This window comes from Plutella xylostella, chromosome 30, assembly GCF_932276165.1.
Source record: "Plutella xylostella chromosome 30, ilPluXylo3.1, whole genome shotgun sequence".
Classification (NCBI taxonomy): domain Eukaryota; kingdom Metazoa; phylum Arthropoda; class Insecta; order Lepidoptera; family Plutellidae; genus Plutella; species Plutella xylostella.
Window position 1 is genome coordinate 786,435 of NC_064010.1, and position 122,325 is coordinate 908,759.

At 39.2% G+C, this 122,325-nt stretch overlaps 8 protein-coding genes and 2 long non-coding RNA genes across 12 annotated transcripts in view; 2 read left to right on the forward strand and 8 right to left on the reverse strand.

Annotated features, from left to right (window-relative positions):
* Positions 1-205: 205 nt before the first annotated feature.
* LOC119694692 (fatty acyl-CoA reductase 1) lies at positions 206-27,105 on the reverse strand. 2 transcript variants are annotated; one of them, XM_048632050.1, is made up of 15 exons: positions 26,980-27,105; positions 13,816-13,965; positions 11,953-12,046; positions 8,303-8,359; positions 7,812-7,921; positions 7,149-7,239; positions 6,605-6,750; positions 6,044-6,156; positions 5,422-5,493; positions 5,113-5,233; positions 4,261-4,383; positions 3,838-3,957; positions 3,170-3,321; positions 1,001-1,106; positions 206-720 (listed from the first exon to the last, which is right to left on the reverse strand). In XM_048632050.1, the coding sequence occupies exons 2-15, from the start codon at positions 13,950-13,952 to the stop codon at positions 576-578; spliced, it is 1,587 nt and encodes a 528-aa protein (XP_048488007.1). In that variant the 5' UTR covers positions 13,953-13,965; positions 26,980-27,105; the 3' UTR covers positions 206-575. The 2 variants fall into 2 exon arrangements, with proteins under 2 accessions (XP_048488007.1, XP_048488006.1); XM_048632049.1 differs by lacking the exon at positions 7,812-7,921 and having other exon boundaries at positions 8,193-8,359.
* A 1,664-nt stretch (positions 27,106-28,769) lies between these two features.
* On the reverse strand, positions 28,770-29,828 carry LOC125491076. Its single transcript, XR_007268106.1, has 3 exons — positions 29,389-29,828; positions 29,112-29,278; positions 28,770-28,937 (listed from the first exon to the last, which is right to left on the reverse strand). It is a non-coding gene; the product is annotated as an uncharacterized LOC125491076 (long non-coding RNA).
* Positions 29,829-34,625: 4,797 nt separating this feature from the next.
* Positions 34,626-47,977, reverse strand: LOC105395528 (DNA-binding protein Ets97D). Its single transcript, XM_048631930.1, has 15 exons — positions 47,625-47,977; positions 47,133-47,231; positions 46,540-46,661; positions 45,708-45,879; positions 45,045-45,172; positions 44,395-44,590; positions 43,710-43,833; positions 42,622-42,747; positions 42,320-42,393; positions 41,941-42,038; positions 41,009-41,160; positions 40,864-40,949; positions 39,914-40,067; positions 35,601-35,721; positions 34,626-34,830 (listed from the first exon to the last, which is right to left on the reverse strand). Exons 1-14 carry the CDS (start codon positions 47,767-47,769, stop codon positions 35,601-35,603), a joined length of 1,797 nt encoding a protein of 598 aa, XP_048487887.1. The 5' UTR covers positions 47,770-47,977; the 3' UTR covers positions 34,626-34,830.
* A 724-nt stretch (positions 47,978-48,701) lies between these two features.
* Positions 48,702-55,484, reverse strand: LOC105392595 (fatty acyl-CoA reductase wat). 2 transcript variants are annotated; one of them, XM_048631970.1, is made up of 10 exons: positions 55,344-55,484; positions 54,256-54,437; positions 53,209-53,302; positions 51,886-52,008; positions 51,118-51,389; positions 50,863-50,972; positions 50,608-50,675; positions 49,973-50,168; positions 49,491-49,671; positions 48,702-49,108 (listed from the first exon to the last, which is right to left on the reverse strand). In XM_048631970.1, the coding sequence occupies exons 2-10, from the start codon at positions 54,423-54,425 to the stop codon at positions 48,742-48,744; spliced, it is 1,581 nt and encodes a 526-aa protein (XP_048487927.1). In that variant the 5' UTR covers positions 54,426-54,437; positions 55,344-55,484; the 3' UTR covers positions 48,702-48,741. The 2 variants fall into 2 exon arrangements, with proteins under 2 accessions (XP_048487927.1, XP_048487928.1); XM_048631971.1 differs by having other exon boundaries at positions 54,256-54,440; positions 55,344-55,423.
* Positions 55,485-62,357: 6,873 nt separating this feature from the next.
* Positions 62,358-68,208, reverse strand: LOC105395531 (fatty acyl-CoA reductase wat-like). The gene is made up of 10 exons (XM_048631931.1): positions 68,001-68,208; positions 67,491-67,584; positions 67,133-67,255; positions 66,642-66,913; positions 66,295-66,404; positions 65,789-65,856; positions 65,136-65,331; positions 63,531-64,742; positions 63,148-63,328; positions 62,358-62,941 (listed from the first exon to the last, which is right to left on the reverse strand). Exons 1-10 carry the CDS (start codon positions 68,162-68,164, stop codon positions 62,575-62,577), a joined length of 2,787 nt encoding a protein of 928 aa, XP_048487888.1. The 5' UTR covers positions 68,165-68,208; the 3' UTR covers positions 62,358-62,574.
* Positions 68,209-72,150: 3,942 nt separating this feature from the next.
* LOC105395530 (fatty acyl-CoA reductase wat) lies at positions 72,151-79,892 on the reverse strand. The gene is made up of 10 exons (XM_048631972.1): positions 79,718-79,892; positions 78,689-78,782; positions 76,535-76,657; positions 75,869-76,000; positions 74,841-74,980; positions 74,314-74,423; positions 73,934-74,001; positions 73,593-73,788; positions 72,991-73,171; positions 72,151-72,715 (listed from the first exon to the last, which is right to left on the reverse strand). Exons 1-10 carry the CDS (start codon positions 79,855-79,857, stop codon positions 72,310-72,312), a joined length of 1,590 nt encoding a protein of 529 aa, XP_048487929.1. The 5' UTR covers positions 79,858-79,892; the 3' UTR covers positions 72,151-72,309.
* A 4,333-nt stretch (positions 79,893-84,225) lies between these two features.
* Positions 84,226-85,008, forward strand: LOC105387907. Its single transcript, XM_011558710.3, has one exon. It carries the CDS (start codon positions 84,226-84,228, stop codon positions 85,006-85,008), a length of 783 nt encoding a protein of 260 aa, XP_011557012.3.
* A 13,240-nt stretch (positions 85,009-98,248) lies between these two features.
* On the reverse strand, positions 98,249-113,403 carry LOC105395172 (fatty acyl-CoA reductase wat). Its single transcript, XM_048631969.1, has 11 exons — positions 113,191-113,403; positions 112,519-112,699; positions 111,937-112,030; positions 109,430-109,552; positions 108,821-108,988; positions 103,158-103,261; positions 102,219-102,328; positions 101,808-101,875; positions 101,334-101,529; positions 100,706-100,889; positions 98,249-98,723 (listed from the first exon to the last, which is right to left on the reverse strand). The coding sequence occupies exons 2-11, from the start codon at positions 112,686-112,688 to the stop codon at positions 98,357-98,359; spliced, it is 1,584 nt and encodes a 527-aa protein (XP_048487926.1). The 5' UTR covers positions 112,689-112,699; positions 113,191-113,403; the 3' UTR covers positions 98,249-98,356.
* Positions 113,404-116,908: 3,505 nt separating this feature from the next.
* LOC125491065 lies at positions 116,909-117,648 on the reverse strand. The gene is made up of 2 exons (XR_007268094.1): positions 117,389-117,648; positions 116,909-116,973 (listed from the first exon to the last, which is right to left on the reverse strand). It is a non-coding gene; the product is annotated as an uncharacterized LOC125491065 (long non-coding RNA).
* A 1,562-nt stretch (positions 117,649-119,210) lies between these two features.
* LOC125488558 (fatty acyl-CoA reductase wat-like) overlaps positions 119,211-122,325 on the forward strand; it is a 10,659-nt gene continuing 7,544 nt past the window's right edge. Inside the window, exons 1-6 of the mRNA XM_048632002.1 lie at positions 119,211-119,412; positions 120,009-120,102; positions 120,352-120,474; positions 121,094-121,365; positions 121,541-121,650; positions 122,032-122,099. Of these exons, the coding sequence (XP_048487959.1) occupies positions 119,249-119,412; positions 120,009-120,102; positions 120,352-120,474; positions 121,094-121,365; positions 121,541-121,650; positions 122,032-122,099 (831 nt within the window). The 5' untranslated portion in view covers positions 119,211-119,248. The remainder of the gene's footprint in view (positions 119,413-120,008; positions 120,103-120,351; positions 120,475-121,093; positions 121,366-121,540; positions 121,651-122,031; positions 122,100-122,325) is intronic.

Genomic DNA, 122,325 nt, shown 5'->3' on the forward strand with positions numbered 1-122,325 from the left:
GTCAAAACAAGCATTTTTACTTTTATCTTAATTTAATAAAATCTGGCCACACTAAAGCTTAAGCACAAATACTAGTGATAATAGATTATATATCCTACCGAATAAAGAAAATTTCACATTAATATCTTAGTTGTACGCTGCGATAGCTTCATTCAAAGTTGGGGTAGTCGAAAATGTCCCTAGGTACGTTACGTTACCCTATTCTACGCATAAAGTTACATTTTATTTTATAGTTGATAACATAATACTTTGAATAGAGCATTTTACAAAAAAATTAACATAAAAGAATCCAAAATGTACGTGTTGAAAACAAGTAACAACAATTCAATCTTAATTAATATGGTAACTCGAAATCACAACTAGTCCTATACAGGAAGTCTAGTGGGCTTAAAGTATCTACCTAGATTCTCTACATCGAACACATTATTTTAAAGCCACGTTTACTGAAACTATGAACCAATGAGAGCGGGTAACCCTTCTTATACTATTTATGTTGTATTTATAACTGGTAATCCTCGATGGGGCAACCCTGACCCATAATTCGGGTAAACGCGGCCAAAATCTACAGCTATAGCCTAAGACGTCATGACAGTGGGCTGGACCATCTCGTCAGGGCTGGCACCGACGACCGACGTGTAGAGAGACGTCATCCACCCGCTCATGCAGTAGAGCAGGTAGCCCCAGAAGAGACAGCGGACCAGGAGGTCTACACACCACATACTGTTGAGGGAAAGGAGGTGGTTAAAAAGGTAATTAAATGGTTTAAATTCGAAAAATGTCGATTCGGTAAATGTTGTGGATATATTTGGAAGAGAGTCATGTTCAGTTTGTACAATAATAGACGATGATGAAGGTGAAGGAACTCATGAAATCATAATGGGTTACTATACCAAAATATACTGAATCTAAACGAGTTTCCAATCTACAATAGGTAGGTACTGTAGGAAAAACTCAAGTGATGCCTGAGATTTTTGACGAATAATTGTTTTTGTCAACTTACACTTTCATATGTCTTCTGGCAGCGGGCAGTGTGTGATCATACTCCTTCAATATGAAGATCCGAGCTGATCTGATGCAGTCTTCGAAGTATTTGGAGATATCCAAACCTGATCAAATAAATACAAATGTTAACACCTACCGGATATAAAGAAGGAGGTTCCCAGTTTAACAAAATGTATGTTTTTGCGCGATTATGCTGTATATTGTGTTGATAAGTCTGTGACTGAAAGTCACCCGTAGACTCACGACCTTATTATACATGTAAATAGTGAAAAGCAATCTGGCTTCCGTAGCCAACACGGAACTGCTACATCTTTGGCTCATGTAACGGACGACATTTTGGCCGCATCAGACGCGGGTGAGGGTTCTGTTCTGGTACTTCTAGACTTCTCTCGTGTTTTCGACTGCATCAGTACCCGACTGCTTCTGGCCAAAATGTCATACTACGGAATTTCTGAGAGCGCGTGCGAATGGTTTCACTCTTTTCTAACAGAAAGATGCCAATATGTTGATATAGAGGATGATCAAGGTAATCACAAGGAATCGCAGTTAAAATCCATCACGCGAGGCTGCCCACAAGGTTCAATCCTCAGCCCTCTTATGTTTATCCTTTACACAGCCGATCTTCCAACAAACCTGTCAAACTGTAAAATACATCTATATGCAGATGACACGCAGCTATACCACTCATTTAAGCACAATTTGACAGACACTGCAGTGCAACATATAAACGAAGACCTGGATAAGATATACGCATGGGCTAAAAGAAATGCTCTGGTACTCAACCCAACAAAATCCAAATATATGGTTCTAGGAACAAAGAGACAATGCGAACAGATATCAGAGCATTCACCTTGTATCAAAATCAACAAAGAAATGGTCGAAAGAGTCAAGACAGCTAGAAATCTTGGCTTATTGATTGATGAGGAAATGCGTTTTGAAGAGCATATAAATTCAAAAATTAGAACTGCATTTTTTCGTCTGAAGATTTTGTACGGCATCAGAAAGTTTTTAAAGGAGGACATAAGAGTTATACTTACAGAGTCTCTGGTTTTATCTATTTTTAATTACTGTGATACTGTCTATGGTCCGAGACTATTCGATAAAACTAGTCGCGCTATTCAGCGGGTACAGAATGCTTGCACTCGTTTTTGCTTCGGAATACCTAAACGCTCTCACATAACTCCATACTTAAACGAGAACCAAATACTGAAAATGGAAGGACGGAGATTGTTACACCTCGCTGGGCTTATCTATAAGGTAGTTCACACAGGGAGACCCCGATATCTGCATGACAAGATAAAATGGCTGGGAAATGCACATAATATCTTCACCAGAAGTAAACTATCACGTATAATGGAGATTCCTAAACATAAAACAGCTAACTTTTAAGGAAGTTTCAAATATGCAGCGTCAAAAATATGAAATGATTTACCACCACCATTGCATGAATTTATGTCCTATCTATCTTTTAAAATAAAATTGAAAAAAATATTATTAGAAAAACAATTATCTGCGTCTAAGGAAATTTACAAGCATAAACATAAAAATAAGTCTGCATAATATAATATATTATTACATATAATCATACCAAAGCACAAATTCTCACAACACACACGCATACATACATACATTCACACTGACACACACCACTCACATATAATGTTCTATTTATTTAGTTAACACAACACCCAGGGACGTGCTGAAAAACAGCGCTGTCACAAAACATCTGTTTACGGCAGCAAATGCTGAGCATGGCACCTTTTGCCGAAAGTCTGTATTTACATATAGGAATAATTATGTTTAGAAATAGGATTAGTACTAGTGATTCTTTCCGCATGTTTGCAAATGTTTCGGCAATAAATATTATTTTCTTTCTTTCTTTCTTTCTTTCTTTCTTTCTTTCTTTCAAAAGATGTGGATAGGCATGAAATGATTGTTGTATCGGTGATTCCTATGTCCTTCAGTGGTCGATAACGTAATAATATAATTATGATGATCATATTTTTTAGCCGGATTTAAAAGAAGGAGGTGACCTGTTTTACCTGTAGGTATGTATGCATGTTTGTGCACGATGATGTAGTATTGTGTTAAGTGTCCATTAATTTATGCACAAAAAAAATTAACTATTATAATATATTGTTGTAAAAAAATTGGTAAATATTCTTACCAATAGCATCGACCTTATAGTCCCGTCTCTCCCTGGTATTGAGGCGTTGTCGGACAGTCTGCGCGATGTCCGACTTGAAGTCCCACTGGTTGTTCGTGTAGTACTCGAACACTTCGAAACCCTTGCTGATGCGGCGTTGGACGCGCATTAGACTGGAGAAAACGAATTCCAATTTTATTAGTTACTTTACTAGCTGTAGCTAGAAATCTTTGGTTGTCTTTACTTTATAAAGTATTCATGTCAATCCAGCTTTTGTATTGATCCTGGTTGACAGCTTTGTACATAACAAATTGCATCAAAATCAATTCAGTAGTTTTCGTGTCAATGAGTGATGATGATGACGATGATATCATCCATGCCGATGCGGCTACGGCAACTGCTGATGGTTACTCAGGCTTCGTTGGTGTGCCCTTGTGTGGCTAACATAGTCAATCTTGGCGGTAAAAATTCGTCCGCATAATTATGTGTGAATGTGTAAAAAATATCCATACAAACTTTGCTGTTTATAATAAGCAGGAATTAGGAAGAGTGGTAAGTATCTTCTGGTTACCATACCAAATGTAAAAAATCTAACGTAGGTTTTTTTCCTGAAAGATCTGATTTCCTGTCAGATGTAGGATTGGAAAACATAACGATGGTTTCAGATAGTAAACGTAAACAGTACGTACACAGGCTTGTATCCGAGACAGAAGAGCAGGGCGTCGACGATCATGGCCGGGATCCAATGGAAGAAGATGAGGCAGATGTTGTGGTAGAGGCGGGAGTGCTTCATCGAACCACCCGGGTACCTGGTGAAGAGAAATAATAATTTTAGAATAACTAGTCTTTTTTAATTTATTTGCTTTTACCACCGATAAGTCATAAAGTATGTACCTAGGTAAGTTTCTTTTAACTACCATAATTACTCGTATTTCGCATGCAGAATTGAAATTTAGATAATGATAGTTGAGAATTATTATTACAATTATTTCCAGAATAATCGTGGATGATTCTGAAAATAATTGTAACTATTTATTTTTTGTAAGAGCATGTTGCCATTGTGGGCGTATGTATGTCATTTTTTTACTATATCATTATTCTGTTTGACTCACCAAGCGACACCGTTGAGAGGCACCCTGTTCATGATGATCTCTCGTCCAGCGTCGATCATCTCCGACCAGGTCACCTTGATCTCCGCTGATGACGTGAAGTTGATGATGTTGGCTGCTTTGTCACTGGTCAGAGTTAAATGGTGGGTTAAGATACATTAAATACATAGATGTACTTTCATAGATACTTAGAAAAAGCTATGCTTGAGGAAATTGAAAGATCGCATCAGAACTGGCTTAATTATTTAGATTGAAGTAAGCTGCATGCTGAAGTGGTTGGCCATTTCTAAAGAAGACCTGGTAAATTTTGCGGTTGAAGAGTTTTCGTATAGAGACCACTAACAAGAAAACGTTATAAGTCACTTTCGGGCCCGCTAGACCGACGACATCAAATGCAAAGTGCGAAACTCCTCATCCACTACCATCTAAGGTCGTCGAGAGTGTTGTGGCGCTCCTTGGGAGTGGTCTAAGTATGTCTAGTAGTGGTCAGCTTATGGCTGATGATATTGATGATGGACTGAACATCGTGAAGAAATCTGCAAATCTATATTTAGAAAAGTGAAAACCGATCACCTCAGAGAGGACTAGCGTGGTGGAAAATATACCAAGCTTAGGGAGACCTTGGGGATATGTACAAAAGGTTCCATTCAGGGATACAGATTGATGTTGATTCCTCACTCATATTTGATATAGTTCCAGGCGGTGATCATGACGCCGTTGATAAAGACATAAACAGGCAGGTAGCCTGTATTAAAAAAATATTAGCTGATGATGATATTGCTCATGATTCCTCACCCATATCTGACGTAGTTCTACAATTGTTAGCTGCTGATGATATTGCTCAAGATTCCTCACCCATATTTGATGTAGTTCCAGGCGGCGATCATGATGCCGTTGATGAACACGTCCACGGGCAGGTAGTCCGCGTAGCTGTTGCTTTTGCAGTACATGGAGCGGATCACGCCCTTGCCCGCGCCTGGGGGTATAATATTTGTTAGATTGCTCAGAGAAAATAACAAAAAAAGTCATGAAATAAGGTTGAAGGATTTCTGTTAGCCAAGTATAATGAGTGATCTTCTTTCCGATAAAAACTTTCACGTTATTTTGAACTTCACCGTATTATCAACGTCAAGTCTATGTGTGTTAATAAATATAGGTACTTACCAATTAGTAGACCGGTTGGTCCGTTGATGTTGTCAGTCCATCCAGGCACGGGTTCTTGCCAAATGGGAATCACTGCAAAATAGTAAAGAACAATATCAGAAGAAGTTCATAATTGGAAGTAAGTAGGTACTTTTTTTATTTTATAAATTTATGGATAATACAGGATATTAGCATCATTTTCAGTAGACCACAGGAAAACGTAGCATGAATGAGGCACCTTTAACTACTTTTAAACTCCAGCTGAACAGACCCCTTAGCATGAATTTTCATCGTGATCGTGAAGTAGAATTCATCGAGTTATTTTGTATGAAAATATGAACAGCGCCCCTGGCGGTCGGTCGGTAGCAGAACTAAAATTTCCCTACAAAATTCATTGAGTAATTTCACGTCACGTTCACAATGAAAATTCATGCTAAGGGGTCTGATAACTTCAAATTTGTTTTCACTGTGGTAAAATAACTATAAAACATAATTATGTTCAGTAACTCAAGCCTGGTGTGATCAGAGGTTGTAGCTCAATTTACGCCTCTCGAGGAGACTTTTATTCCTGCAAACGTCATTTTGCTTGATGATGATGATGCTATACTGCTGCTGATGATGACAATGATGAAGGTCTACATACCGATGGAAGGCCTCAACACCATCCCGGGGAAGCCCTGCTCCATGGCCTCTACCACCAGCGCCTCACCCAGCGCCTTCGTGAACGCGTACGAGTTGGGCAGCTTGTTCAGCAGTCTGATGAGGAAGAGCAAATTTAAGGGAGATATTTTAAAAAGTTTATCAGAATGACCCTTGGGGTGACCTTTCGAGCAATTACACTACTCAAAGAATTTGGAAGACCTCAAGCAGTTGTTTTAAATGGCTTTGCATGTTTGTGGATGAATATTTCACCTGGTATCCCGCAAGGATCTCTTCCGTGTCCCCTTTTATTCATTAGAATGATTTATTTCACTAATTACATAAATTATTGTTTTCTCAACTCTGAATACCTGGTGCCTGGAAGGGATCGCTATAAGCGATAAAACCGCCTTTTGTATCCTTATGAGGTTGTGATTTTAAATTGTTAATTATTTCTTGGTATACAAATGAAGACTACTACTCTATCTATCTATTGATTGCTGTAAATAGCTCTTTTTAAAAGATACTCTCGCGAATCATGTTAGGAAGCCTTATAATAACGTACTTAGGAGTGACAGCGGCGACAGTCTCGTCGTCCATCCACTCGACGGCCTGGATGATCTGGTGCGGGTCCGCGGGAGGGGGGTACGGCTTCTCCTCTAGAAGCTTCTCGTGCAGGTGGCAGTACGCCGTGGAGATGTGGATGAAGAGCTGTGAGGGTTGAGAGGAGAAGTTGTTAATGAACCCTTGATCGAACAACAATAAGCTAAGTTCGCCTATGTAAGACATATATTTATTATTGTGCAATAAAGAATTTAATAATAATAAGCACTGATGAGCTGTGGAGATTGGCAGAAAAAGTTGACGTTGGATGGAGACCAAGATCAGGCAAGCTTAGGGCGCACTCTGGCCCGCTGGACCAACGACCTTAAGAAAGTGGCCGATAGAGGCTGGATGAGGAAGGTCGAGGACAGACCACACCTTCTCTCCGAAACTACATAGAAGAACGTAAAATTGGTCCTACTTGTCATGATTGGTTGTAAATTGTATTTTTGCATTCTTGTACGTTCTGCTATGTTTGAATTTAAAGAAACAAGGCTTTATCTTACCTCGAGTTTCTTGCATTCCTTGGCCAGTTCGACCACCAGTTTCGTTCCTCTGACGTTCAGCAGCACCGCTTTCTTCAGCTCTTCATCGAATCTGAAATTAAAATTATCATATTACTTAAAAATACTCCTTCTCCTGACGTATCCACGCAGGTTATCCTAGGCAGCCTTAAATCTTTGATGACTGGAATAAAATATAATATTGGCTCCTCCTTTGCACACCCATAGCTTAATTTGATGGTAACCAGCACCCCGATCCGGAAGTTAGCTCTGTTTAGAGCTAACGTATAAAATCGAGCGCGAGTGTTTTAACTCGCATTCTATTCGAAAGTGCTGTCAACTTGACAGCACTTTCGAAGCACTTTTTACCTTTCGAAGCACTTTTTAACTATCAAATAGAATGACCTATGACCTATAGAATGATAGCTGTCAAACTTTCGCAAATACATTCACCGCCATTTTGTTATTGACAGGTTGACAGCACTTTCGAATAGAACACTCGCACTCGATTCTATACGTTAGCTCTGTTTTTTCCGGATCGGGGTGCAGCACCCTGAAAAGAAGTCCCATATACATTTCCTTCAATTCATGTATAATTAGGTTTATCAGCGCTGTTCAGCAAAACTATCAAACAGTTATCTCTCTCGTCCAATCGGTGACCCCCACCTGATAGTAGCGGCAGCATGTATGACAATATGCACGCAGTCGCTCAGCATCTGTCTGTCGGACGCGCTGACGCCGAGGTCCGGCAGCTGGCAGTCCCCCGCCACGATCACCATCTTCTCCAGGAGTCCTCCTTTCTCCAAGAGTTGAAGATGCACGGTTCTTCTTCCTCTTAGCTTTGTCATAGATACTAGAGCTGGACTAGATTTGGTCACTCTTATGAAAGGATTAGCTAGTCAAACTGGTGACCTTCCGCTGTCTGCTTCATCCATCGGTCTTATTGCGGCATTAACGCGCTCTTACTGCTCTCTTACCACTTACCTCTCTGTCTAGCTATTTTGGAGACCCCGATATAGCTATAGATAGAAAATTGGTGACCCCCACCTGATAGTGGCAGCAGCATGTATAACAATATGCACGCAGTCGCTCAGCATCTGTCTGTCGGACGCGCTGACGCCGAGGTCCGGCAGCTGGCAGTCCCCCGCCACGATCACCATCTTCTCCAGCAGGGGGTCCACCCCCCCGCGCAGGTTGCGGACCTTCTCGAACAGCTGAGGGGGAGAGGGATGGTAAAATTATGTTAATTGTCTCTTCGATTCAAAGGTTGTCTGGTAGATTGTTTTAAGCAATGAGGCCGCCTTTTTTGTTTTATTTTGTATTATATATGCCTTCCAACTACTTATGCCAGACATTTTGTTACGATTTATTGAAAGAAACTTGTAAAAGTAGCGTAGTAAGAAGTTTCATTTCTGTATTTTTGAAAAGTTTCACGGTCAAATATATTTGGATTGAGTAGCGAGTCACCCCACTTTTAACACATCCTTACTATATAATATTATAAATGCGAAAGTAACTGTGTCTGTCTGTCTGTCTGTCTGTCTGTCTGTCTGTTACTCTTTCACACCAAAACTACTGAACGGATTTGAATGAAATTTGGTATACATATGGTCTAGACCCTGGGAAAGAACATAGGCTACTTTTTATCCCGGAATTCCCACGGGAAAACTTTATAAGGCGAAGCGAAGCGCGCGGGAACAGCTATACATTATAATAGTAAGTATTAGTAACTTTACGTAATACCTACATAAAAGTAAACAAACAAATTGAGAAGCATCCTTTAGAATAGAAGTTAGTTTAAAGTGGTCTATGATATCCTCTCAGCGACTGCATTCTAAACCTCTATTGCAGTGCGTTTCCCAACGACCAGTGGTTGCCAAGCGGCGGCCTTGGCCTTGTTACCGTCAACCCGCGGCCCGCACCTCACTTCCACTTTCATAACTAGGCAGCGTTGCAAGATGAGTGGGCGTGGATTAGACGGGACCTCGGGTTTGTACCCAGGTTTATACATAGCACAAGCGATCTATCTTCTATCAGTGGAAAATTGGAAAGGCTTTCTAAAGTATATTCAAAAAATAAATTTGTTTTACATTTTTTTAGCACAATTAGCACAATTTTATATATTTTTTTATGTAGATATTTTTTTACAAATTTATAGGAACATAGGGAAAATGCAAGCCCGATTTTCAAAAAAATATCCCGTGGCTGATATAATGCCACTCTATGTAATCGAGTTAAGGTGGAAATACAATGAAATATTTTAACTTTATTGCCTTAAAAGGTTGGATGCTTTAACGGCTGGTTCCTCGTACAATATACTTACTGTGTAATAAGTATACGCACTTTATTGGAATGATGTCGTAGCTTGACAAATTAACTGCTATGTCTTAAGTCATAATTAACACCAAACACATTGTGTCACAGGTAGGTTCAGAGCTATTAGCACTTAGGACATCTAGTCATGCTACATCGCACATCTTGCAAAACGGCAGAACCGTACAGCCTGGAGCTAAGAACCTGACCCTTTCTGGAGGGATAATGATAATTATGGCTTGGAGTTGTTGTAATAGAAAGAGTGGATACCAAATCTTACGGTTCCTATTTTGAATAAAGGTAGCCTCTATATTTTGTTTGTATATGTCGACTTCATATTTTAATATTTAAAACGGTATAAGTAGTTATTTATTTATTTTCTCAATTACTCAATAATTATGTGTATTGAACTCTACTCTATTCATAAAAACACTGTACTTATGCTTCCTTAATTCAACTAGTCCCTTATGTAGGACATGTAAGGAAGTAGATGAGACGGTTGAACATGTTCTGTTAGCTTGTCCACCTACTACAGAAACAAGATTATCTATTCTTGGACCAACAGAGCGCCTATATCAGCTATTGCAACACCCAGGCTTGCTACTCCAGTTTACTCGGGCACATGTAGGTTTCGGCTTAGTATACCCTTTTTGCAACACCCTGTATAATATAGGTACATGTTATACTAATAAGCTTTTGTAAGGTCCAATCTTGATGTCTAAGTTCGTTTCAGACACAAAGACTTCGTCACGCGATCTTGTCATAGTGGCTATCTGTGTAACTCACCGATTATAGAATTAAATGTTATACGTTTGAATAAATCAGATAATTAGGTAATAGTGAGCGAATCTCGTGATCATCATCAACAGGTTACGCTGTAGCCCCATTGGTGTTTTTGCACTGCGTTGCGTCTCTTAGGAACGGTCATAAAGATATATTTATGGCAGCGTCGCTTTTAAAGGTAACAATTGGCGGCGGGCTACATCTAAAAGTGTTTTATTAAGTTTTTGACATTGAACTTTGCCCAAATAATCTAATAAATTCTATTCTTTTATCTCAGATACTTAAATTCATCTTGATATTTGCACTTCCCAATTTAGTATCCGAGATAAAATAATGAACTTGGTTTACCTATGTACACATAAGACTAAGGTACTTACTTATACGAATATTTTACTTTGCGGAAAAAGTAATTACCTAAGTATCATATTTTACACTAACAAAATTACGAACGGAATTAACAATTTCGCACGCACACTTTACACACGACTTTCACTTGAACGTAAAACGGTCTCGTGAGTCGATGTTACGTAACACATAATCAGTGTTGAATTGGGACTAGTCTAACATGGTCTTGACATACATACCTACATACATAAGGAGTGTGTTCATAACTCGACAACGCAAAATTTAGAGAGATTCGCATCATAAAATTAAGAAGATATCGGTGAACTTACATTAAAAAAACATACCTACCTAAATACAGACGAATATACAACCTACTCCTTTTTTGGAAGTTGGTTGGTTACCCTACATTAGCAATCAACAATCCTATAGTAGCATTGTGTATCTGTCAATATTGACATAATTTGAATTGACATGCATGACAGCCGCATAGGTATAGTGCCACAAACTTATCTGTTCCGGTGAGAGCTCACGTAAATGTCTAATATTTATCCATTCTATAAGATTTTAAGATTGCCCATAGTATTAATTCGCCCTTGCGATATTAATAAACCAATCTTATCCTTAACAATATATAATTCATTAGTAAGTAATGAGATATGGATCAATTTAGTTCGCTCTCACCGGAACAGATAAGTTTGTCGCACTGTAAAATTACCACTTATGCATCATCCTGAGCCTCTCGTACGGGATTGGAAGACGAAAAAAGTTTAGGTTTTCTTCTGTACGTCTAGTATAGGTTTGACAGTTGGTCGAAAACTATAAAAGTTTCAGTTTTCTCGCATACTAAGTGGCGCCTCTAGAGGAAACTACCATGAATTTTTTGACAGATAGGTAATGTATGCAGATGACTGAAGAAAACCAAAACTTTTTTCGTTTTCAAAAATTACAAAACCTGTAGTATATTATCAAAAGTCTATTATAGTTTTCGACAAACTTGTTAGTACTGCAATTAGGTGTAAGTAGTATCCTAACTATCCTAAGTGGCGTGCTTTGGGAGAGGCCTACATCTAGCAGTGGCCTGCTTTAGGCTGATGATGATGAGCATCCTAACTATATAATATATTATATTATAATTATTATAAATGCGAAAGTAACTGTGTCTGTCTCTCTGTCTGTATGTCTGTCTGTCTGTTACTCTTTCACCACAAAAGTACTTAACGAATTTGAATTCAATTTGGTATACATATGGTCTAGACCCTGAGAAATAACATAGGCTACTTTTTAACCCGGAATTCCCACGGGAAAACTTTTTAAGGCGAAGCGAAGCTCGCGGGAACAGCTAGTAGGTTATACAAATGAAACTTACCGGTCCATTGAAGATCTCTTCTAATCTCTGTTTGGGGGTCTTCCCTTTTTTGATACGAACCAGCAGAATGATGCTGCCAATGTCTGGACATTTCCTGAAAATATGTAAAAATACGATTAGTTTTACAAAAAGAACAACTAGACATAGACATAGAAATCTACTACACTCACGAGCAAAGAAACAGTTCCACTCACAAAAATGTCGACACCAAACCGCCCCAATTTTTACAAATATTGAAATTATTTTTTAAATAAAATATTATTGTTTTAGTTGATAATATCCTGATGCTCAGTTATATTTACTTTAATGTTGCAGAAGGCGTCATTAAGCTAGCATTTTCCGTTTAGGAGTAATTTGGTGCTTTTCTCAGTGGAAACTTTTCATTGCCTGTGAGTGTATTTAAGTAGGTATTTGTTAATTGTAAAAGCGATTATGAAAATAAATTCCTCAAGCAACTTTTGGGCTAAGTATTATTTGATCTTGGCTAGCTATTTTTTTAGTGCTTTACACTGAATTACCTAGCTACTATGTTTCACAGACCACGACTAAAATTCTGATTACAAAACACGTTGTAACTACATATTATTATTTGGTCTGCGGTTTTGCTTAAATTAGCCCCATTATCATTAGACCAATTTCTACAAAGTGTCTGTTGGAGTTTTTTTGAGACCAACATTATACATACAGGGTGTTGCAAAACAGTAAGTACCTAAGCTAAGAGAATATGATTCAGTGAGGATCATAGCTTTTCATCAACGACTTTTTAAACGTAAGTAGTCACGTGACTACATAAGCTCACGACTGTGATCCCCGAAGGGGTAATCAGAGCTTATCGCTGTACTTACATTTGTACTCACGAAAGTCACGTGACCAACAATTAATATGGATAAAAAAATTACTATTAGCGATTTTTCAAAAGTCATTGAACGAAAGTTGTTTATACTGAACCCCTGAATCACCTTTTTTCGGCTTACTATTATATTTAAAACCTAATACCTACTGTATTGCTGGACATTAGAAGACATAAAGTGAATTAAAATAAGATAAGATAAATATCTTTATTCGCAACAAACACGGTGTTTAAGTCATAACTTCTGTATTTTATTACCATTGCCTAGTTTCCAGTTTCAGACCTGTAATTTCGTAACTAGGTAAATCTGAACTAACATAATTTTATTCCTTTCAGTAATTTCAACAGACATTACAGAGCAATATAGTCTTGGTATTCCTACCTTTTATAAGTTAGTAACAAGACGTGAATTGCCTATTTTATAAATATTAATAATACTAGTAAAACCCGACAACTCTCTCAGCACAAGCATACTTGTGTTGGGGTCTACCAACCCGCACTAGGCCAGCGTGGTGGACTAGGCCTAAAACTCTTCCTTCATTGGAAGGAGACCCGTGCCACAGCAGTGGGGACGTGATGGGTCGTGATGAGTAAAATATTATTCTACAAGCTCTAATGGTAGGCTGAAATGGATTGACTCCTTTAAACAGAAAAATAAGAAGGCACTACACCTAGACTTTCCTATGATTTAAGGTAAGCGACAACCTATTGGTATCGTACTTATCGCACCAATCATATTGTCATAAATGTATGGAGAAACGGCGTCGGCAATGCCGATGAAGTGGACGCACTTGTGTGAATTTCTACACAAAGAATACTGAATGCGATGCGTCCGTTGCGTACGATGCCGAAAGATGGATCTAACAGACTAAAACTTTTCTTCTTCTTCTTCCTAGTCTTTTCCTTTTATAGGGTCGGCTTTGTGCGTCATTTCACGTCATTTTATCCTATCCTCTGTCATAGACTAAAACCTATAATGACTTATGTACAGTAATACCATAAAAGGTACCCACCTCAGCAATTTCTCCACCAGAACCTTCCCCATGAAGCCTGTGCCTCCCGTCACGAAGACATTCTTTCCGCTGAAGGTTTCAGCGATCCGATCCTCCATGCCGTCTACCTCGTTAGCTGAAAAGCCTTCCGACGACATCGCTGGCTGTCAGCTGGGGAAAAAAGAAACATATTTGAGATTTTGTCTATGGTTGACCGTTTGACGGAAGTAGAAAATGGAATGGGAGAAAAATTTATACGCTGGCTGTTAACTGGATAAAAAAAGGAAGTTACATTTTTGTTTATGGTTTCAGGTTTGATGGAAGTTGAAAATGGAATGGGAGAAAAAAGAAACATAATAAGTATATGACCAGCAACAGATGCAGTGGTTATACCTTGTTTCAGGTGAGCTATGATTCCTGTAACTGTAAATGTTTTGAGTTTTACGATTTTAGAGATATCCCATAAATACATTTGTCTATCGACTTATTGTGAGTCGTATCCAATGAAATGTAATTATATGACACAGATTTTGCAACAGTATTTGTGCGTAATTTAAAAAAAAAATAACTGTCACTGGAATCTTAGCTGAAACAAGGTTATAGCGTTTATTTAAAGGAAAACAAACAACCAATGACGATGACGCTGATAACTTTCCATAAGCACTTAAAGTTTTTTTTGTTGTTGTTTACAAATCTCTGAATCTCCAACCCACTGACAAACTCACGTGTATAACCCGCCATTCATACTCACTCGTGTGGTTAGAGAAAATTACATACAATTATTACTAAGCAGCTGTAATTTGATGAGAGGAAAGACCGTGTAACGTCAATTTTATCAAGTTACGAAGATCGGATAGTTCAGTGGTTGAATTCCAGACAGGAACTAAAACAGGACATAAAAGTACAAAACCTTAACTTATCTATTCCTGACCATCTTGGATGGATAGATGGTTAACAATGTGATCAAATATTTTTTTTGATATTTATTTGGTCCCGGATACAGAACTCAGTTCTCAACATAACAATTTTAATACAATTTACTAAGCTGTTATTTTTATATATATTACTTAGGTATTTCAATAAATTTTATCGAATCTATAAAACCTGCTTCCCTGCAACCTTGCAGATGTCATCGGACCATCTAGCAGGTGGTCTGCCAACCGCTCTTCGTCCGTCTCTAGGCCACCATTCTGTGACCGCCTTTGTCCACCTTCCGTCCTCCCGACGAGCCAAGTGTCCCGCCCACTCCCATTTTAGTTCGGCGACCCGCATACCGACGTCGAACACTTTGGTCCTTTTGCGGATCACCACGTTGGGAATACGGTCTCTAAGCGAAATGCCTAACATGGCTCGCTCCATAGCTCTCTGTGCAACTCTGATTCGGTGCACAGTTTCCTTGGTCAGCGTCCATGTTTCGGCACCGTATGTTAGTGTGGGTAAGACAGACGCAGTAGTCACGATCCTACATAAAAAGGGTGACCAAGCAAAACTCGAGAACTACAGACCCATCAGCCTTCTATCGCAGGTATATAAATTGTACGCCAAAGTCATTTGTAACCGACTGTCTCGCTTGTTTGACGAATACCAACCTGTTGAACAAGCTGGCTTCCGGAGCGGATATTCCACCATCGACCACATCCACGCTGTCAAGCAACTGATGGAGAAATGTAGGGAATACAATCGGCCATTATGCTGCGCATTCGTCGACTATGAGAAGGCGTTTGACAGCATCGAGCACTGGGCCGTGTTCCAGTCTCTCCATCGTTGCAACATCGACAAGCGATACATTGACACGCTCCGGGAGTTATATGGATCCGCCACTATGCAGGTGCGCATGCATAACCTTACCAGCCCCGTTCAGATTAAACGGGGTGTTCGCCAAGGAGACACTCTCTCACCCAAGCTCTTCACAAATGTACTGGAAGATGTAATGAAAACTCTTAACTGGGATGAGAGAGGAGTCAACATAAATGGCAGACGCTTGTCGCACCTGCGGTTTGCTGATGACATCATCATTGCGTAGCAGTGGATCAGAGCGGCACAGGACCGGAAGAATTGGCGTACAAATAAGGAGGCCTATACCCAACAGTGGGCGATAGAAGGCTGATGATGATGATGATGATGATATAAAACCTATTAGTTCATATAAATTAAATCGATTGTTTAGGTATCATCCATAATTATTATGTATGATAACTTTTAATTGATCACTTAGCTGCCTTTTAATTATTTTATCATTTTTTGCATGAAATACATTATATTTCATTCTCAATCGATGGTTAAGCTTCAATTCCCTTCTGGAAAATTGATTTAGTTACTATGTAATTCAATTACAAACATGTACTTAACGTATTCAGTGCACGTATACTTTGTATATCTAATACAGTTCTATTGTCATGATTTTGGAATGTGAGGACTTTAAAATGATTGTGGGTTCGAATCCTGGCATAAACCAATGGCAATACGGCTCGCGCTATAATGCTTGTAATGGTACCTTTTTATGAAGTCACTTTAAGACTAATAGAACTTTATTCATTCGTTGGTTATTTTAAAACGTATTATTGGTTTTTCAATTAACTTCTCTCACTAACTCAGACTAAAGGTAGCCAATAACTAGTATTTAGGTGCTAAAAGTTTCTAATAGCATACGTCTGCCATGTTTTACTGCCACTTTTTGCATAAAACGCATTTGAAAATTATGTATTTTCCTTGACTATGACACGTTGTAAACTAAATTACGTTGCAAATTAAATTTATTATTTTTGGTAACATAATAAATACACTCGTAAGGAATAAAAAAAAATCAGTTAAATACCACATTTTTTTAAATAGTGGCTCTTAGGTGTCCACTTTTTGTGGATGGAACTTTTTCATTGCTTGCGAGTGTAAGTAGATAATAGAGTAGTGAGAAAGACACAACACGCTGCCCTCGGCCTTTGCGAAATTGCGATACATACACGTGTCGTATTTAAATGTTTTCTTCTTACATAAGTGCAAACACGAGTTAAATATCATTATGTGGTGTAAAACTTACTTATCTTTGAGATCAAGATCTTCAGAGTTACGTAAAAATTAATTCACAATTGTGTTTTAAATGCTAATAATTAGCATGTTACATTTTATAAATAAATGAAGAAGACAAGTAAAAATCTTGCAAAGCATCACATTAAACTAAAATTCTGCCCAAATAAAATCCAGCCAATGATATACCATAGATAATCATATTCAGCTTAAGGCAGCGTTCCCACTACGCCGGACCGGCAGATCTGCCGAAAACCGGACACCGGACAGAGTGTTCACATTACATCGGATCCCGGAAGAAATTCAGACAGTCTTCAGTTGAATTTGGACCTGCGCGCGGGGGCGAGGGGAGCACGAGCGGGGCGAGCGGGGGACAGATACCGGCACAAACTCGTTCACATTACTCCGGGCCCGGTCGTTGTACCGGCAATTCGTAGGCAGCGTTCCCACTACGCCGGACCGGCAGATCTGCCGCGCCGGTAAATCTGCCGGAAGAGCTAGTGGCTGTACAATTTATATGAAGCTATTCACATTATCCCGGGTCCGGCATTTTTGCCGAGCCCGGCATTTCTACCGAACGTTTTGTCACTACGAATTGCCGGTAGAACGACCGGGCCCGGAGTAATGTGAACGAGTTTGTGCCGGTATCTGTCCCCCGCTCGCCCCGCTCGTGCTCCCCTCGCCCCGCCCGTGTTCCACTCACGTCATTCGGAGCATGGATATTCAAGCAGAAACTGTCTGAATTTCTTCCGGGATCCGATGTAATGTGAACACTCTGTCCGGTGTCCGGTTTTCGGCAGATCTGCCGGTCCGGCGTAGTGGGAACGCTGCCTTAGTGACAAAACGTTCGGTAGAAATGCCGGGCTCGGCAAAAATGCCGGACCCGGGATAATGTGAATAGCTTCATATAAATTGTACAGCCACTAGCTCTTCCGGCAGATTTACCGGCGCGGCAGATCTGCCGGTCCGGCGTAGTGGGAACGCTGCCTAACCTCTGTTCTCAGGTGTGAAACTTGTTTTAAACTTTACGGATATAGTTACTTACGTATGAGGGAGTACGAGTCTTCATAAAATTCTGTTTGGCCATTAAAATAAAAGTGCGATTCACAAAAACTAAAAACGGTTTTAACTTAAGAGGCACATCTTACATAACAAAGTACTCAATACGCAATTTTAAATTTGGTTACAATTATTAAAAATCTAATCACTTGAAAGATTTTCAAAAAGCACGCAACAAACTAACAGCTGACCTTCGCCTAAATTCCGAAGTCATCATCATTGTACTTGTAATATTGAAGCAATAAACATTACCTACTACACATTGCCATTACATTGTTGAATAAATAACAAAAAAACACACTTTATCGTAAACGTCCACCTGTCAGCAAAGTACGCAACGGACGGGTCTCATTCAGTGTTAATTCTTTAGTACACTTGACGCTATTTAAACATAAATATTCTTCCATCCAAAGGACGGTTTTCTTGAAATAATCACTTTTCGTGATGAGACCGCCTTTTTCGTACCTATCTGTTTGTATATAAGCTTTGTTTGTATATAAATTCTGTTATTGTTTGTGTGAATAAATAATATTCTATTAAATCTCTATTTGTATATATGTCGCAGGCAACTGGTTTAATCTCCTGTTTGATTGAACCACTAGCCCGTTCATTGGATGGCGCTATTCAGTTGTATGACTAAAGGACAACTCGTCAAGTCGTTGATAGTAACGTTCGACGTCTTGACTGAACGTCATTCAGCGAAGTCGTTGAATGGGATATAGTATAGCAACTTTATAATGTGTGGTTAGGGTGAACATCACCAGACAAGAGTCAACAAAAAGATTATGTTACAATGCTCTTATCTCACCAATTAACTAAACAATAACAATAAACGTACCTTCATATTGTTGTTCATAATTATCCAGTTTCGCCACTTTTTTTCTTTGAAACTATCCGCCCGCGGCGTAATAATAGGTTAATTCATGTTGTCACACTATTTTAACACAAATAACGCACTTTAAAGCTAATTTATTTGCAAAAAACTAACAATATAGGTGCTTTTTGTGTCAGCTGTTAGCTGTTAGACGCCATATTTGTTTTATTCACCACCTGACTGATTTTAAGTCAGCTAACTAGTTGGACGTTTTGTGACGCTTGTACAATCAACGTTCGGCCTAGTCATACAACTGAACAGCGCCATCCAATGAACGGGCTAGTGGTTCAATCAAATAGAAGATTAAACCAGTTGCCTGCGACATATACATTCACACAAGTGCGTCCACTTCATCGGCATTGCCGACGCTGTTTCTCCATACATTTAAGCCTTATTAGTAAGGCATGGTAATACAATTTTTTCCATTAGTTTTCACCTGTAAGTCCTGTAACTCAATGTAAGTTCTAGAGTTCAAAATAGATGGGAACTATTTTCCCTTTGCCTTATTAAGGGTTAAGTGACAGTCCGTTTGGTGCGATATGTAAGATAGCGATAAGTGGACGGTTGCCTTTACGCTGTATCGTAAAAGACCGGACTTGATATTGGTGTGTGAGCAACAGATAGTCTTGTACAGTGGGACAAAGTTTCTAGTTTAAATTAAATATTATGAGAGGTTTAAAACAGGACGGTAAGTTGGTAGGATACATTCATAGTCAGATGTCATCATTTCTAAATATAGGGTGTTTCAAAAAGGGTACTATGGAGAATATTTATTTGTTTCGCGAATTTTTTTGATTCCGATTTCATTTGCATTTTCGGGAAAATTAAAATGACAGCCAGTAAATAGCATTGCGATTCTATAAAGCTAATTGTCAATCTCGATTCTGAATCCGAAGTGAGTTTTCAAATTGGCATTCTGTAAACACATCGAATTTCGAGATTTTGACAAATAATGTATGAGATGACATGAAAGGTAAAGGGAGAATGAAGATCGAAGTGAAGTCTGATTTTACAGAATCGCACAGCAGATTTTAATAATCTGTTAACTCGCTGGATATAACTCATGATGCACACGTAGGTTTCGGCTTAGTATACAATTTTTGCCACACCCTGTAGGTATAATGAAAACGAACCTCAAGATGTAGGTAAAACAAACTTAGCCGGAAAACATCTCAATATTCATGTCACGTATGCCACACCGCAGACACATACATAAGTAATGGTAACCCGAGGTGACTCACAAGGGAGCCACCCGCTTTAAGCTGCACATTTGTACTTCCGAGATAGGTCGTGAGCCGGTACGCCATTTTAGAATTAGTACAATGTAGGTTTCCTCACGAAGTTTTCCTTCACATCGTGATCATTATACTTAAATTTCCTAATACAAAATAATATATGCCAGGATTTGAACCCACAGCCTCTCAAATGAGAGGACGAGAACTCACCCATTACGCCAACACACCTTACCTACTAACTCTTAGAAAAAACCCCTACAACTAGTGCTACGGGCAAATTTTCAACATAAACTTGTATCTGACATTCCCACTTTCATAAGTAGGTAACAGAACTCGTGTTGCAGTAAAAGTGCACGGCAGTGGCACAAGGCCACTGGTGTATTGACCGGTGTGTTGCAAGCAAGACGCGCTTGTCGGCTATTCGAGAAACGGCTGGAGTGGGCTTTTGTGGGTGCAAGTTTTTTTTGAGGAAAATGGTAAAATTTTGACTTAATACAAAGCGTTACAGTTATTAAAAAGGTAAAATATTTTTCACCCATTATTTTTGAAGGTATCTTTTTGATAATACATTCAAATCAAATTAAAACTAATTACAGTCAAAATAGAATCATAAATAAATAAAATAATAAATCAAAGTATTTTTGATGTAAGTAACTAAGTAAATTATGTAGGCTTAGTTAAGTATATAATTTTATCTAATATATATTGTTAAGTTTTATTTTAATCAATTAGGTATCCTTATTCTATTATATTATTATTTACTCTACTAAAACTGATTAAATTAACAAATTATACCTAATACAAAATGTATTTAAATAAAATATATCGATTTTTTTTATTTTCTTGTACATAAACAACTAACTGGCTATTTAAAGTCACAATAGATTTGTAACTTACGCCCAAAAGACCTTTTGAGGCAGATTACGTAATATGTCGAACATGCTAATACATATTGTTATTATGTTTTTTGTCTCCGAGACTGACATATCAATCATATGTTACATCTATTGTAAGTTTAACCTTTGTCCTTGGCATCAACTAGGTAATTGTGAGTTTTATTGTCATTTCATGTTACATAGTTACCTATATAACTTTAAAGAAAGAAAGAAGAAAGAAAATAATTTTATTTCACACACAGATACAACACAAAAATAAAATAAAATAAATAATCAACAGATTAAAGTAAAGAGAAATGAGCAAGGGTGTTGCTTCTTTAATACTTTCTTTCGTACTACTTACCTAGGTACTTGGTTAATCATGCCTATTTTTGTACTGTATTTCTACGTACGTATGTACATACATAGAAAGACTTTATTTTTTGGTGACCGTTGAATTCTTTTGTACGAGAAAGTTGATCAACAAAGCAATAATTTCATAATATTTTAAATTTTGTTGGCTAAATCCACAGATTGGTTAAACCCATACTGTATATGTAAGTTATAATCACGTGTTTTCCTTAAATAAACCTTGAATCTTATGATAAATATTTTTGATTATAGAGATGATTGACCCCTGTGGTTTAGTCCCTTTTTAACTTTTAAGTTTACCATACTGCTAAAACAAGAATCTAAATGGCTCATTTAAATAACTATTACAGACATTTACTTATTCCATAAATAAATTACCATTAGGATATTAACACGTATTTTTAGACAAAGTTCTCGAGCGGAAACCGCTAACAGGCAAACTTATCATGGGACGCCCTCCGGCTCGCTGGGCCGACTCGCGGCCGACTTTTTAATGGTAGGAAATAGCTAGATGAAAAAACCGGCCAAGTGCGAGTCGGGCTCGCGCACAAAGGGTTCCGTAGCAGCAATTAAATCAACCTATCTCAAAAACTATAAGAGATACTTTGATCAAACCAAAAATCGTTGAAAGAGTTAATTAGCATGCATCACCTCAATTTTTTTTAGAATTTTATACCCCGTAGTTATAAAAATAGAGGGGGGGGGACATACTTTTTACGACTTTGAGAGCTGATATCTCAAAAACCGTTCACTTTAAGAAAAATGTTTTTTAGAAAACTTTATATCATTTTAAAAGACCTTTCCATTGATACCCCACACGAGTATGTACATCGAAAAAAAAAATTTCATCCCTCAGTTACATGTATGGGGGGCCCCACCCCCAATTCTTTTTTTTACTATTTAGTGTCATATTTTTGTAGCGGTTCATACAACACATATTCCCATCAAATTTCATCACTGTAGTACTTATAGTTTCCGAGTAAATCGGCTGTGACAGACGGACAGACGGACAGACGGACATGACGAAACTATAAGGGTTCCGTTTTTGCCATTTTGGCTACAAAACCCTAAAAAAGGCTGTACGCCTAGTATAGGTATGATAGTTTGTCAAAAACTGTTAAGTGTAGCTTTCGTTTTCTCGCATAATAATTGGAGCCTATAGAAAAGAGGAAACTGTCATTAAAGATAGTGAATGTACCCAGGTACTTAGATGGCAGAAGAAAACCTAAACTTTTTTTTGTTTAAATAAATTTCAAAATCCGTACTTAAGGGAGCTGATTACATTTGGTACTCCTTGGGAGTGATAATGAGAGATATATGTATTATGTTATGAGAATCAAATAATTTCTTCTCGTACCTACTACTTAATATCTGATAGATGTATAGGTAATATAAACTTCATGTATAAATTGCAATCCCCATAACAATTTTAAGATTTATTATTATGATGGTATTGTAGTGGTTAGGATTGTTAAAGCTATTGCTTTAGCAAGTATACTGCAAAGTTCCTGCTTGAATAATTTACTCTTGCATATGTCCGAGTATATCTATATCATAAAAAAAATAACCTTTATTCCCTTATTAACTCACAAAGTTTACAACTTATATTTATAACATTTTACCTATTTTTAACTTGCTAACATTAGTTTGTTATCATGCATAATATTATAAAGTTAAATTAGTATTAATTTCAATATTTTATTCAATGTGATTTTATTTTTAATAGAATTCGTAGGTATTATTAACTTGCAAAGTTCATATCTTATATTTATAGCATTTTACATACTTTTAACTTCTATATCATTAACTACAATCTCATAATCTTATTTAATACATCTAAAATACTTACGGCAGTGCCGTTTTTGTGTACTGAATTAAACGTCTAAACGTTTAGATTGTAGGATAAATAATTATCCATAACGAAATCTCTACATTTTATCAAAATATTAACATAAACACCTATTCTATTCTCTGTGGGGGTGTAATAACTATACCTGGCCACTATACCTGACCACTATACCTGGGTACTAGTTATTATTCTGTGACCTGGCTACTATTATGGTCATAGTTTTATCGTGAAAGGGTAACAGACAGACAGACACAGTTACTTTCGCATTTATAATATTAGTTAGGATCATCATTCTCCAATTTTATTGTAGTGGCGTGCAAATCGTAAAATTTATTTATTATTCCTATTACGTAGAGTTTCGGCATAAATTGGGCTAAACACGTGATAAATAATGCGAAATTTCGTATCCGGTCTTGGATAACGGTCGTGAGGAAATTACATAAGGATATAATATAATATGCTTATTTAATGAAATCTGGTCTAGAATCTAAATTAAAATGAAACCTAAGCTTTCATCTTCTATCTGACATCCGATAATAGTAGCGCACTGTAAGACATAGGCCTCTTCTAAGGAGCACACAACGTATCTTAAGTATGGTATTCGATTTTATATACTAATTTTATTAATTTGAAAATTTGTGATTATGGATATCTGTTACTCTTTAACAGGAAACAGTTTGACAATTTTTTATAAAATTTGGCATGTAGTAAGCAAACACCTTGGATTAACACACGGGCTTTTTATCCCGGGATTCCCATGGGAAAACCTTTAAGACGAAGTCAAGCTCACCACATTTTTTATGGGCGTTCTTCTATTTTATGGTCTAAGTATCTATAAACAAAAATAGATATTTCCTATTAATTTTGTAATTATGGAAGGTTTTACTTTGTTAATAATTTTATTGAAGTTGACGTACGCCGTATTAAATAATAACATAATGCAATTACCTATAGTTATATACGTATGCAGGAAACGTCACTACTATGAATACTGCTCAATCCACCAAGGCCTTCGGGTTTCCCATAATTATCTATACCGTTATAAAAAATATGCAACTAAAAACAACAGCTTTTCGTCATTATCTAACAAACAATTTAACATTATATTCATTACATGTTGAATCTTGACGTGTTGTAAGATGAAGGAGCATATTTTGATAAGATGGTGACATGGTATACAGAGTGTTGCAAAAAGGGTATACTAAGCCTAAAGGGGGTGACTCAGGGGGCTATTCTGAACAACTTTTGTTCTACGAGTTTTGGAAATTCACGAAATGGAGGCGAATGAAGGAACGATTTAGGCCTAGTCCACGCTGGCCTAGTGCGGGTTGGTGATAAATTGTATGCCATCGATCAATTACCTTCACAATGTTTTTATCGTGGAAAAATTTAAACCCTACAAACTTGTTTACGTCTAAGTAGGTATTTATAAAAGTAGGTAGGCATTGACGTAGATTAACCTGTTATACCTGGCGAAAAGTGGGTGCAGCAATGCACCTCTGCCTACCCCGCAAGGGAGTACATTAGTACAAGGCGTGAGTGTGTGTGTGTGTGTGTAACCTGTTATAAGATTCATGTGGTTCTACACAATTAGTTTATGGTAAATAGGGGGGGATTAAATCAGTGGGTTTGGAGGTTGCAATTTTGGATAAGATAATACAGGATGTTTCAAAGTGGTATACTAAGCCAATGCGTGAAAAAAAGTCCCAGTCTATATACTGCCGTCATACGGAGAAAAACCATAACAATTTTTTTTTGTCAAAATGAGTTAATGAATTTAATGAATTTATTGAAGGACTGAAATTTGCAAAAAAAACCTATCTTATGCTCTATTTAATCAAGTCTAATCCCGCTTCATATCAAAGATACCAATAGATAGAAGGCCATAAGTTCATATACTATAGCCCAAATTTTAAACTGAAAAGTCACGTGACCAGTTAAATTTCTGTAAAGATGGCAAAAAAACGCGAATTTTCAGAAGACGTAGGTACTTGTTACAGGCAAAGTTGTTTAGATAGACTCACCCTTTCAGCTGTGTCCCAATTTAAGACACAAGTTTTTTTCTCTAGTAGTTAATAGGCCTTGAAGATAATTATTACGACCTTGAATTTTCAAAATAACTCCAAAAATGAAGAGAGAATAGTGATTCGCTCTACATTTGACTGTCACAATGTGCTTAATTTTCGTATTATGCAAAAGTGGTTAACTTATAAGACCTTGTGAAATGCTGCGGGGTCAATGAAGAGATAATTATTGGATCATTGCTTCCATATAAGATGTAATTTTTGACACTTTTATTTAAAAATAAAACTTTTTAAATACTATTTCGCAACATATAAAAAACGATGAAACATACCTATTCAAAGCGTCGTCTGCTACTTTTTTTCCAGATGATGTGAAATTTCATTCATAAGATAAAACACAGTTTCAGAAAAAAAATATAAAAGATGATGTTTTCTTTTTTCAACGTCATCATCATCAACCCATATCGTTTAATCATCCCTGTCTCATTCTAGCAGACCGGAGGGCGTCCCACGCTAGGATCTACCTAATTAAGCTAGTCGTGTGGTGCTATAAATTCTCTATTACAAGTTACAGTTAATTTCATAATAAAATAGGCATTCTCCGTTTCGACAGCCCAAAGAACCGGTTTTAAGGAAATGTCGGTTTTTCTAGCGGAGCGGTCGTGTGGCGAAATTGTATTGCCAACCGTATAGGTAGAGTTTACTGCGAGTTCACGAATATGGTCGTATCTAGCTATTATATCGACAGGTCCCTAAACTTCTTTGAAGACCACGATGTTTTCTGGTGATAATAATGACAAAACTGTCTACTTAGTTCATCTAGTCACCGAAAAGCTCGTCTGTTATACAAACAAGACCGAAATAAACCTAACTACAATCAGGAGAGCAGGAAGCTCTGTCGGGTAAGCTCCCGCTTCCTACGCCGGAGATGCGGGTTTGAATCCCGGCGTTAATAAGCACATCTGGATATGTGAATCCATTAAAACGCAATGTACCAGCGTGGTGGGAAATAGTTCAAGCTTAGGAAGTCAGTTTAGACCTTGGGGATATGCACAAAGGTTCCATTCGAGAGAGCCAGGAGAGGACACCTTCACAGAGATTAGAATAATTAAAACCTTAAATTTTAGGTGCTTGACTCCATGTTCATAAATCCTGATATACTATACTATACCTAGGCAGCACATGCTGATGTAGTTAGGTATATGTTACCTATATCTTAACTTCTTCATGGTCCTTGAACATCCCTTCTATTTATATACACTCATGCGTACATAGGTATATAATGTACTCGTGTAACAGTGAAGAAATAGCCGATGCTAATGGTACGGCATGTCGACATTTGAAACGGAGGAAATACGGTGTTTTATAGGAAATTATAATAATAATATACTATATAGTACCTATAGTACGTACAGTACGTAGGTACCTACCTAGGTCCTCAAATGAGACGGCATAATATAATAGTATACAGGGTGTTGCAAAAAGTGTATACTAAGCCGAAACCTACATGTGCAGCATGGTATAGGTATCTAAGCCCGAAACTGAAATCAGAATTTCATAATTCGCGAAAAAAAAATCATTTTCCATAGAAACTTTGTTGGTCACGCCAAGTCACGTGACTTTTTGCTATGGAAATATTTTTTTTCGCAATAGAGCGGCTACTAAATCATGAACATACTATTATATTTCATCGCTAAAGTAGTAGTTTGTTAACAGTAGGTAATAAAAATTATAATTTAAACCATTCGTAATTCAACACGATTTCTTCATCACCACTCCTTTTTTTCCAAATTTTTCTTCGCCTAAAAACTCAAACTGTCAAAAAGTTTTGTTGCGAACGTCAACAGAATAGAAAATAAAAACACTGGCCACTTACCGAAAAACGAAACAAACAATAGACAACTTGAAAAGGCGGGAGAAGCGACCGCCAAACGGAAAGGTTCAACACTGACTGCGAGTCCTCGCTAGGACATTGCAAAATAGGCGCGAGTTGCGAAGCCGAGTGGAGCAAAATTTCGTGGGTTTGGTGCAAGTTACAGGCTTGTGTCAGCGGGCCTAAGGGTGGGGCCCCATTGGTGAATTGCGCAGCGTATTGCATCATGTGAAGTCATGTCGTCGCAAAGGAACGGTTCTAAAAACTACGCAGCGGCGACGCAACGCACCAATGGTGCTTAGCCTAGATCAATGATCACAATAATGCCCTTTTGTAGTTAGCGCTCCATAATTCGTCTACCACAAAAACCTTCACTTTATTCTGGTACAAATAAACGGTTTTATCGATCATTGATTAAAGAAACCTTTACTATATAGAACATAGACTATGGTTTTATGGGGATGAGAAAGGGACAGCTAACTTATTACCCCGACCGATGCATTAGAAATCAACAATCCTTAAACAATATCGCTATTCGATGAGTGAAAAAAAACCGCTACAGCCTCTGTCAAAGGCCGTATGTTTGACTAAAATCGCGGTCACCGCGCGTATTTGCAAACCCCGCCACCGCCAGCGCAATAATGCAGTGAGTTAGTCAAATATTTGAACTTTGTTCGTGTTACGATGTCAGTTACTATAGTGGCCTAACTAGGTAAGGTCTGAGATATGTACACCTACCTAGGTAGCGTTGTTGCAGGTGACGGTGACACTGACTTAAATGCCCATATTGTGCGACAAACTTATCTGTTCCGGTGAGACCGAACTAAATTGATCCATATCTCATTACTTACTAATGAATTTTATATAGATATTAGAAATTTACCTGAGCTCTCACCGGAACAGATAAGTTTATGCACTGTACCTACCTATTGACAAGTACATAGAGTCATTTTCTTGTCCATGATCTGTGTGGCAGTCAAAACACCTCTCTAGTAGAGTGAAACTTCCAACCAACGAGGGTGATTCGTGTCACAAAAAACAACTTCGTTTTCATCTCGTTTTCAGATTTTTACGAACGAGCTATGAAATTGCGATTCACATGGCACTAAAAACAAGCTACATAGTAAGATCGTTTCGAGATCGCAAAATGAATGAACGGAATGGAGAATGACGCGATTCATGTCATTTTTGTTGAACTTTTTGATATCGCTTATCTGTCATATTTTGACGTTTTAGCGATTTTAAACTTTCGAAGAAAAGGGTGAAATTGTTAGATCGTTTTCAGAAAAAACTGCTAAAAGTGAAATTGACCTTGTACGCATCTCTCCAAGATCTTCAAGCCATTTTTCAGCCGGACAGCCGTCCCTACGAGATACGTTTCCATCTTTACCGAATTCGTAATTTTCCTTTATAGTAAGCTTGTATTAGTGATATTTATTTGATTGGTGTGGGTTTTGGCCTGAGGCCCTCGCAGAATGAGGTAGAATATTTTAACCGAAAGCATACACATTCCCTCAGTGTGCAAATTGTAAGCTAATGAATTAAACACATTGTAATGCATGAATATTTTATTTATTGATAGAACTAATAAATTCTATGAATTATCACAAATACTAAAAAATATAGGTAGTAATTAGGTCCCTTTACCACTTAATAAAGCTACAGATAATGGCAATCAAAGATTAGTTTTATTTTTTCTCGTATTCTCTCCTATAGGTTGACTGTTACAAAATGCTTTTAGCCTTGTGTATAATTATTAATACTTATATATTTTGTAAACAATTATTAAACTATTATTGTATATAGGAACTTAGGTAATCAGTAATCACAGGTGCTCCTCTGTTTGAATTGACGCATGAAGAAGAGGAAGAAGAGAGGCGTGAGGCCATTGAAGGCCAGGCGCATGCGTAGGGACGGGATCCTCCCGCGCACCGCCAGTCTTGATTGTTCCTTTCATTAGCCTAGAAAAGACAAAATGAAAAGTTCAGTATGATATTGTTCTAAAAAATTACAGACACTAACAAAACTACACTGTAACATAAATATTCAACCCCAGTTTTCCTAACACATTATTGGGGTAACAATGAAGTTAAATTCTATTCTATTATTTAGCCAATCATTTAGGAATAACCTACCTTTTTCCATTATGAGGAGCCCCTCATTGACTGCAGCCTGTCTGTTCATTGCTTCAGTTAATCAGCTATCATTGTGAGGGCTGAAGCCGTGGCCCTCTCACAACGCAGTTGCTCCATCTGCAACTCAAGCACATCCGCTGCTGCTTGTGTTCATCTCGTTCATGATTCTAAAACAATTCAAACAGAAATTGGATACATCGTAAATTACAATACCTTCTTGACTACAACCGGTAACATTTATATTTTTTTTTAAATAGGTTAATACATTGATACTTACATGTCTCAGTCGTATTTCTCTAAGTTAGTTTAACTTCCTTTCTTCTTATTTTCCAAAAAAACTACGTTGACACGAAAATGAGCAAACAGCTTATTGAGCTTGTGTAGAAAAGAAAACATGGCGGCTGTCAAAAGTGCCACAGGTTATGAATTTCTTCAACGTTGAATTAAAAAGCCGTTTTTTGATACTTGCTATCGTCACTAATTCCAACAAAATATATTGTAGGAACAAAATTATTTAAAACAATTAGTGGTAGTATTTATTATTTTTGCATGGCAATTAAAAAAAATATAGTTTCATTCATTTCACTCAAGCCATCCAAATACGAACTAGCGATATGAAAACGAGATCAAAGTATGTGTGATATGAATCGCGTTTTTGAACATTGCGGATTTCATCTCGTAACTCGTTCGTATCGCTTTACAAATATTTCGGTTGAGATGTGAATCGCGCCTACCTCAGCTATTGCAACACCCAGGCTTGCTGCTCCAGTTTACTCGGGAGCTAGGCTGGCTGAGCTGAATTTAAGGGGATATGTTCAAAGGTTCCACTCGAGAGAGCCACGTACAGGTGCTTCGCCCCCCTCTCTGAATAGAATATAATAGAATAGAGTGAAACTTTTAATTAACACCAACGTGAAATCTGGATTATTAGGTATATCGATGCGAGACCTGGAGACCACAAAGACCCTTACTTAGAAGCTGCAGGTCTTCATAAACCGCTGGCCGAGACGGTCTCCAACATCATCACGACCCATCACGTCCCCACTGCTGGGGCACTGGTCTCCTTCCAATGAAGGAAGGGTTTTATGCCTAGTCCACCACGCTGGCCAAGTGCGGGTTGGTGGATGTCAGCACAAGCAAGCTTGCGCTGAGAGAGTTGTCGGGTAGGTGGGCAACCCGACTGTCAGATGTTTTCAAGCTGCCCGAAGGCCTCTATGGTCTCCAACATAGATCAGTGGAAAAAGTGGCATGAAGATCCTGTTGGTCTGCTGATAAAACGCCATACCCAGGTGCGGGACCAAAAACATTTACCGCGACAGGACGAGAATACCGTAGGTATATCCTACTCAACATAATATTATGTATATTACTTATACATTTTTGCCAAATTTCACTATGCGTAGACTAACACGTTTTTAATTAGAATTCCGTTTCCAAATTACTTACCAAAAAACGGAACCCTATAGCTCGACAACTTCGTGCGCGACCCTCCTTGCGGGGTGACAGACGCGTAGGGGACGAGGTACCCAAGGCGACAGCGGGTAGCGGGTGAGGTAGCGGGGAAGGACAACGCGTGCACTGCACGTCATTATTACGGCAGTCTCGGCCGAGCAGTCGAGGCGGCCACATGTGTTGTGAAATCTGTCATAATCTGAGTTCGACGCACATGAGACCACTGATCCTGAGACCAGTCTTAGGATGAGTGTAGAGGCCAGAACCGCCACAATCCTTGGAATATTTACCTTTTGAATTTTAATAATCATATTATTATTATCTATGATTCGTCAATAAAATAACGTCAAAATTCAATTCAATTCAATTCAAATTCATTTATTTCGAGCATGGCTCATAATCACACAACATAAAAATAAAAATTATAAACAAACACAGTAAATTATATACAGAGACAAACACAGCATAAATTGTAGGTAATTAAAAAATATATAATAATAATAATTAATGGATTAACTCTCCACCGCTGGTGCGCCACTCGCGACTACTTACAGGTGCTAGCCTTACTGGCGTGCAGACGGACCCAGCGCCCCAGCAGTGGCGAGTCCCACCGGTCGGCCAATGTGCGCAGGATGGAGTTGCCACTGCCACGGATGCGACCTAGCAACGAGGCGCAGCGTTTCCTAATAATGGCATGGAAGCCATCGACCATTGCATCCGCGAACATACCTGAAGCACTGCAGTGCCGTGGCAGCCGCATCACCACCCTGAACGCATTGTTGTACTGTACGCGCAGAGCGCTGTATACTCCCTGCGTGTAGTTGACCCACAGGCTGCATGTGTAGAACGACTGGCAGTAAGCTCTAAATAACGTTCGTTTCGCTTCTGCACTACAACGAGCGAACCTGCGAGCCAACATGTTACAGCGAACAGCCAGCGCCCTGCGCTCCCTCTCGATATCATGGTGATCCTTCATGTCCTCAGAGACCCAGTGGCCCAGGTACTTAAATTTTGTGACTTTTTTAAGTGCGGTGCCATAAAGCTCAACAGGCACATTTGTGTATGTTTTCGTGCCTGACTTGAATACCATAAGCTCACTTTTCTTCACATTGTACCTAAGCCCATGGGCCTCCGCGTAGGTCTCACACATACCTACTAACCTTCGCAGAGCACCGAGCGACGGGCTCAGCAGTACCATGTCATCAGCATACGATATATTGTTAATGCAAAGACCGTCTATGTGACACCCGACCTTAGTACTGCTGAGCTCCTCGATCAGCTGGTTCATGTAAAGGTTGAACAATTTTGGGGAGGTTAACCCCCCCTGTCTCACCCCACAACCCATCCTATACTCGCCAGAGAGCGACCCTGCCCATCTAACACTATTCTTTTGGTGACCATACCAATACTTAAATACTGAGGCAACTTCAGGTGGTAGGTCTGCAACACAATCCAGTTTATCCCACAACACATCGTAGCTAACCAGATCAAATGCCTTAGATAGGTCTAGGTAGCATGCGAAAACGGGTGTACTTCTAGCGGTGTAGTACTGAACAGTTTGCTTGAGGCTGAAAATAGCACTCTCCGTTGATAGTCCAGGTCTGAACCCGAACTGACCATCATGCAGTTTGAGATGCTTGCCCAGGTGTTTGTCAAGCAAACTGTCCAGTACCTTCGCAATAATAGTGGCAAGTGAAATTGGTCTATAGTTTGATATGTCAGAAACATCACCAGTCTTGTTTTTTATGATCGGTATTACCAATGTATACATCAACTTATCAGGTAGGTAAGAGTGAGCCATACACAAATTAAGGAACATTGCAAGTACTCTGGGAAGATGGGTGCCAGCGTGCAAAAACCACAAATCGTATATTTTCGCAAATAGATTAAATCGCATTATAAAATTATGTCGGAGTTCAAGAAGATTTTGAGTTTACCTTGCTTTATAATTAGGTTTACTAAATTCATTCGATTAATCGAAACGTCAAATTGTCGCTTGAAATGTTGGCAGTTTGGGTCCAATCTGTGGACGTTGCATATTAAAAAATAAGAAGGTAAGGTAGTCGGTTGAGCAGAGACGGACTGTCATTCTGATTTAAATTATTGAACGGATCGGTTGTGCACCTTCCGCAGGGATCACCACGTTTCGCTATCAAAGTTAATCCAACTGTATCAAGTGCATCGTGTATTTTGTAAGATTGATCGGTAATTCCGAATAAATCGAGTGTGTACTACCTATCTGTGCCTTTATTTCTGGGGTGTGATGATGAATGGGGATACCAACGACCTGGCTGATCGAGTCATGGACCAACCGCTGCTAGGGGGTTCTTCAGGAGTTTTCTGTAGAACCGTGTGCCGAATCTTGGTTTGGCCGAGGTTTGGTAGAATGCAAAATCTGCCTACTCCCGAGTAACTGGTTGTTTACTCGTGAGTAAAAAGTTACTCGAGCTTGGTCGAATCCACCCTAAATAATGAAACTAGTTTTAAGAACCTTTTTATTGATCAACATAATTTACTCTTACTTTACGTCACATTTAGTGACACGTTATCGCGAGATTTATCCGGGCACACTTTTCTCCGTGTGTACTCGTGTTCTAAAATGTCGTGCTACCTCGCCCCTGCCACTTCTTTCACCCCACAAGGAGGGTCGCGCACGAAGTTGTCAAGCTATAGGTACATTCGACATCTCTGACTGACTGTTTGTCCTTCCGTGAGACGCAATTGCATTTTTAGAAACTATAAACTAACTGTTGGTAAGTACCTACATATTTTTAGTGAACATAAATCATCATTTTGGGGGTCCTATGAAAAACGTTAAGAAAACTTGACTTTAGAGGCCAAAAATAACTAATTATTTTACAGGTAATGTTACGGAACCATTCGTGTGCGAGTCCTACACATTCTTGATCGATTTTTTTCGTACATAACACAAGTTTTAAGAAGTTACTACAGTTAGTTACAACACTATTATACAGGCGGATATATTCAATGAAATATTTTAAGAAACTGGTTTTCTTTCGAAAAATTCTCTTATGTATGACATAACACACGTGATCGTGTAGGCAATGTCTTTACAAGGCCGTCAAATTGAGGTCGCGGGTTCAATTCTAGATGAGGTACCTGTTTACCTGTATCACTTCAGAAATGTGCACTCATTAAAATTATGACATAAAAATGGGTAGGTAGAGTGTGGTGAAGATGTTGAAGGTTGTGTTGTGTGAAAAGTGTGAAATTATTTTCGGACGATAAGAATAATATACTTAAGCCAAATGTCCACGGCCGGCTAACCTAAGTTAGTTCGCATAGTTGAGTCAGTTTTTCATACAGTAGTGCATAGTTTGAGTGGATGCACATCGCACATAATAGGTAAGTATATGAAAAGCTGGCTACGCGAACTAACTTAGTTTATATAGCCGGCAGTGGAAGTTCGGCTTACTTAAACCGCTATGTCAAAATGTCTCGCCTCGCCCGCGCCGCTTTGTCGCCGCCGCCTCGACTCTCGTGCAGTGAGCGGAGCGTCTAGAATCTAGATACTCTAGAATCTCTAGATTGTCGGACTCCAGGGGTGATTTCCCTTCCTTCCATCCCATATTTATTTACAGTTTCAGATTTATAGATTTTACCACAATAGATTTCTTCACCTTAGTGATTTTGAGCCTTTGAAATGGTGGTAGGCCAACCTAACCTTGACACTCGAATATTAATTATAAAGTTGTAGGTACGTTGAATAAATGTTTCTATTCTCCCATTTCTAATAAATTGAAAGCTAATGGAAAGTCAAAAAGAAACTACACATTACAAACTTGAATAAACTTTTATTTTGTATAAACAACTAGTGTGGTAGGTACATTAACTAAATTAATCAATATTTACATTTAATTTTAGTCTTACACATACATCGGTAACGAAACTTCATATTCATACCTTTAGGTTTCTTAATTTACAAAAACTAAGAAAATATAAGTAAATTTTTTTATATATGTCTTATGCAAGTTTAATAGTAGTTAGGGGTTTTACAATAACTGTAAACGGATCAAGTTTACTATTTCTACTGCCATTTTCTCTCAGAAGTTTCTGATAGTTCCCGCTAGAGGCGCCACTTTGTATGCGAGAAAGCCTAAACTTATAACATAAATAGGTATTTAAACCAACTATCAAAATATGCCTTCTTACAGGAAAACTATTATTTTATTATTTAACAATCATCTTCATACGTTGATAGTTCTTCTTGTTTCACATTTACCTTGAACTGGTATTGAGCCGATTCCTGTAAAAAAATAAATTGTTAATTACCTATTTTTTATTTAAGATATTTTGGCATAGCAGTTTGCTGAGTGGTTACCTTTTTTACACCAATAGCGTGCATTGTTTGTGTAGGTAGGTAGGTCATTACTGTATTGTTTCTTTTTGTGCATAAGTACCTATCTACCTCTGTTAGTTTATATTGAGTATAGACTCTTGCCTATTTTGCTGATTCTAACCTCGTAATGCTTATAATAATTATCTCATTAAAGTTCTATGTATGGTGTTCAGAGCTGTGTAATTCAATCATAAAAATATAGGCATTTATAGTAAGGAACTATAAAAGTAAGGAACTCATTTCCAGCAGGTATGATTGTGAAATGATGATGAAGAATGGTATTCCCTCTTAAAGTGCCCATGTCTACCGAATAGCCCAGAAGACAGAGGGCGTCCCAAACTCCGTAGTCACTCATAAAGTATCCATATTGTTCAGTTGGGTGGCTACGTACATCGCCTTCACTTAACCAGTTCACTCTAGGGCGTCCCACGCTATACTCACTCATAATGTGTCCATATTGTGAATTTTTTTCGCGAATTTTGACATTCTGATTTTATTTGCGGGCTTAGATATAACATCCTGCCACGTACATTTCGGCTTATAATTTGTTTCACGGGGAAAGACATCTGATACAAACCAAAACTACTTTTATTCGAATGTAATAAGGGTCCTGTCAGATGTCTTTCCCCGTGAAACAAAGTATAGTATACCCTTTTTGCAACACCCTGTATACTTACTCATAAAGTGTCCATGTTGTGCAATTGAGTGGCTAGGTAGACAGCCTTCACTCGGTCTGCAAGTTCGCTCGCGGAGTAGCCTAGCAGTTGACGGAGATCGCAGACGAATTTGTAGACGAATCTGAGGACAGTAAGAGAGATATTATGTAAAGTTTAAGGTTCAAAGCAAGTAGAACTAGCGCCGTCACTTCATAACTTCCACGTTTTACCTCCTCTTCATGGTAATTTCATTTTTTTAAATCTGCCTCCAAATTCCCAGTACCAAGACTGTAGAAGTCTAAATTGTTTCGGCCAGAAACGACCAATTTAGCGATTGTGACATACATTTCTACATTCTTCCTCACCGTTTGGCAGGTACTTTGGACATCATGTCTAAAGCTGCGTACAGACCGGCCCAACGAACGCCCAACGATGGATATTTATCATACATAATACAGGGGCGATTGCAGCAACGAAGGTCAACGAAACCCGTTCGTTGGCGTTCGTTTGGCTGGTCTGTACGCAGCTTTAGTCGAAGTAGTACCGCGTAGTAGTAGTGCGCGTTCCACCAATCACAGCCCTGAATTGTACGTCGATAACGAACCCGTGCAGCAGCAGCTGGTGTCAAGATGACACTTCTCGTCCTCTCTCAGTGTCCGTGCGTTGTATGTCGCCAGTTGTAGTCGTTGATGGCAGCCATTCGTAACCCGGGGATTCTTCGCACCCCCTGCCCTACCGTTACCTAGACCGCTGCCGTAGTCAGGAATAGTAGGGCTGCCGGGAACTGGGGGCCGGGGCTTTGGGTGTGACTCCATGGAGGATTTTGCCATAATCACCACGCTTGGCAATGCGGGTTAGTGATCGCAGGGCTACACTTTTCGTGCCGGTGACGCTGCTGCCCATCGCCGGCCTATGGGATTTAGTGTAGCTGTTTTTGGATGGTTATACCTAGAGATGAGAATAAGCGTTTAAACTGAATAATGGTTAATTGATAATGAATAATTTGAAATATCATAATATATTAAGCGTTAATATTAACGAATAATTGTTTAGCAGATAAAAACGCTGTTTGGTTGTTTGTTATTTTTAATGACTTGAAATATTAAACTCAGAGGTTATAACTTATAAGGTTATGAATAATGTTATATTAGGTTTTTTGTTTGGTTAATTGAAATAGTGAAAAAAATTACTTTGTTTTATTACAGTTTAACGATATAAAAGGTACTACGCTACTATGAGATTATGTTAAAATAAAACAAAAAAATCATAGCTATACTGTATAATACAGAATAAAAGAACAGATAGGACAATATTTCTTACAATAAAAGTAAAATGTGACAAAGGTAGTAGTAATGGTAATAGGTATGTTAGAGTACAATCAGTTAGTTTTCATTTATTAATTTCTACATTTTATTAGCATTTAAAAACATAAGTTGTGAAACTTTCGTGGTAGTCGTGCGCCTGTCACTAATTATGTAGCCAGCTTTTGAGAAGGCTCTTTCGCAGGGTACAGATGTAACCATTATATTTCCTTTACTCCTTAATAGTTTGACGAGTACAGGATAAATGGCCTGACGCGATCGCCACCATTCTAGAGGACATTTGTCAACACTCAGCAGAGATTCTTTCAAATATCATTCAAGTTCCTGCTCCGATTTTTCTCGTGCAGTCTTCGCTGTCCTATTGGTCCTGTTACCGGCTGCGAATGAACCCCATATCGACAATCTCGATGTGGTATCAGTAATATCACTATTTGAGCTGGGTGCTGAAGTTGCATTTATCGCATCATCATCATTGTTTAATGAAGTCATCATTTCTAAAAGCTCGGACTTCACACACCGAAGAGCAGTCATGTCTTTAAAACCCGCATCTTTGAATCGGGGATCAAGAAGCGTGCAAAGCGCGATTTCCTTAACATTTTCGATATTTCCCAGTCTGTTAAGTAAACCTTCCTTTAGTCTATGAGTCATTGGCTCTACTAACTCATATTGTGTGTCGTGCAGGTGCGTTTCACAAATCATTATGAGGTTATTTGTCATCACAAGTGCAGTGCTAGCACTCAGGTAATTCTCCCCACTAACAATTTTTGTAACTTCGTAATAGGGTTTTAGCACATTACACGCTTGGCTTATGCACTTCCACTCTTCATTATCAATTGCAGGCAAATTCGCAGTCAAAAGCGGAAGGGTTGCTTTTAATGCCTCTTCTAACTGTATAAACCTTTCCAGCATGAGGTACGTTGAATTCCACCTGGTAGGTACCGATTTTACTAAAGATTTAGGTACAACGATGTTTTGTTGTAGCTGTTGATATTTTTGCAGCCTCTCCTTCGCAACTAAGCTTTTTTTGAAATGTGCCACTATTCGACTAACTTTGTCCAGCGTAGGCTTTATGCTGAGTAATGCGTCTTGTACCAGTAAATTTAGTTTATGCGCGTAACAACCAAAATGGCGCCACTCTAAGAGCTCTGCAGCACGAATCATGTTCGAAGCGTTATCCGTTATGAAAAAATTGACTTTGTGCTCAATATTCCATTCTACAGCAATTTTTTTTATTTCTTGAGATATGTAAACCCCCGTTTGACTGCCTTCAACAAGTGCGCATGTTAAAAGAATCGATTTACATTCCATGGTCTCCGATAAATAATGCGCTGAAATAGCCATGTAATGGTCCATAGCCTTTGAAGACCAACTGTCGGCGGTTAAACAAACACTAAGAGCGTCATTTTTCAATAAGTTTTTATAAAACTGCAGCCTATCTTCATAAACCATCGGCAACAACACATTTGAAATGGTTTTTCGGTCAGGCAAATCGTAGTTAGGGTTAAGTGCCTGCGTAAATTCTTTAAAGCCTTGATCTGTTACTATGCTAAAAGGCTGAAAATCATATGCTATTAATTTTAATAGGCATTTATCAATGTGTTGTTTGTCACTCGGCCGTAATTTTTTAGGTAAGTAAGATGATATGTTACCCTGCCTCTTTCTTGGCGGTTGCCCTTGAATATTGTCTGCTGATGCGGACGATGTCGATGGCAGTGATTCCACGGCCCGAGTACCACCACTATTAGAATTAGTTGAAGCGGTTATTGTACTTCCAGCACCACCACCAGAACCTCCACCATTAATCAAACCTGCTGCCGGCTCCTGCTGATCTTGCTGCGTCGTACCACTTATTAATTCGCCGTACACGGAAATGTGCATTAATTTTAAATGAGTTTTCAAATTTGTACTGGTTCCTTTATATGAAAGAGTCTTTTTACAAAAATTACACGTCGCAAGTTTCACACCACTGGCACTTTTCTCAAAATAGTTCCAAATTGCAGCATTACTCCTTCTGCTGGTCATCATTATTTACAGTTTATCACTTATCACTAATCAAGTTTATTTATACAGTTTATTACACTAATTTGCCTAACTTAATCACTACACTAACCCTACTTTATACCTACAACTTCCGCAACCGAACTCAAGAAATATTTATTATTGCAATCTACTCGACGTCAACAACAACAATACGTGAAAATTATTTTACTTCCGACTTCCGCGTTTAAATTATCATTCAACGAATGAGTGAAAATAATATTATGGTTGATGGTACCGTTGACAATAATCCAGCATTCAATGATAATTCGCATCTATTTCTATGCACATAAATACCATAACCCTGTGCATTACATCGCTTAAACGTTAATGAAGCATTCAATGATAATTCGCATCTATTACTATACACATAAATACCATAACCCTCTGCATTACATCGCTTAAACGTTAATGAATGACCGTGACCTCCAATTTCTTTTCGACAAGTGGCTATTGGAAACAGCCATTATCGCCAAAGGAAAACGCACTTTATTCCCAGCAAATACTGATTATATCGCAAGCACTCAATCTCGAGTTTGTGCCCTCAGCGGCATCTATACTCATTAACCTAAACAAATACAAGTCGAGGCGCCGCCTCGCGTCTTGGCGAAAAATGGTTCTCATCGAAAATCATAGAGGGCGTAGCAAGTTAAATACGGGCGCTCAATAAATTTACGAACTGTTAAAATTATCAATTATCAATTATCAATATCAATTTATTGAAATTGTGTTAATGTAGTTAATGAATAAATATAATTAATGTAATAAATTAAATGATTAAACCATTAACGATCACCCCTAGTTATACCGCCATCATCCGGTCGCCAGAGCCTCGTCTGTTATTTAGCAGGGTGCACCACGGGCAGGTGAGGTTGGCAATTGGTTCATTTCGGATGTTTAGAACCCTTACACCCCTTTAGAACCCTTACACCCCTTTTTAGTTACTTAATTTTATAATATTTCCTCCAATCTCACCGCTTGGCTGGTACTTTGGAGATCATGTCTCCGTCGTAGTAGTAGCGAAGAGCGCGCGATAACTTTTCGTAGTTCATGGCGGGCTTCATCTTGCGCGCGCCCCACAGACGCGCCACCTTCTCAGGCTCTAGTAGGCGGAACTCGCCCTCAGTACCTGAGGGAAGATAGGTGTTGGTAAATAACGATTTAGGTCTGTGCGAAATCAGGCAAAAATTCTTAATGAAACGTCTGTAGTAACAAGCGGTACCTAAAAAACGATCACATCTTTGCGGTTCTGGGGAGTAGGAAGACTATAGACTTTACTTTGTCAGGGTCCGTGCGCAGGCCCTTCTCATTGACCACGAATCCGAGATACTTTAGCTCTCGCTGAAAGAAACAACATTTTGATTTACATCTTCTGTAACAACGACAGATGCTCCTCAAACGTTGAGGAGACGAACACGATGTCATCTAAATAGATCTTTAAGATCTTTATCTTCTTGCCACATTCGGGACCAAACAATCCATGAGTCTTTGCTGCGTCGCTGGAGCTGATCTAAGACCAAAGCACATTACTTAGAATTGGAACAATCCACAGGCAGGCACCGTAAACGCTGTGTTTTCCTTCGAATCCTCTCTTAAAGGAATTTGCCAAAAAGCCGCCTTAAGGTTAATAGAACTGGCCTAATATACCTAGGCGTCTCGGTGTTGGTCAAGGATTGACAAGGATACTATGAATGTAAGGCAATGGCCCACATGACATTCATCTGTTGTTGCTGCTGCGGCCGCCGCACAGGTACTCAGGAGATAGATGTGACTCACCGAACCAGCGTATGACGTGGTAGTACTCGGCGCTGGTGAGCAGCTCCAGCAGGAACTGCCACAGCTGGATCTGTCCGTTGTTGCCGCTGCGGGTGCGAGTGAGATAGATGTGACTCACCTATACTACGAGTGAGATAGATGCGACTCACCGAACCAGCGTATGACGTGGTAGTACTCGGCGCTGGTGAGCAGCTCCAGCAGGAACTGCCACAGCTGTATCTGTCCGTTGTTGCCGCTGCGGGTGCGAGTGAGATAGATGTGACTCACCTATACTACGAGTGAGATAGATGTGACTCACCGAACCAGCGTATGACGTGGTAGTACTCGGCGCTGGTGAGCAGCTCCAGCAGGAACTGCCACAGCTGTATCTGTCCGTTGTTGCCGCTGCGCCCGCCGCACAGGTAGGACGGGGATAGGACTGAGCCGTCGGACGGTTCTAGGACTAGCTGTGGGTGAAAAAAAGTGAATGAGACAAATTCTATACAGCACATGCTGAGTCAGAGACATTTTGATGGCACAATATACACCACAATCATTCGAGCAAGATTATATTATGTTACCTTATTGTTACAGTATCGTTTTTTATTGTAACTGTATTGTAGCGGGGTAACATTACATATCGCCCTAAAAAAACAAAACGTAAATCGGTTCACCCGTATGGGAGCTACGCTACAGCTACAACAGACAGATACGCACATACACAGTTACTTAGACACGTTAAACTTAGAACACCCTTCGTTTTCCGTCAGGGTGATATAAATGAATAGCTGTATCTGTCCGTTGTTGCCGCTGCGGCCGCCGCACAGGTAGGACGGGGATAGGACCGAGCCGTCGGATGGTTCTAGGACTAGCTGTGGGAGAGAATGAAAAGAAGTATTAGTAAGTGAGACAAATTCTATAGAGCACATGCTGAGTCAGAGCCATTTTGCTGGCACAATACACACCACAATCATTCGACCAAGAAACTTATATGTTATGTTATTGTTATATGTTACATTATTGTTTTCTACCTTATTTTAATTTTAATTAAAAATATAATAAAATTTTTAAATCTAATAAGTAAGCCCGAGTGCTATAATAGAATGACCCACTGAGTCTCCTCTTTTCGGTTTAATATAAGTACCACTTAACACATAGTTAGTACATGACCGACTTTTTAAAGTCAGTCACCGATCAGCCGTGTGTGGGGTACCCTTATGCAACACCCTGTATATCTCCACTCTCACCTGTTTAGGTTTCTTCTTCTTGATGGCGGAGTGCGTGACGTCCCCCTGCGGCTTGCTGGTCGGCGTCTCAGAGCCACTCTCTTCGTTTTGTATCACCGCTGGAATATACACATCAGACATTAGCTATTAGTCATCATTACTAATCATTCACGACTAATCCAAGGTGACAAACTAATCTACCCACATTTTAAAAACCTGAAGGTGTAGATAAGGTTTGTAGATATAATTATGTTGATCCAGCTACTGCCAACTTTAAACTGGACAATGCTTTTACTCACGACACGAATAAGAAAAAAATATCAGTTATTCGTTATTAGCAAAGAATTGCATATTATTATTAATTAATTATATTTTTTTAATTGTTATAATTGTTACGTACCAATAAATTTACACTTTCTAAGCAGTTCAAAATGTGTCCAAAATAGGTCGCCTGGGTCGTGTGGAACTTTTTCTCTGTAAAAGAAAAACTTTTATTACAATCAATGCTAATACGAGATCGCATTTTTAACAGAAATTCAGCTCGTCACCTAGGTGGCGACATACACATTTGAATGGATTAGCACTGCTCGATCGGTTAGGAAAAATCTACAGTTGCCCCTTTAAACAAGTTTATTTCTTCATAAACAAATCATGTTGTCCACATTACTGAAATTCACCGACAAAACCACGCTCATGTCTCACTTGAACTGCTGGTTGGAGAGCTCGCACAGACGCGCGCCGCTCATGTTCCAGTCCGACAGCTTCACGCCGCGCATGTTGAACTGGCGCACCGCCCACTGCACCCATACTTTTACGTGTTGGACTGACCTGGGGGGTGAAATGGAGGCAAAATTTTAAAACCCGTAAACCAACCCTACTGTCCACCAACCCGCTCTAGGCCAGCGTGGTGGACTGGGCCTAAAACCCTCCCTTCATTAGTGGGGACGTGATGATGAGTTTTGTTGTATAAGGATGACTCACGGGGTCATTCTGATTCACTTTTGATCTAAGTACGATGATTTGATAGCTTATATAGAATACACGCTGTTCCCGCGCGCTCCGATTCGCCTTAAAAAGTTTTCCCTTACGAATTCCGGGATAAAAAGTAGCCTATGTTCTTTCTCAGGGTCTAGACTGTATGTATACCAATCATTTCATTCAAATCCGTTCAGTAGTTTTGGCGTGAAAGAGTAACAGACAGACACAGTTACTTTCGCATTTATAATATTAGTTAGGATTGCTGAGTTTTTGCACGCGTCGCATCTATCTTTCAATGTATTTTGCTATAGCAAAGGTACGCAGATGTTTGACATAATCAGTAATAGCGTATGTAAAGATATAGAAAACTAAATACAGATCCATCAGACATCCGCGCCGAGTAGTTTTGTTCTTAGCAAGTTGGTGACAAATACGAAACACTGGAGCGTAACTACAGTAACTGGGCTTTGTCACCATGTTGTGGGTTAATGCGAAGGGATTAACCGGTCAGATAAGCGTCAGTTGCTTACTTTGTTTCTCGTACCTACATAAAGTAGACATAGACAAGGACACATCGTTTATTTACTAAAAAGTACACATCACAAATACAAAACAACATCAATAGGTATGTACAGTGACATGAGGAATAACAATAATTTGTGGTGTGTATTATGTCAGTAAAATGGCTCTGACTCAGCATGTGCTGTACAAAAAATTATACAGCGCTGGTAATTCTGCCAGAACCAGAGAGTTGAGGTGGTACGCGGCTAAAATATAATAAATTAAGTACAAGTAATACAGCAAAAACATACCAGTTCTTCGGATCACTAGGCAGTGGTCGGTGCATATCACTACGAAAGGCGTCTGCCACAACCCATCGCGCCGCCGCCGCGTGTAGGGGTGCCTTTTGGGGGGACTTCTGAGGTGACTTGACCTCTGGAAAGGAAGAAAATATACAGTTAGATGAAGGACAAAACATTAATTTTGATTCTGAAGGCACATATTCTAATTTTAAGTGCTGTCAAAACCATAAATTCTATGTTTAATATTTTACTCTATGACTGTTTTGATAAATATCATTTTCCACTGGCAAAATTTATAGTTTGACATATAGCAAAAATTCAAATTTGTGTCAACGGATTCGAAATGAATAGATAGATAGATAGATAGAGTACTCTGTACACCAAGAAATGATTAACAATTTTACATAGACACTTAACAAGGGTACAAAAGGCGGTCTTATCGCTGAATGTGTTTTTATGAATGCCAAAAAAACACAAAACAACTTTTAAAAATTCGTTCCGATAACAAAGATCACATTGTCATGACAACCAATTTTTCTATGGAGCAAAAGTGACAGAGAATCAGCCCCTTTCAGCATTCCACTTTTGCACTACCTGTATATCACCGACGCTCTAAGAAATAAAAACCAGATTAATCAGTGGTCTCCGCAGCACCACTAGGCTCGGTATAAGTAAGAAGAAGAAGAGCACCAACCAGCAGCCGCCTCCTGAGCAGCGGGCAGCTGCAGCAGCTCCTCGTCCGGCTTCAGCACGTCCAGGATGTTGATCTTCCTCTCCGCGGCCCGGACACTGATGTTCACTTGCACCGCCCCGGAGCCCCCCATGCACTGCTCTACGAGGCTGCAGGCTCTGCCTGGCTTGGGGGCGGATGGCCGTGTGTGAGATGTCCCCACATATATATATATATATATATATACTAGCTGTGCCCGCGAGCTTTGCTACGCCTTAAAAAGATATATCTACACATTTTAACATATTAACACCCTAGAGTCCCTAGACCCAAGCATGCATCGTCTAGGACGTTCAACATACCAGTCAGGGTCACTAACCACTACACACACACTATATCTTGAATAATCCTGATACGTGAAATAAATGTATACAGGGTGTTGCAAAAAGGGTAGGTATACTAAGCCGAAAGTGAGTGTCTAAAGGGGTCATTATAAACAACTCTTGTTTTACGTTTTTTTTGGCGGATTTCTAAAACTCATAGAACAAAAGTTGTTTAGAATGACCCCCTGGGTCACCCCCTGTCGGCTTAGTATACCCTTTCTGGAACACCCTGTATTACAAGTAAGAACGACACCAGGCTCGCTATAAGTAAGAAGAACAACACCAACCAGCAGCCGCCTCCTGAGCAGCGGGCAGCTGCAGCAGCTCCTCGTCCGGCTTCAGCACGTCCAGGATGTTGATCTTCCTCTCCGCGGCCCGGACACTGATGTTCACTTGCACCACCCCGGAGCCCCCATGCACTGCTCCACGAGGCTACAGGCTCTGCCTGGCTTGGGGGCGGATGGCCGTGTGTGAGATGTCCCCACCCCACATATATATATATATATATATATAGCTGTTCCCGCGAGCTTCGCTTCTTAATAATAATATGTTCAAAACATTCCATTAATAAAATTGAAAGCATAATGAGGAACGGAACAGAACCTTCACACTTCAGCACGGGCCTGCCTAGTGAAGTGTGCAGACAACTTACTGCGATCTTATGATCCCACAAAATTGTAATTTCATTGTGTAATAAAAAAATAAAAAAATATAGTAGTGTAGTGTAGTGTAGTGTAGTGTAGGGTAGGGTAAGCATGAATCTTCATCGTTAACGTGAAGTAAAATTCATCGAGTAATTTTGTATAAAAAAATGAACAGCGCCCCTGGCGGTCGGTAGCAGAGCAAAAATTTTCCTAAAAAAAACATCTAGTAATTATACTTCACATTCACAATGAAAATTCATGCTAAGGGGTCAGATGCCTGAAATAAATAAATATTTTAAGTAAGAAGAAGAACACCAACCAGCAGCCGCCTCCTGAGCAGCGGGCAGCTGCAGCAGCTCCTCGTCCGGCTTCAGCACGTCCAGGATGTTGATCTTCCTCTCCGCGGCCCGGACACTGATGTTCACTTGCACCACCCCGGAGCCCCGGATGCACTGTTCTACTAGTGTCTTGTGGCTTTCTAGCTGTTGGGAGGAGAGATAATTCATTTACTTCAAATATACATAGAATAAACACAAACATGAGTAAAGAAAAAAAGATGAGTGTGAGTGTTGCTTCCTGGTGCTGATGGGTTCAAGCTCAGCTTGGTGCTATAGTGACTTTCAGCTAGAACCCTGGGTGAAGTCACGGACTGACTTGACATAAAATAGTGACAGTGCAGAGGTGAGATCACAAGATTCGATACTATTTTCGAAACTACACTAAGGGTCACTTTTACCAAACTGTGGTATATAGTATGGCAATAGCGCTGGTTTTTATTGGGAGGATAAGTTTGTGTGGTTAGAACAGGAGTTGTTTGAACTAATTTTCATGGTTATAGATGCACAGTCAAACTGTGCATTTATAATGTTTGAAAATATCCTATGGTAAGGATTATATCAGTCATCTAAGAACTATTTGCAGGCTACTGGAGATAATAAATGGTAATAGTATGTATTATTATTACTGTCTGATAGAAGTCATCCTCATCATGTCATTTTATCCTATACAATACAATACATACCTACCTACCTTGCAAATACAGTTTTTATTTTATTTCCTATAGCAAAAGTATAGCAATAATCATCCTCTGCTGTCTCTCCTTAGGTCCTTTGGCAGATAGGTACACTAGAAATGTTACTAACCATCTTAGCATCCTGCAGCCAGAAAGTGTAGTCAGACAGGTCTGCCCCAAGCCTGTTCTCCAGCATTGTACGGAGTTTCGAGAGACGAGTCCTGATGTCCATTAGTTGAACTATCACCTCCTCTGGGGAATAAAGAGTATTTTATTAGTTTGTTAAAAAGAATAAATAATGATAGCTTTTAGTTAAGGATCGCACTGTGTAATCTTAATCTGCATTACCCCTAAGTGATCTCTTCCAATCAAACTTTATTTAAGTATACCTACATAGATTCACATGCTGTGCAAACTACCCTACTGTCAATCTTTGAAAGAATAAATAGGTGGTTAGTTTGACAAGGTAAAAAAGTGTATTTGTTGCAAACTTCAGAACTACCAAGTTTCAACCAAACTTTAGTTGGTAGTGTTTTTGTGATCAATATTTGATTGTACACTGCACTGCTGTAAATTCACCTCTATTGTATAGTGTTTGCAATATACTAATGGTTACATTACACTACCATGTATTTTATGAAAGACTAGGCCTAAAACCCCTTCCTTCATTGGAAGGAGACCCGTGCCCCAGCAGTGGGGATGTGATGTATTTTTAGTATTTACCTCCAGACTCTGTGCTCTGCATAGTGTCGTCATCATCAACAGTGTCAGAGAAGACCGCTAGTGGAGCCTGCAGTATCTCCGACCCGGACTGCATCAGACCTGAAATTTACAGTTGGTACAAAATGAGCAAACATAATATCTCCGCTACATAGTTACAAGCCTAGCAAGTTATGTATAATTTATTTACTTAGAAATAGGGATTGTTGGTGGTATGACCACAGTACACATTGTTTGGTAGGCCTAGATAACTAGTAAAGCAATAAAACAACTTACTTTCATAATAAATTGCTATTAGCATCTTAAATAAGTATTAACAATTTCCGTCCCAAACTCTTTTTGTGCCCAGAAAAACAAAAGAAGGTTGGCTAGGCATTTGTTTTTACTTATTGTTTTTTTTACAAACACAGGCAATCAAGGCAACAAGGTTATTTATTTATCAAAGATAAATATAATTACCCTAAGATTTATAAGGTACAATTACATTGTCCTTACCTAAATCCGTTTCGGTAACAAATTGAGGCATAACAGACAGGGGATCAGCGGGCTCAACTTCTCCGCTATCGTCGAATGTTTCGCCGCCGTTTTCCATTTTTATCACTCGTACGTTTAGCAGATCGTCCAAATTAGTCACCTCCATTCCGACGCTAAGCGCCAAAACCAAAACCACTCAATCGCACGTAAATTGTTGTTGGATAAACTTTTTGTTTACAAACTTTTTAGCTTTTTAACAGGAAACAGGAAATGGATTTGAAAATTGCAGAAAATTAATTTAGGAAAAGGAAATCGTTCGAGAAGGGACTTCCGCGTGCGCTGTACACATTTTGACAGTTTTGCTTCTTTTCTTGCTCTAGGTTGTCTGTGGTAAGACTTCGTTCACAGATTAGCGAATGACATAGACAATCATTCTGAGTCAGTATTCTGAGGTATGTTTAGACTAGTTAATACTGCTACTCGACAATAGATGGCGTTGTGTAAACGTTTTAAATGTTGGTTATCTTATTACTTAGGTACTGCTTTCCACAAAGAATACTTCCCTGCAATTGAATATCAGGGCCATATTTACATTATAATTATCGGTTCTTCACTTATGAAGTACTGTAAAGTTATTAAATTTCCCTGAAACATTGAAGCACCTCCCAAGTAGTAAGATTATACCTACCTAGAGTTTATACAGATAGTACCTACCTAGTTAGTGCTTTAAATACGTTAGGTGTACCTACTTAACCTACATTGAATAAGAGCGGTGTTATAACCACCTTCCATTAAGTAGGTACCTAACATGTATGGATCTGACAGATTTCTGTTAGAGCGATGCTGCTTATGGATTGTTAAGGTGTAGTTTGTTTGTACCTACCTATACGTTCTTTAAAGGTGAGCGTCTACAAATCGGTATCGTACGTATCGGACCAAACGGATTAAGAAACGGCATCGACAATGCGCATGGATTGTACGTTTGTGAGTTTCTAAACAAAGAATATTGAATGCGATGCGTCCGTTGCGTACAATGCTGAAAGGTGGATGCTTACCTTAAAAGTCTCTTAGCTTTGAAGGAAAAAAAACAACCAAAAATAAAACTTACAAACACAACAGAATTTTATTCACACAAACTTCAAAACAACCATCTTAAGCACATCCAAAGAACCGACCCACTAAACATCAGCAACTTATAACCACTAAAAGCATACAAAATAACTACAACATAGTTGACAACTTTTAGCCATTTCTGCCTCCGAACCGCCTCTTTAGTGCCTGTCAATCCATCCTTAATGATGTACTTTCTCAGTCCAAGCCACCAGTATTTTATGTAGACGTTGAAGTCGATATCTGCTACGTCAAAGTTGAAGATGTTTCTGTCAGTGTCCGACAATCTGTTGAAGAGATCTAGTGTGTTGTCGTCATGGTGTCGGAACTCCCGGAGTAGGAAGTATTTTAGGACTATGTTCAGTTTGTAAGCCTTTGTGTATAGTCTTGTGAGTCTGAAAGAATATAAGTAACTAGTTAGGTAAGGACTAGGGAAATTTGTTTTGGTGGGAAAAGACAAATCCTATAAATATTTACCTATACAAATTCAAATCAAGTGTTTATGTAGGTACATAAGTACCTACCTAAGTTTAAGTTTATAATGTGTTGACGTAATGTATACCTATCTATAAGACAAAACGGATTTTTATAAATGTATGAAGAAACGGCGTCGGCAATGCCGATGCAGTGGACGCACTTGTGTGAATTTCTATACAAATAATACGTACTGAATGCGGTTCGTCCGTTGCATACGATGCCGAAAGGTGCACGCTTATATCAATGAGGTATACCTAATCTACCTACTCTAGGTATTGATAATCTTTGAACATGTCTTACCTGATTTTACTCCCCTTCATTTTTAATACAATGTCAATGAAAAACGCTGGAATGAAGTGCAGAAGTAGTGAAAGTATAAGAAGCATTTTTTCGTTTTGTGCCACGATTGTTCCACAGTACCAAATGGCCTTCGGAGAAACGAGTTCTCGACCCGTCGTTTCTAAGACGTCACTGCATTTATCTGAAAAATTTAAAATTATATTATTTAGACCCCAAAATTTTGACATAGGTAAATATTTTTTGAGATATTTTCCTAAAAGTCTTATTTTGAACAATGTTTTCGTGAATTTTTGGCCATATCTTATATTAATATCAGGAGCGCAAAAACTTTACAGTACTTATAGTTTCAATAGTAAGTAATATCGTTGACTATCAACCGAAACCTTTGTTATCGATCTTCAAAGTAAAAAAAATGCCAGGATGGCGGTAATAAGTACCTGTGTTTACCTTACCTACTTATTAAAGTTAAGAATCCCACTTACTCCAAGTAAATACGTTCCTAAGATTAGAGACAGTGTATATTTTGATATCTCTGTGTCCCTTTGCGTAGCGTTGGACGGTCTCGTACGTCGCGCAGATGGTTGCGTTGTTAACGTAGTCGACTGGTACTGCGTCGATTTTACCCTCAGGGTTCACTAGAGTTGTGTGGGTTATACCCATTCCTATACCCAGGAGTAACTGTAACAAACACACACCATTATAAATATTAATTTGATCACGCGGATGGAATATCTTGTCAAGCACTATAAGATCATCCAAACATATAAAACATGCATCACAATAAAATTCAACCCTCAAGATGCAGTAGATGGATTTCATAATCAACTAGCTCAGGTCGAACAATCGATTGACGTTTCAGTTAATACTGTGGTTTGATGTGGACAAAGTATCTCGGATTTACTACAGCAAGGAGAAAGAGGTAACTTGATAATAGGTGGACGATAGATCTAAGGATGATAAAAAATCATGGAAATAATTGATTAAGCTTTCCAGAAAATAATAATGGTGTCCGTTATGATAATGATTAATGACAGAATTGTGTCTAACCACAAAAAAGGCACATTTCTTCCTCTTTCACTCTGAGAATCAAAATGAAGGAGACAATTTTTGTACTTACACCACTTGGACCAAACACATTGCCCATGTCCAACCAGCCCGGTGCTGGCTCACATACGGTAGGAAACACTGAAAAAAAAACCACAAAATCTTATTAGACACAGAAGTGCAAGAACCTGCTCTCATCTTCAAGTCAGATTTTTGGGGTAATAACACAAAATATCTACTCTTGGTGAATGAATAGAACTTTAAAGAAATGACAAAGAAAGATTTTCCAAGTAATAAAGTCTTTTTAAGGGCTGCAATAAGGGCTTACCAACGGCTGGTCGCACCACACAGGTGGGGATGTCTGTGCAAAGAGTCCTGACAGCATCTTCCGCTATCCCTTTCGAAAACGAATACGTGTTGGGCCAACCTCCGAGTATTCTGTAAAGAAGACATGTACTTAATATATATTATGTAAACAAAGTAATGAGAATAATTAATGAAGCATTGCCCATCTTTGTATCTTGGGTTAGCCAAATGAATGAAAATATATCTTACAATTTACAACATAATAATTAACACTTACTCCGGAGTGATAGCATCTAGTCGTTCCTCATCAAACGTTTCAACAAAATCGATAATCGTTTGCGCTGACACGGGAGTCGGGTAGAACTTCTCATAAGCCTCCGAATTGTAGCAGTTTGAGAACGCTGTGGATACATAGACGAAGGTCTTCAGGTCCTTGGTCTTCTTGGCCAGGGTTATGGCTTCCCTTGTGCCGCGGGCGTTCGTGAGGATGGCCACTTTCAGGGGCTCGTCGAATTTGACGGTGGCTGCGATATGGTAGATGAAGTTTACCTGGAAATGAAGCCATCATTAAAACATTATATAAACAAACAGAGCCCTGACAGCGTAACGGATCTCACCATCGCATTTGAGAGGCCATGTTTGTTGGATGACTTCTTTAAAAATAAGGATTTCATGTACAGTTATGTCATATAAAAGCTGTAAAGGTAAAGGAAAACATCGTGCATTCACCAGCAACATTCCAACTTCGCACATTATTTTACTTGTTTGTATGTTTCTGGTATATTTAGCACTATGTTGTACTGCTGTAGCTTCATTCAACGACTTTGTCCGTTAAAAGTCGACCTGATAAGAAGATTGTATGTAGTGATTAATGTCGGGTTGTCCACTTTCCCTACAATTCTCTCAACACAAGCTTGCGTGTGTTGGGGTCCACCAACCCACACTGGGCCAGCGTGGTGGACTAAGCCTAAACCCCTTCCTTCATTGGAAGTAGACCCGTGCCCTGCAGTGACGACGTGATGGGTCGTGATGATGTGATAATTACCTCCTCAGCCAGCATATTCCAGTCCTCGTCGCTCAGTCCGAGCCTCAGCTCCGCCACGTCGCCGGCCACCGGCACCAGCCGCTTCTCGAAGTAGGAGTTCACCTTGCGGACCTCGTCGAATACCTGGAGAGGAATTAAGCTTAGAAAGGTAAATTTACCTTACTTCTCCACCGACCAAAAAGGTTGGCTGGAAGAAATTGCTTTTTGGCAATAAATTGGCCTTTGTGTAGGTTCTAACTTCTTCTTAATTTGTACTTTGTCCGTGTATGTTTTTTAAGTAAAGTGTCTATAAATAAATGGTAATACAATGCACAAAAGGACCTGCTGTGCCGTACAGCCACCGACACAATAGGACTTAAGAATCCTTAGGTCGTGTACAGAAAAAATGCTGGAAACTTGTAAGCGCTTTTCCTTTTTCATACTTTGCCGAACCAGCACTGATATGCGCGGGGACAGAAACAAAAATAATACAAATTCTAAAGGCGACAATCTCTATAAGTGCACATAATGTCTAAAAGTAGTCATTGTTAGCTAAACCTATTTTCTTTATTCATAGCATCTGTACACTCAGGAGCAAGGAAAAGTGCCAGTGACAATAGCATCGAAGTTCAATTTAACTAGGTAATTTCAGGTAAGTGTTTTTGTAAGTGGGACTGTTTCATTGCACGTGAGTGTAGTTCAAGTTCACTTGTGATGTAAATTACATTGAGTAGCGGCGGCGGCGGTATGGTTAGCTCTAAATAGCAACCTATTACGCGAGTATAAAGGTCACAGCACATATAAGCATAAAGTAAAGTTAGTTGGTAATATCCTGATGCTCTTTTAAATGTGCTTCAATGTTGCAGAAGGCGCCATTAAACTAGCCTTTTCCGTTTAGGAGTATTTTGCTTTTCTCAGTGGAACCTTTTCATTGCCCGTGAGTGTAATATACTTACTGAAAAAATTGGTGACTCGCTTGCTACCCCGGGATTTGCAGACATGAGTACTCGTGAACATTATGACATTAAACACACAGCTGCTGTGTTGAGTAATAAAAGGTAATAAATAATAATAAATATATAAAGATGTGGGGACATCTCACACACGGCCATTCGATCCCAAGCTAGGCAGAGCCTGTGTTATAGGTATCGGATAGCTAATATGTCTACACAAACACATAGATTGATACATATTAAATATAAATATCAACACCCAAGACCCGAGTACACATATTTGTCTTAAAACAAATATCTGCCCCAGCCGGGAATCGAACCCGGGACCTTCAGCTTAGCAATCAGGGTCACTAACCACTTCACCAGTCGGCCGATAGTAATAGGTACTTACAGGATCTTTTAGAGTCTCCTTCAGTCTCTCTTCAATGGATTTTCCCTTTTTCTCTCTCACAAGGAGGAAAATTTTCTTGATGTCTCGACAAGATCTGTAAAATATGCAATTTATTTACTATTTCTTCCTGTGAAATATACTTATAACTGATGCAAGCAACGCGTAATGACGTATGCAATGCTATTGTAGGTACATTATTGTAATTATTTTATTTGGCTATGAACATTGTGGTTAGCTACCACTACATTAGCTACTTACATTTTATTTATAGACACATTGTAACATAACAACCCAAAACATTACTTTTTTTTAGGATTATGCAATTAATTTCATGCTTCTCTCTCAAACTCGTACACAAATTCCTCAGAAAACTCATTCTATCAGATCAACTCTAAGGGTCAATTTATATTAGTACAGAGTCGAAGCGCATCGAAGCGTCTATTCAATACTGAACATTACAAATACAACATTAACTCCACAGCATAACGCACACATTGCTACTGAGATTTTAAAAAGTCGCGCGCATTCTTCGCGATTCGCGCGTCTACGCGTGACCAACGCAACCAACCATTCGTGCGGTTTTGCTTTAGTTGTGAAGAATTTTACGCTTCGCTGCGCTTCGACTCTGCCCCAGTATAAATTGACCCTTACAAATCAACTCTTTGACATCATTATTATGTCTTGTGGACACTGGGCAGTCAGCGACCGGCTGACCACGAAAACCCTAGTAGGTACTCTGAAATACTTTCAGATATCTATGTTTCCTCACAATGTTTTCCATCACCATTAGAGCACTGCACTGATCCATTATAGATTTCCTCACAATGTTTTCCATTACAGTTAATTTGACCAGTTATTGTATTTTATTTGTGAATTTTTATGTAAGTATTTAATTTTATCTATGGGTATACACCTGCAATAAAGAATTATTATTATTTTTATTATTACCATTAGATCACTACACTGATCCTTAATATGTTTCCTCACAATGTTTTCCATCACCATTAGACCACTGCACTTATGATTCTCAACCCCATCCCAACTCACCTGAAGAGTTTCTCAACAAGTTGTTTCCCCAGGAAGCCGGTGCCCCCGGTGATGAAGACGGTGGCTCCGGCGAGCGCGCGCTGCACCCGCGAGTCTCCGCGCTCCTCAGCCGCGCGGATAGTGCGCATGCGCGACAGCATCGCGATGTCACTAGCAGGATCCATCGCCATCTTGGATCAGGGCTACTAGCAATGATTTGAAAAGGAAGGATGATGTCAGAAAATTTTGGCTAAACAACATGTGGCCCGCGCGCTGGCTCGCTATAAGAGGTTTTAGCCAGCGTGAGATTGCTAATTTCTTGAGCGTCCTGTCCTTCCGCTAATAATATATAAGTCAATGGCCACTGGAGGTATAAGAGTGGATTACACATTGAGAGTGAGTAAGGTAAACCACCTATCGGTAGGTATCGTACCTATCCCACCAATGGCGTTTTCAAAAATGTATGAAGAAACCGCGTCGGAAATGCCGATGAAGTGGACGCTAATGTATGATTATGTACACATCATCATCATCATCGGCTAATAATCATGCACTGCTGGACATAGGCCTCTCCCAAGGAGTGCCACAACACTCGGTTCTCGGCCTTCCTCATCCAACCACTACCGGCTACCCGCCTAAGGTCGTCAGTCCAGCGGGCAGGAGGGCGTCCCACGCTTATCTTAATAGACAGTGGCTGGATGATGAGGAAGGATGAGGAAAGAGTGTTGTGGTACCCTTGGAAAAGGGCTATTTCCAACTAGACGACTACGAGTTTATGATGATGAAAATCTACTAGTTACTTAAGCTGTTTTGCTGTTATTTCCTTCACTTATGTCTCACTCCAATGGATGTTCTCATTTATAAACTCCCTCCTTTTAATTTTCACCATGTCGATCCACTGAGGGTTAGTTAGTTTATCACAATGACTGTTTTTCTTCAACCGTAAAAGTTAATTCAGTCTACCATTTGATTCTGAGAGCAAATATCCACGCATCACTGCACTATTTTGTTACAACACAATTTATCTATCGTATCTTCTGCAATCAATTTATAAGTACTGCAGTAGTTTCTAAAAATCAATATCACCTAGAAGATTATTGGATACAAACCTTATCTTTATTTAGAAACCCAAAAACCACGTTTGCACTACGCTACGAGACCGCTGACTAAACAATGATTTACTACACTACTAACCCTGGATTAGTGGAAAATTTCCCGAATTTCTTCCGGGTTTCGACTAAATTTGGGTGACGTTGATTATTTTAATTAATTTACTTATTACGTAACATGTAGGGTGGTATGTTTTGGAAACAAATTACCGACATACGTAACCTGTTAATTTATTGCTTTTATCTACATACATTATGATTTATTTATAGCTGTTTGCCTGGAAGAAAATCCTGCTAGGTCATTCTGTCGTGAAATATTGTAGACTCATCATCACGACCCATCACGTCCCCACTGCTGGGGCACGGGTCTTCTTCCAATGAAGGAAGGGTTTAGGGTCATCAGTGAATCTTTTTTAACAATATCTTTCAATAATAATAATAGACATATGCAGCGGAAAGAAATCTGTTTCCACCAGTGTTGTGAACTTAGATTAACAATATACCTTAGAACAAGATGGAGTGTCAGTGCAAAAGAAACAACTTGACAAATAACACCCCACTTCTTCCAGTGAACTCTTATTTGAATTAGTTCGTTTAGAAGATTTGTGACTGTTTATTCATTGGTACAATGGTTATCATTCGGTTGAACTTAAAAAAGATTTGACATATGCACATTGCTTTTGCTGATTATACTTACGCATTAACTACCTATTTTATAATTTTTGACTTATTTAAGTATATAAGTATATCTTACAGACTTTACTAAAAACCGTTTTTTCTTTTATTCTATAAAATTATATCTATATAGATAGATGAATAATTATGAAATGTTATGGGTGATTCTTCGAAATTCCATTCTTCGTCTGATTTATATGGCCATTTTTTAATTTCATTTTTAGCTCTATAACATATGTTTATATGAAAATGGATATAGCAAATAACATACGTACTGTGAAAGCCCTGTATAATGCGCTAGTTAGGAGTAAATTAGAAAGCAACGCAGTCATCTGGGCTCCGCATGAAATTAAATATAATCTCATGTTGGAGCGTATTCAAAATAAATTTTTAAGGTATCTTTACCTAAAAATGTACGGGGTGTATCCGGGCTATCCTTTGCTGTACCCATCTTTATTTATACTAGGTATGGTTGGATACAGCAAGATTGAAGTTAGGAGAGACCTGGCTTTGACCAAAATGGTATTTATGGTGTTTAGAGGATGGTTGTGCAATCCCACTGTGCTGGAGAGCATCGGGCTCGCGGTGCCGGCGGGCGGGCGCGGGCTGCGGCGGCGCGCGGGCCGGCTGCTCGCGGTGCCCACCGCCCGCACCAACCTGCTACATGACGCTCCACTCACTAGGGCTATTAGGCTAATCAACAAGGCATCTGAGAGGACTGACATTCTCACATGTTCTTTGGGTGAGTTCGCAAAGGTTATGTTTCATATGTTATGTGTTGATTAGTTTATTGTTTTTTTATTTTTAGTTGTTTGTGTCTTTTTAAGAAAGTTTTTTGTTGTGTTTGTTATTTTTCTTTATTATTGTGTTAGGTTTATCCTGTAAGATAATATAAGTAGTTAATAAATAAATAAAAAAAAATAAATAAATAAAATAAACATATAATTGGAAAAGGCACTCGTTTTTATCAAGTAGTTTTTGAGTTATTGACGTTACAATTTTTTGTGGCCATATGAATCAGAAACAGAAAAAAGAACACCAAGGAAAACCATTTTTTTTTTAACATACAACATTTCTGGTAATCTTCTTGGACTGTCATCAATAGAAGAACTATAGAAGGTTACGCAAAATAAAATTCAAACTAAAAATATTGAATTTTGTACCAGTGACATGCAAAAAACTGGTCTAGGGCGACAATTTTCAGAAAATTTATAAAAGTGTCAATATCTCAAAAACTATCGACATTTTACTGAGGTCATATAGCAATATTCTGGTCACTCCTAAGGTGTTCTATCAGCCTTCCAAAGCATGACGTAAACTTTTGGAACATCCTGTATAGGATGAGGTTTTTTACCGTATGAATCATATACATATGAATCAGGATTTTGCATAAAACCTTAGGTAGTTCGTAATACATACACACTACAGTGCTGAATATTTTTTTCATAAATCTGTAACCCAAGAGTATTACATGAAACTCATATTGAAGAATCATACTCAGAAAATATATTTTTTACAGGAGACATATTAATCAGAAGGGTACCTGAACCAAGACCATATGAATCAGATTATGACCTTCTTTTCACCTGGATGTAGGCCTTCTAGGAGCACCTCCATCTACTGGCTGGTGCGTTGGAAAGCTGGCTTCCAGCGAGCGGACAACCAGACTCCCATTGCCACTACAAGACCAAGTATGGTCATCAACATGTTACGACATATGAATCAGTACTACATGCCGGACACTCCTTAATTATTTATTCATAAAAAAACTTACGTATTTATAAGTACTAAATATTTTTTTTGTGAAAGGAAAACTCATTGCCCTTTGATAAAAATTTAATTTATGTTAATAAATTAAAAGGGAAATGTGATACTAAACATTTTGTTTCTCAAGCTGGCAAACGGACGCCCTATATGAATCAGAATAACACACTTCAAATAATTTTTTTCAGTACTGAAACAACATTTACTGAAAAAATGAGATTGGTTACAAATAGAGATAGAGCTAGATTGTATTAAAAAAAAATTACGTGGTATTATCTTAACCCTAGAGTAGTCGCGCCATTTTTTGTGACGCGAGTGCTCGCGTGGCGGCATTTTGCCGCCCATATTAAAATGTATTTTTTGGACACATAATAATTACGAAAACTTATAAATGCATATAATTTGAATAAAATGAATCATATGGTATTAGAAAAAGTTATATTTATAGTTTGTATATTATAATTGTTCAATATATGAGCTATCGTTCATGCTTTGGGAAAAATTTTGATCTTTTAGGTATAAATTTGTCTTAAGCCACACAAAATCAACAAATCTCAAAATTATTAAAAAAATTAGACGTTATCGTCATCTACAGCATTTATTTTAGCAACACAGTACTGAAACATGAACACAAAGTGTTCGTTGCACATTAACTTTCTTCATGTATTGCACCCTTTTTTGACCTGCTATTTTTCTTATATGGACATAGTTATAGGCATGTACCCTCTCTTCTTTAGGGTGTTTTTTGTTGGTCCGGTGGTACAAAACGGGAGATTTGTACCACCGGACCAATAAAAAACACTTATGTACTGTCCATATGTAAGATTCTATTGTTATACGTTGTGTAGTTATAGGCAGAGCTATTTTTTCCAGGTAAATTCTTCGTAAAATTAACTTGTTAGTAAATTAACAAAGTTATATCGTAAATCGAATGTAAACTGAAATAGACACATACCTAAATTAATTTACATTATTATTACCAAAAAATACTGAAAAACTAACAATATTTCATAACAATTGTAAAAAAAATTACTTTAATTTCACTGACGCGAGTGCTCGCGCAGTGAGCATTTTGCCGCCCCGTGCGACACACTCTCTTCAATTCTCTCTTCCTGCTGTAACCTGTGCACTGAATTTCTCCAAGTTTACGTAACATGTAGGAGAAGACCGAGAGGGCAGCTACATGGACGCTGGACCTTGAGGAGTGTATAGTTCACAAAATAATAAACATTATTTGCTGAGGGCGGCAAAATGCTCATAGCGCGAGCACTCTAGGGTTAATTGGTTACAGAGATATCCTCAACGCCGTCGAAAATACGGTCCCCGAAGAATCACCCTTATCCATTTTCATACTTTCTATTCCCTATCTATGTGGTTGTTGTGATTACTTTTAGTAGTTAATAAGGCCGCTGATTGTTCTATTCATTTTCTTTACTATGTTTGTGAAACTGTTTCTGTTTGTGTGCAATAAAGATTATTTTATCTTTAGGTTATGAAACCTATGGCCAATGGAGTCTTTTACACTTACCTACCTAAATATATATTTTTTTGTAAACACCACTGGATCCTCTCGGTCACTTTAATTTCGAACTAAAACTGTGATAGGTGTAAGTAAATTAAATAGGCGCAAATAACGAATTTCTAATAATTTTTGGTTTCCATTGTGCGTAAATTTTTCGCGTGCTTTTACAATCTCATACGCACGGAAAGCCGAAATCGATAACAAACGTAGAGGTACACTCACGGGCAATGAAAAGGTTCCACTGAGAAAAGCACCAAATTACTCGGAAACGGAAAAGGCTAGCTTAATAACGCCTTCTGCAACATTAAAGTACATTCAACAGATCATCAGGAAATAACCAATTAAAAGTGATCATATTTTGTTAAAATTTTAAATTTATTCTTTGAAAAAATTGGGGTTGTTTGGTGTCGGAATTTTGTGATTTGAACTTTTTCATTGCCCGTGAGTGTATTATGTACCTAATAGACTGTATTTTTTTATATTTGCAACGATATTTAAAACGAACTAGGTACATGGAGTGTCAGTGCAAAATAAACGTCTCGTCAAATAACACCCCACTTCTACCTAAGAAGGTTAGTAAGGTTAGAAGATTTGTGACTTATTTCATTCGAGTTCGCGTTGTTCTATGTTAGCGGCAGTTATGTACCTACTCCTCTATAACTGTATATACTTACCTAATACCTACATAAGTATTGTAATGGATATCTACGTATACATAAGTACATAATAAAACACAAAATCATAAAATACTTAACTAAATTATTTTATTTCACTGTTTTTTCCTTCTGAATATTTTTTACAATTTTGGCAAAGATAAGTTAATTATTACACATGTAATACAGTCTTTTCAAAGTTACCTACAGCTACTTATAAAAATAAGTACCTACATACATATAATTCTAAAATGCTCATACTTCTACCTACCTGTTGTTGTTGCAGTCCTATGGCACCCCAGAGGTGCAGAGGGTCTCCACTAACGTCCGCCACTTCCGCCTATCTTCGGCTGTACTTTTGGCCTCACTCCAGCTTAGTCCAGCGGCTCGCAGCTCGTTTTCGACGCTTCGGCGCCATGTTTGGACAGGGCGTCCCCGGGAGCGCTTGCCATTTGGTGGCCTCCAGTCAAAGGCTATAGTTGCGGCATTCGTAGCTCCTCTCCGTACAGTGTGCCCAATCCATCTCCACTTTCGCTTCGCAATTTCCATGCCGATGGGAGATTGTCGGCACAGCTTCCACAGATCTTCGTTACGTATTGTCTTCGGCCAGAAAACGCGTAGGATCGACCTGAGGGACTTATTGACGAACACTTGCAGTTTGTTCGTCAGCCCTTTCGTCACTCTCCACGTTTCGCAACCAAAGAGCAATACGGACTTCACGATGGAGTCGAAGAGGGAGATTTTTATCCGCCTTGTGAGCACATTCGAGTCCCAAAACAGGTTTGAGCTGGGCGAACGCAGCCTTCGCCTTCTTGATCCTGCTCTCTATATCCTCATCTGCTCCTCCCTGACGGGTGACCGTGCTTCCGAGGTAAGTAAATGCATCGACCGAGTCCAAGCGTTGGTCATCGAGTGTTAAGGCGTCCGAGGTTTTAGCCTTGATACGCATATCGACTGTTTTGCGTCGGTTTATTCGCAGACCCATTACTCTGGCTTCCTCCTGCAGGTGTGCGAGTTTCTCTTGTAATAGGTCGAGAGTTGGCGAAATCAGCACGATGTCGTCCGCGTAGTCTAGGTCCTCTAGGACACCTGAAGCCCAGCTTATACCTCTCGGAATAGCAACCACGTTCCTCATCACATCGTCAAGGAGAATAACAAATAGGAGCGGTGACAGGAGACATCCCTGCTTGACGCCAGCTGAAATGCGTATTGGGGCCCCAAGCTCTTTTTCGTGTACGACCCTACATGTACTGCCCTCGTATAGCGAGCGTATCACTTGGATGATGCAGGCTGGTATGCCTCTGCGTTGTAGACTTGACCACAACGCGGTCCACTTCACGGTGTCGAAGGCTTTTTCGAAGTCTACAAAGGCCAGAAATAGCTCCGACTGCCATTCGACACATTGCTCAATAAGGACCCGTAGGGTGTTGGTGTGGTCAGTGCAGGAGCGTCCAGGGCGAAAGCCAGCCTGCTCATCTCTGAGGGTCACTGCTACTTTCGGCGCGATGCGGTTTAGCAGGATCTTAGCTAAGACTTTGGCGGCAGCGGGCAGTAACGTGATGCCGCGCCAGTTGTCGCATCGCGATGGGTCCCCCTTTTTTGGAACTTTCACCAGGAGTCCTTGTTTCCACTCAGCGGGTACTTGTCCGGCTTCCCAAATACGGGTCAAAAGGGGGAACAGTAAAGTAGCAGACATTGGAGCATCAGCCCTCAGCATATCTACATGGATATTGTCGATACCTGGCGCCTTCCCCGGCTTCAGTGACTTCACAGCCGCAACTACTTCTTCGAAAGAGGGTGGCGCTGTTGGTATATCCAGAAGAATGCTGTCGTTATCCATGCTGGTGGGCTCTTGTAGGTCTGTGCCCTGGGCTTGCTCTAGGAGACTTGAAAAGTGCTCTGTCCATCGCAGCAGCTGCTCGCTCTGGGTGCACAATAGACTGCCATCGCTGGCTCTGAGTGGCTTCCTCGCAGGTCTTGTGCGTCTTCCACTGAGGCGTCGCGTCACGTCGTATAGTGCACGCATGTCCTTGTGGCGCGCGGCTACGTTGGCACGGTCCGCCAACTCGTCTGCGGCTCTTCGGCGGTCTCGACGTGCGGTCCTCTTAATTTGTGAGCGGAGGTTGGCGTATCGGCTTCTTAGGCAAGATGCGTCCGGCTCCACTGCAGACAGTAGTTGGCCCTTGACTTGGTGCCGATCTTCAATTGCCTGCCACAGTTCTTGCGACATCCAGTTCTCTCTTTGAGGCTTGGAGTAGCCGAGCACCTCTTCCCCTGCGTTTGTGTAGGCGTTCCTTATGCGCGTCCAAGATCCGTCCATTTCCTCGTCCTCGAGTTCTTCTAGAAGTTCGTACTGATTCCGAAGGGATATGCGGAATTTCTCCCGCCATTCACTTCTACCTACCTACTCGTACCAAAAATTATATAAGTACGTATTAAACTTAATTTTTATTATGATTATTATAAGTAGTAAATAATTACATTAGCTTCGCCTTACGGGCACAAGTTATGTTGGCTCGCGTTGAATGATGTATATCCATAGCTGATTTTTTTGGGTGCTGATGATGAAAAATAAAAGACGACAATAACGACGGACAGCGTTTATTTCAACAAAACATTAAAACAAACATCTGAGTCCAGCCCAAACAACCGACCCTGTAAACACCAAAAGTTTGCAAACAACGAACGCATACAAAACGACGAGAACGTAATTTAAAACCTTCAGCCACTTCTGCTTTCTTACAGCCTCGTCAGTGCCTTTTAATCCATCTTTAATGATGTACTTCCTGAGCCCAAGCCACCAGTATTTGACGTAGACGTTGAAGTCGATATCGGCCACGTCAAAGTTGAAGATGGTTCTGTCAGTGTCGGAGAGTCGGTTGAAGAGATCCAAGGTGTTGTCGTCATGAAGACGGAAAGGCCTCAGGAGGACGAAACTAATGATTCTGTTGAGTTTGTAAACCCTCTTGTAGACTTTTAGGAGCCTGAAAGAAGAAATAAGTGGTAAGGTACAATGAAATAGATAGACATAGCCTTCTTAGAGATCAAAGTTCAATGCTGTCTTAAATTTGAGGACCTAGGTAATCTTTGTTAATAATATTGATTTGTAGTTTTGTTGTAAATTTGCAATCTCACCTAGAATTACAACATTAATAAAATAAAATTAGTGTTAAAACACATTAGTTCTTACCTAAATTCACTCCCTTTTAATTTTAACACAATATCAACAAAGAATGCCGGAATGAAGTGTAGGAAAAGTGAGAACAGAAAGTAGGTATATTCGTTGTATGCCTCCACTGTTCCACAATACCATATCGTCTTAGGAGATAAAAGTTTTCTGCCCACCGATTCAAAAACGTCCGTGTAAACTCCTGTAAAACGTAAGAATTTATATGAATACTACTCATTTTAGATAAATTTTAGAGTAAATAATAATAATAATAATAAACCTTTATTTCAGGCATCAGTGGCCCATATTATAAACTAAACACAATACATTTTAAAAATACAAAAATAATAGATAACATAACATACTTAATTATATCAAAAATAAAACTAACTAAACTCTAGCACTAGTAACAGGGGATTTAATAGTCTGTTTCGCCTCCCTGTAGCGACGGAAAACTATTCCCGCAGGCCAGAAGTCTTTGTCCAGTAGAACCTTCTGCTGGTCGGCGGGAACCCGAAGACGGAAGGACTTGAAGTCCGTCTGCTTGGCGGACTGCAGCCTCTCGATTGCCAGCACCTGGACTGGCTGTTCGGTGCGGCCGACACTCCTCTCCTTAACATAGCGCATGATGTTGTCATGCGCCATATTCGCGTGGACGCGGGAGACGTAGATGTCGACCGTGGGCGTGGCGGCCTTCAGCGAGCAGGCGGCCGGGGCGGTGCCGCGCTTGTTGCGGTTGCGGCGACGGGGGCTCTTCTTCTCCACCAAGATGAAGCCATCCTTATCGACGACCGCGTTGCGCGGGGCGCGGGGGGGCGCCGCCGGAGCTCCGGCAGCCGCTAGCGTCACCTGGGGTGCAGCGTGCGGCGCGGCTCGACGGCGGCGGCGGGGGCGGGGGCGAGGGCGGGGGGGCGCGGGCACGGCCTCCTGCTGGCTCCTGGTGGTGGAGGGTGCAGCAGCAGCGGGGCGCGGCGGCGCGGGGGCGGCGGCTCGCAGCGGGCACGCGGCGTCACGTGTCCGCTCGGCGTAGGTCGCAGGCGGCGGGTCATTTACCCGCCGCGAAACGGTGTCAGTTGCAATGCTTGCAGTCACCGGAACTCGCTGCGCTTGCACTTCACGCGCAGGCGGCGGCGACGCGGCGACCGCAGCGTCAGCATTGCGCATCGTCGACAACTCACGTTGCATCGATGCGCTGGCACGTTCCGAGGCTTCTAATTTACCCCGTATTTCATCTATTTCGGCCCTCAACAGGACGATGTCCTTGAGCAGCCGGGTCACATCGACGTGGTCAAATGTAACCGGCGGCAGCTTATAGAGGTCCCGAGCTACGTACGTCGGGATATCATCCGGATCGGTCTCCTGGAACACCCGGATGATGTCCTGCAGGTCTCTCTTCATGGAGCCATCGCCCCGGCGCGGCACGAGGCGTACGGCGGTGGTGGCGGTGTCGGCGAGCAGCTTCTTGGCGGCGGCAAGCTCAGCCTCCTTGAAGCTGGTCAGACAGATCTGCTCGAGGCTGATCACGTCCATTGTGTCCAGCTTGTTCTGAACGAAGGCGAGCACCTCGCTCACCATGAGGGTGTCCGAGCGCTTAGTGGCGGTGGCCATGTTGCGTACTCAGTAGTGAGTCACACGTATTGGCTACAGACGGCGCCGCTAGAAAGCGACCGTCCGCGCCGATGTCAGAGTTGCAACTATGACTATAATGACAACGATGAATTAAAAGTTTCACCGTAATAATGATAAAATTATATGATACTTTAATGAGAAGGAAAGAAGGCTCGATTACAAAGAAACTGATAAATATGGAATCATGAAACCTAAAGAAATGCGAAAAGAGAAAAAGAGGAAAGGAGACTCAACATTACATTGTGAGGATTGATTAAACTGATTGTGAGATAATATTATAAAAGAGTATAGGGTTAACGATAATGACAGAGGACCGACTAAAATGCCGTAAAATGACGCAAACATGGCTAATAACAAGAAAAAAACGAAACAACACTTACTCCAACTGACAAAGTTCCTAATGTTAGAAACGGTGTATATCTTGATGTCTCTGTGTCCGTTTTCGTAGCGCTGGACGGTGTCCCACGTGGCGGCGATGGTGAGGTTGGTGACGTAGTCTACTGGGACGATGTCGTGTTTAGCGTCGGGGTTCACGAGCGACGTGTGGATCACGCCGGTGGCTGTGCCTAACATTAACTGTAATCAAATGAAATGTTCGTTTGTAAAAAATAAATGGTAGACATCTTTATTTATACACACTGGAATCATAGTTGATAAACAGAACTCAACTAGTCGACATAAATGAAGTGCTTTCGGCTGGCTGTCCTGTTAGTATGGGTGTTCCACAAGGCTCGATTTTAGGACCATTCTTGTTTCTTGTATACATATTATTATGTTAACGATTAACCGTTTTTGTAGATAAATTATTTGAGATTGATTGAGATCTGTTTGCTGATGATACTTCACTTATATTTAAGTTAAAGCGACAAGAAGACAATTTTGTCAATGCAAACAATCCTTTTTCCATAGTTGCTAATCTCATTTAGATTTTTTAAGTTACTTGCATATTTAAGTTAGAGTTACTTGATTTTTCATAAAATTCATAATACTAAAAGATATTATGCAGTAAAGTAGGTAAAATGTCTTTGCTTACACCACTTGGTCCGGACACACAGCTGATGTCCAGCCAGCCCGGCGCTGGCTCACACGCAGCCGGAACCACTGGAAAATTAAATTTTTAGATATTTAGGAAGTAATATAATTTACATCTTGGTACCAAAATTATGTGATATTTATACAAGTCGACAGTTGACTACAAAAGTCTTGTGTCTGACGACATTGAGTCAAATAAATCACTGCAAAATACTTACTTATTGAAATAATTAAAGAACTTTCTGTAGATTATCTAGGTACTTATTATTGGACCTACAAAAGGTGCTGCTATATTTCAGCTTTTGCTACATCCAGACTTGCTGCATCATCAATTTACACGGGAGCTAGGCTGACTAAGTTGAAATTAGGGGGATATGTACCTACAAAGGTTCCATTCGAGAGAGTCATATACCAACAGGAGCCTTACCATACTCATAATAAAAAAAGTAAACATTTGTTGATTATCAACCTTAGACCTAAGCATTTGTTTAACTCTTAAATCCTTACCAATCCCAGGTCGCACCACACAGGTTGGGATGTCCGTGGCGTAACTCCTGACGGCTTCTTCCGCTATGGCTTTCGAGAAGCAATATGTGTTTTGCCAACCCCCCAGGATACTGAAATGCAGAAAAACAGGACGGTTTTAAACACCACACGTCATCATCAGCCAATAATTATCTACTGCTGGACATAGGCCCCCAATGTAACTCCATAACACCACACGTAGAAAGTAAAATGCATTAAAACAGCCGGCGTACCTAAGGGGTGATTCCTCCGCCCCAGTTGTTTTATAATTATTGGAGACTCGAGGTAACAAAGACAAGATAATGATGAAGTGAAGAGAATTAACTTACTGCGGAGTGATAGCTTGCAGACGATCCTCATCAAAGGTTTCACAAAGGTCAATAATCGTTTGCGCAGACACAGGAGTTGGGTAGAATTTTTCAAATGTCTCCTCATTATAGCAGTTGGAGTAAGCCGTGGATACGTGGACGAAGGTCTTCAGGTTCTTGGTCTCCTTGGCCAGGGTTATGACTTCCCTTGTACCGCGGGCGTTGGTGAGGATGGCCACTTTTAGGGGCTCATCGAATCGAACGGTGGCTGCGATGTGGTAAATGTAGTTTACCTGGGAATACATAGTTAGTGGTATAATATATATAAGTTATAAAAGGTAATAAAGCGAAAAAGGAAATGATGGAATGACCAACAGCTGGATGGTTAAACCAATAATGGTGTTAGAAGCCTGTTAGGTACCGAGTGGCGTGTTATAAGACAGAAATAAGTCGGATATATTGACATGCTGCGTTAGGGAATAGCACTACAAGAAGAAGAATATAAGGATTACCTCCTCAGCAAGCATATTCCAGTCCTCGTCGCTCAGACCGAGCCTCAGCTCCGCCACGTCGCCGGCCACCGGCACCAGCCGCTTCTCGAAGTAAGGGTTCACCTTGCGAGCTTCTTCAAATACCTGGGAGTTTACGATTATTTTGATATCAAGGAGATCAAGGGAGATTCAAGATACGATATCATCATCATCTTACTTTGAAGTTTAGTTAGGTACCATAGGTTAGCAAGTTAGTTGTTATGCTATGCTTTGACTTCTTCTATCGTAGGATGTCAAGCAATCATTATGACCTTTTAAACTTATATCCAAGAACTAATAGAATAGTAGTGAGTACTATAGGTTACAATGAAACACTTACAGGGTCTTCTAAAGTCTTTTTCAGTCTCTCTTCCATGGATTTACCCTTCTTGTCTCTCGAAAGAAGATAAATCTTCTTGATATCCCGACAGGATCTGTATAAAATATGGTCACATTCATTTAGACACACAGTTTTCTTAGCGTCGTCAAAGTTTGTTGTATTGGTATATTAAACTTTTGCATCTTGAAGTCGTGCAATCGCGCCTGACGACTATAGATTTATATAGGTAGTGTCTGATTTCAAGGATTCAAGCGGTTAAACTCAGCGAACTGGACGAAAAGATCCCCCTCCACTGTCTTATCAACTGAAACTTATTTATACCACCAGCACAGCCTGGACAGTCAGCGACTGACGCCAATCTGACTAACCAATCCTCTAGCCTCTAGCCTCTAGCCTCTGACTAGCCTGTAGTTTTTGTCACCGATCCACCAGGAAAAAGCAAAATTTAAAACTATATAATAATATGCGCCAATTTCTTTTCATTTACAGTAAAGGAAGTTATCACCTCACCTGAAAAGTTTCTCAATGAGTTGTTTCCCCAGGAAGCCGGTGCCTCCGGTGATGAAGACGGTGGCTCCGGCGAGCGCGCGCTGCACCCGCGAGTCCCCGCGCTCCTCCGCTGTCCGGATGGCTCGGAGACGAGACAGTATCGCGATGTCACTGGCAGGATCCATGGTGCTGGTGAGGGTTACTGGAGGTATACGAGTGGATCACACATTGAGGTTCACAGTGATGGATGGTCGGGCTGATGATGATGGAAAACCACTACTTATTCCTATATGATCCACTGGGTTCTACCTTTTTTGGCCTAAGATTTATTTGTCTAATCTCTTATTGCATAGTAACGTTTGGTCAAAGTCTCGTTTCGCCGAAAATCGTATGGCATAAGTCCCGTTTAGTAAAAACTTTTTTCGCATAATCTTGTTTAGCCTAATAATGGTATGGCCAAATCTTGAATTGCCTTATAACGCATAGGTTATACAAAGTAATAATATTCGTTTGATAGTTGGTTTGTATTGTTTCCGTTATGTGCGAACGCTCCGCTCCGCTTCGCTGTGCTCCGCTTTGCTTTTGATGAACATGTGCACCTAACACGCTCCTCCTCGCTTTGCTCATCGTCGCACCTATCTTTAGGTCTCGATCCCATGGGTTTTGTGGGGGGCTTTTGTAATAATTATAAATGATTTTCGGGATGTAAGAAAAAAATTACACGATTTGAACATTTAATACATACTTGATAATACGAGTATTATATTTTAGTAAGATAATATAAGGAGAAACAAGATTTTATATGTACCTATACGAACATAAGTTTGAGCAAACGAGACTTAGGTGTTTCAAGATTGTGCCTAAAGAGTTTTAGACGAAACGAGCCTTATACCACATAAGTCTTGGCCAAGTGATGATTAGACCAAAAAAATTTAGACCATACGAGTTATGCGAAACTAGTTTTGGGAAATAAAGATTAGGCGAGATGAGGGGAACCCTGGTTGGTACTGGTTTTACTACAAAAAAACCCAACAATATCAAACGTAGCAAACAAATTTATTTTTCTCACTAAACTTACTTGGTAAGTAGTTTTTTTCTTACTGACAATAAAATTAACTATCTGCTAAATATAGGTAGAGGTACGTAGCAAATATATTTTTTATACTTAAACAAAACTAGATCAACTCGGTCACTTTAATTTTGGGCTAAATTTGTGATGCGACTAAATAAAATACTTAGTACACCTAGATTTAATAACGAATTCCTAATTATTTTCGGTTTCAATTGTGTGTTAATTTTTCGCGTTCTTTTGCAATTTTAATAAAATCGCATACGCGCATGTGAAGTTGTAATCGGCAACAAACGTAGATATTATGTAACCTTAGATTTATAATAGACGGAGAAGATGGAGTCAGTGCAAAAACAACGTCTTGACAAAACACCCCAATTCTACCACTGAGCTAAGAGCTCAGCGAGCTTTTGAATTAGTTCGGTTAGATTATAACCGTTAGAGAATTGTGACTTTATTCATTGGTACAACGGTTGTCATTAGGTTATACTTAAAACGGTTTGACAATGAACAAAATCTGGGCTGTTTTTTGCTGTGTTTTCACAATACCACGTATTGTTAATCTAAGATTTAAGTGCATAATTTGGGGGCAAGACAGTGTCAATTTGCCAAGGCTAGCAAAATAGCGGTTGGGCCGAATCATCCATATCTCAAGTCATTTCGTAAAGTGTGCGATGCGTCTTTTGAAAGTATGCAAGGCGTACGCAGAGGTTGGGACTACTTGGGACTGCTCGCGTATAGTTTAAAATTCAAGTGGAGCCATGATTTAATTGGAAGTATACAATACAACCTGCACAACTTACTTGAAAATATTCGCGATTTGTGCGTACAAATCGTGTATATTTTTAACCCTAGAGTAGTAGTCGCGCCTCTTTTTAACCGACTTCAAAAAAAGGAGGAGGTTCTCAATTCGTCGGGATCTTTTTTTTTTTTTTTTTTTTTATATTTTTTTTTATGTATGTTCACCGATTACTCCGCCGTTTATGAACCGATTTTGAAAATTCTTTTTTTGTTGTATTAGGTTGAGCTCCCAGGTGGTCCCATTTTTTTTTCAGAATTTTATCTCACCCCCAAGGGTGGGTAAAGGGGTAAAAACAGGGTATGAATTTCCATTTTGGGCACATATTAACCGATTCTAATGAAATTAAGAACGTAAATATAGTTCTTATAACAAAAAAGTATGATGGTGACCTTGAGCTGATCTGATGATGGAAACGGAAGGCAGTCAGGGGAACTCCTCAACGGTATATAGCAACTACTTCGTGTTTAGGCTTGAATGATTCGTATTGATTAGTAGGACTTTTTGGTATCATTTGCACCTTACTTTTGATTGAAAAATATTACAAATAAACTAAAAACTATTAAATAAAATAATAATTAAAAAAATTAAAAAACCGACTTCAAAAAACCACTAAAATGTAAGAAATAATTTAAGGTTTACACAAATTCTACTCGTATGAGACAGTACAAATATACCTAAGCAGGAACTGTTTTTTTTTGAAGTTGGTGCCATATTTCTTCAGATTACTTTGTCACCGCACCAACATCAAAAAAGAACAGTTCCTGCTTAGGTATATTTGTACTGTCTCATACGAGTAGAATTTGTGTAAACCTTAAATTATTTCTTACATTTTAGTGGTTTTTTGAAGTCGGTTTTTTAATTTTTTTTGTGACGCAAGTGCTCGCGTGGCGGCATTTTGCCGCCCATATTAAAATGTATTTTTTGGACACTTAATAATTACGAAAAGTTATAAATGTATATAATTTGATTAAAATGAATCATATGGTATTAGGAAAAGTAATATTTATAGTTTTTATATTATAATTGTTCATTATATGACCTATCGTTCATGCTTTGGGAAAAAATCTGATCTTTTAGGTATAAATTTGTCTTAAGCCACACAAAATCAACAAATCTCAAAATTATTAAAAACTTTAGAAGTTATCGTCATCTACAGCATTTATTTCAGCAACACAGTACTGAAACATGAACACAAAGTGTTCGTTGCACAGTAACTTTCTTCATGTATTGCACCCTTTTTTGACCTGCTATTTTTCTAATATGGACATAGTTATAGGCATGTACCCTCTCTTCTTTAGGGTGTTTTTTGTTGGTCTGGTGGTGCAAAACGGGAGATTTGTACCACCGGACCAATAAAAAACACCATGTACTGTCCATATGTAAGATTTTATTGTTATACGTGGTGTAGTTATGGGCAGAGCTATTTTTTCCAGGTAAATTCTTCGTAAAATTAAGTCGTTAGTAAATTAACAAAGTTATATCGTAAATCGAATGTAAACTGAAATAGATACATACCTACATTATATTTAAATTATTATTACAAAAAAACACTGAAAAACTAACAATATTTCATAACAATTGTAAAAAAAAAACTTTAATTTTACTGACGCGAGTGCTCGCGCGGTGAGCATTTTGCCGCCGCGTGCGACACACTCTCTTCAATTCTCTCTTCCTGCTGTAACCTGTACACTGAATTTCTCCAAATTTACGTAACATGTAGGAGAAGACCGAGAGGGCAGCTACATAGGCGCTGGACCTTGAGGAGTGCATAGTTCACAAAATAATAAACATTCTTTGCTGAGGGAGGCAAAATGCTCATAGGGCGAGCACTCTAGGGTTAAGTAAAATATTTATTTTTTTCACTTGAAACTATTCAGTGCTGGTACACTATCGGTGCGTTCTGGCCTTGTATAGTTTCAAAACACGCTGTAGCGATCGCATCAATTTGACAGTTGTCGATTCCAAGTTCGATTAATGTAGACGACCGAATGGCGTAGTGGTTAGTGATCCTGACTACTGAGCCGATGGTCCCGGGTTCGATTCCCGGCTGGGGCAGATTCCAGAGAAAAATGATTCCAACTCCCCTAGCGTTTATAAGCGGCAGTTATGTACTCATTTATAAGTGTATATACATACCTATAAGTATTGTAATGGGTATAGGTATCTACGTTTAAAAAAACACAAAACCATAAATACTTAACCATTAATATATTTTAATTCACTGTTTTTTCATACTTTTTTTTACAATTTAGGCAAAGATATTTGTTTACTTATATGTAGGTAAATATTATACACATACAGACATTTAAAAGGTACAACTACTTAAAAAAACAAAAATTAACATATTTGTTAAAAGTAACCTACCTACCTACATACAATTCTAAAATGCTTAACTCTTACTTTCCTACTCCTACCAAAAATAAGATATTATTATAGTAAATAATTACAATAGCTTCGCCTTACGGGCAAAGTGTTACAAAAAAACTACCTACACATAAAAACAAACCTGTCCCTAAATACTTTAAACCCGAAAACATCAACAAAAACATTTTCCAAAGCATAAAAGAATACAAAACTAGGACCAATGCATTTACAACTTTGAGAACCGCTTGTCTTTTGATAGCCTTCTCAGTGCCTTGCAAATTGTCCTTAATTATGTACTTACGTAGTCCTAAACACCAAATAGACATAAACTCATCAGAATCAATTTTTGCTATATCAAAATCGAATATTTGTTTATCATCCTCTGATAGTGAATTGTATAGTTGTAGGGTGTTGTCATCATAGTTCGTCCACGAGTGAAAAACGAAATGCTTGAGAAATATGGCGTTTATTTTGTAGACTCTTTTGTAGAGTCTTGTTAGCCTGAAATAAAGAAAAAGACACGTCAAAACAGAAACAGCAAAATTACAGGTACAGCCGATAGGGGATACTCAAGGGTTAGTCTAAAAAAAATAATTTTGAAAACAAACAAATATTTGCTTCTGTACAGAAACTAAAGTCACGTTACCAACAAGGTTCCGTGACTTTTTACAATGGAGGATAAATCCAGTTATAGATTCAGTTTCTATAAACTGATCTGATTCTTCTCTGTCCACTACACACGTCATTGGTTTCAATCACACTTCCTTCCTACCAACCTCAACTGCTTCCCCAGCACGATCAGCACAGCATCTATCAGTACAGCCGGGATGAAGTGCAGGAACAGTGTCAGAAGCTGATAGATCAGCTGACTGGAGGTGGTCAGCGAGTACGCGTACCAGACGGCCGCCGGGCTGATGAGCTTGCGGGCCTTTGTCTCGCAGAAGTTTTGAAGGAATTCTGTGAAGAAATTGGTAGGTTAAACGATTGTGAAATCTCTTGAAATATCTGCAAGCTGAAGTGGCAGTGTTTTTTCACCAGCTTTCAACTATACCAGGTATTTTATTCTATTTTCGTTTGGGTGCAAAGTCTCCACATCTGACTTACTTGAAGAAAACCCTTTCTATATGATCCCTATGCTTGGATTTTCAGATTAAATTTGTATTGAATTAAACACTAATTACAACGTAAATGTCGTCGATATAACCCCACTGGATGTCTCGAAGGAAACCTTTTTTTATCCACGTTCTTAAACTTGGCAGCTTTCTTGTCTACTATGGGTCCGTGACACACATCTAGACATGAAGTTTTTCTCAGAATATCATTTTTCCATCACAATAAGAGCATTTTTATCACCTTATACATATTCCAACACGCTTACCCCAGGTCAAGTGGTTCCTGTGCCGTGAGAGCGTGTATATCTGAATGTCTTTCTCTCCGAGCGCATGTCTCCGGGCCGTCTCCCAGGACGCGGCTATGGCCAGGTTGTTGACGCAGTCCACCGGCACTATGTCCATGTGGATGTCGCTTTTGGCCAGCATCGTGTGGATGATGCCCATTCCTACGCCTAGGATCACCTGTGAGGAGGTTTATTACTTTAGCACAGACATAAGTCGTATTCATCAATAAATATAATTTGCGCCCCTCCTTTGAGTAGCCTATTTCAAACAATGGGAGTTTTCTGATGATAATTGAAATCATAGTCAGTTTTTTTTTACTTACTCCGCTTGGTCCATTGCAGTTGCTCACGTCTACCCATCCAGGAGACGGCTCTCTTATGGCAGGAGACACTGAAAAACCATAATTATGTTATGTAAAATAAAGGAAAACTGTTGTTCGGTTGTGCCACTTTTATGTATTCTACATGTGGAGTACGAGGTTTTACATTGTTTGGGCAGTGGAATGTTAACGCTAATTCATCATCACTGGTCTCTACGTCTATTACAGACGATTTATTCATTTTCTGAGACACTATTTGATGGCTGTAAAGCCTTAGCTAGATGCACAGATAAGTTATAGTAACAGGAGGTACATTACATACATGCAGACTACACCATGCAGTCGTCAGTAAATTGGCATTCACCACATAGTTTTTCACTCACCTATGGCAGGTCTCACAACACAAATCGGCAGCCCGGCGCCCATTGTCCGGAGCGTCTCCTCGGCGATCGCCTTCGAGTAGGTGTATGTGTTCGGCCAACCCTCGATGAGGCTGTGGGGGTCAGGCAATGAAGACATTAGGAAGGAAGGAGGGAGGATAGAAAAATATATCTTAATAAATACCAATTCATAGTGCAATTTCAATAACTAATTTACCCATATAACACTCTGTGCTCGAACTTACACATACAACTATTAGCTGACGGCTACCTGAGAACCTACGCGTCTCCTTGAGCCCTGAGTGACGATTCAACTGTAGCTTCAGGCAGCTATCGTCCGACCCACCCTGGGCATTCAGGAACTGGCGCAAAATTTTCACTAATCCTTTTACCCCATGACACCACCAGATATAGGTACTTTGCAGTTATGCTGCTATGCTATTCGGACCAATGAATATGATTATTGCATGTCAAACGCATCCAAAGCAACGTTGCATTCCACAACTGTGGAAAAGCACCCTAAGACTCACATGGGTTCCATGGCCGCAATCTTCTTCTCGTCGACAGTCTCCACAAAGTCTATGATGGCGGACGGAGACACGGCGCAGTCGTAGAACGTCTCTCGGATCTCCTGGCGGTTGCAGTGCGCGTAGGCTGTTGAGTAGTACACCTGGAAATTTTGAATGAACTCGGTTTTATAATCATTTTAGTGCTGTAGTGCCTACTGCCTTTAACGATTACTGACAGCGGACATATATTTTCATGAATCTGTTATTGGCTGAAAGAAAAAACATAATTATTTGCTCGTGCAACCCGTCTGAAAAGCGAGGAGGGTATAGCAATACTTATTATGCCTAACTGTTCGTTTCTTTTGTTTTTAATCAACAAAGTATGATATTGGAGCAGCTACCGTACCACCACCGCACATAAGCAATCAACAATCCTTACCTAAGCAGAATTGCTTTTCTGACAGAATGTGTAGGTATGGACTGAAATATGTTTTCTGGGCCTGCTGGATTATTGATTGCTAAAGTGTTGGTAGTGCTCACACTCTCTGTAATACTCTGTATACCTCTAAGTATTTTTGGCGATCTTCGCCACTTTGACTGAGATAATTTCCAGCGCCGGAAAATACCCACCTAGCGGCGTAAAATTAAACTATAATTGTTGGCAACACCGACACAAAGTTATATTTTTAATATTGTTATTTTGTCATCTGGCAATACTCTCACTCTCTCTCTACCCACCTACCTACGTGTGTGCATTGTTAATCATCTAATAATTAATAAAAGTGCAGTTAAAACAAATAATCTGCGTTTAATTCAAGCGTATACAGTCCCGCTTCGCTACAATAATATCAATGAATAATTGGAGATTGCTGTAAATACATCAAAGATGGTCTTACTATATCCAAAAGCTTAACATATATTTAGTTTTATAGTCAAAGTGCCAGTTACTGACACATGCTAGTTATTTATTTATTTATTTATACTATAATATTTGTGTCACAATTTTCAGCCATCTTTCGAGCAGCTATAAAAGTACCAAAACATCTTACCAAAGACTTCAAATTCGCGCACTCTCTCCCCAAAGCGATGATCTCCCGGACAGACCGCACGTTGGTCAACACGGCCACCTTCAGCGGCTCGTCGAAGCGCACCGTCGCCGCGCCGTGGAATATCACTGTTATCTGGAATGTGGAGAAAAGTATATTTGAATAATAAAATATAGCACATGCTGAGCTGGTGCCTTTTTGACGCTCTGATGATACTCGAAGTTCGACTCTATGTTTTAGACAGAAAGACAAAACTTCGTTAAGTATATGAATTTGAGGGTTAGAAGGAAGGTAGGTTCGAGGGTGTACTAGCTAGGGCAGTATGCGAAGTACAAGTAAAGGTAAGCGTCCACGAATCTGCATCGTTCTGATCGCACGAAACGGATTATCATAATCATCATCATCATGACCCATCACGTCCTCACTGCTGGGGCACGGGTCTCCTTCCAATGAAGGAAGGGTTTTAGGCCTAGTTCATTGTCATAAATAAAATGGATGCACTTGTGTGAATTTCTTTACAAAGAATACTGAATGAGATACGTCCGTTGCGTACGATGCCGAATGTGTATGGCGCGCGAGAGTCGCCACCTAGCGGCAACTAGCTGCACTAACTCCGCGCCTACAAATCAATTATGTAGGTAGGTACTTTTATTATGAAAAGATCCTTACTTCATCGGCTATTTTCTTCCAGTCTTCATCTTTGATGCCGAGGCGTAGCTCCGTTATGTCTCCTTCGATGGGTTCTATCTTACTCTCGAAATCTGGGTGTGTCTTGCGCAGCTCATCGTATACCTGAGAACATAATAATATATTAGGACAAACATCCTAACTTCCTAACTAATATTATAAATGCGAAAGTAACTGTGTCTGTCTGTCTGTCTGTCTGTCTGTCTGTTACTCTTTCACGCCAAAACTACTGAACGGATTTGAATGAAATTTGGTATACACACGGTCTAGACCCTGGGAAAGAACATAGGCTACTTTTTATCCCGGAATTCCCACGGGAAAACTTTTAAAGGCGAAGCGAAGCGCGCGGGAACAGCTATATATTAATATTATAAATCCGAAAGTAACTGTGTCTGTCTGTTACTCTTTTACGCCAAAACTACTAAACGGATTTGAATGAAATTTGGTATACATATGGTCTAGACCCTGAGAAAGAACATAGGCTACTTTTTATCCCGGAATTCCCACGGGAAAACTTATTAAGGCGAAGCGAAGCTCGCGGGAACAGCTAGTTACATATATATGATACAACTTAGTTTAAATAATCTTCATAGTTATCCTATTCGTTATTTCTTCGGTAAGATTATTTCTTAGGAATTTACAAGAATGATTAAAAGTATTAAAATACAAAAGTGTCTGTCAATTCGTTTGCTTGTATGAAAAAACGATTCCAGCTAGGTAGCGAGATTAAAATTGTTGGAAGCAAAGCCCTTATATGCCTCTCCTCGGTTTTATACAGGGTGTTTTAAGCGTCAACTATGCTTACGTCGGCCCCGAGGAAGACCTAGGCGGAGGTGGCGGGACGACTTGGACAGGTCCCTCCTGAGTGGTCCGAAGTTGCGGGGGATCGCGATCGTTGGACAAAACATAAGGAGGCCTTCGCCCAGTAGTGGGACATAAACTAGGCTATATAAAAAAAATGCTTAACTAGGTACTTGACGGCCGACTGGTGTAGTGGTTAGTGACCCTGACTCCTACGCCGAAGGTTCCGGGTTCGATTCCCGGCTGGGGCAGATATTTGTTTAACACAGATATTTGTACTCGGGTCTTGGATGTTGATATTTGTAATTAATATGTATTTATCTATGTATTTATGTAGATATATCAGCGGTCCGATACCCATATTACAGGCTCTGCCTAGCTTGGGGTCGGATGGCCGTGTGTGAGATGTCCCCACATATTATTATTAGGTACATATTATTATATACTTCCGGAATAAGCACAGAAAAGACCGAATACCTCCACATGACACGATACCGAGGCAACCATGAGGTACGAAAAAACCTGCAAGTGGGAGAGACAGCCTATAAGGGAGTGGCCAAATTTAAATACTTAGGTTGAAAGATCACTGACACAAACACAAGGGAGCAGGAGATCGACATCCGCGTACAAAACGCCCTCCGATGCAGCGCTGCTCTTCATAAAGTGCTAGTGTCAAAGCTTCTCAGCAGGAAAACCAAGATCCGAATTTATAAAACCGTAATCCGGCCGATCTTGATGTATGGCTCTGAGGCTTGGACACTCACTCTCAAGGAAGATAATAAACTTCTGGTTGCGGAAAGAAAGGTGATGAAGAAAATGCTCGGACCAACGAGGAGGGAAGATGGTAGCTGGAGAGTACGGAAGAACCAGGAAATCGAAGACCTGATTTCCGAGCCAAACTTCATTGGTCAAATTAAATCCCAGCTCCGTTGGCTTGGTCATCTGCAAAGGATGGGGGAGGATCGCGCTGCCAAGAGGGCCTACCTTGGAGTACCAAGCGGTCGTAGGCCAGTTGGCCGTCCCAAATATCGCTGGAGCGATGAAGTCGGCAAGGACCTGCGCCAACTACAGGCAGGCGACTGGAGAGCGACTGCGCAGGATAGAGACCAGTGGCGACTTCTTGTGTCTGAGGCCAAGATCCTCTTCGGGTCGCTGAGCCAGCGGAGTAAGTAAGTAAGTATATACTTCCGGTGCACCCAAGGCAGTCAGCTATACTTACTTACCCTATACTGAGTGGCTTATCTGTCTTTTCTAAATAAGTGTGTGGCCTAGGATGAGGCCTCCTAGCTATCCGGCTAGATGGGGTGACGACTTGCGAAAGGACTGGAAACTCACCGGATCTTGCATTTGTTCCTTGAGCCTTTCCTCCATGGATTTTCCCTTCTTGACTCGAGTCAGCAAGTATATTTTCTTTATACCATTGCAGGCCCTGTAATACACAAAATAAAATAATTTGGTAAAGGTAATAAGTCGTCGAAAGAAATGGAAATAAGTGAAATAACGTAGTTCAATAAGGGAAAGTCGTTAAGCCTAGTCAGAAACCTTCGGGCAGCTTGAAAACATCTGACAGTCGGGTTGCCCACTTACCCGACAACTTCAGTGCATTGTACACATTCAAAAACGGCGACACGGCTCGCAACCTATCACGTGAGTACAAATGCACATCGAAAAGCGGGTGACTCGCTTGCGAGTCTCTTCTGACTACCCCTTCGGGGATTACAGTCGTGAATATGTATGTAATAAGGAAAATTTTTATTTTCAGTTGAAAAATTTAGCTGAATGAAAGATGTTCACTATACTTACAATTAGTACAATCTTCCAAGTAGATACCTGAACCCCACCCTATTCCATTTAGATACTTACATACTTAGACTTATAAATAATTCCCTGAGAATCGGCGCATAAATCAAGCAGTCACAATTACTTTACATTTATCAACTGTACTTATGAATATTCAATAACCCCTAGGCCACCTATAGGTACTTTCGTATGTGTCGGTATCTAATTACCTATGTAAGTACCTCTACTTAGTAATTTTTTATTCATTAGAGTTCTTTAGTTATACTAGCAAGGATCAACAAATCATGATATCTAAAAAAAACAAAAATTAAATTTTTATAACTGAAATTGTGAAACAGCATAACCAGCGCAACCGGCATAACCAGGGTTTATTGGTTGAATTTATCTAGATGACTATAATTGATGAACCAATCCCTGGTTACAAGAAAAAAAAAATATATGAACTGACGTTTCTTAAGTCGAGATTAGACACTAAATCTAGATTTAAGATTCTTGTGCAAGTCGCCCTTAAAACTGGAGCATCCATATAAAACACCCTGCCATAAAGACACACATAATACAAACCTCAGCAGCTTCTCCAGCAGCTGGCGGCCCAGGAACCCGGTGCCCCCGGTCACGAGCACGCCGGCGCCGCCGTACAGCCGCGCCGCCCCCGCGCCCCCGCGCGCCCCCGCCCCCCGCACTGCCCTCATGCGGGACAGCATCCTCACTTCTAGGGCTAGCGCTGGGTCTGGTTGAACCGCCATGGTTGGTTGCTGGGGGTGTAAAGGAAGTATTAGTTTAAAAGGTTTGTTGATACATAGTAACATACTATACTCGTAAAAATGTTGTGTACAACATTTTTACGAGTATAGTATGTTACGTTACGTTATGTACACATAATATATGCCTGGGCCTAGGGAATGCAATCTCGTACGAGATTTCCACCTAGCGAGATCTTGCGAGATTGGGAGAATGTCAATAAAAACATTATGCAAATGCTTGTATTAGGAACTAGTAACTGACATGACCAACGGGTTGGGGGGCGACCGACACGCCGTTTGCCGACACGGGGTCTCCACTCCAGAACCTTTCTACTCCAGCGGTCGTCGGCTCTGCGGGCTACGTGGCCAGCCCATTGCCACTTCAGCGTGCTAATCCTTTTGGCTATGTCGGTAACTTTAGTTCTCCTGCGGATTTCGTCATTACGAATCCTATCTCGCAGGGACACGCCTAACATAGCCCTTTCCATAGCACGCTGAGCAACTCTGAGCTTGTGGATAAGCCCTTTTGGTGAAGCACCACGTCTCGGCTCCGTAAGTCATCACTGGCAACACGCACTGATTGAAAACTTTTGTTTTCAGACACTGAGGTATATTTTCAGTGAAGATATGTCGTAATTTCCCGAACGCTGCCCATCCGAGTTGGATTCTACGAGGTACCTCTTTATCGAAGTTGGATTTACCTAATCGGATCACTTGTCCTAGGTAGGGATACTGATCGACAACTTCGATGGTGACACCTCCTACAGTTACGGGCGATGATGAAACATGTTCGTTCGACATGACCTTTGTCTTGTCCATGTTCATTTTCAGCCCAACTTGTTTAGAGGCATCATTGAGGTCTGTGAGCATTTCGCCTAACTCCTCCAGCGTTTCCGCCATAATAACTATGTCATCAGCAAATGGTAGATGAGAGATATATTCGCCATTGACGTTAATGCCCAGTCTTTTTCACTCTACAAGCTTAAAAACATCTTCCAGTGCACAGGTGAACAGTTTCGGAGAAATAACATCTCCCTGTCTCACGCCCCTTTGCAACTGGATCGGTTTTATGCTATGTTCTTGTAATCGAACTGACATTGTGGCAGCATTGTACATACATCTCAACACCTCGATATAGCGATAGTCTATATGGCACCGCTGAAGGGATTGAAGCATCGCCCAGAGCTCAATAGAATCAAAGGCTTTCTCATAGTCCACAAACGCTAGACTTAAAGGTAGATTATACTCCTCGGTCTTCTGTATAACCTGCCGAAGCGTGTGTATATGATCTATGGTACTATAGCCTTTTCGGAACCCGGCTTGTTCGGGTGGCTGGAAGTCGTCGAGTCTTTGCTCGAGACGATTCGTAATAACTCTCGAAAACAGCTTGTACACATGGCTCAGAAGTGCAATGGGTCTATAATTCTTCAATCATCATCACGACCCATTGCGTCCCCACTGCTGGGGCACGGGTCTCCTTCCAGTGAAGGAAGGGTTTAGGCCTAGTCCACCACGCTGGCCAAGTGCGGGTTGGTGGACCCCAACACAAGCAAGCTTGTGCTGAGAGAGTTGTCGGGTAAGTGGGCAACCCGACTGTCAGATGTTTTCAAGCCGCCCGAAGGCCTCTGACTAGGCTTAACGACTGCTGCCGAAGCAGCAACCGGGACCCACGGCTTAACGTGCCGTCCGAAGCACGGAAGCGTCCAGAAAAGCACCACTTGAAATTGGTCACCCATCCAATGGCTGACCGTGTCAGTTGTTGCTTAACCTCAGCGATCAGTTACGATCACTGAGGCCCGCTCGACTACGGACGCTTCCGCAACAGCCTCCGAAGTGCTATTAAAATCGGTCTACCGCCGGCTTTCAGAAGTTCTGTCGTTATTCCATCATCTCCCGGAGCTTTGTTGTTTTTTAGCTGTTTGAGAGCTATACTAATCTCGTCTAGACTGACGTCCGGAATATCTTCGGTATAGTGTCGGGTGAGTGGCGCTCGGCTGTCGTGAGCACCGCTGGTAATAGGGTTTTGTGTTGTGGTGTATAACTGTCCGTAGAATCTCTCAATTTCTCCCAGAATTTCGGGCACTGATGAAACGGTGTTGCCACTGTCGGTCTTCAGTTGGGTCAACAGAGTCTGCCGAACAGATCGATCTCTAGCAAAGACTTTAGAGCCCTTGTTTTGCTCAATTGCGTTTTGAATACGCTTGCAATTATAGCGTCTCATATCGCAACGTCTTGCTTTGGCGATCTGTCTGTTTAGACGTCTGTATTCGACCATATCAACTGAAGACTGCAACCTCATTTCTCTCCGTTCTCTTATGAGACTCAGAGTCCCATCTGAGAGTTTTTGAGGTCCTCGGTTGGTTCTTCTTCTTCTTTTTCAATCCCGTTACTCCTCCGAGGAGTCTGGGGCTGACACCAGGCGCTTCCATCCTTCTCTGTCGTGGGCCAGCAAGTTGAGCTCTGGCCACGACTTCCCTTCCTCGGTTGGTTCGGGACGAAAAATATTTCGATCCTACCTCTCGGACAGTTTCCACAAACCTATTATTTAAATCGTCAACTGTAACGCAATTCTCTAAACATATCAGGCGGTCACAAAGCTCAGACTGATGATCTGCGGAAGGTAGCGGGAAGCCGCTGGATGCAGATGGCGGGTGACCGTTTGGGGTGGCGATCGTTAGGAGAGGCCTATGTCCAACAGTGGACTACAGAAGGCTGAGAGAGAGAGAGAACTGACATGATTTGTAATTAAATAGAAACTTCGTTGTTAGTTATTAAAATAATGTAAGTTTCTTTTAAAAATCAACAGCAGAGTACTTATTATTTTGTCTCTTACTCTAATAACATTTGTTAATGTCTATACCTAATTATTGTAGGTAAGTCCCTACTGTAGCTAATAAGTTCAAATTCATACAATATTGATAACAAAATAATGATCTATATTAAGTATTGCTTTAGTTTCAATAATTAAGAGTAATACAACATTACTGTTTATGAATAAAAACAAAAATTTTACTTCACAAGTTTGAAATAAATGTTGTGAGATCGTATTAATGAAATACAATAAGTTTAAAGTAGAAGATGAAGTTATCAAGGTACGGAAATGCAAGTTAGTTTGGCATGAAAAACACGTCGTCACGCTGCATTTCTCGATCTCGTTATCTCGCGCGATCTCGGCCATATTTTACGAGATTGAATCTCGTAAAATTTTGTACGAGATCTCGCGAGATCGTGATTTCGGCGAGACGAGATTGCATTCCCTACCTGGGCCTCGAGTGCGAGTTTTTTCACCGTGCGAGAAGCGGTGCGTAAACGTGAATTTGTATGGCGCGGGAGAAACGCCATAGAAATTTTCAATAGATTTAATTTTCATAACTGCCTTGCGATTCTGTAAAATCAGACATCTCACTTCGATCTTCATTCTCCCTTCACTTTTCACTTCACGTTCGAACATTTATCATATTATATGTCATCTCATACATTATTTGTCAAAATCTCGAAATTCGATATGCCTACGGAAATTACAGAATGCCAATTTGAAAACTCACTCCGGATTCAGAATCGAGTTTTGACAATTAGCTTTATGGAATCGCAATGCTGTTTGTTTTTATTACTGCAAGATACCCTCATTCTTATTCATTTATTTCAGTCAAAATTTAAAATTTTCATTTAGGTACAATATTTTTCTATATATTTTTTTTTGGGTTTAACTTTAAATTATTTTCAAAATTTTTATTTTCTTACAAACATAACAAAATCATTTTTTAAACATTTACCGTGCCTTTATTGTAAATACACGCACTCACGCCTTGTACTAATGTACTCCCTTGCGGGGTAGGCAGAGGTGCATTGCTGCACCCACTTTTCGCCAGAGTGTTATGTTAGTCCCAATGTAATAAGCCCCCCCCCGCCGAGCGGTCAACTGAGTAGACGTGTTTTGTTTTGCTCCCAATATTTAATTTTGAAAAGTGGTTTAACTTCCGTGATTACACTACTGAACTGAACTAATACATTCACTAATCAAAGTTTTATCTGAACAAGTGCTTAGAAACTATTACTGTGCGTGATTTAAGTGTAAATAAATCAAAAATAATATTGCTAAGGTGATTACATTTTTTCTCACTACCGCACGGTTACAGCCGGCTCCTAAGTGCCTGAAGAGAGGTGAATAGCAAAGTAGCACATCTTCAAACGCTGCCTGCTCCTTGATTATTGCTACTCAGCTAGAATAATATGTCCACCCTTCGTTCACCGCCCACCCTTTCCACTGCCACAGGCGATAACTCACTTCACCACTGTGAATCTGCGCCTGATTTGCCATCTCTTACTAAGATGGCGGAGCGTAAAAAAAGAAAGTTTGAGGGAGAGGAAGCGAACGACATAGCAATTATGATGAAAGACATGTTTAGTAAACTCTCTAAAGAGCAGAATCAACGTTTCCATGACTTGCAATCTTGTATAAACAACTTGAGTGAAGAAAATTCCGAATTAGTCAAAAGTATCGAACTCATGAATCATAAATATGACGAATTTTTGTCGCGGATTACTCGTCTCGAATCGGAAAGAAAAACTGATAAAGTCATCATATCTCAACTGGAAGACAGAATCGAGACTATGGAGCGTAAAGCACGAGCCTCGGGCATAGAGATCAGAAACATTCCGAAAACATCTGGAGAAACCAAAAATGAGCTCTGCGCTATAGTAAAGAGTCTAGGGAAAACCCTGAATGTCGACATCCATGATCATGATATAAGAGATATTTATAGGATTAAATCCAAAGACTCTACTAACCCAATTATCACTGAGTTCTCATCTGTCCTGAAAAAGGAGAAAATCCTCAAAGCGTCCAAGGACTTCAATAAAAACAAGAGTAAAGGAGATAAATTGAATACTAGCCATTTTCAAATAAAAACTCCGGTGAAACCAGTCTTCTTGTCTGAAACTCTTACCTACAAAGCGCAGAGATTGTTCTATCTGGCGAGAGATCTACAGAGAAACTACAACTTTGCCTTCTGCTGGACATCTCACGGCGTTGTGTACCTGAGACGAGACGAAAACAGCCCGCAAATTCGGGTCACTAACGAAACCGATCTTGAAGGCCTGCGTAAAGAATGACTAGTATTAATTAATATTATATTGCTATTTTATTTAACTGTATTGTATCTATATACTCCATCTATCATCGTATTATATTATATTGTATACAACCCATATAAAGTAAATTACTCTCACTACTCTCATTTATACGCTTCACTCACATATACAAATATCATACACTGCATTATCAATTCTGTAGCAATTGTACCTGTCGTAACTTTATCACTGCTTGAACTTAACAGCCACCATAATGTTAGAAGCAATCCAACTTCTTATAAATATAACTTACTGGCCGCGTTTACTCATCAATTACAAAAATGAATCCCTCACACATGATTAATATTATTGATGGAGTTGATAGTATTTCGATTTCAAGGGCGCTGACTTGTGATGTCGACTCCTGTAACGAAAATGTTCCGCCTTCCTTATTTTTATTTATTTATTTTATTTATTTATTAAGCTTACATATTAGTTGTAGTTTTACAATGAGTCCCACAAAACTGTTTGTATACAATTTGCCTGTGGGATCGGAGTCTCTTATACTAAACAAAATACTTTTTTATGTTTTAGGTATTGTTATACATAATTGGTAATATCAAAACAAATAATAAAATTATAATCTGAGGTGAACTTGTATCAAGGTAAGTTAAGCAAAAAATATTTTTTTAATTTAGTTTTAAATTTAGATAACATAGGCTCTTGTCGTATATCCTGAGGTAAACTATTAAGTAGGTACGGTATTCTTTTTTTTAGAGTTCTATCACCATAATAATTATTAACTTTAGGTACCTCAAATTTACCCTCGGCTATAGACCTTGTGCCGTGTTTATGGGTAATGGGATGAAGGTAATTATTACAGGTTTTATAATTGTGAATGGCTATTAAATATTTAAATATCCTTGGATTGTCTTTCCTTACTCACACAAAATATACGAAGTATAAACGCTAATATGTCAGGACTAAAGGTACTCTTGGCTAGGCTGAAAGTTGACGCTGATGTAATAGTTCTTACTGAGTGCTGGCTACCCTGTGCTCCAGTAATCCCGCCACTGTTAGGCTATAACTCATCTGCAACCAATTCACATCAATTCCAGAATGACGGTGTAGTGGTGTTCGTCAGGAAAAATGTAGCGTATACTGTAGAGGAACCACTTTTTCATGACGGTAACTGCCTTGTAATAAATATTGGCACTGAAACGGCAATCGTCTGTATTTATCGCTCCCCGTCATATAAAAACACTGATCGCTTTCTTGCGTCACTTGATGACTTACTAAATAAGCTATCGTATGCAAAAATATTATCGTTACTGGGGATATCAATATTCCGATCAATCCCGGGAAGATCGATACCTCCTCAGAGAATTATCTTACCCTCACATCGTTTCATGGACTACTTCCAGCACATACTTTTATTACGCGTGACCTCAGTGGCACCTGTCTAGACCATGTTCTGGTTAAAACTAAAAAGCCCTCTACTACTATTGTACCACAATCTACCTTGACTGACCACAAATGCGTACTTTTTTGCCTAAATCATAAAATAAGTAACACCGAGACCTTTTATCAAACTAAAGTAAATAATGAGAGCTTAGAAAAAGATATTTTGAATATTGACACTAAACCGATCTATCAACAAACTGATCCAAATCAGTCAATAACTTATTTAATAAAAGCTATTACCACAGCCATTAATAAGAATACAGAAACTAAAATTATACCTAGACGTAAAAAAATTATGAAACCGTGGATCACACAGGGATTATTACGTTGTATGCGCCACAGAGATAAATTACACAAAAAATCTAATCAAAACCCTAATGATGAAACATTGAAAATAACGTATAAGCGATACAGGAACTTTTGCAATGGACTACTTAAAAAATTAAAAAGACGATATGACAGAGACAATATTTCAAATGCAGGAAACGATTCTAAAAGACTTTGGAAGGCTATAAAGGATATTACTAACACCTCAAAAACTAAAAACTATCCCAAGGAGCTACTTTCAGCTGAAATTACTTCTCAGGTTGCTGTTAATAAGGTTAATGAATACTACGTTAAAGTAGGTGAATCTCTTGCGGAACGGATCCCCCAATCAAATGATGGAGAAAACGAAACTATAAATGACAAAAGTTCCAATAATAACTCTTTTTTTCTAGGGGACACAGATGAAAGGGAAGTAGAGCAAATAATAATGGGATTAAGGACTACCTGTGCTATGGGAGTTGACCAAATATCCACTAAAATTCTAAAAGACTTCAAAGATTTTCTTGTACCTCCGATCACTTTCATTTTTAATCAATGCTTACAGTTAGGAATTTTCCCAAGAGATCTCAAAGTATCCAAAGTACTTCCTATTCATAAGGGCGGGGACAGAGATCGTGTCAACAATTACAGACCAATTTCAATATTACCGTCCCTATCAAAAATACTAGAAAAAATAATTAATAAAAGATTAGTCAACTACCTTGAGAAAAACAATGTACTATCAAAAAATCAGTTCGGCTTCCGACAAAATAAATCCACTGATGATGCTGTTTTGTCCCTTACGGAATTTGTTGCTACTAAATTAGATAACAGTAAAAAATGCATTTCTCTATTTATAGACCTTGCTAAGGCCTTTGACACGGTCTCCGTCCCACTCCTTATGAACAAATTAGAGAAGATTGGCATAAGAGGTGCCCAGCTGGAACTTTTTAAAGACTACCTATCTGAAAGGCATCAATGTGTCTCTATAGGAGAGCATACTAGTGCATTACTTCCCATACTTTATGGAGTCCCACAGGGCAGTATTCTGGGACCAACGCTATTCCTGATTTACATAAATAACCTATTATCTATGAATATGAAACTAATATCTTATGCTGATGATACTGCCCTGCTCTTCTCTGCTGACTCCTGGGAGGAGGCTTTCACTGAAGCACAGAGGGGTTTTAACGCTGTTGGGAGCTGGCTCAGACGTAACTTACTGTCGTTAAACGTTGAAAAAACCAAGTACATGACTTTCTCCATTCGTAGCTCTGGCCAACCATCAGATGACTTCAAATTTTTTTCTCATACATGTCCTCCCGGCACAAGAAACTGTAACTGTCCATCTCTAGAACGTGTCAAATGCATAAAATATCTAGGAGTCTTAATTGATAACAATCTAAGCTTCAAACCTCACATTGATCTCCTAACCACTAGAATAAGAAAATTAATATTCATATTTAAATCATTAAGACATATTCTTGACTCATCCAAATTAAAACAAATATACTTTGCACTATGCCAGTCTTTACTTAATTACTGCATTTCGTCTTGGGGTGGAGCTCACAAGACTAACTTGAAAAGTGTTGAAGTTGCCCAACGTGCTATCCTGAAGGTCTGCACCTTCCGGCCTTTCCGCTACCCTACTACTTTACTATATGAATACTGTGAAGTACTCACCGTCCGACAACTCTTCTTGCTAAGCATCATAAAGAGACAACACAGTGAGCTGATATTTAATCCTTCCATCCTAAAAAGGCGCAGAAAGCATACAATCTGCAAGAGTAGACGCTTCAACACAGTTTTTATACGTAAATTCTTCTGCTTTCTTGGACCATTTATCTACAATAGAATCAATAAAACTAAATTCATATACTGTCTGAATGGAGGGCTTTGCAAAAGAGAAGTTACAAAATGGTTACTGACCCTTAATTACGTTGACACCGAGGACCTCCTCGCTGTAATGCAGTAGCTATTATGAATCGCTTTGGTACTGTCAAGAGAGTACTTATCTTATTTATTATTTATATATATGTATATATATAATATTTATTTCTATATATGTATATACTGTATATATGTACCTATACATTATACACATACAAATATATATAATACTTTATAATTATTACTAATATTATATATAATAGTTATAGTATACCTACGTATTTATAAGCAATTAGTTAGATACTCAACTTAAAATCACCACTTTTTAATTAATTCTCTTTCATAGTTTCATAGACTACTCAAAATTACTTTGCATGAACTGTAAAAAATATTTACCTCTTAATTACCTACCTTTTCCTTGTAATAATTAGCAAACTAAAATATAAGTAATTTAATGTAACGGGTTGGGGCGCTGTGAGCTGAAACACAGGTTAACACCTAGTTTAGCAGCAGATGCTACTTACTTGCCATTGTTGTACACATTTTGTTCATAAAATATTAGCTAATAAGGTAAGTTTTAAGAAATGTATATTTTTGGAAATAAATAAATTATTATTATTATTATATTATTAATAAGGGGCGGGCCTATTGGCATTTTACGGGCACGGTTAGGTTATTGTAAATCCCAAGTAAATGGTGGTAAAAGTGCGAATCGCAAAATCGGTTCTACCTTTTTGGCATATGATTTATTTGCCTAATCTCGTATTGCATAGTAACGTTTGGTCAAAGTCTCGTTACGCCGAAAATCGTATGGCATAAATCTCGTTTAGTAAAAAGTTATTTCGCATAACATTGTTTAGCCTAATAATGGTATGGCCAAATCTTGAATAGCCTAATAATGCTATGGCATAGGTTTATACAAAGTAATAATATTCGTTTGGCTTTAACTTTGACGGAGCGTCTCCCTACATAGCGCAAACTGGTGCCTTGTATTGTTTCCGCTGTTTGGAAAACGCTCCGCTCCGCTTCGCTGCGCTCCGCTTTGGTTTTGATGAACATGTGCACCTAACACGCTCCTCCTCGCTTTGCTCGTCGTCGCACCTATTTTTAGGTTTCGATCTCATGGGGTTTGTAATAATTATATTGGTCGTTAACTTTCGATTTTTTGATCATACAATATCGTGATTTTCGGGATGTAGGAGAAAAATACCACAATTTGTACATTTACTACATACTTAATATACTTATTATTTATTAAGATAACATTAGGAGAAACAAGATTATACATAGGTATAGACGAACATAAATTTGAGCAAACGAAACTTAGGTGTTTAAAGATTGTGCCTAAAGAGTTTTAGACGAAACGAGCCTTATGCCACATAAGTCTTGGCAAAGTGATGGTTCGGCCAAAAAAGTTTAGACCATACGAGTTATGCGAAATGAGTTTTGGTCAATAAAGATTATGCGAGATGAGCGGAACCCCGCAAAATCGTTTGGGCTTTTACCATTATGAGTTTGTAAATCTTAATTTTAGGATTTAATGTAATTCGGGAATTTAAACTAATATATCTACAGAAAGTTGCAAACCGAAAGGAGGTGAAGCCCCTGGGACATTATGTGCCCTGAGTGCGAGTTTTTTAACCTATCGAGAAGTGAAATCGAAACGCAAATTTGTATGGCGTTTTAGACACGCCACCTAGCGGTAAGTAGCTGTACTAGCTCCGCGCCATACAAAATCTGCGTTTCGATTTCACTTCTCGATAGGTTAAAAAACTCGCACTCAGGGCACTGAACAAATTTTACTCTACAAATTTTGGAAATTCGCTAAAAAAAATCCATACAACAGAAATAATAACCAGTACTAATACATGACTAATACCCATAGTAAAAAAGTCACGTGGCCAAAAAAGTATCTATGGAAAATGATATATTTTTCGGGAATTTTGATATTTTGATTTTATTTTCAGGCTAAGATATATAACATGGTGCACAGGTAGGTTTCGGCTTAGTATACTCTTTTTGCGAGTAATATTGTATGAAAATATGAACAGCGCCCCTGGCGGTCGATAGCCGAACTAACATTTTCCTACAAAATTCTTCGAGTAACTTTACTTCACGTTCACGATAAAAAAAATATGCTACGGGCTCTCTGTATTAGGAATCATTGACATGACTCATCCCTTGAAAAAAAATGCGCATGACGTGTTGTACAACTAACATAACTAGATGTCGCTGGCGTCGTGTTTCTACATCGCGGTATGGTTGTGTTCAGGTACTAGTATTTATAATGGTTTTGGTGACCACAACAAGCAAGGATTAGCCAGTCAGATAGACTGGATTTTTTGAAAACGTTTCGTAAAGGTAACTTTACATGACGTAATTATAATCTAATACACTTAATTCTCAACATTAGTAACGAGTCGTTACTATAATAACGTTATAACGTTGAGTTAAAATAAAACCTCGTTACTCTCGTTAGTATGAAATTCAAACCAAAGGTGAGGGAGGGATCCCTCTAAAATTTACAATCATTGGATTGGTTGACGCTATTACTAAGGGCTGATTTTTCAATAGTCAGATAAGTGTTATCTGAGGAATAAAATTGTTGCTGTCACGTCTGAATGTTTGTATTAGGCAATGACAGAATTAGAATTTTATTCTTCAGATAACACTTATCTGACCATTGAAAAATCAGCCCTAAAACAATAATAATAAGTACCTACCTTGATTCTTTGGTAATTCTTACTCCTTTTATTAAGGTATTTATTTTTTAAAAGTAGTTTAACAACATACCTACTTGGCGATCGTCCAGTTCTACAAAACGAGCCTCTGCGAAGGATAACGAGTTAACGGCTGTCTACTGTTTTATACAGGGTGGAGTTTTATCACTGGACTTGCCGAAAGTAGGTCAATATTAATCTAAAATCTTAAAGTACCTACCTACATATTTACTTAACTATAAAAGGAGGAAGATATTTATTCATAAAAAAAATAAAAGTAACCAGATGATAATGTCTCGGAAATAGAAGGTATATACAGGGTTATTGGTAAGTAGACCGGATCCTTTCAAGAGGTGATAGAGGAAAGCATTTCCAGTCGATTGAACCCAATAATGCATTATCCTAAACTTAACCATTTCTAAGATATTTAATATTTAAGGTTTTTTAATTTTTTGCCAAAATTTTATGCTTAAAACCAAAAATAAAAAACACTAGCCACATTTTAATATTTTTTTTGGTTGTTTTGCATAAGTTACACCTTAATAAAGTAATTAAAATAATCAAAAGTGCATTATTCGACTTAAATTAGACATAATAACTCAAAATAGTTAAACATTTTGAAAAAATATTCAAAACGCAAAAACAAATAAATTAAATTAAAAAAGATTTTCATATAACATTTTTTTGTGCACTTCAGCTTCACTCATGTACTATGGATCTTGTTATCTGAAAATAAATTATTATTATTATTATTATTATTATTAAAAACATGGTCAACTAATAAGCTTTCAAACAAGATAATTCAATACCAAATCGATTTAGGTATCACCAAGATATGGCCAAAACAACCAGAGAAAGCGGAGAAAACTCAGTAGGGGTTTCCATACTAAAGTTAACAGGACTGAAAACAATAACACTTTTTACCGTTAAATTGGGCTAATTTTGTTAGTTTTCCTGTTGAATTTTGTCCGTCTGTGCTGGTTGTTTGGGCTATATCTTGGTGATACCTTAATCGATTTGGTATTGAATTATCTTGTTTGAAAGCTTATTAGTTGACCATGTTTTTAAGCTGAAGTGCACAAAAAAATGTTGTATGAAAATCTTTTTTAATTTAATTTATTTGATTTTGCGTTTTGAATATTTTTACAAAATGTTTAACTATTTTGAAGTATTATGTCTAATTTAAGTCAAATAATGCACATTTGATTATTTTAATTAGTTTATTAAGGTGTTACTTATGCAAAACAACCAAAAAAAAAATTGAAATGTGGCTTGTTTTTTTTATTTCCGGTTTTAAGCATAAAATTTTGGCAAAAAATTAAAAAACCTTAAATATTAAATATCTTAAAAATGGGTAAGTTTAGGATAATGCATTATTGGGTTCAATCGACTGGAAATGCCTTCCTCTATCACCTCCTGAAAGGATCCGGTCTACTTACCAATAACCCTGTATATAGAAGGTAGAATAGTTTATTAAAGGTAGAATATTTCTTTTAGTTCGCTGCCGTCAACCGGGATGGTTCCGAGGATGCCAGGCTGATGCGCTGGCTGAGATAGCTGCCAGTCCTCCGGTCCTTTGACACCTCGACCGATATGTATAACTTTTGAAAATCACAGTACTAGAAACTACAATAATACCTACCTACAAATAAACACTCACTAGCAATAAAAAAGTTACAATAGCTATTTTGAAAATCAATTTTTTAAAACATTATAGGTAAGTTTAAAATTTGAACAAAATACTTATTCACGTTTCTAGATGGTAATATTCTGATGCAAAGTTAAAATAATGGACTCCAATGTTGCAGATGCAGAGGGCATCATTAAGCTAGTCTTTTCCGTTTACGATAAATTTATGTGACAAATACTAGAATTTTTGTGTTTTTTTTTGTTTTGTTTTAAGTAGGTATATTATTTCTGAATAACAATCGAAGTTGTCACAAAGTTGCCCTACTTACTATTCCTTCTATTTACTTTGTAACATATCTACATAAGTAATTTATATAATATAAGTCGTCATGTTTTGCTTGACCTTTGGTCTTATGCTGAAATGGATGCAGTAAATAGTTAAACCTAGTGGTAAATAAAGAAATATTATAATATAAAAGCATTGTATGCTAGGTCTTTCTAGATAAGTAGGTAAATAATTAACATTAGGTATTATGTAATAATTATGTGTGAATGAATAAGTGCAATGCGCATTGTTGAAAAATAAATTAATTATGAAATACGTTTTCGAGTTTTTTAATGTAATGGGGTCTAAACGAGTCATAAAAAGTGGTAAGTAGTAAGTACGCCAAAACAGGGTCATTCTGAAAACCTTTTGTTAGTCCAGTCAATAAATATTTTATCTCCGATGCACCGTTTTCGAGATATAAGCGAAAACCCAAAAAAAACGTACACCCCCCTCCTCCCCCCCGCTCATCAACTAGGAGTCAGTACTTTTGGAATGTTGACAACGTAAGCCCCCTGAACCAGTTTCTGAAGGAATTTATTTATTTATTTCGTGGAAAACAAACAGCATGCTTAGTATATAAGGTTACTTATCAAATAAATAGTACATAGGCCAGTAAAGTTTTCACAAACAATCATTTGGTACTTTCGTTGTTACAAGGGAAGGAATCGCTTAGTTACCTGCTCACGCACTCTACACCTCATTCTTTGACTGGACTACGTCCTGACTCCTGACTTTTCGAAAAAAGGAGTAGGTAAATAGGCACGTGACCAACTAAATTTACTGTGTAGTTATTTTTTTTCGCGAATTCCAAAATTCCTAGAACAAAAGTTGTTCAGAATGACGAATGGAGTACGCAAGAGGTATGTAAGTACGGTGGCCTGCGCCTAAAAGTACACAGGCGGAGTTTTTAAAATAGCGATCTCAAGCTCACATGCTGCTCAAGCACATCCACATAAACACCACTGCTACACACATCCCACACAACACGTCCCCGGATTTATAACAGATGTAGCTGGTCCCTTCATCATCAGGGATCGCTATTTTAAAAACTCCGCCTGTATACTTTTAGGCGCAGGCCACCGTACTCAATCCCCTATCGACTTTTACAAACAACACTCTGTATACTCCCGCCGCACCCTTCAGACTTTTCAGACTTTTTGCAACACCCGTTATACATGTATACATATTATAAAGTACAGGGGGCCAAGTGTAGGTTTTTCTTAACCGATCGAGGAGTGAAAAACTACTCAAATTTGTATGGCGTAAAGCTTGTGCTCCCGCACCATACAAATTCAAGTTTAAGTTAAGCGTCTATCTATCGGTATAGTACGTATCGGACCACACTGAATTTCATAAATGTATGGAGAAACGGCGATATGCCGATAAAGTGGAGGCAATTGTGTGAATTTCTATACAAAGAATACTGAATACGATGCGTCCGTTGCGAACGATGTCGAAAGGTAGACGCTTACTTCTCGCCACTACTCGAACGGTATAAAAACTTGCACTCTGATAATAACAAGATATAAAAGAAAGACTTAGCCGTTATCACTTTTAAATCCGTCTAGGAGATATTATTGGCTACACTCTGACACAGCACAATTCAAAACTTATAACTTCCCTATTTTTAGAGGTTTACGAATTAATATAAATATTATAATATGACACTCACACTAAAACTTTATGATCTTATTAGAAAACTTTTCCGCAACACTGCTAAGCAGATTTTGAGCAAAATAAGTAGCACTTTAAAAAACAACTTTCTTTGATCCAGCTCACACAACACTGGTACTTGATGTGGCGATTTTTTATTTCTCGTGTGCATTTTATAAACTTGACTGTCATGAACGAATTCATTGTTAAAAAAAATGTAAATAAAAAACGAAACGGGTTCTGCCGGCTATTTAAAGTATTTAGTATTTCATTACTCGCAAGACAAGTGTATAAAGAATTATATAACATAGGGCTTTAATAAACTACAGTATAAGTAACACTTTTAGAATTTAGAAGAAGAAGAGATAGTTTTCAAAAACGATGAATGTGAAAAAATCTTCTATCACCTTCTATCGATTAAACTATCTTCTGCTGCCGCTACACGGGTTCTTTATTGACGTAGATAAAGTTAATTTGTATGGTGCATGAGAGTCGCCACCTAGCGGTACACGCGCTGCACTAGCTCCGCGACATACAAATTTGAGTTGATTTTCACCGCTCGGTCGGTCAAGAAAAACCTACACTTAGTTCACAGGGAAACTGTATTTTCAGAATAGAAGTCTGTGATTTTCAGCGAATGTAATTTATTCAGGGTTTCAAGTACCTATGTACTTACCTAGAACCCTTTCGTACGGAACCCTAAAACAGGAAATGTCGTGATCATGAGCGGTTTTTAAAGGGTAATGGACTTAATTCGTAATAATGCTTTGTTTTGGAGCGACATCGGTCAAAGTTCACGTTAATTTTGTTAAAATAACTTTAAATTACAGTTTAAAGTGCATTTTCATTTTGATGCAATTATTTTACAGGAAGTATTCATCCATATACCAACTATATACGGGCGAGAGTAATGTAGACTCTTGTTTTGAAGGTCCCGAGTTCAAATACTCGTAAGTCAAGGCAAAGTTTTCATTTCTTGAATGTTACTGTCGTTGTGTGATATCTCCAACACATCTGGGATAGTAGTATGCGGCGCATTTAAGACGTGACATAAGCACTCACTCACATCGCAGCCTCATGAAGAAGAAGAAGTCTTAAATACGCCCCGTACTATCTAAAGCACAGGTGATGAGCCTAGTTTAGGTAACAATGTAAATTCTTTATTTAACTGTTCAACTTATGTATACTTTATAGTGCCACAAACTTATCTGTTCCGGTGAGAGCTCACGTAAATGTCTAATATTTCTTAATTCTGTAAGATTTTATGTTTGCCAGTGGTGGTAATTCTCCCTTGCGGTATTAATAAACCCATATAATATTTAACAATATATAATTCATTTGTAAGTAATCAGATATGGATCAATTTAGTTCGCTGTCACCGGAACAGATAAGTTTGTCGCACTATACATATTTTTTTCTGTCAATAAAGTATATTCATTCATTCATTCATTCACTAGCCCTTCTCCTACTGCCAGTGGTGGTAATTCTCCCTTGCGGTATTAATAAACCCATATAATATTTAACAATATATAATTCATTTGTAAGTAATCAGATATGGATCAATTTAGTTCGCTGTCACCGGAACAGATAAGTTTGTCGCACTATACATATTTTTTTCTGTCAATAAAGTATATTCATTCATTCATTCATTCACTAGCCCTTCTGACATACGCGGGTATTGTGACAAAAACCTTATAAGTAGTCTTGAAGGAGGAGATAGTCTCTTTACTTGTACATACTCCCCTTGTTAATATACTGTACAAATTCCTTAAGACTAACAATATTAAACTGTAAATGTGTTTGTACATATAAAAATTTGTACTAACAAATCTAACCATTACTTGTGATGTCCACTTATTGTTGGTATATATTGTGTTTGTCTGGTTGTTTCAGGTTTTAACTGTGTAAATAGTCTAAAATAACCGTAACGACTGCTTTCCAATACTGTGAGCATTGGTCACGTGACTCTGGCCCAGTTAGCCGTGTTAGTCACACACGGCAAAGAGCCATTCAACCAAAATTGAATTGAATAGTCTCTTTACTCACAAATAATATTTTCTTATCCTATTATTAGATACATAGGTATATAGTTACTGATGTTGATTCTGAAAGCACTAGTTCTAATTTTAGAGCTGTAAAAACCTTGAAAATGTATTCAAGTTTAAAATTTAATGAGTGCTAACGTACCTAAATCTAATTTTAAGCTGGCATAATATACATATTTATACTTTGTCTGCTCTAAAATTAGAATTTGTGCCTGAAGGAATCGACATCAAATTATAGTTTCATTCATTTCACTCAAGCCATCCAAATACGAACTAGCGATATGAAAACGAGATCAAAGTATTTGTGCTATGAATCGTGTTTTTGAACATTGCGGATTTCATCTCGTAACTCGTTCGTATCGCTTTACAAATATTTCGGTTGAGATGTGAATCGCGCCCCTGTACTAAAGTTGGTCACGTATTTTTGACATCTATAATTCCTCTGGCTGGCGTGGAAATGTATTTTTGTCTTTTTCCAAACTGAATGATATTATTTTCCAATGATAGGTATACTTACCTTGAATAGTCCCATTTGTTCCTTGAACAATTCGCGATGTAGTCAAATAACCATCCACTGCTGGTCATACATAGGACTACTAATCTGAAGCCACATTCTCATGCCACAAACATAGTAAGTTGTCTGAACGACCGTCATGGAACCGTGAAACTTGTTTCAGCAGCTCGTGCGGGCTGTATTTGCAGTTTATCATCATCACGACCCATCACGTCCCCACTGCTGGGGCACGGGTCTCCTTCCAATGAAGGGAAGTCCACCACGCTGGCCTAGTGCGGTAGGTACCTAGTGGCATTTGCAGTGGAACCCGCGCTAAGTAGGCAGCCCATAAGAAGACTGTAATATAATATTTTTTCTGAATCCTGACTGAAGAACTCTAATAAATTACTTATATACCTACTTAGGTACATGTAAGTACATATAGGTGGCCTAAGGGTTATAGAATACTAATACAGTTAGTAATGAATGTAAAGTAACAGTCACTGCTGCATGTATTTTTCTGATTTAAATTATATTGTTTCCTTCCTGGTTACCGGATGACGCAGTGGTTATAGTGTCTCTTACTGCTGTGCCGAAGGTCCCCGGTTCGATTCACGGCCGGGACACAGTTGTTCAAAGGCAGATAATTTGTTTTCGGGTCTTGTCATGGGCGTTTAACATTAGTGTGGTGTGTCTCCAACCAGTCTGCCAAGAGTACGAGTGGATTATAATAATATCAATAAATGCTCCAGTCTTAGATTATAATTTGTATGATATATTCAATAAATTAACCTAACAACTTAGTACTCAAACATAACAGTTCCATCTATCAAACATAATATTTAGTTATCTAAAATTAACCTTAAAATACAAAGCTTACTAAATACATTAACAAGTTTAAAACTAACGAAAGCACTTTATAAATACAGAAAATATACAATAACGATATAACATAATGAGCGACCTTCAAATAAGGTTGTCTTTTCACAGCCTCCTCCGTTCCTTTTAACTCGTCTTTTATGATAAACTTCCTGAGGCCTAACCACCAAATGATCATCAGATTCCTGTAGTCAATTCGCGCTATGTCAAAAGTGAAGATTTCTTGGTCAGTTTTGGACAGTTTGTTGAATAAAGCCAGTGTGTTGTCATCGTGCCAGTCGAACGTCTTGATAAGGAAATAGCTGAGCGTTGTGTTCAGTTTGTACGCCTTTTTGTAGATTCTTGTCAGTCTGGAAATTAAACATCGTGTTTAATGATTAGTTGAGTACATAACATACCTTTTATTACCTAAAAGGTTTTAAATAGTTAGATCATAGCATGGGCGGATAAAGGTATCTGTATACTTCGGAGTCACCATTGCCGACGCCGTTTCTACATACATTTTATGACAATCTGTTTGGTGCGATACGTACCTACCATACCGTCAGGTGGACGCTTACTTAAAGGGTTCTTGTTGTTTTTTACAAACTATACGGCGGTCCTAACCCGCGCTGATAAGCGCTTTTTAAAACTCTATCAACGCTGTTAAGGTAAATATAGTATGAAATTAACAGATCGGCGCAGGTTTAATGCCATGTTAAATGTAGATACTTCAATATTGCAGACGGCGTCATTAAGCTAAACTCTTCCGTTTGGCAGCAATGTGGTGCTTTCATAACTGGAACTTCTTCATTGCTCATCAGTGCATTTACCTTATTTCACTGAGGCCAGTAGCAGCCAGCACAGTGTCCACCAGCAGCGCGGGGACCAAGTGCAGCAGCAGCGTATAAAACTGAAAGGCTCGCCGACTGACCACCTCCGTGCAGTCACAGTACCAGACCGTCTCGTCTGTATTGTATTCTATATTCTTATTGTAGAATAGAATAGTAACCATAGCGTCTTGAGAGACAGAAGCTTTCTACCAATAATCCTCAGCTGTCTTTATAAGTGATATGGAAGGTACTGTGTCTGGAGTCTTCTATACAAAGAATACTGAATGCGATGCGTACGATGCTGAAGGGAAGCTTACCTTATAACGAAGCTGTCTTATTATCTGCGTGCTTTAAGTCCTTGCTTGCTAACTAGAAAAAAACGCTTTTTACTAGCGCCGATAGAGTTTTCTATGGCGATTTCGTAAGCGCTTATCAGCGCTGATTCGGAAATACTATAGCCAGCTTTCTTTCTGTATAGAGCCTTACATAAGGCTTATTACATAGTGTAGGTACCTGATCTGGCTAATCCCAGTAGCAGCCAGCACAGTGTCCACCAGCAGCGCGGGGACCAGATGCAGTAGCAGCGTATAAAACTGGAAGGCTCGCCGACTGACCACCTCCGTGCAGCCGCAGTACCAGACCGACTGTATTGTGTTCTATTCTATGTTCTTATTATAGAATAGAATAGTACCATAGCGTGTTGGGGAGAGGAGCTTTCTACCAATATCCTCAGCTGTCTCTATAAGCGATACAAAAGGTACTGTGACTGGAGTCTTCAACACAAAGAATACGATGTGATAAAATGCGATGCGTTTTTTGTGGACTATGCCGAAAGGAAGCTTACCTTATATCGAAGCTGTCTTATTATCTACGTCCCTTCGCTTAAAGTCCTTGCTTGCTATATTTATACAGAAAGAACGCTTTCTACCAGCGCCGATAGAGTTTTCTATGGCGATATCGTAAGCGCTTATCAGCGCTGATTCGGAAATAGTATAGCCAGCTTTCTTTCTGTATAGAGCCTTACATAAGTCTTATTACATAGTGTAGGTACCTGATCTGACTAATCCCAGAAGCGGCCAGTACAGTGTCCACCAGCAGCGCGGGGACTAGGTGCAGCAGCAGCGTGTAGAACTGGATTCTATTCTATGTTCTTATAATAGAGTAGAATTGTGCCAGAGCGTCTTTGGGGAGAGGAGTTTTGTGCCAATCACTTCAGCTGTCTCTACATATATAGCGATACGGAAGGTACTGTGACTGCGGTCTTCTATACAAAGAATATTGAAAACGATGCTGGATGCGATGTGGACTCTTACCTTATATCGAAGCTGTCTTAATATCTGCGTCCCTTCGTTTTAAGTACTTGCTAAGTATATTTATAAAGAAAGAACGCTTTTTACCAGCGCCGATAGAGTTTTCTATGGCGATATCGTAAGCGCTTGTCAGCGCTGATTCGGAAATAGTATAGCCAGCTTTCTTTCTGTATAGAGCCTTACATAAGCCTTATTGCATAGTGTAGGTACCTGATCTGACTAATCCCAGTAACTGCCAGTACAGTGTCCACCAGCAGCGCAGGGACCAGGTGCAGCAGCAGCGTGTAAAACTGGAAGGCTCGCCGACTGACCACCTCTGTGCAGTCACAGTACCAGACCGTCTTGGGGGACAGGAGTTTCCTACCGACCTTCTCGGCTGTTTGGCGGAGGGATACTGGAATGAAAATGGTTTGGTTAATGTTCTGCCCACTTGTATTATTTTAAACAACGTTAGGTATATATTGTCACTTTGCTACTGGCTGGTAAAGATATGATGCAGACAGTCATAGATCACATCTAGTGGCGTGCTTTGAAAAAGGTCTAGAGGATCTTCATCCAAGTGCCACTTAGAGGACCAAAGCCGTGGCCTCTATATTGTATTGGTCGGGATCGTTTGCTGATTATAAGATGTAGGAATCCATCTTGAAGTGGCGTCAATACTTCGATAAAACCGTACCATCTATTGGGAGTCATTCCTACCTCTTTGTGAGATCTACAGCCTATACATTAACTTCTGTAGATTCTAAAAAGCTCGGAAAACAAAAAAAAACTTAGTAAAAAATTATAAAAACAGCATTTTTGGTTGCATACTCCCGAAACTCAAAAGCGTCACACTCACCCCAAGTAAACCGATTGCGGATACACGAAACCGTATAGAACTTCAAATCCGTGTCCCCACTTTCATTCCTCTGCACGGTGTCCCAGGAGGCTGCGATGGTGAGGTTGTTGACGTAGTCCACCGGGACCAGGTCCAACATGACGTTGGGGTCCACCCAGAGCGTCCGGACTAGGCCTATGCCGCTGCCTAGGATTATCTGGAAATTAAGGTTCATATTACTAATCGCTTGCGAGTCACCTCTGACTATCCCTTCGGGGATTACAGTCGTGAGCATATTATGTATGAATGTAAGGTTCATATTTTAATATCTCTTCCATCTTCGAGCCTTGAGCAATAAGGCCACCTTTTTGTACTGATTTTAAGGTAATAAAATGTTTTTTGATTAGGTAGTTCCTTTTGGTGATCATTTATTGAAAGGTATACTACTGTCTTACTTTTACAAAAAAATATATATATCAAGGTATGCATACTTACACCGCTAGGCCCAAACACATTGCTGATGTCCAACCAGCCCGGTACTGGCTCTAAGTATGTAGGAACCACTGAAAAAAGATGATAACATTGTAAATTATTTCTGGCAAAAAAATAATACCAAATTTGCGCATTATTTTAAAAGAGCCCTACAACTCTACATGTACCTATTAACTCATCGCCCGAGCCCCATCAGGCATATTATTTGTAAATTTATAGTATAGGTGGCTATGGCCTCGTACTTTGTAAGCTTTCATTTCAGCTCTTTGGAGACACCGTTATAGCTGGACTAAAGTTAGTGATGAAAGGATTAGCCTGTCAGATCGCTGACAATAATATGTACAATATGTAAACATATAAAGATTAGGTTATACCTACATAATAATCATCAGAGAGGGTTACAAAGATTCTTACCAATAGACGGTCGCACCACACAAATGGGGAGTCCATGTCCGAATGTCTTCACCGCATTTTCAGCGATAGCCTTCGAGAACGTGTATGTGTTCGGCCAGCCGTCTATGAGCCTGTAGATAGGAGTATATACTTACCAATTTATTATGTACGGTCGCCTGCGCCTAAAAGTATAGGTACAGGCGGAGTTTTTAAAATAGCGATCTCTAGCTCATATGCTGCTCAAGCACATCCACATAAACACCACTGCTACACACATCACACACAACACGTCCCCGCATTTATAACAGATGTAGCTGGACCCTTCATCATCAGGGATCGCTATTTTAAAAACTTCGCCTGTATACTTTTAGGCGCAGGCGACCGTACATAGCCAAAGATATTATGTCACCCACTACATAGGTGAACACATAACGTGTGAGTTTTTTTTACAAAATAGACGCCAAATAGTATACAATTAGTAGTAGTGACACGTACGGTCAGGTGCAGAGAAACCTGACCCCCCGCCCATATTAACAATGCTTCTGAGAGGGGTCAGGTTTTTCTGCCTCTTACTGTACCAATGTTTTTAATGAAATTAATGTACAATTTAAGAATAATATTATCACTGTTATGTTAAAAAATTAAACAATCAAAACAGCAAGAAAAATACAGACATAACACAAACAATGACACAATAGGTTGCTATCCAGAGAGTGATAACGGCACCAGCTCAGCATACTTATGTGATACTAGCTGTCCCCGCGATTAAAAGGTTTTCCCGTGGGAAATCCGGGATAAAAAGTAGCTTATGTTCTTTCTCAGGGTCTAGACCATGTGTGTACCAAATTTCATTCAAATCCGTTCAGTAGTTTTGGCGTGAAAGAGTTACAAACAGACAAACACAGTTACTTTCGCATTTATAATATTAGTTAGGATGAACTAAAGAAAGTATCAACTTACGTAGGAGTGAGCGCATCCAGCCGACTCTCGTCCACATTCTCCACAAACTCGATCATGGTCTGCGCGGGCACCGGCGCCGGGTACAGCTTCTCTTCCACCGAGCTCTGGTGAGGGAAAGAAAGCAAATGTAAGGCTCGGAGGACCATAAAAGGGTTTGGTAGTTGTTAGCCTCAGTTGCTAGGATCGCTGGTAGTTGAAGCCATTTTTAAAGGTATACTATACTATTATATCCTCTGTGGGGTGTAAGTACCTACAGCTGGCTCTCTCGAATGAAACGTTTGTGCATATCTACAAGGTCTTAACTGCCTTCCTAAGCTTGGACCATTTCCCACCACGCTGTTCCACTGCGGGTTAGTGGATTCACACACCTGGATGTGCTAAAATTAAGATATACATACAGGTTTCCTTCAAATCCATTAGTACATGTCAGCGCCGGGATTCGAACCCGCATCTCATCTCTGGCGTGAGAAGCGGGCGCTTATCCGACTGAGCTACCACCGCTCTCGATATAATTAAAAATAATCTGAAGCAAATGGCAACAGACTCCGCCATGCATGTTGTCAGACATCTTCTGAGCAACGCTGGTTTCCGTTCTGCTCCAAAATGATATGACCTTACTTTCAAAGTCAAAGGCATTTATAAGATAAAGATAAAGATAAAATACTCTTTATTGCACACAAAAAGAAACAGTATTACAAACATGAACAGAAAATAAATAGCACAAACGGCGGCCTTATTACTAAAAGTAATCTCTTCCAGACAACCAAATTGAAAGGACATAGAAATAATGAAAAAGGGTAGCGTGTGAAAATAAGAGATATTTATAAACATTAATATAAAGTATAAACGATATGTAAATACCTACATATAATAATATATAAAACCTACATAGTTAATAATAAATATATTCTATAATAATACATAAATATTATTAAAAATAAATAAATAAATAATTGCTGGTGCATTCTAATCAGGATAAGATAAATTTAAGTAGTGCTGTCGGAGCTTGTTTTTGAAGGATGGTAGAGAGGGTGCGAGTCTGATTTCAATGGGCAGATCGTTCCATAATTTAACAGCCTGAAATGTGAATGAGCCCTCATAAAACACAGTTGTGCAAGATGGAACATGAAGGCGAAGGTTATGAGATGAACGTAGTGAGCGGCTATGTGTAGAGCATCTCAACTCAAAACGCTCCTTAAGGTATGTTGGGGAACAAGGATTGAAGAGTACCGAATAAAGTAGTGAAAGTATGTGAGTATTCCGTCGAAGGCGAATTGGGAGCCACTTGAGTTTTTGTCGGAATACAGATACATGGTCATATTTTCTTAAGCCAAATATGAATCGTATGCAGTAATTTTGAAGACGCTCAAGCTTATTAAGTTGCTCCTCAGTGAGATCAAGATAGCTGGCATCGGCGTAGTCAAGAACGGGAAGAAGGAGTGATTGAGCTAAAGCAATTTTGGTGGAGGTAGGAAGGAAATTGCGTAGTCTTCGAAGTGATCCCCCTGATGCAAACATCCTCCGGCTAACCGCCTCCAGCTGAGGACTCCATGTCATAAACTTGTCAAAAATTACGCCAAGATTCCTGACTGTATCACTATAAGGTACATGAACCCCGTCAAAATAAATTGGCGGCACCATCCGAAGAAAATTGTTATTCATTAACCTAGAACTTCCGATGAGGATAACTTGGGTTTTCTTCGGATTGACCATAAGGCCATGGTGTTTACTCCAGTCTACGATTTTAGCCAGGTCAGTGTTCATAAAATTAACTGCTTGAGCTATATCAGAAGGAGAAGCATGTGTATAAATCTGTAGATCGTCTGCATAAAGATGGTAGGAAGAAATAAGTTTGTTAGAAATGGAGTTAATAAAAATAGCAAAGAGCAGAGGTGATAGCACACCGCCTTGTGGGACACCGGCTGCAATATCACACCATTGGGAGTATGAGTCCTCAATGCGTATACGCTGCCGTCGCCCCTGCAGATAACTGCGAAACCAGTCAATTACCATTGGAGATATGTTAAGTGATCGAAGTATTCCCAGCAAGATTTCGAAGTTAACAGTATTGAAAGCATTACTAAAGTCTAACAAGGAGAGGATTGTGATTTGACCATTGTCCATGCCCTGGCGAATGTCATCTGAGATCTTTACGAGCGCTGTGACAGTGCTATGGCCAGGGCGAAAACCGGATTGGTAAGGATTCATAAGGTTATTGCGGGTGAGGAAATTGGATAGTTGGAAATGTACAAGGCGTTCTAGGACTTTTGAAAGGAAAGGAAGAATAGATATAGGGCGATAATCGGAAAATGAGGTTGGGTTGGATTTCTTAGGTAAAGGGACAACTTGAGCTTCTTTCCAGGCAGAGGGAAATATGCCAGAGGAGATGGAGGAATTGAGGATATGTGTGATAATGGGAAGGATAATATCTAGGATAGGGATTATCATGTTACGACTTAAACTGTCGCTTCCAATTGCATTGGAAGTAATGGAAATAATGACCTTCTTAACATCACAATTGGAAAATTGACTTAATTGGAAAGAAGGAAAGTCAGGGGTTGGTAAGGCCGATAGGCGACCGAGTGTGCTAGATTTCACGGCATCATTCATGGCCGAGGACGAAGAGAAATGTGAATTCAAGGATTCAATGTCTAAATCTTTACGGATAGAACTGTTGCGAGATTTACCAACTCCCAGTGACCTAAGGAACTTCCAAACTTTGGCTGGATCGCCATTTTCTACAGATTGATGGATATGGCGGCGTTGTGCATCCCTACACAACTTATTGCAGCGATTACGAATAGCAATATACTTCTCCTTGTTAGCTTCAGAGGCACGGAGTTTATATTTGGTCTTGGCTGAATTCTTTTCAAGGATGACCTTCTTAATATCATCAGTGAGCCAGGGAGCCGGAAGATGCTTTGACCGAATCGCTTTTACTGGTGCATGCACATCGTATAGATCGGTAAGGAGGGAGTTAAATTTAAAAACCTGTTCATCAACGCTGGCTGCGTTGAGAACAGGCGTCCAATCGGTACGATGAGCATCACGACGCAAACTGTCCAGGTCCATACCACCAAAACTACGCAGCATAAGAGTTCTTGACTTCGCTTTAGGTGGGCGGACTTTATACGAAAGGTATATTAAGTCATGATAAGAGAAACCAGTGGATCCGCACTGGCCGTGCTTAGCAACATGATCAGTAGAGGATACGAGAATAACATCAAGAAGAGAGGGTTCGCAGTTAGGAAAATGATGAGTGGCACTAAGTGGGAGAATATTCATGTTGCTAGACTTGACTAAAGATTGAAAGGTAGAAGACCGAGAATCATTTTTAAGGAGACAAGTGTTAAAATCACCCATAATAATGGTATGACTGTAATTTGGAATAAAGTTGACCAGTAGCGTTTCAAAAGAGCTGAAGAAATTTACACGCAAAGAGGAGCTGTAATACACGCCAAGTAATATTTTGGCGTGTGACAACGTTACTTCAATAAGTAAATGTTCGCCCGCATTGCCTGGGGGTGGCTGAGGGGACAAGCTAAGTATGGAATAGGGAATGTGCGAGCGGAGATAGATAGCTACGCCACCGCCACCACTGCCAGTGCGATCATTGCGTATGAGACTAAAACCAGGCAACGCGTACGAAGCAGACGGGAGACATGGCTTGAGCCATGACTCGGAAACTAAAATGGCGTGTAGGTTTTTGTTTTCAAAAGATGTCAGCATATCAGGAAAATGAGACGGAATACTCTGTGCGTTTATATGAATAACGTTGAAATTATCCTTCACATCCGTGAATACGGAGTCAAGGACATCAGGTAGATCAGGAAGGCTATGAAAACTACTTCCGGCACTGTTCAATTCATCTGACTCGGAACCATCGAAATATTCAGATGCTAGTGACTCTTCATCACTACTCACATCAAGAGCTACTTGCATTATACCTACCTACCAGCAAAAATAAATATAGTTTTAAATATACTTAATAAAATAATATACTATACTAACCTACACTAACAGTACTAATAATAATATACTAAAGTATTTCAATAAACTTGCAAATACCTGTAGGTACCTGCGAGCAACTATTAATACAGACAATTTTACTAACAAAAATATTTCAACATCACAAAACAACATTAAAAGCAAAATGAAACAAAACGCAAAACAATTATGTCGTTCCAATCTTTACAATACTACACACAACACTTGGCCTTAGAACAAAAACTAAGTAAAGTTATAACAGGAAAAAATAACCAAATAATAGTCTGTGTAACGCACGCTAAGACATAATGTCAGTTGTCAAGTTGACAATTTACTACGTCACGGACATAACCTTTAAAATAGAAAAATACACAATGAACAAGTGGAGGGTACCAAATTTAAGTAATTGAACGCAAAAGAACGAACTCAGGAAATGAACATGTGATGGGGACTACTTCCTTGGAACCCTCTTGACCCTAGCCTTAGCAGATGAGGCCACATCACCGGCCGTTTTCGCTTCTCTAGGCGCAGGCGCAGAGGCTGGTGCTTCAGGCGCCGCCGCGGCCGGGCAGATCACATTGAGCTCAGCCAGTGTCGTGATGCTGTGCTGCTTCCCGTCGCGGTCCAGCACAATGACGCAGCCGCCCCTCGTCCAGCAGTGCGAGACGCCGAGCCGCTGCCGGGCTGCCAGGAACGCATCGTGACGCGGCTTGGTCAGGAACTCTGCTAGCGTCCGTCCGCTGCCCTTGAGCTTCGATTTAGCGTGCCATACCCTGTTCCTTACTGAGAGATCCTTGAATTTGACAAGGATAGGGCGAGGCTTCTCTCCAATGCGGCCCAGCCTATGACAACGCGCAATGTCGGTGGCGCAGACGAATCCAGGGTCCTGTATGTGATCAGTCACAGCCTTCACAAGGGCAGCAACTGTGTCCTCGCTCTTACTGTCAGGAACACCGTGCAGAAGAAGCATTTTCCGGCGGCTGTGTGTTTCCATCTTGTCGATGTGCTGCACCAACATCCCCACCTGCTGCTGGAGGCTGCTCAGTGCCATCATGATGAACGACCGGAACACAGAGAATTCAGCAGCCAGTCCGTCTGTGGTGGTGGAGGGCGGGGCCTTCGACATCTGAGTGTGGAAGTCTGCCATTTTTGCAGTAAAATGCTCCTTCAGTTCATTGATTGAGTCAACAATATGCTCCATCTCAGTGTTGTTTATATTGTGGTGTTATAAATGATTATAATAGTCACTCGCAGGTAAAAACTATCACAATTTCATAAAATTATAAAAATATTTATTTTTATTTAGTAATTAATTATATTAATTAAATTTAATTTAGAAGTTAATGTGTACTTTATTTCACATCTACCCGCAAAAAAAAAAAAAAAAAAAAGCTAATTTGCTGAATATAGGTTACATAGGTGATAATAATTATATTAAAGGTTGCTTAGCTATACTTACTCTACCCGAAAGGGTTTGCAAAATTTAAAATATTAACAATATAATTTTAATTAAAATTCGTGAAATTAGGGTTAAGTAGAAAAAATATCAATGTTATCTTACAATTCACACTGGGTACATATTTTACATTAATTTATAAGGAACCCTAGGCACAGCCACAAGGAAGGAAACTACTTTGCTAAGTGTTTACGTATTATTATTATTAATAAACCTATACCTTATTGCAATTGGAGTACGCCGTGGACACATACACGAAGGCCTGCAGGTTCCTACAGTCCCTGGCTAGAGCCAGGCACTCCCTGGTGCCCCTCACGTTGGTGATGATGGCCACCTTGATGGGCTCGTCGAACCGGACTGTGGCCGCTTCGTGGAATATGAAGTTTACCTGGAATGGGATGTAGACATACATGTTATATGTTCACGACTGTAATCCCCGAAGTGGTATTCAAATTTAACTCGCCAGCGCCAGATTTAAGTCACCCGTTTTTCTCTGTACATTAAATTTGTAGGTGCTCACGTGATAGGTTGCGAACCATATCGCCGTTTTGGTATAAGTACAATGCACTTAAGATACACATGTAGAATCTAGATGTGCAGGTTTCCTCACGATGTTTTCCATCACCGTAAGAGCACGTGGTATCATTGTAGTTAAACTCCTTAATTAAAAACACAATTGAAAGAATTCATTGGTACAAGCCAGGATTTGAACCCAAGGCCTCTCGATTGAGATGACGAGGCCTTATCCATTACGCCACCACCGCTCTCATACATAACTATCTGTATAATCTAAATCTGGACAACCTTAACATAGTACCTTAACTCATACCTCACTAGCCAATGTCTCCCAATCCTTGTCACTGAGGCCCAGACGCAGCTCCATGATGTCCCCCTCAACAGGCTGGATTCGCTTCTCAAACTCGGGGTCCACCTTCCGAACCTCATCGAAAACCTGGGAAATTTACAATTGGACATTATTTGGAATGCCATGAATTTCTTATTCTTAAGCGGTGGAGGTGTTCGGGTTCAAATCCCGCCCATGACAAACATTCGTATTAGTCCACCACACTGGCTTAGTGTGGATTGGTGGACCCCAATACATGCAAGATAGATAGATAGATAGATAGAATATTATTTATTTGTACACACACATAAAATAAACTTAAACACTAACACATATGTACAAAAATTGTGGTCTTATCGCTAATAGTTAGGTATACAATAGCTGAGAAACAGCAAGCTTATGCTGAGAAACATTTATTCGGGTAGGTGACCCGACTCGACTGTCAGATGTTTTCAAGCTGCCCGAAGGCCTCTGACTAGGCAACGACTGCTGCCGAAAAAGCACGGAAGCACTAGAAAACAAGCACTAGAAATCAGTGCCATGCATTATTAGTGTAAGGGTGCTTACATAGAGAATCAGTTTACCGGTACATATCTGTACCGATAACCTAATTATGCGAAAGCGCTCATGCATGACATTAAAAAATCCGAGAAATGCTCCGTGAGTGAGCGCTTTTACATAATCAGATTACCGGTACAGGTAGATACAGGGAACCCGATTCTCTATGTAAGCACCCTAAATCTGTAGGTTTTCCACGTATTAAATAAATAAATAAATGTATTGCTTAACATCATGATCAGTTATTTATGAATTAGGTACATGGTTATGTGGGTTAGTTGTCAGTCGTTGACTGTTCAGTTTACGCAGAGTCACAGAACGATATGTTGGGGTGGCTCTTTTCTTGAAACAAGCAATTTTAATAACCAATATAAAAGCAGTAAGTAACTAAAATGGTGGTAAATGATATACTATAACAATACGCCTAGAACTACGCGTATAGAAAACTATAACTAAAGACATATTACTTACTTAATTAATCATCATATTATGTAAGTGCATGTGAATAGAATACCTAAGTAGGTAGGATTATACAATTATATAAATTAAGTATAGGTATTATAGCATAGTTACAGATCCATAATGTTTTCAACATCAACATGTAACAAGTCACATGTTTAGACTATTTAAAAACATGCCATGTCATAAATTTTACTGAATACGTGTGTTTGTCCACATTTCTTGCACTAAGTCGGTCAACCATTGTCGGATAATGCCACATTGCAGTATGGTGTGTGTATTATACTGGTTATAACATTATTCATCTAAGTTTAGTACCTATTAGTTTGGTAAATTTTGAAATAGTAAAGCGATAGTTACAGTGCAAAAGTGAAGGAATATAGCTTCTTAGGATTCGGTGATTGGAGAAATTGTAAGTTGTTTTAAATAATTAACTTACTCTCTTAATGGATAATATACAGGGTGTTGCAATAGTGGTTTAGTAAGCTGAATTAGAGATGTGACTCAAGGTGGCATTCTCTAAAATCAAGTCCCGTGGGACGCCCTCCAAGCCTTTTAGACTAGTACCTACCTAAGGATCGTTAAAGCCGAAGAGAAAGTTTAGGTTGATCATGATCATTAAAATTTACCTACTTACAGTCGTCGAAATATAATAGGCCCGTTTGGACAGCTACACAAATTTGCCATTTACTCTTGATTTACTTGATGAAATACATAAAAAGACACATATTCTGGCTTATTATTTAACGGCCGAGAGAAAAAAGAACGTTTAAAGCACCAAAAGTTACTTATTCTTTCGATTTTTCATGATTTAGATTTGACACCAGCTGTCATCCCATCCCATTTTGGAGCTGTCCAAACGGGCCTATTATACATAATATATTTCGACGACTGCTGTAGGATCGTAATTATTTAGATTAAAGTCTAGCCTGCTTTTAAAAGTCATTGACACTGAAGTTTAAATAAAAGAAATTTTGATTATGTAGGTACCACAGTAGGTACGTATAAATTTAAATTAATTAAGGTCATTGATGACCAATTTTTTATTTGAGTAAATGCACTGTAAATGTAAGTGTCCACCTATCGGTAATTCGGTATCGTACGTATCGGACCAAACGGAATTTCATAAATGTATGGAGAAACGGCGTCGGCAATGCCGATGAAGTGGACGCACATGACGTGTGAATTTCTATACAAAGAATACTGAATGCGATGCGTCCGTTGCGAACGATTCCAAAAGGTCTATTTACTAGCCTTTACCTATAAAGATATGAATGACGCATACGAATTATTGAAGACATAATTTAAACATTTTTTTACCATTTTTAGTTCAGCAATTAGAAGCACGTAATTTAGAACGGTTGGATACTTATCTAAATAATTTTATATATAGGTACATTTAGTTAAATATAAGTTTACCCATTATTTTGTATCTGCTTAAATAAACCTTTGTAATAATTAAAAAAAAAACTTACCGGGTCTTCCAATGTGATTTTCAGTCTTTCAGTCATAGATTTTCCTTTTTTGCTCCTCGATAGAAGGTAAACCTTCTTTATACCGCGACATGCTCTGAAAATAACGTCAAGGTCTTCATCATCACCAAGTAAATATGTTAAGATAACGTAGTGTTTTTTTTTTCTCTGCGCGAATAGGTACGGGTTATTTCTTTTACTTACTACGGTGACTCTAACTGACAGTTTCAACTACTTTCATACGATTTTAACAGAATGCAACTTTTTATGTGTCCAAATTGTACGACAGTAACTGAGAGCTATCGATAGATAGAGTTATAGAAACTGGCAGTTTGAGTCACCGTTCAAAGAATAAAGTTAAACTCTGGTGACTACCATGGGTGCGCTGTACGTAAATATGGTACCTATTTGTGGTTAGGCATTTGAGGGGGCTGCATGGTAGGAGGCTACATCATCATCATCACATCAAAACTGAGATCGTTGAAGCCGTTATGGGAGCTAAGTTATGACAGCCAGATACACACAAACAGATTAAACTTATAACATCCTTCTTTTTCTTCGCGGGTTAAAAATATTTATCCTCACCTCAAAAGCTTCTCAACCAGCTGCTTCCCCAAAAACCCAGTGCCTCCAGTGATGAACACGACAGCTCCTTCATACAGTCTCTGTATGTCACTATCACCCCGCTCCTCGGCCGCTCTCACTGAGCGCAGTTGGGACAGGATCTTCACGTCCAGAGCTAGAGCCGGGTCCATGGCTGGGTGATCTGGAAACGCAGGGGCTATGTTTTATCATCAACGGATTTTCTTCGGACCTTGCTTAGGCTTAGGTATCTCATCCAGCCTGTATAGAAATATTTCAGTAAGTTCGTATTACCATAGACAAATTTACTATACTTATGTCAATTTTTATAATCTTGCTATTTTTGAAAATTCTTTGTAGTTATGTACTTTAGTTTATATGTCTTTATTTGAAGACAAATAACATAACCAATATTATCCGTAGCTACAGTTAAATTTTAGATAAGTAGATAATTTTGAAATAGGATTCTTATAATGTTTATTTGACACCAAAACAGAAATAAAAATTCAATCAAAAAATGTACAAGCTACTTTATAAAATATGATTACACTTTACATAGATACGTAAGTACTTACAAGTAAAAAAAAACACACATACAGAGAAATTGAGAACCACCTCCTTTTTTCGAAGTCGGTTAAAAAATCCTAAGTAATAGCTTAAATTCTTATACCTTACCTTACCTAAGATTGCCGTAAATATATTGCACTTTTCCTTACACCTCAACCACCAATTTAAAAATACTATTTTTGGATTCAACTAAGTATATTGTCCTTGTAGATCCAGTTAGGTGCACTTTACTAAACAAAACAGAAAATTTATTCCCGTCAAAACATAATAAAAAAAATGCTACGTAAGTGTTGTATCAACTTACTTATTCAAATGGTGCCTTATGAGTAGACAGGCCGCTTTCAATATTTTGTTTGAATAAAAATGTACCGACGGATTCACGTGACTTCATAATGGTTTGAGCATACTTTGGATACGGCATTTGGTCGTAGATCATCGTGGAAATTTCCAAATTTTAGTTTTTATCTATGTGGGCATATTTGTTTAGAGGAGCTTAATGTTTATATCCTGTAATTGCCAATACTGCCATCTTCTTCTTAGCTTTTCAGTGACAAACACTAGAGCTAGACTAGCACATTACTTCTTTGGTTCGCACCTATTAGGTATGAAATGTTTTTGGGTTCACACATCTAGATGTGCTAATTAATAATAATATAGATGTGAAGATTACCTAACAAATGAACATAATGTTTTAATTCACCGTAAGAGCGATACTACTCAATCCACTTAATAAGTACATAAACCATTAAACTCATAGGCTTATTGTCACGTCGAGATTTGAACCTAACTTACTGTGTGATATTATGTATATTTTTAAGGGTCTATTAAAAGGTCGTATGCAAAAAAAACAATCTGAAAAGAAGCCTAGAACGGTATAAAACCACATCCATATGATTCTCTACATTCTCAATTCACATATCTAAACGTAATTACCACACAATACAAAACAAACCAAATCTACTAAATTAGGATGCACATTTTTTTTGGATGTCATCGTTTTCGTGACGTCACGGTGTCTATCATCAACTGACAACAAACACCAAACGTATAACATTAGTAATACAAGTAGTTGAATGACCCGCGCGTTAAGTTAAAGTCTGTGCAAAAATCCGAAACAAAATTAAAAGTGTTATAACTAATCACATACTTATAGTTACTTATTGACAACGTAAAAAGTGCGACGTAAAAAAAGTTTTATCTTAATAATCATTCGACATCGAAGCCTTCAGGATGAAAAATGAAATACTTACCTACTTAGGTAATGTCATGTACCTACTTGCTTAGCCTGCACGTAGCGTTATATTCATTTTAACAGTTTACCCTAAGCACACGAAAGATGCCTGGCTACCCATAGCACAGGGTATCCTAGTTTGGGAGCCAGGAACCAAAATGTAAACCTACTTATGGCAAATAAACGTTTTTCATTTTCATTTTTTTTTTCAAATTTCTTTGATCTTAGCCAAAAGGCCGAGAAGCGATATGATGAAAATTAAGAAAAGAAGATAAAAATGGGTCAGACATCTTCAGATCCTTGGATCTGATAATCAGTACAGACGGGTGGAAAGATGTACAGGTTAAAATGGAAACAAGATGGAAACTTTACAATACAATATAACTTTATTGGTCACCACAAAATATAAAACATAAATAAACAACATAAATTGTTTTAATTATATTATAAATTTCAACTATAAAGTGTTTAAATAAATAAACATACAGACAATTCTTATAAACTAGAAACAATGAACAATAGGCGGCCTCATCGCTAAGAGTGATCTCTTACAGGCAACCTTAAACATAAAGAAATAGAATACTTTACTATAGCCTGAAAAATAACACTACTGAAATTATAAGTGAATGAGGGCGGTGGTAGCTCAGTTGGGTAAGCGCCCGCATCTCACGCAAGAGATGCGGGTTCGAATCCCGGCGCTGACATGTACCAATGAGCTCGTTCAAACTAGTTGTTTGAATTTAAGTACAATGTATACCATCGCTCTTACGGTGAAGGAAAACATTGTGAGAAAACTTGCACATCTAGATTCTAGACGTGTATCCTAAGTGCATTTTAATCATTTTAAAAACGGCGATACGGCTCGCGACCTATCACGTGAGTATACCTACAAATTAAATTAAATAATATACAGTGAAAAGCGGGTAACCACTCACAAAATGCCAACAACAAAAGGCCCCAATTTTTTTAAAGATTTAATTTAAAATTGGAACGAAATATAACCGATTTTAGTTGGTAATATCCTGATGCTCTGTTAAATGTTGCAGAAGACGGCATTAAGATAGCCTTTTCCGTTTAGAAGTAATTTGGTGCTTTTCTCAGTGGAACCTTTTCATTGCCCGTGAGCGTATATGTAGGTATGTGTAATATTCTAATGAGCTGTTAAATGTACAGTCAGCTGCATGAGTAGCTATAGACTTTTGTACCATGTCAATTAATTGAAACATTGACGGTTCGTCAGTTTGACAAGGTACAGAAGTGTATAGCTACTTATGCAGCTGACCGTACTTGAATATTGGAGACAGCGTGAATAAGCTAAACTCTAATTTTTAATCCCACGGAATTCTGACATTTCATTAGTACCAAAAAAGCCTTTCACTGAAAAAGGAAAAATTTGGATCCATTTCAGGGCAATTTTTTCATTGCTAGTGAGTGTATTATGTAGGCCACCCGTCTTTTGTTTTAACCAGTTCTGTTAATCTGTTAACCAGTTCTGAAATAGATAGGTAACCTTTTTCTGATATGCACAAGAAGTAATTGTGTTCATAATATGTGGGGACATCTCACACACGGCCATCCGACCCCGAACTAGGCAGAGCCTGTGATATGGGTATCGGACAGCTGATATATCTAAACACATACAATATTAAATACAAATATCAACACCCAAGACCCGAGTACAAATTATCGGTCTCAGCCGGGAATCGAACCCGGGACCTTCGGCATAGCAGTCAGGGTCACTAACCACTACACCATTCGACCGTTCATGATAGAGAACATGTGCTTAAGTGTAATTATATTTTTTATCAGACAGAGTTTTCATAATGAAGTTTTCAGATGTTTGAGGTTGATATTATTTCATTTCATTTCATTTCATTTATTTCATTTCATTTATTTAATACCATAAACAACATTAAACTTACACGTGCATTTTTTTTATTTTTAAACACGCGTTCATGTTTTTATTATTATTATTCTATTATGACTAGGCACAAGTGAATCTAATTTGATATTACTAATTGACCTTTGGATTGACCTGTAAAACTGTTATAAAGGGACAATAAAAATTATAATTCAATATAGGTAATTCTACTTCCCTTTGAATTATGTTTTTTAATCATGAACATTTATGTCTTGTGTGTAAAACTCACAGATCACCCCCAATAGATTCCGCCTAATGCGACATTTGCACTGGACTGAACTCACCAAATTTAGAGGAAGGAAGGGTGTGCGGGGAACAAGAAAGCGGGCGTGTGATTGGCTAATTCAGAATCGCGCTAGAACGCATCCACGATCTAGTGATGCGACACCGAAATCACAGAGTTAGCAACTAATCGATAGATAGTCATAGCGAATCAATTCCAACGAAAGACCTGTGATTTTCCGAACTACAAATTTAAAGTCACAAAAATTATATAACAGTAAAGTAAGGTTAAATATTTTTTTTTAAATTAGAAAATAAAAATGTTTTTCTTGAGAAAATTATTTATTTACATAATCTTAATAATCTATATAATAAAAATGAATTGCTGTTCAATGGGTAGAAATTGTCTTCACTAAAATGCTTTGAGCAAATTACGCTGAACTTTGAGGGGAACCAAAGGTCGCCACGATGTGCTGCATCTATCCATTTGCTTTTTCTTTCAGGGCATTGCGGAAACCTAAAACAAACGATTACAATAATGTTCCGCATTAATCTTGCACTTTAAAAATAAGAAAATTTGCCGTGTAAAATCCCAACATCATTTGTATAAAAAACCCCCGACCCAATAAATATACTCTATAAACTAACAAGTTGTATTTTGAAGCTATAATTATTATTATTATCTTTACATGTAAATTGAAATATGTTAAAATGATCGATAAAAACTTGAGCGCGGAACTCGGCGCTACACAACACTAGTAGTATCGCGTGATTTTGATAAAAAAGGACAGGTAATACTCATTACCGCAGGTGAGAAAGAGACATTTTCAAAAGACATCAACGCATAGCGTAAGTTCTATTATTAATAAACCATTATATATTGACCTTTGCTTCACTAACATAATAAAATATTTTTTTATGATTTCACTTACCGGTGGAAAGTAATTCCATCTTTTTGGAAGTTTGAAGTCTTAGAAGACTTCCCACACCACTTTACACCACAAAACGGCATTAAAATGTCATATGTTTTCGTTGGAAAAGATTTTTAACAGTTTATTATTCCACACTACGCGCGGGTCTGAATCTTGGTCAGAACTGAAGGAGCGCTGTCAAGCTTTGTTTGTATGTTACTTATTGAGCTAATGCGTGGTGCGCGTCGCTTGCCTTGTAGGCGGAATCTATTGGGGGTGATCTGTGGTAAAACTATACAGGTTGGTCTACTCATTGTCATAAAATCGCAAGTAAGTAATAAAAAAGTTACACCTACAAAATTCCGACACCAAATGTCCCATCTTTATTTTCAAATTTTATTATTATTATTTTGAACACAATCATTATTTACGTGTTTGTTGTTAATTTTCTGATACGCTGTTAAATGTACTTACTTACTTAAATATTGCAGACGGCGCCATTAAGTTAGTCTTTCCCGTTTAGGAGTAATCATTATTATGGGCCTAACTAGTTACTACTACCTACTTAAGTTTTTTCACGATTTCATAGTTAGCCAACGGCGATTCTTACTCAGTATGATTGGTGGGTAGTGTTATGTACTTGTTTCAAAAGTGCTTATACTAATCAACGACCGATTGGCGTAGTGGTTAGTGACCCTGACTACTGAGCCGATGGTCCCGGGTTCGATTCCCGGTTGGGGCAGATATTTGTTTAAACACAGATATTTGTTCTCAGGTCTTGGATATGCCCGTTAAATGGCAATAGGCCCGCCCCCTATTACATTGGGACTAACATAACACTCTGGCGAAAAGTGGGTGCAGCAATGCACCTCTGTCCACCCCGCAAGGGAGTACATTAGTACAAGGCGTGAGTGCGTGTTTTTTTTTATACTAATCTGAAAGGGGTCAAAACAAACAACTTTTGTACTACGACTTTTAGAAATTCTCGAATCGCGAAAAAACCTTTTGTTACAGCCTATGTACCTACCTATACCTAAGTTAGCAACATTCGTACTTATAATCAAGAATGTCAGTGATGAAAACTAAACAACCTGTATAGCATAGTAATAGAACACAGAACTATACCTATTTCATTATTTATTTTTTAATATTCATTCAATACAATTCAAACAGTGACGATGCTCAGACTTCTTGTGTAAAAGATATTTCAGTAGCTGACATGCGTGAATGAATTTAATTATGGCGCAATATTTCATTTCATGAATTCAGCAGTCATGACAAGTCACGAGGTATGTGAGTTTAGCTATTAAAAATGACTTACCTACTAGCTTTTTGTACTCTTTGACTTAGGCCCTGTTTCACAATGTCTGGTTAGTGGCTACTTGTGAGATAAAATACATGCTGTCACTGTCAAAAAATTAATAACAGAGAGTGACAGCATGCATTTTATCTCACAGGTAGCCACTAACCAGACATTGTGAAACAAGGCCTTAATGTTACATTGTTACCCGAGGGGTGAAAACCGCTTATTTCGCACATGATAATCTCCGAGGAACATTTGGTTCCTGAGCATAGCGAAGGCCCTAGTAGCCCGCGTGACTAAATTCTAATTAAGATCGGTTCTTACGTAATCTGGTAATTAATGAACTAGGTTCGGGACTTACGGATAAAACTGGCAAAGTTTGAATTTTTGCCTGTTCTGAGAGGACCGAAACAGGGATAGTGTACAAAGCCGAAAGGGTGTCTAAGGGGGTCATTCTAAACAAATTTATAAGCATATGCCAGGATTGAAACCCACAGCCCAAAATAGAACACGTCGCCACGGCTCCCAACCACCATCATTGATTATAGCATGTGTATCCTCTCCAGAAGCTCCCCATAATGGATCCAGCAGAAGACGTCACGGTCTTATCCCGTCTCCGAGCGATCAGGACAGCGGAGGAGCGCGGGGACTCGCGGGTGCAGCGCGCGCTCGCCGGAGCCACCGTCTTCATCACCGGGGGCACCGGCTTCCTGGGGAAACAACTCATCGAGAAACTCTTCAGGTGAGGTAACCATCAGTGGGGATAGCAGAAGGGATGGGCATGAATGGGGCCTCCTCAATCAGTGATGTATCGGCAGTACCTTCAACCTTGTATAAGTCCTGCGCGCCTTGGCCAGTCAGTGAGAGACAGTTAATCCGACTTTAGCATCCTTAAAAAGGGCAAACGGCAGTCCATCAGCAGACAGTTACATCTTATCACAGACAAGCTAAGAAGGTCAGCCAATAATGCTCCACTGCTGGTCATAGAACGCCTCTGCCAAGGAACTAAATTTTTGTCCTTGGCCTTTGTAAACTACGGTGCGTAGGCTATAGGGAAACCCAGGATTTGTAAACAAATAAAAACGTGTATTTTCGGAGCTAGGCTATTTACAACACAAAACAAACCAAAAAGCAACTCTTGACAGTCAAAAAAAAAATAAAGAAGAATATATACAAAAGGAGGCCGTAATTATTATGAGATCCTGTCGGTAACAGCCTTCCTCATCCAGCCACTTAGAGCTACCTGTCTTAGGTCATCAGTTCAGCTGGACTTATACCAACAGTGCCTGTCTTGTGGGTGTTTCTGTACTCAAATAAAACAAATACTTTATTTGGCAGGTCATGTCGGGATATCAAGAAAGTGTACTTGCTGTCGCGAGATAAGAAAGGAGTAGCTATGGAGGACAGACTGAAGGCCGTGCTTCAGGATCCTGTAAGTATTGTTTAGATCATTTATGACGTCGCTTGCGAGCCACTCCTATGAACCCTTAGCTTCTATTCATTGTCAACGGTGCAAGGAGGCTCCTCAAGCCAAGTCCTGAACCTGTCACTAAGACACTTTTGGCAAACCCTGGAAGTCAAAACCTGACCGACTATTCCTTTCACTATGGGTGGGCCAAAGTCCTGTTTATCACTTAAAGTCAGCACAGCAACTAACTAAAGAACCTTTCACAATCCCCAGGTGTTCGACTCAGTCCGGGCCGTGAACCCTGGGTTCGAGGGGCGTCTGGTCCCGGTGGCTGGAGACGTGCAGCAGCTGAGGCTCGGCCTCAGCGACGACGACTGGAATATGCTGGCTGAGGAGGTAGATATACTGACACTTAAACTTATTTGTACCTACCTACTTACATCTATTTTGACTTGAAATGATATTATAATTATTTAAATTGGTAATTTCGACAAATTGTATTAAGTATAATTATTATTTTAATGACTTTTTCAAATTATATTAATCGTAAAAAGTTGATTGCATATTGTAAAGCATAGGTTGGATACCACAAAACTTTTTTAAATTGTGTAACTACCTAGGTTGAGTTAGTTTTAAAAAATTCACACACAATGTATATTGTTTATGAATAAATAACTATGAACTAACTAACTATGAACTAAACCTATTGCGTCCCAAAGTCGCGATATCGCGCCTAGAAAAAATTGATTTTGAATGAATCCCATCGCCGTATTTATTGCGGGATATAGTTTCGTTTATCTACATCGATAACCAACCCGTATAGCAGTTGCAGATATGCAAACTAATAATTTACCCTGGCCGGGGATTGAAACTGAGACCATCGGAACAGTTGACAGAGTCACCTCGTAACCATATTAAGAGTTTACAGTTTTAGGTTTATGATGATGGTGGTCAGGCAGTCAATAACACTTTTATGTCAAACCAAAATTTCATGAATTTCTTCTCCCAATTCCAGGTGAACATCATATACCACGCGGCAGCCACCGTCCGCTTCGAGGAGCCCATCAAGCTGGCCATCCTCACCAACGTCAGGGGAACCAGAGAGATGATAGAGCTAGCCAAAAACACCAAGAACCTTCGCGCCTTCGTCCACGTGTCCACAGCGTTCACCAATTGCAAGAAGATCGAAGTTTTCGAAAAGTTCTACCCGAGTCCTGTGCCGGCGCAGACGATTATTGAATTTGTTGAAACGGTTGACGAGAGCCGGCTTGATGCTATTACTCCAAAGTAAGTCACATCACATCACATTATACTTACAACCCCACAACAAGACAAAAACTTTAAAATAACAAACTGTAAAAAGGCGACATTGCTTATAGCCATCTCTACCAGACAACCTTTTTTTATATAAGATTCGGATTTTTTTCCACGAATAACCATTCATTAAATTTCTTTCTTTCAGACTTCTTGGAGATTTTCCGAACACGTATTCATTCTCGAAAGCGATAGCCGAAGACGCCGTCAGGACTCTAGCTGCTGATCTCCCGGCCTGCGTTATTCGACCTGCCATAGGTGAGATTTTTCATTGCTACCTTTTAAGAAGTACCTTCAGCGAAACTGAAACTAAATACTATCGTCTCATTGGGATATGAAAGTTGACAGTGGTGGAACTGCAGAGAATGCTTCTGTGTACTACACCAACTTGCTAAGTTTATACATTGAACCCCTATGAAGGTTTGCCCGAAGAAATTAACCGCCATGGCCAAAATTCATGTAGAAGATGTGCAACTGCCAGTTTCAAAAACTCTATCTATCGATAGCTGACAGTTAGTTTACACCAAGTTTACACAAAAAAAGTTGCATTCTGTCAAAATCGTATGATCGTAACTGTCAGCTATCTATAGGTAGAGTATTGAAACTGGCAGTAATAGTGAATAACTGTTTTGTTTCCAGTGCTGCCATCTGCCTGCGAGCCGGCGCCGGGCTGGGTGGACGTTGGCAACGTGTTTGGACCAAGTGGGGTAAGTCTTAAACTACCTAATGATGTTAATTGATGTTTATGCACTACTTGGTTAACACACGCACTCACGCCTTGTACTAATGTACTCCCTTGCGGGGTAGGCAGAGGTGCATTGCTGCACCCACTTTTCGCCAGAGTGTTATGTTAGTCCCAATGTAATAGGGGGCGGGCCTATTGCCATTTTACGGGCACATCCAAGACCTTAGAACAAATATCTGTATTTAAAC

Excerpts from the sequence above, each read along its gene's own strand:
- LOC119694692 (XM_048632050.1), bottom strand. The coding sequence starts at position 13,952 with ATGTCGTCGGAAGGCTTTTCAGCTAACGAGGTAGACGGCATGGAGGAT. Across the intron at positions 7,922-8,302 it reads ACCCCCTGCTGGAGAAGATG|GTGATCGTGGCGGGGGACTG; the intron begins GTGATCGTGGCG and ends CTGGAGAAGATG. Across the intron at positions 5,494-6,043 it reads GGTGTTGAGGCCTTCCATCG|TGATTCCCATTTGGCAAGAA; the intron begins GTATGTAGACCT and ends ACTATTTTGCAG.
- LOC105395528 (XM_048631930.1), bottom strand. The coding sequence starts at position 47,769 with ATGGAGGTGACTAATTTGGACGATCTGCTAAACGTACGAGTGATAAAA. Across the intron at positions 46,662-47,132 it reads GCAGAGCACAGAGTCTGGAG|AGGAGGTGATAGTTCAACTA; the intron begins GTAAATACTAAA and ends TTTATTCCCCAG. Across the intron at positions 42,394-42,621 it reads CTCTCCAACCAGCAGTTCAA|AGAAAAAGTTCCACACGACC; the intron begins GTGAGACATGAG and ends TTTCTTTTACAG.
- LOC105392595 (XM_048631970.1), bottom strand. The coding sequence starts at position 54,425 with ATGGCGATGGATCCTGCTAGTGACATCGCGATGCTGTCGCGCATGCGC. Across the intron at positions 52,009-53,208 it reads AGGAGACTCTAAAAGATCCT|GTATTCGACGAGGTCCGCAA; the intron begins GTAAGTACCTAT and ends ATTCCTCTCCAG. Across the intron at positions 49,109-49,490 it reads ATGAAGGGGAGTAAAATCAG|ACTCACAAGACTATACACAA; the intron begins GTAAGACATGTT and ends ATATTCTTTCAG.
- LOC105395531 (XM_048631931.1), bottom strand. The coding sequence starts at position 68,164 with ATGGATCCTGCCAGTGACATCGCGATACTGTCTCGTCTCCGAGCCATC. Across the intron at positions 65,332-65,788 it reads GTGTGTCCGGACCAAGTGGT|TTAATGTTAGGCACAGCCAC; the intron begins GTAAGCAAAGAC and ends ATTTGATTACAG. Across the intron at positions 64,743-65,135 it reads TAGGAACTTTGTCAGTTGGA|TACGCAACATGGCCACCGCC; the intron begins GTAAGTGTTGTT and ends CTCACTACTGAG.
- LOC105395530 (XM_048631972.1), bottom strand. The coding sequence starts at position 79,857 with ATGCTGTCCCGCATGAGGGCAGTGCGGGGGGCGGGGGCGCGCGGGGGC. Across the intron at positions 76,658-78,688 it reads AGGAACAAATGCAAGATCCG|GTATACGATGAGCTGCGCAA; the intron begins GTGAGTTTCCAG and ends TTATGTTCTCAG. Across the intron at positions 73,172-73,592 it reads CAGGAACCACTTGACCTGGG|AATTCCTTCAAAACTTCTGC; the intron begins GTAAGCGTGTTG and ends ATTTCTTCACAG.
- LOC105387907 (XM_011558710.3), top strand. The coding sequence starts at position 84,226 with ATGGCGGAGCGTAAAAAAAGAAAGTTTGAGGGAGAGGAAGCGAACGAC.
- LOC105395172 (XM_048631969.1), bottom strand. The coding sequence starts at position 112,688 with ATGGACCCGGCTCTAGCTCTGGACGTGAAGATCCTGTCCCAACTGCGC. Across the intron at positions 112,031-112,518 it reads CTGGTTGAGAAGCTTTTGAG|AGCATGTCGCGGTATAAAGA; the intron begins GTGAGGATAAAT and ends CGTTATTTTCAG. Across the intron at positions 98,724-100,705 it reads ACTGGGATTAGTCAGATCAG|ACTGACAAGAATCTACAAAA; the intron begins GTACCTACACTA and ends TTTAATTTCCAG.